The 144,179-nt window shown below is 43.2% G+C and overlaps 1 protein-coding gene across 2 annotated transcripts; it reads right to left on the reverse strand.

The window, feature by feature from the left end:
* Positions 1–6,590: 6,590 nt before the first annotated feature.
* Positions 6,591–81,748, reverse strand: LOC147605377 (Transducin/WD40 repeat-like superfamily protein). 2 transcript variants are annotated; one of them, XR_015265153.1, is made up of 17 exons: positions 81,103–81,740; positions 37,335–37,489; positions 11,952–12,069; positions 11,630–11,731; positions 11,396–11,555; positions 11,187–11,295; positions 10,979–11,081; positions 10,725–10,875; positions 9,063–9,195; positions 8,853–8,956; positions 8,670–8,737; positions 8,470–8,530; positions 8,103–8,330; positions 7,914–7,998; positions 7,565–7,743; positions 7,150–7,452; positions 6,591–7,040 (listed from the first exon to the last, which is right to left on the reverse strand). XR_015265153.1 is itself a non-coding variant. In XM_086793335.1 (16 exons), exons 1-16 carry the CDS (start codon positions 81,538–81,540, stop codon positions 7,367–7,369), a joined length of 2,280 nt encoding a protein of 759 aa, XP_086649461.1. In that variant the 5' UTR covers positions 81,541–81,748; the 3' UTR covers positions 6,591–7,366. The 2 variants fall into 2 exon arrangements, 1 of the variants encoding a protein (XP_086649461.1); XM_086793335.1 differs by having other exon boundaries at positions 6,591–7,452; positions 81,103–81,748.
* Positions 81,749–144,179: the final 62,431 nt, after the last annotated feature.

Raw genomic sequence — 144,179 nt, forward strand, 5'->3', positions numbered from 1 at the left:
ACTTATGTGCATCTTTTAATTCTGTTGGCCACCACAGAGCCACATGAATATTTTCCATCGTGTGACGTCTCCGGAAAAATTCCCACCACGTACACCTTGATGTGCTTCTTCTAACATGGCCTGCTGCTCATGCTCATGGACACACCTCCTGAGAATCTGGTTGATGCCCATTTTGTATAGTTGCCCAGCTACTACCATGAAATGACTTACTTCGGAGAGTCAAATTCTTCCTCTAATCTCTGGACATATATTCTAGAAAGGAAATATCAGACAGGAATTGTAGCATTTCATCATGCCAGCGGGTCTTCTATGAGAAAAAGATGTGCATCTGGGAAGTCATCTTCCACCCCATCCGGTTCTTCTCCTATTTCTAGTCGTGATAAGAATCTGCCCACTGCATGTTTGTTCCCGGGGGTGTGCCTTATGTTAAACTCAAATTCCTACAATAAGAGCATCCATCTAGCCAACTTTCTTGCCAGCTCTGGTTTGTTTATTAAGTGCAGGAGAGCTTTATGATCTATAAGAAACTCAAACATCTTACCTACAACAAGTAGTGTCTGAACTTCTTGATGGAGTAGATCATTCCTAGTAGTGACTCTTTTTAGGTGGTGGAGTAGTTTTTTTCTGGTCTGGACAATCTCGTGCTTGCATAGTACACTCATCTGTACCATCCCTCCGGTGCTTCTTACATCAGGGCACTTCTAATGGCCACATCGAAGGCACTGACAAACATATGGAACACCAAGTCATCTATACCATCCCTTCGGTGCTTCTTACATCAGGGCACTTCTACATCTAGCAATGTGGAATATGGTTGGATTAGTTCTAGAGGTAGAGGCTCCAAAACATGCCCTTGGTAGAAGCTAAAGTTCCCTCATTGGTTCTATGATTGGCTCTTGGATGGGATCAGGGATTAGCTTAAGCAACGTCAAAGGTTTGTACTCGACCACTTGCTCAAGTGCTGGCTCTAGTTCAGCCTATACCTTCCTCACAAGCTCTTGGGCTTGCTTCATTCTGTCTTTCTCCAACACAAGGTGGGTTGAGTTTCTTTGGAAGGTTTTTATAGTCAATGGGTTTCTTCTCTTTGAAAAGAGTTGGTTTGAACTCGAGACTGCTTATTGTCTCTACGAGGGAGGCAAATTTGGAGCTATGGAACGATCCTTGAAAACATGTTCAAATCCACACTTGTAACATGTGCCTCCATAAGGAATGACATTATGATTTGGCACTAGATTCAAGGATGGAGTTGGGGCACTAGGTGCAATGATTCTCTGAGGACACTCGATAGCACGATGTGGGTCCTTACAATGGAAACATTGTATCGCTGGCCTTCATGCCAGATTGTTGAGGTCTCTTGCTCTTTGTTGCACCATGGCTTTGAGTAGAGAGGTATAGTCTATTGCTCGAGGTTTCTCTGGGTATCCATATGAATCATATTGCTCGTATGACTCGGAGCTCTCCTTTTCTAGACTCTGTGAGTCTACAAAAAAAGTCACCAAGTATTGTTGTACTCATGCGGTTCCAAAAGGAACCGCATGGGGTGGTAATACTAGAGGTGGGTATGGCATTCTGTACATACCTCGCAATACAAACTTTTGATTATGCGCAAGTTGAGAAGCATTTAGTATGGGTGGTAGGACTAGTGGTTGCTTTGGTGCCGACAATGAGTTGTATCATGGTTTCCATGTCACCAGTAATGAGCACAATACGTTGATGTCTAGCACTCACCATTGGACACTCTGTGCTTGTATGATTCCGGTGGCAAATTGTACACCAAACCATGTCTCTTCATGGGATAGATGCAAGTGTCCTTCTTGAGGTGCTAGCTTGAGCTAGCCCTACCACTGTTAGCCTAAACGGTTGAGCAGATTCTCTACCAACTTATCCATGCTTATATCCTTAACTAAGACTCAAGCTAGTGCTAGTTGGTCACCCTTGGCCACACGATGAGGTTTTGGATGATGTGTCCCCTATCTCTTGGTTCAAGTGGACAACTTCTACATCCTTATCTTGTAAGTTATGTACCATATCTATTGCCTCGCGAAAGCACTCATCAAAGATGTGGTGTAGAGACCTATAGAGATGGTCGTGAAGCCTCTTGATCTTGAGCTCGATCATAAATTGATCGATGAGCGATAAGTCATCTAGTCTCTCCCGGGTGTTACATCTCTTGTGGAGATACTTGGTTCTAGCAATGTAATCCCACATCGTTTCTCCCTCCTCCTGCTTGAGGTTATAGATCTACATGATGGGGCTCGATTTGAATCCATTGAACGAGAATCCCACAATGCATGAGTGTCTCAAGACGTAGCTAGCCTTTTCAACAAGTAGGTTTACTGACCTAAACCACTCACCTACTTTTTCTTCAAGGCAAAGTCCGAATAAGCAGAAATCCAATAGCATGTATTATGCGTACTCACGTGGCGGGGGGAACATAAGGAGGTGGTTGCACGAAACCCTCAATTTTAGGGTACCAAATCTCTTGCCCTATGGGGTTGGGTTGCACGGTTTCCAATCGCACGTCCTGTGCTAGCCTTGCCTTAGCTCATTGGCTGAGAACATGGTATGTGATTGCTCTCGTGGATCCCTTTGATTTGAGGTAGTCCCGTCCATTTACCCTTCCTAATGTTCCATGTTTCTCGTCTAAACAAAGAAGAACTGGAACTGGGTTCCATGGTAAAGGCAGTTCTATAATCAACTCCTATGGAGAGTATGACTCGCACTTGTGTTGTGTGAGCTTGTTGTTGGGTGTATTGTGGAACACTTATCCCTGGCGGTACAGCAAAAGAGATATATTCTATTTGCTGATCATGGTCGACTTCCTTGGATAAATCCGGCTCAGGATCGACTCCAAATGTTTAAAACATCGTAGCATCTAACATGGTTTGATTGCTTATTGTGGGAGCGAAGCTTGAGGTTCCTAGTCCTAGTCCCGCTTCTTCACTAGAGATGCACCCAAAAAATAAGGCGATTAAATGCCTTCTTCATAAAATTTAAGGCACTCTTTACAGAGTCAGTTGTAAACCTAGAGTTCGAAGGACCGTGGGCGGCTCTTGTCTCCAGGTGTTTCGATGTTTCTCCACTCACATGTGTATTTCGTTGGCTCATTTCTTTGTAAAGCTCCTTGATTGAGAAGGATCTAAAAGAGTCTAGCCTTCGTAACTAGATAGCACTCTGTTGAGTAATGATCATTTGTTGGCATCGAGGGCTTGGTGGGCTTGAGGAGGTGTGGTTTGATGCTTACAATTAGTTGTATTGGCCTTTTTAACAATAAGTCCAAATTGGGTTCCAACAAAGATCGTCAGTGTTTCTGGTGCAAGTCTGAAAATGATTTCAGACAAGTTCTTTTTTTTAATGTTACTTTTTTTTTAATTGTTTTTGTTGCTAGGCTCATGTGTCCTAGTTTACATCTCCGAGCTCACGCCTCTAGATCCACGTCTCCAAGCTCACATATATATGATCACAATTAGAAGTTTATGTATCTAGACTCAAACTCACGCCTCTAGACCCACGTCTCCAAGCTCACATATATATGATCACAATTAAAAGTTTATGTATCTAGACTCAAATATACAAGTTTATGTATCTAGACTCCAATATACAAGTTCGTATCTCTAGGCTCATGCCTCTAGACTGCACATCTCCAAGCTCACATCTGTAGGCTCATGTTTTTTTTGTATGAACTCGACGTACTTTCATTGAAAATAGACCTACTTGGGACACGAAAATAAAAAAGAGCTTATGATAAGATTAACGTGCACTTATTGGATATTGATTAAACTTTAATTCCCCTATAATTGATAAGGCCAAGAATTTTCTAGCTGGTACGAATTGTATGATAAGAAAACCTTTCAAGGACATAAGTAGGTGTGTCTGTATGAGTCTTTATGGCAATAATAAGTAGGTGTGTAAATGAGTCTTTATGGCAGTAATAATTAACCCGTACTATATTAGGTATACCTATCTCCAAACTCACGTTTGCAAGTTCATGTATCCAAACTCATAGCTCATGTATCCAAGCTCACGTTTACAAACTCGCATCTTTTCGTATAAGACCATGGACTCACATCCTCTATCCAAGAGCTGGTTTGGATTCATTTTTTAAGGTTTTTGTGATTTTTGAACTTAATGGGACGAGATTAAGAGTTTAACTTTTAATTAATGATTGTAATACAATAAATTAAGTATTTTTTTTATTATTTTTAAATGGTTTTAAATATTTCTACTTTACCAATTCAACAATGCATGTACAAATTAAGAAAAGTTATTGACCATTTCACTCATTCAACCTAGTGGAGCTCAATGCTCATGTTTTCGAAGTGGATTCCACTCCTAATCACAATCGCTAAACTAGTCCTTGAATCAAAGCAATCAAATCTAAGCCTCTTGGACTCCAACTTCATTAAAATCACTAAAAAACCAAGGTTTTTCCCTACCAATAAGTGAAATAAAATACCCTAATACAAAATCAACGACAAACAAACACATCCAATGCTCCAAAAGCGTATGTTTTTCGAAGTGTGACCTTCTAATTAGCACCAAGTAATATTAGGTAATCCAAATAGCTTAGAATGGACGAAAAAACAAAACTAAGTTAGTCTCGGACATCGCCGCCAAATATATTCAAATCAAGAGCTTACCTTAGCCTTACTGAAGCATGTGTCGTTGGGTTTTATCTTAAAGACTTAATTTGCAACTTCTCATGTGGGTGTGCTGGCTCGTCCAACGCGTCCTCACTCCACGGTCACATCAAAATACTCCTGGCCACAAGGGTTAAGGGAGAGCTCTCTATGCCTTTGGTGGAGGCAACAAGAGAGACGTCCTTTATGACGGTCCTCTCACAAAAGACGACAGAAGAAGCAAGTAATGAAGGAAAACCCAGCATGAATTCAAAAGCATACAAGCAAGCAAGAAGAAAAAAGAGGAAGAGTTCACAAGTAAACTATTGCAAGAGAATGATTGTGTATTATTTATTGTCAAAAATTACTTGTATACAAGTGATTAGTTTTCATACTAGGTTAACCAAACTTAAAAATGGTCCAGCCTCTATTACTAGTCTTATGCAACTAGGTAAGATGGCAAAGTGTCTTCCGACAGGTCGAACAACTGAAACCATGTTAACCCATGGAGTGATTAACACCTCCTTTCTCTATTCTCCCTCGTCCCACCAAAGTATATTCTTTGGGAATAATCCTTAGCCTCTCTTGCAACCTCTCAAACTGCAGACTTTAAACTCTTGCACACAAATGCAATCAATTCTCCCATGTACCCAATTTCACAAAGCACATGTTCTATCCTTGTCCAGAAGACCTCAGGCGTTCCAAGTGATTATCTTCATTGATGAGTTAAAGATTTTTGTTGCTTCCCAATGACCGATATATCAGTTTCTGGGTCATAGATGATAACCTCATCTTCCCCCAATGGAATATGTTCCTCTGTGCTTAGATTCATTACTTGTTTCCCTTGTTCTCACTATTTTTGTGGTGATCCTGTATTCAATTGTCTCTATGTCTACCCATGCTTCTTCCTCAGAGCTGCAAAGCTATCATTGCATTTGATGGGTGAGTGATTAGGTGTCCCTTGACACTTCAATTTGTTGCATACTTCCTGCCATTCCATTTAACACGCTCTGCAGACGGGGCCAGCTTTGAACTTGCCTACCTCTACGGAATCATCCCCTTAACCTCTGGCCCGATTGTTGGAAATAATTGACACCTTCTAGTTTGAAAGGAAGGTTATGGAGGAAAGGAAGGTTATGGAGCTCCACATGGAATCTCCTCTCTAAGTATGCAGACTGGATGACAAAGCTAGGTCTCAATGGAATACCACCACCGGACTCCCTTAACAAAACCAAGCTTCTCTGGAACTTAGCTGAACTCTCAACAAAGACGGGAGAAAAGAGATTCCTGACCAAATATCTGACCTTCTTAATTTCTCTGGCACTTTGCACAGCATCTACTGATGAACTCTCAACAAAGAGGGCAGAATAGAGATTCCTACCCAAATATCTGGCCTCCTTGACTTCCCTGGCACTTAGCACAGCACCTACCGATGAGCTCACAACAAACAGGGCAGAATAGAAATGGATAAAGAGCTTTCCACACTCTTATTCTTGTAAGTGGGTTTACTCTCCTACTTTGCTAGCACGTTTTTTAGCAATGGTTTAGATGCTTTGTACTTTCCCACACTGGAGCTGCCACTCTCAATTGGAGTGAGTTCATGATTGGGAGTGAGTTCATGATTGGTCACCTTGCACTCCTGTACCTTGAGCTTGCCGTCAATTCTATTATATCTATCTTCCAAGTCTAGAGTTTTGAAGGGAGCACCGTCTAGGTGGCCTCCCCTCCCTTCCCACCATAATCCCTACCACCTATCACTTCGACTCAGATCGACCCTATTACATCAGACTGAACCTAGTCATTTTTATCCAACATTGAGCCTGTGAAATTAAGGAAAAAAAAATAAACCAATCATGATCTAGGGAGCACCAGTTAAACCAAGCTAGATCCATGCATCAACGTCATTAGCTACTACAAAAGTAAGCTGTTGGGAAGAAAAACAAGTTGACTGTAAGTTGGAGAAGACCTTCACATTCAACTCGTAAATTGTTCATTCATGCCATTACGGCTATGTGAGACCAACAACAGGTAATAACCAACCCATCAATCAAGTTCTGCAATATAGAGAGAGAGAGAGAGAACGACCACCAGACTAGGAAAAGATCCACCTTGCACCTCGAATTTAAATCTCTCTCTGCACTCACACCTTATCCATAAGTAGGTTTAAAACAAACTGGCTACCCTCTACACCACAATCACAAACTAAGCAGAACGCATAGTCCTAGACCTACGTAAGCCCTTTGGCTGCCTGATTTAAGATCCTTGGTCAGATTAACAAGCAATATTTCTCGGACCAACACTAAAGAGACATACAATCATCTTAGCAATATTTAGATCTGGTGATGGTTCCGTCACATTCACATTCACGAGCTCAAGTAGCGTTGACGTATTTTCCTTCAGATGATCACTTTTGCAAGCAACCTGTGCAGATTCAGATTTGAACTTAAACTTCATCTAAACCCGAGGAACCTTTACTTTCAGCCACACAGTCAATGCCCGTGTACAAGACAAAAGGACTAGCCACATATACCATGACTAGAATCCGAATGCATTGCACCAAGTCCTGTGGCAAGCGGTCTCCATTGCCAACCTCACTTCCTTTCCAAACCAGTGTTGATCTTTCTTCTTTTCCCCGCAGCCTTCATGGCAAGATAGAGTTGTTTACTATCTTCGCAATTGGCGTTCTCATATAACAAAGGGACGCTTTACAAGATTTGGTATTCTAACTTTGCTTGCTTGCCACAACATTAGTTGCTGAATAACTTAACCACCGAATCTGCTCCAGCAGTGAATAGCCAAGGCTGTTTTGCATGGAACTGGCAATCCAGGATACCTAATTACAGAGTTTAGTTAGCATAGATTATGGAGGTTTATGAGAAGCACATCAACCCATATAACAGATGCAACAGAAGATGTTAAGATTTCCATGATATTCAGGCCATTACCTCTTCCATCCACCTTTCGATGGCCATGAAGAATTTTCAAAGGTACAATAAGTGGATTCTGCAGTAAATCAGAATACACCATCCCATGAAACACATGTGCTGTCGAATCATCCGCACAAGAAGCAAACAATGGGTATGACGAGTGGAATGCTACTGCTTGGATATCTCCGTGATGGTTCCTGCGAGAAATGGAGACATATCCAAAAGAGATGTAAACCATGTTCCTACATACGGTCACAAGGAGAAAGCAGAAAGAAGGGAATGGGGGGGAGGGGGTGGCAGGGGACACACACACACACACACACACACAGATCATTGTTTATGCTAGCTTGAAAAGAAAAGGACTAACTTGAGTGTTTTGTAGGGCTTTGTTGAAAGATCCATGTCAAACCAGCACAGCTTCCCTTCTTGGCTTCCAACTATCATATTATCCCCTGTAGAGAAAAGGAAGAGTTAAAACTCAAGCACAAGCTGAGCCAAACAGCAAACTTTAACCTTAATCAAGGGCAAATCAAACGGGCCCTTGCTTATTACTCACCTTTGGGGTGAATGGCCATGGATGTGATCTCATGAAGACCTGTCATGAGTTTCTTGGAAAGTTGTTGCTTTGCAAGGTTGTACACACGAACATGCATTTTTGTGGCAACAAAGAGAAATGGCCGGGAAGGGTGGAAAAGAACTGATACCACACGACCTTGTAGCTTGCGGAAAGGGTTTTGAGTTTGCTGCTTAGAGAGTTGATGCACAAGCACTGCCCTAGTATTTGGTGTTGAAGGGTCAAGGCCTTGCACTGCTACACTAAAATTGAGAGAACGGGCCACGGGGGGGGGAGGGGGAGAGGGGGGGGGGGTGGGGGAGGAGAGGGAGAGGGATGTAAAAAAAGCTCTGACAAATCAAAAGGATATCATCTGGTGCAATCGATGCAAAATAATCTCCCTTATGATGCCATGATACAGATAGGACATCCTGAAACACCATAATTATCAGTGTACTGCACGAAAATGGCATACTTCTAAGATGAGACTGATACAAATCAGACAGCTCAGTGGTAAACAAGCCATTATCCAAGAAAAATGCCTGTTTAAGTGTGTAATGTATGCTGTACCTGATTATGTTTCACCTCTAGAGCTTTCAGCTTTTCATGGCCAGACCAGTTTACTAAATCTTTCTCTCCTGAACAAAATAGCAAATGATGAGGTGGACAGAAGATGGGAAAGGGAAAACTAAGATATGAAAGCATTCACGAACACGTCTTTCGAAAAAAGGTAACAGTGATGGCACAACAGACCAGTGGGGTCTGTTGCTGGAGTTGGTGTCTTCACAGTAAAAAGTTGTGAAACTTCATCTGCATTATCACCCAATTCAGTGTCTAGCAGCACTACCTCCTTTTGCCTGAGATCAGAAACAAACCCTTAGAAATCAAGTGTTTGCATGCTTGTATGCAAAAGATGCAAGCAACTATGGGAAAGAAGAAAGCATATCATTGTGGAAGCCTTACACTGCGATTGCTAGAATGCATAGCTCCAATCTTGGGTTCCAAGCAATGTGCTTTACAGGTCCACTCATATTCCATACCCTGCAGCAGCGAGCAGTCTGCACCTCCCAAAGTCTGACAGTTCTGTCGCTTGCACCTGCACCATTGGATTCACGAGGTTTCAATATGTCGATCTAGTTTGAATGTTCTAAACCATTGTGTTTCAAATTATTTTGTAGACATGATTTGAGGGCTAAATTGTAATCTGATCCCAAACTTTGGATTCTGCCAAAAGTATGCTTTTCGATTCTTTCATCTATGTTTACAGTCACACCAGTATGAGTTGTGTTTTATGCTATCACCAGAGGTCAAGTATGTAGGAGTCAGGACTGAAAGTCCTGATCCAAGATAAGCACGTCAACGTACAAGACAATTTCTTTTTAATATGGTTGTATGAATGTGTACGTTATGAAAGAAAATCTCAAATCAAGCACGACTTACAATTACTTATAAGATCATCATGTGCCAGAGCATCAAATAAGCCAAACTGATAATTAATTTTCAGACATATGAGCAGAAGAATTGTGTATATTTAAACTGAAATGTCAGACAAAGGTTTCATTCTAGCCATCCATCTTTTTCCCTTCAACTACCTGTAAGTGACTTTTTGCACAATCATTTAGGAATCATATTTGTGGTGTTAAGGTCAATTTCCTCTTGGCTAATAGCCCACTTAGACCACCAACAAAGAGTATAAGTTACGTGCATGCTATTTTACTTATTCTGAACCCCCTTCGATGGCTCCGTATCATGACACCCCCTGCATCAGACTACTTTTAAAAGTATCATGAATGATAAATCAGAAAAAGTGATCATCATTTGCAGGACCAGCTTCAGGTGTTAAGCCAAACAAAATATTTATATTTATATGGATAAGATAAAGAACAGTTATCTCAAAGTTGAAATCATCAAACATGAATTTCAGCCTACCATTCAAGTCTTTATTAAGTCCACATTAGACCTACTTACTTCGGGAACAAAAGAGTATAATGAGATCTCAGCATACCATTCAAGTCTTGGATCAAACCAGACAACTGACATTGAGCACAAACATTCGTGGGTCAATTTCCTCTTGGCTAATAGCCCACTTGCAAAGAGTATAAGTTAGTGCATGCTATTTTACTTATCCTGAACCCCCTGCATCAGACTACTTTTAAAATTATCATTATGATAAATAAGAAGTGATCATCATTTGCAAGAGCAGCTTCAGGTGTTAAGCCAAACAAAATATTTATATTTATATGAATAAGATAAAGAACAGTTATCTCAAAGCTGAAAACACCAAACATGAATTTCAGCCTACCATTCAAGTCTTTAAAAAGTCCACATTAGACCTACTTACTTCGGGCACAAATAAGTATAATGAGATCGTCAGCATACCACTGAAGTCTTGGATCAAACCAGACAACTGACTTTGAGCACAAAGAAATATATTGAGATCCTCAGCCTAGCATATTTAGCCCACACTTAAAATTTATACCACTAGCTAAGCATCAAATAGTTTCAACTTTCATCTTGAAAAAAGGCACTCCACAATGCAGCTTTCAGCAGCGCATTTATATCAGAAAGCTTCAGCAGCATTCACTATCACAAAGAGCAACTTGCCTGTTGATCAACAAAACTAACCTGAAGCCAACCACATGCCAGAAGGATCAATAGCAATGGTAAGCACAGGACCAGTGTGACCATGAAACTCGAGATAACAAGTCATTGGAAAGGGTTGTAAGTCCCTAGGCTTGGGAAGCTTTGGAATCAATGAGTCAGGGTCGATATTTATCTGTACCATCAACAGCAAAACAGGTCGAATAGACCCAACAATTGGTTGTTACTTGATCCAGAAAACAAGGAAAACTTCTTGTGAACGAGAACATAATACCCACACGCTTCTTCCGAGTGCGAGGACATAAGTAAAGGTCTAGACAGCGCTCGAACAGTTCCTTGATAAACTCAGAATATGCAGGCACCTGTCTCAAAGATTCAAACCTGGACAAAGAAGATCCTTTCAATAGGAACATTAAACTGCAGTAACCTAAGTGAACTTACGAGGATATAACCCATCTTTAGAGACAATCTTTCAAAAGAATGTACCCTTTAGGGATGAACTTGGGTCGATCTTCTTCATACATAAGTGCATAAGAGTTCACCTCTTCTTGAGTAGGGATGTATTCTACTGGAGGATTGTATGATTCTTCATGCCCTGTAACATGCAAAATGTTGTTCTCTTTCCTTTCTGATATGTAAATATACTCCAAAACAGAACCTGTAAAGTATGCCCTAAAATTTTCACTCTTGCTAACCTGGCAGCTTAGGTTTTGGTGCAGGTATATATGTTAGGCCATTGGCAGTTTTTTCTGCAGTCTTTAGATCATCCCCCCACAGAAGGTAGTGCTTGGGCTTTTCCTTGGGCTTATCCAGCTTAATCCACCCTTTCCTGATTGCTCGCACTAGTTTTACTACCTGAATGGACCCAGTTAAGAAAGAATGATAATGTCCAATGAGGACACTAGATTGTTTATGAACCTACTGCTAACCTTTTTGGCTTCCCATTTAGAGGGGATGAAGCGCCGTTTGGGCTCGGGAGCACTTGATAGAGGGTGTCCCTTATCTTCCCAATTAAACCAATCAACATAAGGCTGCAGTTCAAAAGCTCAATAAAGTGTTAGGAATGTGCACAAATATCTTCAGCAATTCAGCTAAAAGAATTTGAGATTTCAAATGAGTTCCAGTGTCAAGGAGCATCTTTGAGTCTTCTAATGTGCCCTCTTTTCAAGGGGTGGGGGGTGGGGGGTGGGGGGGTGGTTTGTGGTGGTGGGGGGGAGAGAAGAAATTCTGTAAGCACCACAAAGATAATACCTCATAAGGATTGACTTCAGCATGAGGAAGTCTCCCATCACGTAACCTTCTGATTAGGTCAATCTCATCTTTTGTTAGTTCCACCTCCTCATCATTATACTCATCATAGATTTTCCGCCTGCATATACAATATCACAAAGATAAATTTTACTACTGTTGCAAGATGCTTAGGTTAGGCTGAATACTAATTAAATCACTTGATTAAAACTTCTACTCTCAGAAATCTCGGGCTGTGAACAGAGCAAGTAAACCTTCTCTAATCCTCTCCTAGCTGGTAAAGGAAGCTCCCATAGGAACCCCTATATTGATTCTATTATGATGCTATCTGGGATGATTTGGCTGCTCTTTATGACCAGTCTTCTCTCCCTTGGCTAGTTGCTTCGAAAAGACCTGTAGCAGACATGTAGAGAGGACAGACCCAAAAGTAGAAGGCCTGCTTTATTTGTGTTATGCATGTTATTTGTAAGCTGACAGAGATGTGCATGGACGGCCACTTGCAGGCCGAGACCCCCCCCTCCTCTAATCCCGTAATCCGGTAAACCCACCATAAAGGTGGAGGGATAGACGGGGCCTAGGGCTATTTCTAGCCCTTGTACTAGGGTCTTAGACCTTATTACTTTGCTTATGGAATATACCCATTACACGTGGCAGCTAGAGGAGGATCGATTGCCAACACCCCCCCATCGACTGACTCAGCTCCACGCTCATACTACAACAGCAGTGCAACTTCGACGAGATGGCTTAGCTCATAGGATTGCAGATGCTTGGGCTCAGAGGCGATGAATGCTTGGCTTGGCTCCACAACTTGGCTCAGAGGCACATGGGCTTGGCTTGGCCGCCCTACACAGCTTGACGACTGGGCAAGTGCTTGATGGTGATGATGACAGAGAGCGAGGTAGATGTCAAAGTCACGCAGCAACAGCACACACCACCCTAGGACACTTAGCAACGTCGGTGGCTGGGCTCCCATCTCGTAGCCGTTGCTCCTCCCCAAAAACCCGACCGGAGGAGATATCTATGACAAGGTGCCACCACACCCTACATATGGCTCTTCGACTTCCCATGCTCTTGCATATGGGATAATCCACCACTACTTCTAGTCATGCGATAACCCGAGAGTAGCTATGAGAATTGCCACCTCCAACACCCTCCTTCAATTTGAGCACCTCGATCAAACAAAGGTTAGGAACGCCTAGGACCACACAGGCCGAGCTCTGATACCATGTCAAAGTCACGCAACAGCAGCACGCACACCACCCTAGGGCACTAAGCAACCTCGATGGCTGGGCTCCCATCTCCTAGCCGTTGCTCCCCCCCAAAAAACCCGGCCGGAGGAGATATCTATAACAAGGTGCCACCACACCCTATATATGGCTCTTCGATTTCCCATGCTCTTGCATATGGGATAATCCACCTCAACTTCTAGTCATGGGATAACCCGAGAGTAGCTACGAGAATTGCCACCTCCAACACCCTCCTTCAATTCGAGCGCCTCGATCAAACAGAGGTTAGGACCACCCAAGACCACAGGCTGAGCTCTGATACCATGTCAAAGTCACGCAGCAGCAGCACGCACACCACCCTAGGGCACCTGAGCAATGTCAGTCGCTAAGCTCCCATCTCCTAGCTGTTGCTCCCCCCCAAAAACCGGGCCGAAGGAGATATCTATGACAAGGTGCCATGTCACATGCACTCTGCACTGTAGTGCATGGTGACAAACTGGCTCATCATCATCAATGCAACATTGTACAGTATTAGTTCCATTCAGGATGATATTTGTCGTACGCCGTGACCCCATTGTAATCCTCAGTCCAGGATAAGTCAGGCACGAGCTACGTAGGTCATTCTCAGCCATAGTAAGTCAGTCAGTCAGTCTAAGTCCCTTAACCCACTTAAAGAGACGCATTCATGCATATACGGTCAGTAGAAACCTTAGGGTTTGCATTGGAAAGCATCTTGCATATTGCACATCATTCATGCATAGCATCTAGACCATTGCAGGAACCCCAGATACCATCCAGTATTTATCAAGATATTTACTAGGATTTTTATGGTATTTTTCCCAGCATTTTCAGCATTTTATACACATTTATGTATTATTTATTGGACATGGGCAGTCGGCCAGCTCAGTAGCTAGCCGACTGGCTCATATGGTCCATATAAATAGAGCCTTTGCATATTCATTCATTCAATCATATTCAGCCAAGGAGCATTCAGGCGCTTAGCATCTTCAGCACAAGGAGCAAAGCAATTGCAGTTTTCAACCTCCTCATCTCAGCGTTTTCCTCCTACAGCAGTAGGCGCCTCAACACATAAGCATTCAGCCATCTTGTATCAGTAAAAGGTAGCAGTTCAACATTCAACCTTCAGTCCACCTTGCATTTTCTGCGTCCGTACAATTTTCAACATTCATCTCATCATCATTTTGCTCCAGCCACTTGGTGAAGGTAAAGCATTCATATTCATTTACAGCATTCACACTCAGTCTAGAACAGTCCCAAACAGCCCCTCTCTCAGCCCTAGCTTTGCATGCCTCCCTCATTCCATTGGGAAGAGTGCATAGGCTCGAGATTGGACATCTTTGGTGTTTCTACAGCAGTGTACAGTTCAGCCCAACACTTGGTCTTCAGAGGTCTTGCGTTTGGCTTATTGTCAGTCACACCGTCAGTCTCTTTAAAGATAACAAAGCAAATACTGTCTCGATTACGGATAGGGGACCCTTCAGTGGGTAATTCGGGACCCCATACGGTGTACAGTTCTCATCTCTCTCTCTCATGTCGCTTTAAAGTTTGAAGTCATTAAAGTGGATTGCTAAACTCGCGAAACTCGGGATGCAGAAGACGGTGTGAGCATTTGTGTGACTTCGAGCTTTGGTACTACTGACATAGCAAGCTCGAAGGGAGTGGACCTTTGGAGGGTGGATTCTCATGGTTGGTCGGTGTCAGCAAAACCCAAGGGATGGCAACCCGAGGGTCGGATAACACTTGGGGCATACCAAGGAACACTCTCAGGAAAACAATTCCAAGGGTAGTGGAGAAAGGATGCCATGATCAACCTCGAGAAGGAGACCATTGTAGTGTTCAGGGACATGGCATGAGGGCAAGGGAGCAAAGTGGAACAGATGCACAAATCTCGACACCAAATTGGCAGTTGAATCAGAGACATGGCAAGGTTTTCAATGAAAAGGTTGCCAAGAAGGAAGGATGACAAGTTTGGGAGTCCATGAAGAGACAAAGGGATAATGACAAGTCATCCAAGGTAAAAAGTTGGAATCCCATCATCAAGTTTAGCAGGAAGGGATGTCATGTGCACACATAGACATGGCTAACCTCCAAGCTAATCCCTGTTTTGGACAACAAATAAACAATATGTTTAGGAAACTAGCAAGGCTCAGAGATATGCAAGAGAATCCCTAACTGATCAGGACAACAGTCAACCATGTGGACAAGAGCATGTAGATGAAGTCCTGACATCACTACTTATGTCACATCACACACAAATATCTAGATATTATTTGATAACCTGTACCAATGCTGTAACACCCAAAAAATTGGGGGAAATGCCCCAATGCCAAGTGAATGTTCCTATATCACCAAAATACCTACAAATGTCTATAATAGACTTGCAAATACTGTCAATTTCTGCAAAATCTCCAAATTTCTAGTGCATTGATGCACCAAATCTGATGAAATCAATGCCAATGTGTGCCAATGTTGCAATTTCAAGCTCAATGGTGAAAAGCCCCAAATTAATGCAGCCAATTAGCTAATTTTTAGCAATTTCTGAATTTTTGAAAAAAATTGCAAAAATAATAGTAAAACACTAGTTGCAGCCGGCACAGCTTTCGAGGAGAACACGGCAGCTTTAGTCGAGCTTCAACAAGTCTGGCAGCTTCAATCAGCACACAGCAGCAGCTGAACAGCTTCAGTCGGCACACAGCAAATGCGCACAGCAACGGCGGGCAACAGTGAATGGCAACGCTAGCTCTGAAACGGTGATTGTGAAGGACAGGAGGTGTAGGTCGTTGGTGGCACACAGCAACAGGTTCTTCTTGATGGCGCTGACGAACACAAGAAGAGGTGTGCGCTTGCGTGCGATAGGCTGATGCAAGGAAACCCCAGGCGATGAGCAACATGCTCTGGTACCAATGTTGGGTAGGAGGGCAGCTAGCCTACACACACACACACAGCTCGAACAGAAAACGTGAGGGAGAGCGTGCTACTGGAAACGTACTCGATAATGTTGTATTGAAAGTACAAAAATGAAAGTACTAAAAGCCAGGGCTAAGTGCCCAACACACAAGAGTGTGTTCACCCGGGAAAAGACGTGTGTCCGCAGGGAAAAAAATGCCCGTGAGTAAGCTGGGTTCACACCTGAACTAGCCGGGAGTGGCCAAGTGGACATGAGCAACAGATGCTATAGGAGGCTGTAGCAACATTCCAATGCTCGATATATGCTCTCAATTTTGAAAAATGTTCGGGGATTTAAGATTAATGGTTTGATTAAGCAAGATTTGCATGAAAAAATAAAATTTCCAAATTTTACTTCCTGATTTTTTGCAGGAGAACTTCAGATGGTGGATTCTTGAAAAGCCCCAAATTTTACTTTGTACCTTCTGTCTACTGGTCGATTTTTGTTCTGGAGGCTCCCCCCTTTTTTTTTGTTCATTCATGTGCTAGGCTGCTGCAAATGCTGAGTGTCAAGCATGTACAGGCAGGTAGCTGATGCTGAGGCGCTTATGGGCAGCGCAGGCGGGCAGAACTGAAGCGGCATTGCGAACAGCTGCAGTCAATGTATGGTGGCACCGGGCAGCTATGGCAGGCAGCTCAGAGGTTGTGTGGGAGGTCAGCGTTGAGAACACAGATGGGCAGCGCTCACTGAAAAGAGAGTTGCAGTTGGCGTAGACATTAGGGAACCCACTAATCTGGGCTAATCTTGGGTTATGGGACCCTGAAGAGCACTAGGCTGATTTACATGGGATAGGGTGTTAATTAGTGTTATTCCATAGTTATAGTTATTTATAGGTCAACAATGGCTATATAAGCGCGATGAGCCTATTGAGTGGACTATTGCATTTTATCGTACAGTCAAATGACACAAGCCTGTGGCTAGGCTTGGGATACTGTCCACTCCGAGCCTTAGCCCTCTGATCGCAGGTGGTTTGCCGATACATACCTACGGTTGGATAGTGAGTTAGCTTGCACAACCCCTAATCATCTGTATCGTGTTTAGAAATTAGCAGAACTATGGACGTGACATGCTTATATAAAAACTAACAATTAACACATCACTAAACACGATCAAGAAGACTTCCGCTATGCCGCATGTGGAATATTTATTTCCTTGTGTTGATGAACTCTAGCCTTTCACCCAAACGGAATAGTAGCAAGCCTTTTGTCACTTCCCATGGTTGTCTGCGAAACTCGTCCCCCTCATGAGGTACGTAAAATACGGTACGTTACGAAACTATGCAAGCGAAACTAATGCAAAACTGTTTTTTTTTAATGGCCGTTTTTTTAAGAGTCTTTTTTGTGCCATTTTTTTTTCTGCCTGTTTTGTTTTATTGTTTTTATAGCTGTTTGGGCAATGGAGACTTTCTATCTTGCCACCTTCTCTCGACTTTGTATCTCTAAATGTGTACAAATATCTATTTTTCAAGTGTTTTTTAAAGTGGACCGTACCTCTATCGAACTTATTTTTCTGAAATAAAAAGTCCTATACCGGCACTGTTTTTTCGTACCTTCGTCTCGTTTCGTACCTGACAACTATGTCACTTCCAATGGTCTTGTCGAAACAACTTGACTACTCTCAAGGTTGTGGAAGAATATTCTTTGCTCTATTGAAGTGGAGTGCTATTTGCCGCTATAACTATGCTCATGCTCATGCTTAGTTTGTTTACAAGAATCAACCAACTTTTCTATAATGCATCACCAACTTTGGGCACTCCTTGGAAATACTCCTTGCCAAAGTGCTACACATACTAGAGAAAAACTATGGGGTCCAAACTGGAAGCGTTCACTTGCTCCCTACTAAGAGTACATACGTACACAAGCACCCCTCCTCTGTATGGCCCATAGAGGTGTAGAAAGAAAGATAAATTAACGTCTACAAAAGACCCAAAGAGCCTATGAGACTGTGTATAGTACAGTGATACCATGGGCATACAATGCCATGGAAAAACTTAAAAAAAACATGAAAACTGAAAACTGAAACATGACTCTATAAGCCTCCTGATGCAGATGTGGCTATGGTGAGGGCACGTCATGTCGTCACGCAGAATCTCATGGGTCTGTCTCTGTGTGGTGGAGATCCTCTTAGCATCAGGTATGTAACAGAACGAGAGAGAGAAAAAAAGAAAGAAAGATAGATAGATATATTAACGTCTACGAGAGGCCAAAGTCGGCCTATGAGACAAAAAATAATACAACTGTGTTCTTCCGGTCATCGGAAGAAAAGGAAAAGAAAGAAAAGAAAAAGTGTGCATGTGTCTGGATACAACTGTGAATCATCATGGATCGGTGGAGCCCATATACAAACAATATAAAGGGGGGGTGGGGATGTGGATGGAGTGCTAAGGCAAGATGCATCTCTATATGCTGAAGGGGTAGTACAAGCATGCTATGCAGATCTATATCTAACTCCATCCAGTGCCATAAGAGGGGTATAAGATGTCATACATCGCCGATGCTGAGGCTGTGAGTGGCATGAACATGTACCCTGAGTCTGAATGAAAGCGAGCTAGCCTCTCCTGTGTCTCCATCTGGTGTCTCATCCGGATAGCTGCTATCTCTCGGTGACGGAGTCAGGGTGCTCTGTGTCCACTCTGTCTAGGTCTCCTCCTGGCTCTCGATTCCTCTGCTCTCTGTGCGGTCACCCCACGTGGTACATCAGCTGGCACTGGCATAGCTCTCTGGAAGAAATTTGTGAGCTGGGACTGTCTCCCACCCCTAGTGGGAGCGGGTGTATGGAGGAATCTCTCTCGAGAACTATGAAGCTCTAGTAGTAGTCTGCCAAGCTGTCGCTGGTCCGAGGCCTCCATCAACTGATGTAGTGAAGAGTGCTCCTCAAACAATCCTGCATAACTGTCTCTGACCCCCTAGTGGGCTCTACATCTACATACAAAGTGATCCTCAGTCTCCACCTCCTCGCGGCACAATCTGCATATCCGCTCGGCTCTGGGAACCCGTGCCGCTCTCCCAGCCTCTATCTCTAGCTGATGTGATGAGACTCGTAGCTGTCCAATAGCAACGCGAGAGCTGTGTGGCATGTATACATCCATATACCGTGGTCGCTGTATAAACCCATCCCCTGAGATGCTCATAAAGTGGTCTCCGTAACACAGCATCTTCGGTGGTAGTGGGCTCTCTGGCGCTGTCCATGTCTCCTGTATGTAGCGTTGCCATATGTCCTGTCTCATCACTCTGTTCCTCTCATTGAGAGGAACAGAGAGGTAACCCCTTGGAGCAGACTGATCATACTGAAAAGGTGGCAACCACTCAATGTCTATCCCATGATGTGAGAACCACTGTAGCATCTGTGCATACCAAGATCCAGTGTGTCCAGCCTCGGCCAGCTGTCTGGATGCCTCAAAAGCTCAGCGGGATAATCTCTCCGTGGGCATCTCCCTAATCCTGTATATAAAGGAGATCGTCTGGAACAATGCCTCCACTGCCATAGGTGGTGCAGCAAACTCAGCTCGAACAATGTGGTGCGGGACGGATGGTTTGCTGCGTATCATCCTCAAGAGCATCAAGATCTGTGGTCTCTCCAGCTGTACCCATGTGGAGGCTGCAACCCTTGGTGCCCAAACCACTGCTGCATATATCAAGGCTGGTGTCACTAATGTATCAAAGAGCCACCCCTTCGTGCGGAAGAAGGTGTACAATGTGTCCATGGAATATCATCATGAAAAAAAAAAAAAAAACATAACAAAAAAGAACTAACACTAATCCCTGGGTAAATGTAGATATGTATGGATTCGTCATCCTCATCATGGAGGATCACCATCCTCATCATCGTGGATACAAAGCGGGTGTAGAGGATACACGGGTGTGACTGTGGAGAGGTAGCTATACATCAATGTGTGGTAGGGGTCCATAAAGGCTTGGGCTGCTCGAGATAAAGGGAAGAATCGACAAAAGAAAGAGAAAGGGGATTCTGACAAGAGCTCCAAGGACAACGACAAAGACTGTCACCAGCCTGGACATTTCCCAGTCTGAAAGGGGTTTAGTGGACTCCAGGGTGTTTAAATATTTGGAAAGTACAAGCTTTGGGAATGGGGGATTATCCTAGAATACAAAGGACCACACTCCTAAAATTTAGGAGAGTTGCTATTTTTGGCCCGACTCCGATGGAAATTCTGTTCGCGTCATTACATCTAGAATTGAGCAGATACCAAGAGTTGGCAAAGTGCCTATGACAGAATGTCTACCAGTTGGGATATTTTTAGAGGTAAAGATTATGGAAGAACCTATCTCTTAGATTGGGACATGTGGCAAGAAAGTGGACCAAAGTGAGACAAGTGGCCTGACACTTGTTAGAAAAAGGATCAAAGTGAGACAAGTGGCCTCACACTTGTCACTTCAGCTATTGTGTGGCTCTCCACTTGTCATCGTAACCTTCTCTTGCCATTTTAGCTCATGGGAGGCCCAAATCTATAAATTGGAGCCCTCTCTCTTTATTAATGGAGGCTCTCTTGCTGCACACTAGCCTCTACCACCGTTACAGGCTGCCCTAATGATGGCTACTCTCTTTCTCTCTCTTGAAGGCTGCCCATGAAGAATACCGGCTGTTGGGGACTGTTTTGGAGGCTTCCATCGCGAAGAAATACTGAAGGCAAGGGTATTTAATCATTTATTATGATTTCTAGCCATTGTACTTGTTGCACCAACATTTGTACTTGTTGTACCTGCTGTACCAGCCATCGTACCGACTGTACCGGCCTCTGTACCTGCTGTACCAACCACTGTACTTGCTGTACCAGCCATTGTACTTGTTGTACCTGCTGTACCGGTTGAATGGAGAGTTGTACTTGCTGTACCAGCTCTATTGCATGAAGACCCGTGGTTTTTGGGGAAGAATCAGTACCCACACGGAGGTATATGGATTATATTGTTGGCTCGGCATTTCTACAGCCTATGTTCCGGCTTGGTAGCCTTGTGTTGGGCTGTGTTATGGCATTTGTATAGGGATAATCCGGCATCTCCCGTGGGGAGAGTAAGGTCCTCAAAGCTTGTACATGATATTATTCTCCTTGGGTAATAAAATACTCCAAGGAGGGGGTCGGCCCATTCCGGCCTCTATGCGGTGCCACTCGTGCAAGCTCCATTTGCACCATTTGTGGATGTTTTGTCCAGCTTTATGTTTTATGCAAAGTGATGATGGATATGTGTTAAGGCTGTGGCCATGTTTAAATGTTTTAATATGCATTGATGGTATCAACAAGTATGTCAAAGGCCCTAGTCCCCCGGGCACCCGCCGCCGCGAGTTTCATTGGTATCAGAGCATAGGCTTTCTTGGAAGCCGAGGCTTCCTTCTATCAATAAGGAAGAGAAAAGATCTCAAGTGGGGACCACACTTACCATCATTGTTGTTAAGCATGGCCAAGCGCTTCATAGCTTATGAAGCAAGAGCATGAGCAGTAGACAGCTTGTTGATCTAAGGATTTATGAATTCACAAAATTTATCTTGGAAGTATGGAGTTGGCTTTATGTCCACATGTTCACCACTCTTTCCATATGGATATTGTGGATTATATTATCAAGCTTACAGGCAAGCTATATGGAGATATATCTCAGGATATCTTAAGGATATGGTGACGAGATATTTCTTTTGGCTTCATGACCAACCTGGCAAAGAAAAGCTAAGTATACTTTGAGTTTGCAAAGTTGGTGCTTTGGCTATTTACTATGAAGTGTTTTTGATGTTCACTAACCCTTGTATAGCTATGCAAGGAGAAAGGTGGTGTTGTTTGCCTTGAGATGGTTTCAGGGAAACATTGTTTATGGCTCCCTTTAATGGGATGAATTCTTTTCATGGCTCCCTTTATTGGGATGGATTATATCTATGGAGATTTCTTCCTTGGACGAGATTTATATAGATATTGGGCTTCACAAGCAATTTCTATGGACGAATCTGTTCGAGTTCATAGAGAAGAAATCTTTGGATATCTCAGGGATATGACCACCTCTACTCCAAGGTGTGTGGTTAGCACGGAGTATGTGGTAAGAGTTATGGTATACAAGGATTATGGTATACAGGTCTATGGATTCCTGGACTTCTTTTCTAGGGATTTGGATCCATCCTCAGGTTTATGGATTATTCTTTTTGGCTCCCTTTTACTGGGATGGATTATTCTTTTTGGCTCCCTTTATTTGGGATGCATTGGACTTATGGAACTCATGATTCACATACCCTGTGTAGTGTTCTCTTGTCCTACGTGCTCTCTTGAAGATTGTTTCTACCATGTGAGGGTGGAACAATAGAGAGCAGATGGAAGGGAACATGGGCACTTCAAAGTGTAGTGACAAGCACAACATACCCTGTGTAGTGTTCTCTTGTCCTACGTGCTCTCTTGAAGATTGTTTCTACCATGTGGGTGGAACAATAGAGAGCAGATGGAAGGGAACATGGGCACTTGAGAGGGTAGTGTGAGTTGGTGGCCGAAATGCCTATAAACTATGTGTAGCAGAAATGCGTATGGAACACCAGGATATCTATGCCTGCGAGTGATTGTTTTCAGGACTCCTTGTTTAGCCGCCCTGTGTAGTATTTCTCTTGTCCTAAAGTGCTCTTCAAGATGTTGCTACCTTGCTTGGTAGAACATAGAGCCAATGGTAGAGAATATGGGCACTGAAGTCGGGCCGGGCGTCAAGGCAGCTCCTTGGTGATCTACATCGACATACCATTGTTTTCTAAATGCTGAATTTCATATGCATTGGCATGGAGGATTTGGCAATGGATGCCCGTGAAGCTATGTATTGAATTTCTCCAATAGTCATACAATTTACTCAAGGGAGGGGTCGGCCGTTCCGGCTCATTGTGTGTCTCTTGTAAGCCCACCTCTCATCCAAGGTGTGTGGTCAGAGTACCAACACGGAGTGCAAGTGGTAAAGTGGACATGACGGGACTTATGTCTATGCCAAGGGTCATGTGGACTGATGTCTTGTTGGCAAGAGACTTATTTTGTCTCGCCCATTTACTTGGGACATGGATTATGATATCTGGACTTATGGGACTGTTTTGTGTCGCCCATTTACTTGGGACATGGATTATGATATCTGGACTTATGGGACTGTTTTGTCTCGCCCATTTATCTTGGGACATGATTATGATATCTGGACTTATGGGACTGTTTCTGTCTCGCCCATTTACTTGAAACATGGATTATGATATCTGGACTTATGGGACTGTTTTGTCTCGCCCATTTATCTTGGGACATGATTATGATATCTGGACTTATGGGACTGTTTCTGTCTCGCCCATTTATCTTGGGACATGATTTTGATATTGGTATTATGGAGACTTATTTAGTCTCGTCCATTTCTTTGGGACATGGATTCTTCAGTTATATTGGATTTTTGAGACTGTCTCATCTCGCCCAATCGATGGGACAAGCTTAAAGTTGCGGACAACTTTTAAGAAGCTGGGGAGGATGTCACCAGCCTGGACATTTCCCAGTCTGAAAGGGGTTTAGTGGACTCCAGGGTGTTTAAATATTTGGAAAGTACAAGCTTTGGAAATGGGGGATTATCCTAGAATACAAAGGACCACACTCCTAAAATTTAGGAGAGTTGCTATTTTTGGCCCGACTCCGATGGAAATTCTGTTCGCGTCATTACATCTGGAATTGAGCAGATACCAAGAGTTGGCAAAGTGCCTATGACAGAATGTCTACCAGTTGGGATATTTTTAGAAGGACCTATCTCTTAGATTGGGACATGTGGCAAGAAAGTGGACCAAAGTGAGACAAGTGGCCTGACACTTGTTAGAAAAAGGATCAAAGTGAGACAAGTGGCCTCACACTTGTCACTTCAGCTATTGTGTGGCTCTCCACTTGTCATCGTAACCTTCTCTTGCCATTTTAGCTCATGGGAGGCCCAAATCTCTAAATTGGAGCCCTCTCTCTTTATTAATGGAGGCTCTCTTGCTGCACACTAGCCTCTACCACCGTTACAGGCTGCCCTAATGATGGCTACTCTCTTTCTCTCTCTTGAAGGCTGCCCATGAAGAATACCGGCTGTTGGGGACTGTTTTGGAGGCTTCCATCGCGAAGAAATACTGAAGGCAAGGGTATTTAATCATTTATTATGATTTCTAGCCATTGTACTTGTTGCACCAGCATTTGTACTTGTTGTACCTGCTGTACCAGCCATCGTACCGGCTGTACCGGCCTTTGTACCTACTGTACCAACCACTGTACTTGTTGTACCAGCCACTGTACCTGCTGTACCTGCTGTACCGGCTGAATGGAGAGTTGTACTTGCTGTACCAGCTCTATTGCATGAAGACCCGTGGTTTTTGGGGAAGAATCAGTACCCACACGGAGGTATATGGATTATATTGTTGGCTCGGCATTTCTACAGCCTATGTTCCGGCTTGGTAGCCTTGTGTTGGGCTGTGTTATGGCATTTGTATAGGGATAATCCGGCATCTCCCGTGGGGAGAGTAAGGCCCTCAAAGCTTGTACATGATATTATTCTCCTTGGGTAATAAAATACTCCAAGGAAGGGGTCGGCCCATTCCGGCCTCTATGCGGTGTCACTCGTGCAAGCTCCATTTGCACCATTTGTGGATGTTTTGTCCAGCTTTATGTTTTATGCAAAGTGATGATTCTAGATCTTGGATTGTGGATAGCGGTGCTACAGCTCACATGACACCTCATCGGGATTGGTTAGAGTATTTTACTGCCAGGGCAGGCACTATCACCTTGGGTGATTCTTCTTCTATACCAGTGCATGGAAGTGGCACCATTCCCATCTTCTGCTCCTCTGACGACAAGAGGTACTTCTCTAACCATTGACGTTCTTTACATTCTGGATTTAGCATTTAACCTTTTGTCAGTGAGTGCTCTTATAGCTCAAGGTGCGGAGGTGATCTTCTCTCGTCACGAGATTACCATTCGTGATAAGGAGACTGGTAACATCTTGGCTCAGAGAGTCCAAAATAGTGGCTTACATATGAGGCTTTCCATGGTGAGAATCCCTCTGTTGTTCATTTGCAGGTATTTGGTTGTATGGCGTATGTGCATGTGCCCAAGGAGCATCGCTCCATGTTGGACTTGAAGTCTCAACGTATGACTTTTCTTGGATATTGTTTTGTGTCCAAGGCATATCGTCTTTATGATCAGCAGGCCGGTAAAGTTTGTTGGACATGTCATCTCGAGCTCTTACTCCATTTTATGCCCCTTTTTATCCAGATATTTATCTGACGTCATTAGGGATTTTTTCCATATGTGTGATCTCCATTTGCTTCCACTTCATATTCACATATTCTCACATGATATCAGAGATCTTGTGCTTCCACAGATCAACAAGGAGAGTTTTCAGCCTGCATTTTTTTTTCTCCTCTACTCCCTTGGTGGCTGCGCTTTGGAGATCTACTTCGAGCACAAATCAGCGTTTTTCTGGTACTAATTTGGGGCTGTTTTTTGCCTCTTGGACAGCACTTCTTTGCTGCCTTTTTTCTCCTACAGCAATATCTCGCTGTGTTTTCCTCTATATCAGCCTTTTCTGGCTTTTTTTCTCCGAACCCTCTCTCTCTACAGCTGAACGCAATCTACGCGTACCTTGGACTAGTGGTAGCACTGTGCACTTGTTCCATTAACCTCTCCCTCCCTTACTTCATCGCCCATTGGGTCGGCTCCCATCTTCACCCATGTGCCTTGATCTCTGGTAGGAGTACAGTTCTACATCTTTCTTTCACCTCACTTAGCGTCTAGGGAGGAGTGGGCAACCCACGAGTACCTACTTGTAGCCTTTCCCCTATAAATTCAAGAGGAGGATTCCATGGCTTCTACACCGATTATCATCTCTTCATCCATTCCTCAACTTCCCAAGGAATCCATGTTAGATGGAACCAATTATCTTGATTGGGCACTACAAATGAAGACTCTCCTTCGATATCATCAGCTATGGGGTATTGTTTTTGGTACAGATGCCTCTCCCGATGCCACTTCTCCTCAAGCTGAGATTAATGCCTGGGCTGACAAAGATGCAAGGGCTCACGCCTTTATCTTCTTCAACATCAAACCCTCTATTGCTCGTCAATTTGATGACAACGATGAGGAAACTGCAGAAGAATTGTGGGATACCATCCAGAGGAGGTATCACCGTGAGAACTCTGCTCAGAAGGTAGCTTTGGAGAATCAGCTCTCCAACCTGAAGATTGCCGATACTGCTAATATCATGGATTCTATTACGGAGTTCATAACCATTCAGAAGCAATTGGTCTCTTTGGGGAGCAAAGCTACCAAGATGAGGACTTTGTCAATCGACTTGCCCAAGACTTTCTCTTCTTTTTGTGATGTTCCCAAGCTCTCCAGCAATCTCCTCTCACTTTTTCGGATTGCAGAGAAAGGATATGGTGTCTACTTTGATAGTTCCATCCTTGAAATCATCAACACTAGCACCTTGCAAATTGTTGCCACAGGAAGGTGGTCTTTATTAGTTGGAGGACTTTGGTGGCTCTTTGAATGAGTCCCAATCTCATCTGCTACAACTTCTTTACAACTATCATGCCTTGGTAGCTCATGTGGATACAGATTTGTGGCATGCTCGCTTTGGGCATCTAAATTATACTTCTCTACAGTTGTTGTGTTCTCATCAACAAATGGTCGAGGGTCTTCCACCACTGAAACCCTCCCACTCCACTTGTGGGCTTGTCTTCATAGCAAGCAACACAGAGATGCCTTTCCTCACAAGGCTACTCATCAAGCTTCTCATATTCTGGAGCTCATTCATATGGACCTATGCGAGGAGCCAGTACTTTATGTTACTATTGATCATTACTCACGCAAAGTTTGGGTTTATCTCTTGGCAGAAAAATCTCAAGCTTTCAATTTCTTCCAAGAGTGGGTGACTTTGGTCGAGACTACAACCACACAAAAGGTTCAACAAGTCCGCTTCGACAATGGAGGAGAATTCATCTCCAAAGCCTTCCATAATTTTTGCTCATAGAAAGATATAATCCGTCAATTTTCCACACCTCACACTCCTCAACAAAATGGTGTGGTTGAACACAAGAACGGGACTGTTCAAGAGATGGCCCATGCAGCTCCGTCATTCTTGTAACCTCGCCCTGATGAGTACAGTGATACAGTCATACGAGCCTACTACAGCTAAAGAGGCTCTTGCTCTTCTTGAGTGGCGGGCAGCCATGGAGGCCGAAATTGATTCCATTGAGAGGAATCGTACATGGGAGCTAGTAGACCGGCCTCTACATCAACAGGTCATTGGGGTCAAATGGGTCCTTAAGACCAAGTTTCATGCTGATGGATCTCTGGACAAACACAAAGCCAAATTGGATGCCGAGCGTCATCCAATTTCTTGTTCAATGGATCCTACCTCCAAGCTCTCCCGTGATGATCCCTCGCCCCTCTTCGAGGATAGTACATAGTACCGGAGGCTTGTTGGTTCTCTTATTTATTTGATTTACACCAAGCCCAACATTTCTAGTGTCACTGTTCTCAATCAATTTTCTTCCACTCCTCAACATTCTCATTGGCAGGCTGCTCTGAGGGTTCTCCGATACTTATCTGGTACCTTGGACTATGGTCTGTCTTTAGAGGAGGCACTGATATTGTTGGATAATCGAATGTTGATTGGACAAGTGATCAAGATACTCGCCGATCCACTTATGGTTATTGCTTCACTCTGGGTTCCTGTCTTATTTCCTAGAGATCCAAGAAGTAGAATACAATTTCATTATCTTCTACTAAGACTGAGTACCGTGCTTATCTGGATACCTGATGTGAGCTGTTATGGTTGTTCCACATGTTGAGCAATCTTTATGTACTCTCAGATTCTACGATCCATATGCTTACGAACAGCCAAAGCGACTTGGCATTGGCTTGAACTTCATCCTTCCATGGCAGGACCAAACATATTCACGTCCACTTTCACTTCATTCGTGAGCTAGTCGCCGACAGCATCATTACACTAGACATGACTAGAGAATTGTCCTTCTGAAGACAACCTTGCTGATCTCTTCACCAAACGTCTTCCTCGAGATACTATTGATCAGCTCCTTACCTGTATGGGAGTCGAACCCCCGTGTTGGAGCTCAAAGGAGGTGTTGGATATGTCATCTCCAGCTCTCTTTTACTCCATTTTATGCCCCTTTTAATCTAGATATTTATATGATGTCATTAGGGATTTTTCCCATATTCTCCCACTATTTTATAGCTTATTTTTACGCATTTATCACTTTTGCTACAATCGCGTGCCTTTTGCTACTGGCCGACTGCTCTGCATATAAGCATGGCCATTGTGCCTACATGTTCATTCAATACTTTCAGTTCTTGGCTCAAGTGTTGGATCTCTCTTGGCTATCTACTCTCTCTTGTGAGATGTATATAAGCATGGCCATTGTGCCTTCATGTTCATTCAATACTTTCAGTTCTTGGCTGAAGTGTTGGATCTCTCTTGGCTGTCTACTCTCTCTTGTGTGATCTCTATTTGCTTCCGCTTCATATTCACATATTCTCAAAGTTGTTGTGAGCCGCAATGTGGTGTTCGACGAGACGATTCCATCTTCAGAAGAAAAGGGGGAGGGGATGTGAACTTCTTCCTCCACCGCCTCCTCCTCCTTCCCCTGTTTCTGATAAACCTCCAGTTGTGGATTCTCATTAGAATGATGATGATGATGATGATTTTGCTTCTCCTCCAACAAGCCCGAGCAAACCGGTGCTTGGATGGTATTGTCAAACTGACAATTGGTGATTATGGGTTGAGAGAGCTTCCTTCTGCTCCTCCGCCTGGTGCTCTCATGCGATCTTCCAAAGTCACAAGAAAACAAATTCAAGAGGGCAACGTTTTTGTTAACTATGCTCTTATGTCCTCTATTATTCATGGTCCTTCTGATCCCACTTCTGTGGACGAGGGTCTTTCACATAAGCCCTAGCATCGCTTAGTGCCCTAGGGTCGACTTTGATGAGACTTTCATGCTCTTACGGCTCGCATGACTACCATTCGCACCATTCTTGCTCTTGTAGGACATCATAGATGGCCTGTATTCCAAATGGACGTCAAGTCAACTTTCCTAAATGCAGAGCTTACACAGGGAGTGTATGTTGATCCGCCAACGAGATTTGAGATTCCAGGAAGACAGGACCAGGTGTATCGGCTAAAGTAAGCCTTGTATAGTCTGAAGCGACGGGCTTGGTACCAACAGATTGATGAGTTCTTTCAGAACTTGGCCTACACGGCTGCGCCGCTCTCATGCATATTCGAACCTTTATCTCCTCCTTGAGAGGGGCTTAGTTGTTATCATTGTGGTCTATGTTGATGACCTCATTTTTACAGGTTCTTATTCTGTGAAGATCCGTTCAGTCAGGGATGCTTTGGAGCAAGACTTTGAGATGATGGATCTTGGCCTTCTGCATTTCTTTCTTGGCTTTGAGATCTGGCAGACCCCTCAAGGAATTTTCTTTTCTCAATAGTACACACGGGAGATTCTTGACAGGTTTCAGATGACTAGGTGTAGACCAATATCTTCTTCTATGGATACTAGTGAGAAGCTTTCTCTTCTTGATGCTTCTCCAGGGATTGATTTGGGACAGTATCCACTGTCCACTTCTCGTCGCCTGATAGAGGATGGGTTCATCATCCGCCCACACTACATGGACACACACCTATCCTTTGGGGTGAGATGTGCGATTAGCCAGATCTGCACCTCGTCCCACTAGCTGAGAGTGGAGACTACCAGATATGGGCCTAGGGCGGCCGCACCAGAGGACAGGATATGCCAGCTCTGTCACACAGAGCTCGAGACAGAGGATCATTACATATGCTGATGCCCTGTGTACTATGAGATTCGGGGGAGGTTCCACTGCCTCTTCCGAGTTGGGTTCGGACCACTTTCCAGGATCATGGACATCCGAGTCAGAGATGCCTGGGACTTTTTCTTCTAGAGCTCCATAGACACAGGGAGTCCTTAGTGAGATCCAGATCAGTTGTACTTGCTCGAGGACCAACACAGAGATCTCTCACCGACTTCTTCCATACCAGCACTCCGAGGGCCGATCCACCCATCATACCCAGACCGCAGGCTAGTGTAGGAGCTCGGCCAAGAGGTGTGACACTTGACAGAGCCACTGAGTTATGCAGAGCTCGATGCCCCAGACCCCATGGCCCTTGCCCACGGCCATGCCACCACACAAGGATCCGGGCCATCATCGCAGGACCTTCTCACGCCAGCTCAGTTTTACCACCTTGAGCACCATGTCACAGTGGCCCATGAGGGATGTATTAGGGTGATCTGAGAGCTCTCTGCTCATGTACCTAGATCAAATTTTATAGTTCTAGATTTTTCCTATCTTTCTTTATTACTATTTTGTACCCAGGATGATGTACCTCATGGACATGATGTAACCTTTTGGTCTCATAGGTCAGTCTACCGTGACGGAAGGGCAATAATCGAGGACTTCCATAAGCCTAAACCCAATTGACTAGCATTCTAATGTGCCATCGGTATTTTTTGTATCACAAATAGTTGTTTATCATCCTAGGGTTTTCATTAATCTTTTGCTTGTGCCTATGTGCACCCCGAAGTGGATTGTAATGATTGTGAGGTACCGGTTTTCGGTCCCATATGCCTTCAAGGCATTCCGTGGATTAGCTTATGCCTCTCGGAGACCAGATGGATTTATATCGCCCTTTGCTACTTTCCTCCGAAGGGGTCGCGGTTTGCCACCACCGAGGAGCCAGGTGGAGGAGAGGCTAGTGAGTCTCCATACTCTGTCTTATATGAGGAGATCTTACACTATTCGACACTGGGAGAAGTCTTCTTGATGGGGGACTTCAATGCACGGACTCACAGCAGACAGTGCCAGATCTATGACTTTGAGGATCCCTTGAGACTAGAGCCGCTAGCTAAAGAGGATACAGGGACCACTCGGATCTCCGCTGACGGAGGAGCTGACAGCACTGGATATGGGCAACATTTCCTAGAGCTTGGGGCCCGACACCATCTCTTTATTTATAACGAGATGACTCAGTGGCCAGATTTAGGTGGGTTGACTTGCTTTCCAGTGGGGGGTGGCAGCACTACAGTGGACTATGTGATGGGATCCCGGGAGGCAACAGATATGGTGTCTCACTTTACCGTACCACCATGCCCCATTGGGGCGGATCATACATATCTATCCCTCACTTTTAAGAGCTTACTGGAAACCCACCCACCCATCACACAGCCACCACGCACTATTTTCCACTTCACTCAGGACCTAGCCGATGTGTATGACTATCATGTTCATGATCAGCTATTTGCCTTAGACCCATCAGCACCCATGGCTATGCTCACCTCCCAGCTCTCACATGTACTACACTCCGCAACCGCCGCGAGGAGTTTCCCATACCACATACAAATAGGACAGCCACCTACATCTGGGAGCATGCCCCAGAACCGATGGTATGATGATGAGTGCAGAAACCTTTACTGCAGTCTTCGAGTGCAAAGGGCTCGCTGGGAGATCACCGAGAGACAGGCAGGCAAGAGGATGCATACTCTCACCCGCCGTAAGCGGCGAGCTTATAAGGAGGCTCAGTACTGGGACACATCACATGCTCATGAGCAGAGATGCTGCTGCTGCTTGGACGAGACTCAGAGAGCCCCGTTCCCCCACACCTATTACCGATCCTCAGACCTGGCAGACATATGCAGAGAGACTCTATGATGTGCCTGCACAGCCCCCTATACCACAACCCACAGAGCCATGCCCCACAATCTCCACCTTCTTCACCCAACCTATGGTTAGGAGGGCCATATGCCGACTCCAACATGGACGGGCGACAGATCATACAGGATTACATGGAGAGCATCTCATCTATGCTATTGATACACTGGCACCATTTCTTGCTCATCTCTTCAACAGAGCTCTGTCAGAGGGGTTTTCGGCTAAGTGGACGATCCACACTATTGTGCCGATCCATAAAGCGGGAGATGTACTAGACCCCGGGAACTACAGGACCATCATGATTGGCCATATATTGGCCAAACTATACGGGGCAGTTTTGGAGGCAAAGCTGAGCACTCATGCAAAGGATGGGGGATTGAGAGCAGCAGGCCAGGCAGGCTTCCGACGAGCCTTCTCGACCATCGACCACATTTTTACACTGAGGTGCCTGATTGATCAGGCCAAGGCACGGAGGCAACGGCTCTATTGTTGCTTTGTGGATTTCCGCAAGGCATTTGATATTGTGCCCAGAGAGTGCCTCTTTCGGCGACTACAGACACTAGGCATACCCTCAGACATGATGTGGGGCATATACAAGCTATATGAGCAGGTCTTTGGGAGAGTCCGATGCCCACGAGGCTTGTCCGACACAGTTGCTAGCACCATTGGTGTGAAGCAGGGGTGCCCGCTCTCCCCCACGCTCTTTGGGCTCTATATTGATGAGGTGGTCGACTACATCACACAGGGAGGAGGCTCTCGGGTTGAGCTATCAGGTATTACTGTCCATGTTATGCTTTATGCTGATGACATCATCTTGGTATCCGACACGCAGGTTGGGCTTCAAAGACACCTTGTGGCTCTTGATGACTTCTGCGCACAACAGGGTCTCACAGTGAACCTTGGGAAAACCAAGGTTATGATCTTCCACACCTCACCCGCAGTTAGGAGCCACACTACTCTCACATTAGCAGGAGGGCGGGTCGAGGTGGTGAGCTCTTATGTGGCATCACATTTACTAGCTCAGCTGGACGCTTCTCCATGGCTCAGGCAGTCCGAGACAGAGTGACCCGGGGGTATGCAGCTCTTCCTGGCCTTGAGCGTCAGTGTCATTAGGCACATTTTCAGGAACCCCGCACGAAGGGGTGGCTCTTTGATACATTAGTGACACCAGCCTTGATGTATGCAGCAGCAGTTTGGGCACGAGGAGTTGCAACCTCCACATGGATACAGCTGGAGAGACCACAGATCTTGATGCTCTCGAGGATGATACGCAGCAAACCATCCGTCCCGCACCACATTGTTCTAGCTGAGTTTGCTGCACCACCTATGGCAGTGGAGGCATTGTTCCAGACGATCTCCTTTATATACAGGATGAGGGAGATGCCCACGGAGAGATTATCCCGCCGAGCTTTTGAGGCATCCAGACAGTTGGCCGAGGCTGGACACACTGGATCTTGGTATGCACACATGCTACAGCGGTCCTCACATCATGGGATAGACATTGAGCGGTTGCCACCTTTTCAGTATGATCATTCTGCTCCACGGGGTTACCTCTCTCTCAATGAGAGGAACAGAGTGATGAGACAGGACATATGGCAGCGCTACATACAGGAGACATGGACAGCACCAGAGAGCCCACTACCACCGAAGATGCTATATTATAGAGACCACTTTATGAGCATCTCAAGGGATGGGTTTATAAAGCGACCGCGGTATATGGATGTATACATGCCACACAGCTCTCGCGTTGCTATTGGACACCTACGAGTCTCATCACATCAGCTAGAGATAAAGGCTGGGAGAGCGGCACGAGTTCCAGAGCCGAGCGGATATGCAGATTGTGCTGCGAGGAGGTGGAGACTGAGGATCACTTTGTATGTAGATGTAGAGGGCAGACTACTACTAGAGCTTCATAGTTCTCGAGAGAGACTCCTCCAGACACCCGCTCCTACTAGGGGTGGGAGACGGTCCTAGCTTACAGATTTCTTCCAGAGAGCTATGCCAATGCCAGCTGATGTACCACGTGGGGTGACCGCACAAAGAGCAGAGGAATTGAGAGCCAGGAGGAGACCTAGACAGACTGGACACAAGGCACCCTGACTCCGTCACTGAGAGATAGCAGCTATCCGGATGAGACACCAGATGGAGACACAAGAGAGGCTAGCTCGCTTTCATTCAGACTCAGGGTACATGTTCACGCCACTCACAGCCTCAGCATCGGCGATGTATGACATCTTATACCCCTCTTATGACACTGGATGGAGTTAGACATAGATCTGCATAGCATGCTTGTACTACCCCTTCAGCATATAGAGATGCATCTTGCCTTAGCACTCCATCCACATCCCCACCCCCCCTTTATATTGTTTATATATGGGCTCCACCGATCCATGATGATTCACAGTTGTATCCAGACACATGCACACTTTTTCTTTTCTTTCTTTTCCTTTTCTTCCGATGACCGGAAGAACACAGTTGTGTTATTTTTTGTCTCATAGGCCGACTTTGGCCTCTCGTAGACATTGATATTTCTTTCTTTCTTCTTTCTTTCTCTCTCTCTCTCTTACACAGACATTGTATTAGATCCACCAATTGTTGTAACCTTTTTGGTCTCATAGGTCATTTTGGCCTTTTGAGGACGTTAATATATCATTTCATTTTCATTTCTCTCTCTCTCTCTCTCTCTCTCTCTCTCTCTCTCTCTCTCTCTCTCAAAATTCAGCACATTCTGGTGCTTCCGCTCTGTAAACACTCTATCATCTCTTAGATTGGGACATGTGGCAAGAAAGTGAATCAAAGTGAGACAAGTGGCCTCACACTTGTCACTTCGGATATTGTGTGGCTCTTCACTTGTCATTATAGCCTACTCTTGCCATTTTAGCTCATGGGAGGCCCAAATCTATAAATTGGAGCCCTCTCTCTTCATTTGGACAGGCTCTCTGTTGCTACACACTAGTCTCTACCATGTTGGTTGCCCACATTCTCGTCAGCTACTACTTTGGTGAGTTCCTAGACTCCTTCACTCCCCTCAACAGAAGGTCTCTTTCTTGATAGGTCACACAACAGGATGAAGACCCGAGAATTCAAATCGGGAGATAAGGATATTAAGTTTGAAAATTTCCATGGAAAGATGGATTCTACAAAGGCTCTTTCATTTGTCAGGCAATTTGAGATAGCCTTTTGTGATGGAGATTTCGCAGAGAATTCTAAGTTGAGACTTGTGGGCATGTACTTGAAAGATATGACCAATGATTGGTGGATGGCCAAATTGTTGGATGGTTTCTGTTTTTTTCATTCGTAGAGATATTGCCCAGCAGGGTTTATTGTAGGATGTTCCTCACTCTGATTATACACCCCCTAGACAGAGGATTGACACCAGTTGGGAGATTATTACCAGTATTACAGCATGGCAGATCTGGAGAGCTAGATGCACTGAGGCTATTGAGGGTGTCCAGATTTTTGGGTCTCAGTGCATTAGTACTATATATGGGGTGATATCATCCACACTCTTATGGCTACTTGGGCTCGCATTCAGGGGCCCTCTCATTTCGCACAGGCGAAGCGTGTGATATTTATGTGGGAATGGGACCATGGCATCTTCTTTTCCTCTAGTACCACAGGTCTTACATGGCATCATGATACTCCTCAGTGGTTGAAATCACCTTACATATTGGAGTGATTCTATTCTCTTCCGGCTTATAGTTGTGATTGTTGTATGTTTTTCTCATACTTAATAGAAGTCTCTTTCTGAAAAAAAAAAAAAAAGTGACATCGAGTACAACAGTATATGGCTGGAGAGAGAGATATTAATGTCTACAAAGGACCATGAAACCATGAGTAGTACAAATGATACCGTGTGTATACAGTGCCATGAAAAAAAAAAAGAACATGAAAACTAAAAACTAAAATGTGACTCTATAAACCCCTGATGGCAGATGTGGCTAGGGTGAGGGCATGGCATGTCGTTGAAGGATCTCCTGAATCTCTCTCTGTGTGGTGGAGATCCTCAATGCTCTGGGTTGGGGCGCCTCGCACGTAGGATGGAGTAGGCCTGCGCACTAAGGACTCATATGGGATGGGAATTTTGCCCCAGCCAAGGTTGTTAGAGGTGTCAGAGGCGTTTGATAGGTGCCTCAAAAGACTCGTATTTTTTAGAGACATTAGAGGCGTGTTAGAGGCGTCTGTTATATATATATATGAGGGGCTGCCTTGAGCAAGGTTTAAGCCTTAAGGGGGAGAGAGTGTGTATGAGAGAGGGGGAGACTCAAAAGAGAGTGTGTGTGAGTCTTGAGAGCTTAGAGGGGCCCTTATAGCCCCCGTCTAGAGACTCAAAAGGACGAAAACGGGCAGAAATGGGCCAATCCCAAACGGTCAAAAACGGGCAAAATCCAAAAAATGGTCAAAAAAAAAATCAACTATGCCTCGAACACCTTGGGAGACTGTATGCCTCGAACGCCTCTAACGGTTACAGGCACGCCTTGTAACAACTATATGGCCCCAGCATATGCCCAGTATGAGCTGATGTTGATGCAGTGGTGTCAGCGTGGGTGGCTGATGTGGATGCTCCTGCCATGAAGAAATCAGAAATGTCCAAGCCAATTGGATCTAGGTGAGGACACGAGGTCCCTAGCCCAATCCAAGTGGGTCTAGGTGCAGGCATGAGGTCCCTAGCCCATCTCCACTGGATCTAGGTGCGGACACAAAGTCCCTAGTCTAGTCACACTTGGTCCCAAGTGCGGACACGAGGGTCCCTAGGCCAGTCACATGCGCCTGAAGCGTGGAGAAATATCCTGCTAGTGACAAGGAGCAGCCAACCAGTATCCAACCAGCAATTTGAGGAGCAAGATGCCTATAAATAGGCGACTTCCCTCCTCTCTTCAGTCCTCAACCAATCTGCCTCCTCAACAGTCACGCAGTTCAACAGAAGCTCTCAAGCGTGCATTGGAAGCGGGTAGCAGCACAGTCAGCTAGGCATCTGTGTTTCACCAACTTTGCACTTGTCACCTATTTTTAGGTTGGATATGCTTCCATTTTTGTGTTTTTTCAGTCTTCCACGGTCATTTTGTCTCTGTTAAACTCTTGCATCTAGCCAATGGCCTTTACAATGGGCACCTAATTGCCACCCAGGCACGGCTCCTATGAACTATTCTTTAGGTTGCTGCAAATCTCCCCACTTGCTTTTTGGCCTGTCTTCGGCCATCAATGGCCCATGCTTAGGAAGAACAGTTGCTATCTTATTTCTTTCCATACCTCTAGAGTGCCCTTAATCTCCCTTCAATTAGGCTAAAAATCCTGGGCAAACAAGAAAACCTACTAAAGTACAATAGAAATTTTGCACGCCCCATAATGCTAGTAAGATGCACATAACAGTTACTGGACAACACACCTGACTCTACCACAGTTTTTCCATTATCTGTGTCAAGAAATATTAACACAGTTCAACTTCTATAATTCTAGTTGAGGTTGCTTACAGCTTCTAGCAAGCTTACCAGTCCCTTGCATCATCTGTTCGAGCCAGGAAAGCATCCAGCTGATCTTTTCTATCCTTTTTGTTGATCTTCCGTCCACTCAAATCGTACCCTATGTGTTCCTCATCCTTGTACCACTCCAAAGGCACATTCCCAACTGTGTTGCGTGAAGGTAGCTGTTCGAAACAACAAACACAGCAACCAAACTCCTCTATCAGTACATAGACAACGATGCATCGAAAAATTTTAAAAAACCAAAGAAGTCTATAAACCAGTAATCGGTTGTTTGCATCACCTGTATCAATCATTTCCCCTTCTCTAAGAAGAGGTACATAACTAGGGAGCCTAGAGGGCTAGCCTAGTGATTGAGGTGGAATTTGATGAGAAATCGTCAAGGGAAATTAACTCATCCTGTCTTCTAGACTCCCTATTCACTTGCCCATCCTTAGGAGAATACCATAAATATAGGTGATCTGTAACATGCGGAAGCTTACAAACGAGGATTATTCTTCGATAAATACTTTCAGCCCTTGGTTCTTGACGATGAATAGCACAACGTAGAGAAGATAGTGCAGAGAGAGAAGACAAATACACAATATTGGGTCCCAAATACCCTCTCAAGGGCCCCCACTACATATGGTGTATTTGCTTTATTGAATGAGTACATGACAATATTATGGCTGTATTCTGGCTGTAAATGGCCTGGACTGAACAGAGGTGACTTGGACAGCTCCCTTGGCTGAGATACCTTTCAGCCTGAAGTCTATCCCTTGATCTACACCTTTCCACCTTGCTTTGGTCTTTCACTTGGCTTGTCTACAGCCCTGGACTTTCAGGACTTGTAGAGAATGAGATGAATAATGCCCTATGCTGCCTATTGCTTATATATGACAAACATATGCTGGTCGGTTTGCAGCAAGGGGAGTCGGCCTGTTTCCAATGATCCCACGACCTGAATAAACACCAATAAGAAGGCGCCTTTTCACATGTGCGGTTTATGGGACTGGCCAACAGGGACTCCATTTAGCCTCTCTAGGTGTCATGTGCAAGACAAGTGCAGGCTTATCTTAGGGCTAATCCCTGAAGGGCAACAGATAAAGAACCAGATTTGGAGCTTGTGCTCCTAGGTTTGGGGCAAGAAAACCTTGTGGAGAGGACAGGAGGCTGTCGACCAGATTTTGATGGAGTTTTCTCCTTCGGCTGCAGCATTTATGCAAATATTTGTCCTGGACCTGGCCGATAGCAGGTTGGCCAGTCCATGGAGGTTTTACAGCCCTATAAGCATGTTCCAAGATGGTGTTTAGGGCTGAAAGAAGACTCCCAAAGCTTCCGCATGTGACATTGGTATCAGAGCATCAAGCTCGGCAAGGCTTTATAAACACTAATTCAGTCCCAAATGAAGGTGCAAAGGTCGAAGGTACAAGAAAGTGCACAGGTACGAGGCCCAAGGAATAGAACACAAGACATGGAAGAAATTCCCAAGAGGTTGGTTGGTGGTGTTCCACAAGACCCAAGGGGAATGTTAATCCTATGAGTCGAGTGCCACTCGAGGCACACCAAGAAAGGCTTTCATGCAATGGTTCCAAGGGAGGATGATCCTCCCTAGGAGTGGAGTGAGAGTGCCAGTCTCAATACTCTGGAAAAGAAGACCAAAGAAAGTGTTCAGGGACAGGGCATGAAGGGAAAGGGGACAAGATGGAACAAATGCATAGATCTTCATCAGAGTTGGAGTGGATTTGGAGACCAGGCAGGGTTTTCAGTGAAAAGGTTGCCAAGAAGGAAAGGATGACAGGTTTGGGAATCCAAGAATGGACGATGGGATGATGATAGTCATCCAAGAATAGAATTTGGAATCTTGTCATGAAGTTTAGCAGTCATGTGCAAGGCATGTGCAAGCTAATCGCAGGGCTAATCCTTGAAGGGCAACACATAAAGAACCAGATTTGCAGCTTGTGCTACTAGGTTTGGGGCAAGAGAACCTTGTGGAGTGGACAGGAGGCTGTCGGTCAGATTTTGATGGACTTTTCTCAAAGTTGCAACGTTTATGCGAATATTTGTCTTGCACTTGGCTGACAGCCACTTGGAGGGTAGCTCCGTGACACCTGACTCCCGAAGGGTGTCTAACAACCACCTAGGTACTCGAACAGATCGTGGAGCCTCCTGTGTTCGCGGGGGCTCAACTCCAGCTGTGGGCTCAACCTCCTGTGATGACTGAGGTGGATCAACTGGAGTGGTAGACTGGGAATCATCATCAGACTCCTCTGGATCTCCAAGAAGTGGCGGCTCCTCGACAGTGGATGCTGGAACATGCTCGTCAAAGACCACATCCCGGCTGACAACAATCTCGTTCCTCTCTGGATCATACAACCTGTATCCCTTGGAAAGAGAGTTATACCCCACAAATACCAGCTTGCGGGACTTGGAGTCAAGCTTCCCCCTCTGCTTCTTCGGAATATGTACATACGCGTCACTCCCAAAGACACGGAAGTGCGAGACATCGGGTTTCCTGCCAAAATATGCCTCAAACGGAGTCATATGAGGTACAGAAGTCGTCGGAGAGCAGTTAATGGTATGGACAGCTGTTGCCACAGCCTCACCCCAAAGTGGATGAGGAAGATCACGATGCTCCAGCATGGTCCTCGCCATCTCCACCACAGTCCTGTTCTTACGTTCAACAACTCCATTCTCCGAAGGCGATCCTGTATTGGCCAATTCTCTCTTGATGCCATGATCTGCACAAAACCGGAAAAATACAGTCGAGGAGAATTCACCTCCTTTGTCAGCCCTGAGAGTCTTGACCTGGAATCCAGACTCTTTCTCCACCATCACGTGCCAAACCTTGAACCGAGCAAAAGCCTGGTCCTTCTGGGAAAGAAAGTAGACCCACGTGAATCTGGTACAATCATCAACAAGCAGCATGAAGTAGAGAGATCCTCCCAAGGATGGTATCTGCTGTGGTCCACACAAGTCAGTGTGAATCAACTCCAAAGGTTTCGAAGCCCGCCTGGAAGCCTGCTTCGGAAAGGATTCCCTGTGCTGCTTACCACGTATGCAAGAACTGCAGCGTCCTTGCCTATTACCAACATCTGGCAAGCCAACCACCATCTGGTCCCGGAAGGCACACCTCAAAGCATCCACATTTAAGTGGCCAAAACGAAAGTGCCACAAATCTCCGACCTGAGAGCCTGTCAATGAGGAGAGTGCAGAGAGCTTGTAGATGTCGTTCTCCACACCGCCTTCCCAAACAACTTTGCCTGTCTCACGGTCCCTTAGAGCAACTGAATGCTCCTCAAATTCCACCCGAAAGCCAGTCTTGCATACCTCATGCACTGACAAAAGATGAAAGCCCAGAGCAGGGACATAAAGAACACAGGAAGCATGCTTGCCCCCCTTGCCGTCGGGAATAATCTCCATCCGGCCCTCACTATGTATCGGAATAGTGGAGTTATCGCCAATAAAGATACGACCTGACTGCCGTTTCAGATCCAGAAAGAAGTCACGGGATGGAGTCATGTGCCTCGAAGCACCACTGTCGAGAATCCATTCCCGGGTATCCTTCGCGGTGAAGCCAACTGCCTCCTCGCTCGAAGATGATGAAGCATCGGAGTCCACCATCTCCAAGTGCACAAATGCCGGAGTCTTTGCAGCTGAGGCTGAGGAATCAGCACTCTTCCCTGTCCGCTTAGGGCACTTCCTCCAGTAGTGGCCTTTCTCGCCACAATCATTACAAGATCTTTCGGCCTTCAGCTTCTCTCGTTCTGGATCAGGCTTCTTCTCAGAAGACTTCTCTGGTGAAGCCTTCCCTTTGCCCTTGTTGGTATTACGGCCTTTCGACCGTTGGCCAGTTAAGGCCTCCGAACCTCCGCCGTGAGGAGGGTTCGTGAAACGTTCCTCCTGGTCCAAGACCATTGGCACAAGCTCCTCCCAAGTAATGGTGCTGAGCCTGCCACTCGTGATCAACGAGGAATAGAAAGCGGAATACTGACCAGGCAAGTGGGAAAGTAACGTGATGGCCATATCTTCGGATGATATCTCTTTCCCCGCTTGAAGGACTTCCTGCTGAAGGGCCTGCAGCTTGTTAATGTGTTCCCGCATCGTCGAGGACTTTGCAGGGTTCATAACCCGCATCTGCACTTCCAAGGATATCCGCTTCATGGGTGACACCCTGTTGTACAAAGAAGCCAAGTGCTCCCATATGCCTCTCGCCAGCGTCATGTGCTTCACATGGTTGATCACCTGTGGTGTGCAATTGAGGAATATAAACGACCGGACCCTGGCGTTGACACGGTCCCACATGTGTGCCTGTGCCTCTCGGTCCTTCCTCGTCGATAATAACTCCCCTTCCTCAGCTTCCGGCCGTGGCACCCCTATGATAATAAAATCAGCAAGATCATATGACTCCAAAACTGACTCCATCATGACCTTCCAGATGCCGTAATTGGACCCGTCCAACTGCCGATCCACTGGGAACGTGGGGAGAGTCGGAATCTTCACGTGCTTCTCAGCCATCTCTAGTAAATCTGCCATCTCGGAGAGTAACCTGAAAGGGTGGGTGGGTGGGAAAAATCCGAAAATCTGAAAATATGCAAGTGGCTGTCCAGCCCCTTTGCCCGCCTTCCTCTTGCACCTTCTCTTCCCGTTCAGCCCGAAACAGTCCACCGATCAGCAACCTGTTGCTCCCCCTCTTGCTCAGAAAAACGCCCAAGATCTCCTAGAGCCTAGGGCTCTGATACCATGTCAGAATATGCAGCGGAAATGACAACCAAACTTGGGTAGACAAGAGCAAGTAGACTGCAGAAAATAATCAGCACAAGAAACACAGAGAGATAGGTGTGTAAACTCTTCTCTTTACACAAGATCCCAAAAAACTGAATGAGAAAGTGGTGGGGGCTGAGGGGCAATATATACATCTCCATGTGAGCAGTCGGCCAGCTACAGATGGTGCCCACGACTGAGAAAATACCCCACGACTGAGAAAATACCAGTCGGCCAGCAGCCTGATGCCCACGACTAGTCAAGAGCAGTCGGCCAGCAGCCCAGATGCACACGACTGAAGAAAGTCCAGTCGGCCAGCATTGGGGTGCTCCTGGCATCACCTGGCAGCCCTCCAGCCACTAGGAAAAAATGGGAAAAATAGGGAAAAAATACGGGGAGTGTGGAAAAATGATATACGGGCGGGCACACCCACAACAGAGGCCCTGGTGTATACAAATAGACAGGAGATGACTTCTAACATATTCTTAGCGGTCTAAGCATAGATCAATGCGCCTTGTGCGCCTCTCCTCGGTTCTCAATTAGCCTGCATGTGGCTGATGAGAGGAAAGTTGGAAATGCTTGGTTCACACTTGATGATGATCGGGTGTTACATCTCGACCAGCCTAGGGTTAAAGTCAAGAACATGTGGAATTAACATGTAGACAAACCCAAGATTAGGGTTAAGGTTAATCCAAAATTAGGGTTAAGGCTTAGCCAAGGATGTGGGGACCTCGATGATTCACACGTAGACTAAGAGCGCTAGCAAGAGGAGGTCTAGATTAGACATGGCATTGGAAATAATAGCCACAGGCTAATAATAATAACTAGGGACTAATAATGGCTAAAAGCTTATAAATAAAGCAAGAAATATATATACCGTCATAAGGCCAAATGAATCTAAACTTACGAGTAATTTTGAAAGCCAAAAGGATGAATTGAATGATGATTATGTTGTTGATGATGCTAAATGCTGAACTGTTGACTCTCCTTGCTCCCTAGGAAGGAAACACTGAGAAGATGCCATATAGGATGAATGATTGATGCGCTTTTGCTTATATATGATATGTTGCTGCTAGTCGGGCAGAAGGCTGTTGTCGACCAAGTCTCCACGACTCATAAATGCTGGAAAAGCCCTATTAAATGCTCTCGGCTACTGTTGGCTGGTTCCTAGGCCACGACCTCCAAATGATAAATGCTCTAAATGCCTTTCATGCTTTATGTACCTGCTGCAGGTGTTGTGACAGTGCCAAACACATTTGCACATGCTATGATACATGCTGTAAATGCCTTGGATAATACTTGAATGCCTTTACTTAATGATCTACTTAGTGCTTATGAGTGCTAAGAATGCCATGTCACTTGTACACCATTAGGTGTACATGTTTGCTGGGTGGTACACCTGGCAACCTTTTGACTCCTCTGTTGATCCTCCTCCATTGAAATCACTGCCCAACTATGACTTCTTTTGCTGGGACTAAGGTCGACTGTAGGAGTTGAATCCAAAGACTTCTCCACTGCGGGAACTACATGGCAAATGCTACTAAATGTCCTTGGAAATACCTAAGTCCACTAACCTGTCTATGGAATCCTTTCACACACCATCTCCGTCGTTCTTGAACCTCTGAACCTCCTGAGGTGATGTTGGAGCAAACTTCCGTCTTCTTATGTGGAAGAGAACCCCCTGCTGCCAGTTGAAGTCCAAAACTCCATTTACTCCTTTGATGATGGATGTCATTCTTCCCCAGAAAACTCAATGGGTAAACCCTGTATGCCTTGCAGATGCGAGATGCTAGACTGATTGCTACGATGACTACTATACTGATGCAAGCCATGTGAAACCCTATATGCTATGCAAGAATGCAAATGCATGGGTTACTGATGCATGCCTAAGGGAAAACCCTAAGGATGGCCTACAAGATCTTGAGAACTGGATTTAACTAAGCAAAAGCAACTAACATGCTGACTTACAAAATGACCTTTGGAATGAACATGAACTAAGGCTGGTTACCTTGTAACGCTCTGATGACTGATCGTAGTAAAACAACGGTGTCAATGCAATGCAATGCAGCTATATTAAATGAATGGTTACAATGAAGATCTGTGAATAGATCTATGCCTGTACTAGATGAATATCTATCTCGGGAAGAGACAGAGATGCTGAATGTTGATGCATGTCCGCTTAAGGTCCGCCCTTGGAATGCTAGCTTTCCTCTATGTAGGAGGCAGGAGGATGAACTGAATGTTGATTGATTATGCTGTTGATGATGTTGAATGCTGAACTATGGACTCCCCTTGCTCATTAGGAACGAAACGCTAAGAAGATGCCAAATGAGATGAATGATTGATGCACTTTTGCTTATATATGATATGTTGCTGCTGGTTGGGCAGAAGGCTGCTGTCAGCCAGGTCTCCACAACTCATAAATGCTGGAAAAGCCCTATTAAACGCTGTCAGCTGTTGTTGGCTGGTTCCCATGCCACGACCTGCAAATTATAAATGCTCTAAATGCCTTTAATGCTTTATGTACCTATTGTAGGTGCTCTAACAGTCCCAAACACATGCTGCACATGCTGTGATATATGTTGTAAATGCCCTGGATAATACTTGAATGCCTTTACTTAATGATCTGTTTAATCCTTATGAGTGCTAAGAATGCCATGTCACTTGTACACGTGACAATTTGTTTAAATAAGGAATCACCTAAGGTTATATAGAGGTTATCCGGGAGCAAATCTAACCAAGACATAATATCATCTTGGTCTACAATCTTAGTGTATCTTTTTTTATTCTTGGCTATGTCTTGGTTTTTGTTTTTCAACCAACAAAAATCAAAATGAAGAGCTGATTTTTCTATCAACAAAGCTTTGTATCTATTGTGCTCTAGTTTGTAATGAAAGACTTGACAAATCAAAGATTTAGTTCTACTACGCAAGTCGTTTAAGTCCAATTTAGTATAAAGAGTAGTGAAATCAAAAGTTTGAAGGCACAAAGGAGAAGACTTCTCAGTTAGACTACGAGAAGAGTTTAATAATTTAACAACGGGAATCACTCCCACTGAATCTTTTAAGATCCAACTACAATCTATAGGAACATCCTTCTTTCTAAGCAAATTTCTCCAAAGCTCAAAGATACTCGGCAACCATTTTGAGACCAAAGTTAAAGAGGTATTACTAGAGGCAACTATAAATCTAGGCTTCTTGGGATGTTTATGAAATTTCCAAATAGCATAAAGAAAAGATAACTTATTGCTCACCTTAAAACCAAAGATTTGCAAAAATCTAGTTGTTTTGCAATAACCTTTTGCGGCAAGAGAGCTTTATAAATAAAAGCAAGCCACTTATAGCAAGGTTATTACTATATAAGTGACTTGGGATCACTTATTAGACACGAGATGAAGTAGCCACGTGGTAGCCTAGGGTTACCAAGGAGCGTGCAGGATCTCTCAGCCATGGAGCTGCGTGATTCGGCTTGGTGGTATAGGACACCAAGTTGCGGTCATCGATGACTGGCAGGCTCGGGGCAATCTGACCTCAGGCTCATGAGGTACTAAACCTACAGTTGGGTGGTGAGTCGCTAGCCACAATCTATCGCGGTCAAGCAATGAGTTTGACGTTAGGTCTATGGAAACCTTGCTAGAAGCTTTAGATCTTGTTATGAATGATGCCTAGTGTTAATCTTGAGTTTATGCTTGATTCATGCATTTTCTTTGATAGATAGCATCTCTTTAATGAAGCCCATCAATGATTCCTAATAACTCATGATCAATCAATGATTGGTTCATTTGGCATATGATCATCTTAGTGATTATATTTTTATGTGACATGGACCCATGCACTGTGGTACACGGTGACAAACTGACTCATCAACAGCGCAAGAAACATGTTCAAAAGTAGTACCTTTTTAGGATATTCTGTCGTATGCCAACCCCTTTGTGAGCCCCAGTCCAGGACATGTCAGGCACGAGCTACATAGGTCAGTCTCCTAGCCATAGAGGTCTGTCACGTCAATGTCAAGTCAGTCCTCTTAACCCACTTTGGAGAATTCAGCAAGTAGTCGTCATGTAGGTGTATGTAGATGTCAGCATTAGGCAATCACGAACAAAAGCATCAGCATCTCTGCACATACTAGGCCAATAAAAGAATGCCTCCAAGACATGGCTTCATGAGGTTTCTCTACCACTGCTCCTTCTCCTGTTGATTCTCCAGCACCATCATAGCCTGGATCTCCTGCTCCCGCCGCTCCACAGGTGGTTCCTATTCCCAATCTTTCCTCTTTGAATTTCTCTCATCCAGGTCTTGCTCCCACCCCTACCCACATACCATCCTACAATCCTCCCCAAGTCAGTGACTCCATGAAGCTTACAGCAACCAACTATCATTCTTGGTCTTTCTATACTCAATTGTTGCTGGAAGGAGCCGGTGTGTGGATGGCCATCTCCACACCTCACTTGGTGGACCCTGCTTTGAGAAGCATATTGGATGCTCAGGCTAGTCTTATCATCATCCATTGCATGACTCCATCTATACAGGCACAGTTTGTCTCTACCCGGAGTAATGCTCATCAGATGTGGACAGAGATCCAGAGGAGGTATGGGAGAGTTTCGGCCATAGTCACAAGGGACGGAGGGGACGGACCCTTGGAACGGGGGGACACCGTCCCATGAACACTTTGGGACGGGGACGGATAGACGTCCCCAACTGACGTCCCTCACAAGGGACGGCGTTCCACGGACGGATCCAAGAGGGGACGGCTGCATGGGAACGCCCCAGGTTCCTGTTTGGGCAACGGTAACATTTTTTATCGTTTTTTTCTGGCCGTTTGGGGAGAGGGGGGGGGGGGTCGTGGGCCTTTAGCCTTGGCCCTGTTAGCACATCCATCCCCAGTTTCTGTCCCTTTTATATGGCCCTTGATTGTGGGCTGGCCACCCCTTTTTCCCCATATTTTTCTGGGATTTTTCCCAACTGCTTTGGTATTTTACCAGTCAGCCAACACACATGTCCAGTCGGCCAGCATTCTTTGTCCCAATCGGCCAGCATACCTCACCTATAAATAGGTGGTGCTGGCCTCTCATTTCTCATTCAGTCTTGTACATATTTTGCTCCCTCACTTATGAGACTTCTAGTGTCTCTTGCTTGGGACTGTTTTGCTTCAGTATATTCAGCATAGTTGCTCCATCTCTCTCTCTCTCTCTCTCTCTCTCTCTCTCTCTCTCTCTCTCTCTCTTGCACTCTATATTCAGCACACTCTAGTGCCACTTTGCTTCCGCTATGTGCACTCTTTCATGGTATCATCGCTCCCGGTTCAGCGACTCCTCTGCTGCCCCAGATTCAGCCCTATTTTCAGCACCCTCTCCTCTACGTTTTTTCTCAGATTTGCAGCCTCTTTGTTGCTGTGTTTTCTGGACAGCACCTGCTGATCACTTTCTCTCCAGATTGGCTTCATCGCTTGCAGCCGTCAGGTAATTTTCTAATCAGCGTTTGTTTCCACATGGAGTTTGGACATTGGCGGCCTGTTTTTTCAGGACAGCAGCCCTCTTCTGGCTGCGTTTTCCTCTCCGGTGGTCATTCCCTTTTGCAGAGGGGGTTTGTGGTGTTTCGGGCTTTGGTGGCACACTTGGTACTTGTGGAGGACACTTCTTCTTCTGAGTTTGTGCATATTTCTGAGATTGAGCCCAAGCTTTTGTGATGGCTGCGCCAACTTCTCTTCATATGTTCTCTAAGTCTGCAAAGTTGGATGGTTCCAACTACACCCTATGGAAGGTGAAGGTGAAATCGGCCTTGGGTGGCGTGGATCTTTGGGATTGGCTTGTTACACCGGCCAATGCCACCCTTCCCACCCTTTCTTCCAGTGGTGTGACTCAAGCACAAATTGATACATGACAGGCGAATGATCGTCGTGTTTTCTCCTTTCTAATGTTGAAAGGTCGGGATTCTGTTCTCTCTCATGTGCGTACAGCAAATGTTGCACATGAAGTTTGGAAGGCTTTTGCAGATCTCTATGAGATTAAGTCTCCGGGTCGGATTTTGGCGTTGGAAAAGCAACTTATGAACTTATCAGTTTCTGCCTTTCCATCTTCATCTGCTTTCATCTCAAAGATGAAAGATCTCCGGGACGAGCTTGCTATTGTGGCAAGGACATCTCTACAGAGGACATGGCTATTCGGCTTCTCTCCAAGCTTCCAGAGAGGTTTGATGCATATTTTCAATCTCTTGTTTCTTCTCCTCGTCTTGTTCCACTTACTTGGGAGGAAGTTCTCCCCTCCGTTATGTAGATTGAGTCTCGCTTTGAGGAGCGGACTGGCACCTCTGGTGGCCCTGATGGAGCTTTGGCAGCGCAAGATAAAGGGAAGAATCAACGAAAGAAACGGAAAGGGGGTTCTGAGAAGAACTCCAAGGATTCCGACAAGGATAAAGACAACAACAAATTTTCAAAGAACAAGAACATTGAATGTGAAGGGTCATAAATCACCCCAATGTCACAAGAAGAAGCGTGATGAAGCAGCAAAGAACTCTTCCTCTACAGCGGTGTAGACCAAGAAGGATGATGGCATTCTTCTTCAAGCAGGTACTCGTCGTATACTTGCTCTTGTGACTTCTCAATCACGGTCGTGGATTGTGGATAGTGGTGCTACTGCTCACATGACACCCCATCGAGATTGGTTCGAGTCTGCTTGTTCCTCTTGTTTACAAGGGAAGCAACACCGAGCCGGCTTTCCAAAGGAGGGGGACACAGATCTTCAGCATCACTTGCTCTCATTTATGCAGACTTATGTGGTCCTATGAGTACAGCGTCTTTGAATAAGGTGTTGTACATGCTCGTGATGGTGGATGATTTTTCCAAATATACTTGGGTTTTCTTTCTGAAGACCAAGTATGAGGCTTTTCAGCACTTAGAGTTGAGGTGGAAAAAGAGACCGGTCGTTCGGTCAAGGCTCTCAGGACTAACGGAGGGGGTGAGTTCACATCCCAAGAGTTTCAGCAATATTGCAAAACACATGGCATTCGGAGACAGCTTACTACATCATATACTCCATCACAGAATGGAGTTGCAGAGAGGAAGAATAGGACCATTATCGAGATGGCCCATGCTATGCTTGAGCATTCTTCATTACCTCGATGTTTCTGGGCTGAGGCGGCTTCCACTGCTGTCTACATTCAGAACAGGTCTCCTACTGCTGCTCTTCCCGATAAAACTCCATATGAGGCTTTCCATGGTGAGGAGCCCTCCGTTGTTCATTTCCGGATATTTGGGTGTTCGGCGTATGTTCATGTGCCTAAGGAGTATCGCTCCAAGTTGGACTCGAAGTCTCAGCACATGACTTTTCTCGGATACAGCACTGTGTCCGAGGCATATCATCTTTATGATCCTCAGGCCGGCAAAGTTGTTGTGAGCCGTGATGTGGTGTTCGACGAGAGTACTACATCTTCACCGCCGGGGGGGGGGAGGGTGAGCTTCTTCTTCCTCCACCTCCGTCTCCGCCTTCTCCTCCTCCTCCTCCCGCTGCTTCTGTTCCGCCTCCAACTGTGGATTCTCAGTCAAATGATGATGACTCTGCTCCTCCTCCAGTGAGTTCGAGCAGATCTGTGCCTGGATGGTATTATCAGACAGTTCGTGATTCTGGGTTACATAAGCTTCCTTCTGCTCCTCCACCTGATTCTCTCCGGCGTTCTTCCAGAGTTACAAGGAAACAAATTCATGAGGGCAACATGTTTGTTAGTTATGCTCTTATGTCCTCTATCATTAATGGTCCTTCTAATCCCACTTATGTGGACCAGGCTCTTTCACATGAGCCTTGGCGTCGTGCTATGCAAGCAGAGCTGGATGCTATCGAACAGAATGGCACTTGGATTTTGGTGCCTAGGCCACTGCAGCATAAGGTGATTGGTGTGTGTTGGATCTTCAAATCGAGGTTCCGAGCTGATGGCAGTTTGGACAAGCACAAGACGAGGTTGGTTGCCAAGGGTTATGCTTAGCGCCCTGGAGTCGACTTCGATGAGACCTTCGCTCCAACGGCCCGGATGACTACCATTCGCACCGTTCTTGCTCTTGTAGGTCATCATAGATGGCCTGTTTTCTAGATGGACATCAAGTCGGCTTTCCTAAATGGAGGGCTTACACAGGAGGTTTATGTTGATCAACCGCTGGGATTTGTTGTTCCAGGCAAACAAGATCACGTGTACCGACTGAAGAAGGCTTTATATGGTCTAAAGCAGGCTCCGCGGGCTTGGTACCAGTGGATTGATGAGTTCTTTCAGAAGCTCGGCCTGCGCCGTTCTCATGCAAATTCGAACCTTTATATCCTCCTTGAGAGGGGGTTGATTGTTATCATTGTGGTCTATGTTGATGACCTCATCTTTATAGGTTCTTATTCTGTTAGGATCCATTCTGTCATGGATGCTTTGGAGACAGAGTTTGAGATGACGGATCTTGGCCTTCTGCACTATTTTCTCAGCTTTGAGATTTGGCAGACCTCGAAGGGCATTTTCTTCTCTCAGCAGAAGTACACACGGGAGATTCTCGACAAATTTCAGATAACTGGGTGCAGACCAGTATCTTCTCCTATGGATATTAGTGAGAAGCTTTCTCTACTTGATGCTTCTCCAGGGATTGACTAGGGACAGTACTGGGTTCTCGTCGGTTGTTTGGTTTGGTTGACCTACTCCCGATTGGACATATGTTTCGCAGTCAGTTTATTGAGTTCTTTCTCATCCAAACCCCGTCAGCAGCATTGGCGGTGTGCTCTCAGAGTTCTTCGGTATTTGCGTGGCACTCTAGACTGAAGATGCCAAGGATGCACTCTTGTTGGATGGTCTGATTCAGATTGGGCTAGAGATCCAAATACTTGGCGTTCGACCACTGGTTGTGTTTTTACACTTGGGTCTGGAGCCATTTCATGGTGCAGTAAAAAGCAGCCTATTGTGGCGCTTTCCTCTACTGAGGCAAAGTACCGTGCGGTTTGTTATGCTGCATGTGAGGCGATATGGTTGCGGAGATTATTGGAGGAGCTCAGTTGTCCTCCTACCGGATCTAATCTTCTTTGGTGTGACAATCAGAGTTGCATCGCCATCGCCAAGAACCCTGTGTTTCATGCTCGTACGAAACACATTGAGATACAGTATCACTATGTTCGTGAATGGGTTCTTGCTGGAGATTGCGTTTGGAGTATTGTCCTTCAGCGGAGAATGCTGCAGATTTGTTCACCAAGCCAGTTTCTCGGGCTTCCTTGGCTCCTCATCTTCGGCTTCTCGGAGTTTGTTCAGTATCTGGTGCTGAGAGGGGGTGTTAGCACATTCATCCCCATTTTCTGCTCATTTTTGGTGCCCATTTGGTCCCTTTTGTATGGCCCTTGATTGTGGGCTGGCCACCCTTTTTCCCATATTTTTCTGGGATTTTTCCCAGCTATTTTGGTATTTTACCAGTCGGCCAGCACACATGCTCCAGTCGGCCAGCATACCTCACCTATAAATAGGTGGTGCTGGCTTCTCATTTCTCATTCAGTCTTGTACATATTTTGCTCCCTCACTTTTGAGACTTCTAGTGTCTCTTGCTTGGGACTGTTTTGCTTCAGTATATTCAGCATAGTTGCTCCATATCTCACACTCTCGCAACTTGCCCACATGAAAGAAGTTATGCCAGAGATAAGGGCAGCCCGAGAGAAAGGGAAAGTGGCCTTCTATAGAGATGGTAGAGTGGTGATTATGGAGAGGCGCTCTTCATGATGGCGCGAGACCTATGGGACTACACTCAAAGTTGCTACTTGGAATTGTAATGGATCTCTACGCCTTGATGTAGGGGCTTTTGAGGATAGTTTCGCTAGGAGGGACATCATCTTCTATTGTGAGACGCATCAGGCTCCTAGACAGTCCATGCCACATGTTAGTGGATACCGATGGGAGACAGCTTGTAGACAGGAGACTCGTTCACAGCATAGAGGACGGGGCTCAAGAGGAGTGGCAGTATTGTTTAGAGAGGAGCTACAGCCACTGATACATATAGTCCGCAGAGATGAGCAGGCTAGGTACATGTGGGTTAGACTGAGGGCAGAGACGGGCAGATACCTCTACATTGCTATATGCTATTTTGCTCCTAGTACATCAGTGTATGCATCACCTCAGCGGGGAGTCTCCCTTTTCTATTTTGGATGATGACATTTGGGAGTTCTCTAGGGATGGTGACATCATTCTCTTGGGGGACTTCAATGCCAGGACCGCCCATAACCAGACAGTATTTTATGATACCTCAGTGGAGATGTTGAGGGAGCTTGATGTTAGGGATATGGGCCTATCTAGACTCTCACAGGATGAGGAACATACAGCGTATGGGCGGTATTTGATAGACATGGGGACTACACATGGATTGGCCATCCTGAATGGCCTACAGAGATTCCCGACATCGGGCGGTTTCACTAGCTTTTCACATAGGCATGGTGCTAGTACAGTGGACTATGTTATGGCTCAGCCCAGTCTCATTCCCTCTTTTCAGGATTTTATGGTAGGCACTTGGCCGGTTGGAATAGCAGTGGATCATGCTATCTTGTCCTTCACTCTCACATTTCAGTTCAGCACAGCTCCATTGGGACAGGTCTCCACACATACTCGTTATACCTTTACGAGGGAGACTGACACCGTGTACACGGATGAGATATACAGACGCTTATGTGCCGAGGAGCCGGGACGGCCATTAGATGAGCTCACTCAGATATTGATAGAGACGCTTCATGCTGCAGCATCAGAGGCATATCCCCATAGTCAGCCTACACGGAAACGATCTGGGAACATGCCCCAGAACAGTTGGTATGATGAGGAGTGCAGAGAGATGAGGATCAGATTACAGAGAGAGGTGCTCATGGGTGTTACCACTCACAGACAGTCACGGATTACCTTCCGGCACCTAGTGCGACGAAAGAAGAGGGCTTATCTTGCTCAGTTAGAGAGGGATTTGTATCAGTTATTTATGAGTCAGGACTCGGGTGAGGCATGGAGACTATTCCATGAGCATTCACCATCACCAGCCATTACCTCCACAGAGATTTGGGGTGAGTATGCAGCATCCCTGTACACAGCACCAGGACAGCCGCCCCTGCCAAACCCATCGGAGCCATGCCCAGAGACACGTGCTTTCTTTACTGCTAAGATGGTAAGGAAAGCTATTGACAGGATGAGGACTAGGAGAGCATATGATCATGATGGTTTGGTAGCAGAACACTTTATTCATGCCAGAGATATGCTTGCAGAGCTTATTGCTATGATGTTTAACCGAGCCATGTGTGAGGGTTTTCCTGAGACTTGGAATATGTCCACGATTGTGCCTATCTTCAAGTCAGGGGATCCCATGCTTCCTGGGAATTATCATACCATCATGATTGGTCACACATTGGCTAGATTATATGCATCTATTCTTGAGCAGGAGTTGAGTAGATGGGCAGAGAGAGAGGGCATACGTGCATCAGGGCAGGCAGGGTTCATGAGAGGTTTCTCCACTCTTGACCATATCTTGACACTCAGAGCTATTATTGAGGAGGGCAGATTATATGGCAGGAGGATTTATTGTTGCTTTGTGGATTTCCGCAAAGCTTTTGACACAGTACCGAGAGCCAGACTGATGCGCAAACTACAGGAGATGGGAGTGCCCACAGAGCTGATTTGGGGAATCATGGCTTTATACAGGACAGTTGTGGGGCAAGTACGTACTACTCAGGGTATATCTGAGATGGTTCACTCCACTATTGGGGTGAAACAGGGCTGCCCCCTTTCTCCCACCTTATTTGGGATGTACGTGGATGAGGTTTCAGACTGTGTAGGGTAGAGCAGGAGGGTGACAGAGGAGCACAGCTAGCAGGGACATGGATTCCGCTGTTATTGTATGCTGATGATATTGTGCTGATCTCAGATTCTCTAGAGGGGATGCAGCGTCATTTGGATGCATTGCACACGTTTGCACAGGACAGTGGATTGTCTGTTAACCTTGGTAAAACCAAGGTGATGGTGTTTAACACCACAACACAGTGGGTTAGGAGGTCAATACCCACCTTTACATATGGTCAGGAGACAGTGGAGTATACAGATGCATATACTTACCTTGGTGTGGTTTTTAGTGGCCCACTATTTTCCTTGAGGAGAGCAGCGGAGACCAGATTGACCAGAGCTTATGCAGCATTGGGGAGACTAGAGAGGATGTGTTCGCAGGTTCAGTTTCAGGAACCTCAAACAAAGCTCTAGCTCTTTGACACTTTGGTCACTTCAGCCATGCTGTATGGAGTGGAGATATGGGGACCCTCAGTGGATCACCACAGCCAAGCTGGTAGCACTGATGGATGGAGACGTATGGAGAGGCCCTTGGTTTCTATGATTTCCCGGATGATTAGGACCAAGGCCTCCGTACCACATGATATTATCCGTGCAGAGATGGCTGCCCCCCCATTGGTAGTAGAGGCACTCACTCGATCAGTCTCCTTTATACATAGCACTTGGGCTCTCCCTAGAGACAGATATGCTCGCTTAGCCCTGGAGTCTTCACGACAGTTGTTGGCATCACAGGGAGACGGATCATGTTGGTATGCACAGATGACAGCTTGGTTCCAGCTGCATGGCTTTAGTATGGACAGGCTACCTCCATTTCAGTACTCCCTGGATGCACCCTCCCTCTCTCTCACACGGGCAGAGATTACCAGACTTATCAGGCAGGACTTGATTCAGCTGGACACTAGGAGGACATGGATACAGTCGACACACGAGCTTGGTACGAAGATGGCTTTCTATAGAGATCATCTTCTCCAGCTCACGCAGGATGGGTTCGTGATTAGACCTAGCTACATGGATACTCATCTTTCTCATGGGGTACGGTGTGCTATTGGTCAGATGCGCACATCCTCACACCAGCTAGAGATTGAGACTGGCAGATTCAGAGGAGTACCAGCTGAGGCCAGGATTTGTCAGCTGTGCGCCAGATGGAGCCAGAGACACAGTTACATTACATATGTCACTGTCCAGTATATTATGAGATACGAGGCCGTTTTCACTGCCTGTTTAGAGAGGGTTTCAGACCACTTTCTAGAGTCATGAGATACCAGGATCAGAGATGCCTCGGATTATACTTGCTGGAGCTTCGTAGACATAGAGAGAGAGGGAGGGGATCAGAGAGAGAGAGACACCTACAGAGGCAGATTACAAACTTCTTTCGACCAGAGATTGAGCAGTCAGGCCAGCAGGCATTGCAGCTAGCCCCAGAGTATAGCCGCACCAGAGGTACACTGATTGATTGGGCTATAGAGCTGGGGCGGTCCAGGGGCCCCAAGATGAGAGGCCCATCTCGACACCGGCGGAGGCTACAACAGAGGATCTGGACCATACTGGCACAGGGCATCTCATCTATGCTATTGATACATTGGCACCATTTCTTGCTCATCTCTTCAACAGAGCTCTGTCAGAGGGGTTTCCGGTTGAGTGGACGATGCACACTATTGTGCCGATCCATAACGCGGGAGATGTACTAGACCCCGGGAACTACAGGACCATCATGATTGGCCATCTATTGGCCAAACTATACGGGCAGTTTTGGAAGCAGAGCTGAGCACTCATGCAGAGGATGGGGGATTGAGAGCAGCAGGCCAGGCAGGCTTCCGACGAGCCTTCTCGACCATCGACCACATTTTTACATTGAGGTGCCTGATTGATCAGGCCAAGGCACGGAGGCAACGGCTCTATTGTTGCTTTGTGGATTTCCGCAAGGCATTTGATAATGTGCCCAGAGAGCACCTCTTTCGGCGACTACAGACACTAGGCATACCCTCAGACATGATGTGGGGCATATACAAGCTATATGAGCAGGTCTTTGGGAGAGTCCGATGCCCACGAGGCTTGTCCGACATAGTTGCTGGCACCATTGGTGTGAAGCAGGGGTGCCCGCTCTCCCCCACGCTCTTTGGGCTCTATATTGATGAGGTGGTCGACTACATCACACAGGGAGGAGGCTCTGGGGTTGAGCTATCAGGTATTACTGTCCATGTTATGCTTTATGCTGATGACATCGTCTTGGTATCCGACACGCAGGTTGGGCTTCAAAGACACCTTGTGACTCTTGATGACTTCTACGCACAACAGGGTCTCACAGTGAACCTTGGGAAAACCAAGGTTATGATCTTCCACACCTCACCCGTAGTCACCCGCAGTCAGGAGCCACACCACTCTCACATTAGCAAGAGGGCGGGTCGAGGTGGTGAGCTCTTATGTTTACCTTGGCATCACATTTACTAGCTCAGCTGGACGCTTCTCCATGGCTCAGGCAGTCCGAGACAGAGTGACCCGGGGGTATGCAGCTCTTGCTGGCCTTGAGCGTCAGTGTCATCATACACATTTTCAGGAACCCCGCACGAAGGGGTGGCTCTTTGATACATTAGTGACACCAACCTTGATGTATGCAGCAGCGGTTTGGGCACCAAGAGTTGCAGCCTCCACATGGGTACAGCTATAGAGACCACAGATCTTGATGCTCTCGAGGATGATACGCAGCAAACCATCCGTCCCGCACCACATTGTTCGAGCTGAGTTTGCTGCACCACCTATGGCAAGGGAGGCATTGTTCCAGACGATCTCCTTTATATACAGGATGAGGGAGATGCCCACGGAGAGATTATCCCGCCGAGCTTTTGAGGCATCCAGACAGTTGGCCGAGGCTGGACACACTGGATCTTGGTATGCACAGATGCTACAGTGGTTCTTTTTTTTTTTTCCATGAAAAGATCCTTTCATTAGTTATAAAAAGAAAAAAGCCCAATGGGCTACAAACCCTCTCCTGCTCATAAGAAGGCAGAGCAGAGATCCAATCAAGGCAGCTAGGGAGACTCTCCCTAGGTGCAGAAAAGTACAAATAACTAAGACGCTATATCATACAATAGGAGGGGGGAAAATCCAAACAAGTGGCCTGTAGTGCCAGCGGCGGGGGGTACCCGCGTGGAGAGTATAGAAAGGGCCGCTGCGCCAAGTGGTGTGGAAGGCCTGGCGTCGCAAGATCGCTCGATTTGAGTCGCCCCGGATGCGGTCATACTAGCCTCGCAGGGTGTGAATCAACTCCTGCCAGATAGCCCGAACAGTCTCTGCTGGTGGCTCCAGTCTCCCCTGAAAGGCCGTAAACAACGGGCTCTCCAGGTGAACCATATGGTGAGGCTGCTGAGGAGCTCCCATCGTAAATCCCTCTCCTGTGTCCAACCGGCTGTCGAGAAATCCGGTGAAGGAACAAGGCGAGCCTGGCCCCCAATGAATCTGATGGCCTGGCTGGCCTTCTCCGTCTCGTATCCCAGAGCTAGCCCTGACGAAGTCGACCAAGCAGCGGCTCCCCACGTATACATTCCCTCTGGAGAGAGAGGGGCCAAAATGCGCAGAATCCTTAGCCAAATCTGCTGCACCTGTGGACAGTCCCATAGGCAATGTCGCTGTGTCTCCAATGGGTGGCCGCATCCGACGCAGGTCGGCGGAAGGCCACTGTAGACAAGCCAAGTGCCAACTACACAGCCCCGGTGGGCAACCAGCCCACTGGAAAGCCGAGATCCTGCGTGCCTGTCTGCTAGCCCAGAGCCTGGTCCAAAAATCCTCCAGGAACTCTTGTGAGAGTCCCTGTAGCCGCCAATGCTCCGATGCAGCTGGAGAGACCGTCCTCCTCGCAGTCAAAATATGCCTCCCGAACCGAATAGTGTACTGGAAAAAGGTGATCTCTGTGGCCTCGGGGGACGCATAAGGATCATGCCACTCGTACTCGCCAGGGTCCCACTGGAGCCGGGCCAAGGGACGCGCAGCATATGCCCATATGCACCAATCAAAGTCCACATCTGCAGGGTCTGGATCAATATGCCACTTCCGAGAAGCGGCGGCCACTACCCGTATCCTCTGAAAGATGCACTCTGCAACCAAAGGCGACTCCGCCTCCACTCTCTGAAGTCGATGATAGAAAACTCGTGTCTCTGCTCCTCTGCCTCTCTAACCTCCTAGCGTGCCTAGCTCAACTGGGACGCCACCCACTCACATGTAGGCTGCTGCTCGTGAAGGCGCTGGAGCGAAGCAAGGCTACGTCTCAAGCGACGCTCCCACTCTCGTGTCTCTCCCAGCCGTGTCAAGGCTGTAGCGTGCAAAAAAGAGCTAAGCTCGATGAGCCCCTGGGCACACTGGCCTGCTGCATCCAGGTCAGAGCTCTGGCTATCCTGCCATATCCTCTCAATGTCCTCAAAAAGACTGGGGTCTGTAAGTATCCTCTATGGGATCCTCAACTGCAAGCTGGTCTCCCGTGTCCTCTCCTCAAGAGTCAAAATAACTGGCGCATGGTCTGAGAAAGAGGTGCCAGCGAGAATGCCAACGGAGCCACCACGCTCCCCGAACCTGTCGCCCACATAGAAGCGATCAATCCGTGATAGATTAGTTCCTCCCTGCCGGCAATCCGACCGAGAAAAACTAAGACTGTCCTGAGAACGGGAGAAAGCCTCATGCTGCCATGCATCAGTGATCCGCAATGTCATACAAAATCGCTCCCAAGTTGCAAGCTCCGTGCCGTGCACTGTAACATGACTGCCTCCCACCCTATCGGCCGGGTCCTCAAGCATGTTGAAGTCTCCCCCAACACACCAATGTGCGGCCTCAGGCAATGCATCTGTAACAAGGGTCCAAAACTCTACTCTGGCACTAGCATGATTGGGTGCATAGACATTGAGCACACCAATGTGCTCATCGTGCATCCTCAGAATAACATACTACGCTCTACCAGGCACAGTGACCCCGCGATCCACAATGGCCTGCCGCCATGCATCCGCAATGACCATACATACTCCTCCCTGCCCACCCAAGGGGCCAAAACCTGCAGACCAAAAAGTGTCCCATCTACCAGGCATCACCAAACCATATCTCCGAATCCTGCTCTCACTCAAATGGTGCTCCTGCATCATCAGAATATCAATACTACCCCCAACCAGGCATCTCTGAAGCTCCTGCCTCAAGCAACCACGATAACGTACATAGTGTGCACCGCCAAGGCCCTGTACATTCCATGAGATGATCCACATGGATGACCTGCTGAGAGGAGACTGTCTCAGCCATACGGCGGGCCTTCACAAGCGGCTTGGATGGAGAGTAATGTTGGCCAGCCGACTGGACATAAAATCATCAAAAATGATGCGCCTGTAGCCCCCTGGGTTCTGATTCAGCCGACAGCCCTTCTGGTCTCAGCCGACAGCCCTTCTAGTCTCAACCGACAGGGATCCAAGTCATTCTCCAATCCAACACTGGCTCCAAACTATAGCCTACTCCTAACTCTAGTCTTCTTCTGATCTTTTTCTGGCTGCCCCTTTTGGACTAGCTCCAGAGAATGTCCATGGCATTTTCATGCACATGACATGTCAAGTGAAACAAGCACACTTTCCAGATTAGTCGAAATGTGTCAAACGCCCCAGTGACCATTAAGTGTGAGCCAAGAATTCCAAACTTTCCGCCTACTTGCAAGCTAAACGAGCAATCAGGAAAGGCGCACATTGTGCGATGATATACATCCAAACTACCCAGACGGTGGCCAATGTTCCCGAGAAGTATTTGGCTCTCCATGAAAAGTTCCAGAAGATTTTTCTTTGGGACAATCTCCCTCCCCAACTCCCCCCGTCCAAACCGGAGGACCACAAGATCGATCTCCTCCTAGGCTCAGAACCCCCGAGCAAGTTTCCATATCGCCTTTCCAAGGCAATGGAATCGGAGTTGGACCGCCAACTCCCAAGAATTGTTGCAATCTGGCTTCATCCGCCCCAGCATGTCGCCATTTGCAACACCGATTCTGTTTGTCAAGAAAAAAGATGGGTCTTCTCATTTGTGTGTCGATCATTGTACACTCAATAAGCCGACTATCAAGAGTAGATTCCCGATGCCTCGAATAGATTATATTCTCGAGAGGCTGAATGGGGCTAAGGTGTTCTCGAAACTCGATTTAAAGAGTGGGTACCACCTGGTGAGGATTGTTGAGGGGAACATCCCCAAGACAGCCTTCCCTACGGACCGGGACCACTCTGAATTTGTGGTGGCTTGACGAACGCCCCAACCACATTCAACCGCATGATGATGCGTGTGTTCCGCGAATTGATTGAAAAGTGTGTGTTCATATTTCTGGACGACATACTAGTATTTTCAGCTACGGTTGAGCAACGACATTGATGTGGAGAAAGTCCTGAAGTTGTTGGAAAGCAACGAGCTCTACGTCAATGAGAAGAAGTCGGAATTTTATTTGTTCGAGGTTCATTACCTTGGATATATAATTAGTGCAGAAGGCATTCGACTTGATCCGGCCAAGGTGGCCGAGATTGTCATTTGGGAAGTACCACATACTGCTTATGACATCAGACCCTTTGTGGGTATATACCAGGCATACTCCACCCACATAGACAAGTTTCCTGACCTCTCCGTGGATCTCATCAATCTACTAAAGGGTACCAAGACAAGAAGGCAACGGATTCGAATGAGCGTTAGAGGCATTCAAGAACCTCAAGGTGGCTTTGTCAGAGGCACCTTGTCTAGCACTTGCCTTGTGGGACGAGCCATTCTAGGTGATCACCGATGCGAGTAACATCGCAATTGGAGGTATATTACAATAGAATGGTCATCCAGTAGCTTACATATCTCATAAGTTACTACCCGCAGAAAAGAATTACTCAGTTTACAATCGGGAACTCCTCGCAGTTATACAGGCTTTGAAACATTGGAAACATTTTCTTTATGGTTGTGACTTTGAGGTTCACACTGACCATCAAGCATTACACTGGATTCAGACAATGCCAAGTGCACAGTGGAGTGACCGACAACACCGCTAGAGCCAGATATTCCAGCAATTTGGTGGTACGATTGAGTAATCTAGTGGCTGATGCTTTGAGCAGGAAGGGACAAGTGACTTTCATTCAGACCACTAGACTCGACCTTGTTGATACGGGACTAGATGACATGAAGCACACGTATACGGATTCCGAGGAATTCGGTACACAGTGGGAACAAGCATTGGATGCCACAAGACCATGCCACTTTTTGATACGGGGTGGTTGGCTTTTCTACAAAGGCCGACTGTGTGTCATGAAGTCGTTCAGGGCAGCTCTTCTCCATGATGCCCATGATGCCATCACTAGTAGTCATAGGAGCATGAATTCGACTTTAGAGAAGTTAGAATGGCAATACCATTAGCCAAAGATGAGGCGAGATATGTTTTCATATGTACAACACTGTGATATTTATCAAAAGGTGAAAGCTCCTCGTGGGAAGAAGATAGAGTTGTTACAGCCCTTGCCAATTCCTGAGGGACCTTTCCAAGATATTTCGATGGATTTTGTCACGAATCTGCCTCCCGAGTCCCAGCCCAAGTAAGCATAATACTCGGTGCTTAACTATAGTTGATAGATTTAGCAAATTTGTTATGTTTATTCCATGTCGGGCCAATGTGACCGCCGAAGATGTTGCCCATTTGTTCATTCGGCACATTGGTACCCGATTGGTGGGATCCCTAGGACCATAGTGTCAGACCGAGATGCCAAGTTTACCAGTCATTTTTGGAGGGCATTGTTTGATAACTTTGGGACTAAATTGATTTTTTCCAGTGCATTTCACCCACAGACGGACGGCCAGACAAAAATCTACAACCAGTTGGCATTTGATGTGCTAAAGTGTTATGTCCACGATCAGCAAGGTAAGTGGGAATCATATTTGTCTTTAGGTCAAGCTGTTTTGAATGATTCTTTTTCTTCAGCTATTGGCAGGACTCCGAATGAGGCAGCATTTGGAAGACCATTCCAGTCGCTATTGACCGGAACCTCGTCTTCAGTACCTGAAGCAAACAGATTGACAGAGTCGTACCAAGAGATTTTGGAATCAGTAAAAGACAGGTTGGCTAAAGCACAGGAGGAGCTTCGGACCTTTTCCCATCCAGAGAAAGATTAACGAGGTCTCAATGAAGTTGAAGCTACCTCCGAGTTGGACTATGCACGATGTGTTCCATGTCAGTTGGTTAAAACCATATGCAGGTCCTATCCCTTCACAAGTGAAAGACGAGACGGAACCAGATATCATTGATGAAGCTGAAGTTATGGTTCCAGTATAGATCCTTTTGCACTGCTTCAAGCATGACTCAAGCCGAAGGCAAAGACAGTTCCTCACAAAGTTTCAAGACCGAGGGACCCACAAAGCGGTATGGCTTGACAAAGAGTTTTTCGACGACTATCCGGCATTATTGACGGATTATTTGGAGGCTGTGCAGCTTCTGTCAAGTAAAGCAAAAGGGGATGTCACGTGCATCCTGCACTTGGATGCCACGTAGACAAATCTGTGCAGAAGGTGCAAGACCCGGGTGGAAAACTGGTCCCATGCTACGACCCTGTGTTTTTTCCTCTGGACAACAAGTAGGTGGGCACGGGCACGGGATGGACAGTGTGAACAGGCATCAGTTGGATATGAAAAGGAAACCCATATACGGTGGCCAGCCCAAGTGTGAAAGGGGACAAAAGGGATTTTCAAAGTTATAAGGTTTAATAACCTTTGATGACTTAAAAATAATATTATTATTGGAGGCATGCGTTTTGCTATTCTGCTTTTGGCTTTTTGGAGAAAAGCAAAATCACCTCTTTATAAAGGACGAAGGGTGGCAGATTCGAGGCAAGTCGCCGTGTGGATCATCATCGTGTGGCATGGCGCATCCCCTTGAGGTGGTCGCCGTGTGGAAGAACAGGGCACTGCTGCGCATGGGCTCCAAGGCGCAAGTGCTGCGCATGGGCTTCAGGCAGGGCTGCTGCGCACATAGGCTCTAGGCATTGCTACGCAAGGACCACAGGCGGCGGGTGTTGCTGCTGCGCATGGGTTCCAGGCGGGTGCAGCTACGCATGGGTTCCAGGCGGGTGCAGCTGCGCATGGACTACAGCAGGGTGCTGCTGCGCAAGGGCTACAAGGAGGCCAGCGGCTGCTGCACACATGGTCTACAGGGTGCTTTTGCACACATGGGCTATAGCCAGGCGGGCTACAGTCAGCTACGGGCGCTAGGTGGGTTGCAGCCAGGCGGGTATTAGGTGGAGGCTCTCTACGCCAGGTGGTTGCACGTATGGGCACGTATGGGCTTCAGCTAGCAACGAGCGCAAGGCGGGAGACTCTCTCCAGCCAGGCGGGCAGCCAAAAGGATTGCAGGCGGCCACAGAGGCACAAGGGCTGAACAGCACGCTTGACCCTCTCTCTTGGAAGGAGGTGAGTTGCAGGAGGCGCCGAGGGGCTAACAGCCAAGCTAGGTAGCTAGCTAGCTGGCTGGCTAGCTGGCTGTCTCTCTGTCTCTCTGTCTCTCTCGGAAGGGCTGAACAGCACGCTTGACCCTCTCTCTTGGAAGGAGGTGAGCTGCAGGAGGCGCCGAGGGGCTAACAGCCAAGTCTCTCTCTCTCTCTCTCTCTCTCTCTCTCTCTCTCTCTCTCTTATTCGGGATTGTTCGGGCTGAGCTGGGTGCCCCACCAGTAGTAACCGAGGCCCTATTCCAGGCAGTTACCTTTATACAGCCGCTATGGGAGCTCCCTCAGCAGAGGTACTCCCGATTGGCATTAACCTCATCCATACAGTTGGCAGAGGATGGAGATACTCATTGTTGGTACGCTCAGATGAGATCATGGTTTGACCTACATGGTTTGTGGATAGATGCACTACCACCCTTTCAGTACAGTCTGGATTGTCCATTTTTGGATCTCACCCGCTCAGAGCAAAACCGCGTGATCAGGATGGATATCATCAGAGTGGACACAGAGAGGACATGGACTAGCCCTTGGGCACGAAAATGGCTCACTACAAGAGCCATTTTCTACACCTCTCACCGGATGATTTTATCACCCGCGCGGCGTACATGGATGTACACCTATCACACGGGATACGTTGTGCCATTGGACAGATCCGGACCTCATCACACCAACTGCGGATTGAGACAGGGCGATATGTGCATCAGATCTTGGATGACCGCATTTGTCAGCTATGCTACCAGGAGGTAGAGACAGAGGAACACTACATTTGCGGATGTACAGTCTATTATGAGATCCGAGGGAGATATCACTGCCTCTTTCGAGAGGGTTTTGGGCCGTTACCCAGGGTCATGGAGTTTGAGAATTAGAGATGCCTGGGATTGTTTCTACTTGAGCTCACGAGACGCAGAGAGACTCTCTTGGCAGACAGGAGGCCGAGCCATGATGTACCTAGACAGAGGACCCTGACAGATTTCTTCAGCGCCAGCACCAACAACCCAGCCCACACACCTCCTGATACCTCCTCCATTGGGCCATCAGGGCACCGACCACGCTCCCAGGGAGTCACCATTGATAGAGCAGTTATCTTATGTCGTGCTCGTCGACCACGCCCACCAGTATCCCGACCACGACACCCATTATTGCTCGGCATTAGAGGCGCCTACCTCGCTTCTACGACCTCTCCATTCTAGACAGCCCCATGGCGGAGATACTTGATCTAAGGAGAGGGCAACACTTCAACTGAACAGCATACATGGATCTACCTGATATACAGCTTTCAGTATTTTCCAGTATTTTCTACTCAGTATCATCTCAGAGTCTTGCAGTTCTGTTCTTATAACTGTAGGACAATCAGTTTATTGCACTTTTTAGTCTCATTTAGTTGTTCTCTTTGATGAGACACCAACTTCAGATGTACTCTCAGTTTTGGTCTCATAGGGCACTATGGCCTCTTAGAGACATTAATATATCATTTCATTTCTCTCTCTCTCTCTCTCTCTCTCTCTCTCTCTCTCTCTCTCTCTCTCTCTCTCTCCTCTCTCTCTCTCTCTCTCTTCGCAAGCAGGTTTTGTTTTACGAGATTGAGATACAGAGGATCAAGCTAAGATGCACAAGATGATGTTCTTGGAAGAGATGTGTGTTGCTCTTCATCTTGGACTTATGTGTATTCAAGGATTGCTTGACAGGTTCTCTATCTTTCTCTCTCTAGGTTTTTGGCACCGTGATTGGATGGTTCATATATGTGGATTTTTCTCATGGGAACAAGATATTGGTTTTTCGAGAAGAAACAGGACTTTGGAATCGAGGAAACAGGCCTATGGTTTATGGATACAGGTCTATGGTTTATCACATACAGGTCTTTGGTTTCATGTGGAAAGCATGTCTTTGGAATTCATGTGGACAGGTTCTAGTTTTCTCGAGGTTACATACAAGAAGTGACTATACGAAGGACATGTGGTTTGGTACAGCCCTACTGCTGTTTGGGAAAGGGTTGTGGGATCCATGATAGAGATGGAGAAGACCTTTTCAAGCAAGGAGGTGTCGTACAGGTGTGCCTTCTCTATGGAATGCTTTGCTGTGATAACGAGAGTTCTTATTTAAAAGTCCTAGGTGAAAGTTTCGAGGGATCCTATTGGTAGAGGATTCGACAAGGTGTACTATGTACTCAAATTTGTTCAAGTAAAGAAATACCGCAAGGGGCGCCACTGCGTTTTGGGGCCAATCGGTGTCCTTGTACTATTTGCAGGAGCACTCTAGCTCCCCTGTTTGTTTTACTTTTCCAGGTTCCCATGGGTGATGAAGTGTTTTGTGTGCGAGTGTTTGTTTCACCGCCCGTCATTTCTGAAGGTCGGTTTCATCCCATGTGAGCCCAATCCAAGACGAGTCAGCTAGGGTTCCACTCCAGTCGTCCGAGGTCAGGTGTGCGTTGTCCTGCACATGCGTCCAAGGTTAGGTGTGCATCGTCCTACACATGAAACAATGCCAATCCGCGCTGTGAGTCTCCCTTTGGAATGATGTCAGTGGTTCTATGTATTTGGTATGACACTGGATGCCAAACCGCTATGTAGACAATGTCAAATCCCCACCGGATCTCCTCGTGGAACGCTCATGGTACGAGACTCGAAACCTGCAAACAAACAAACAACATGGGGGTGCAGGCCTGACTCACCTCCCAACCATGACAGCCATGGGCAAGCCCACAGTCTTGGCTCTCCCCACCGAGCCACGAGCTGAGCTAACTAGGTTGACGTACCGACCAATCTCCTCCTCGCGACGTCCCATACCGCCACAAAGCTACCCTCGCGGGCCTCGAGATTGCTGCTGGCCTCGGCTGCGTAAAGTAGGTGCACGTCTGCACTAGATCCAGGCTCCAAACCATAGAGCTCTCACAAATCTCGCGAGACTCTATATGACTAATGACTAACCTTGGCCACCCTTTTATAGGCTCTTGGCCGGTCATCGGGCGTCCAGACTTGGGCGCTCGCCCGTCCATACTTGGATGTCCGCCCGTTAGTCTATCCCTAACTCAGCTCGCCAATCAGCCTGCCTAGCTCCAAGCTTCCCCAAACCTCGAAGCTAGTCTTGTGTGCGTGTAGCACACAGTAGATACACACTGTGCACATGACATACTCCCCTACCTCTAAGAGCTCACTCCTGAGCTCACTAAAAAGCCAGGGTAATCTCTCTGAAGAGTAGTCAATGTCTCCCATGTAGCGTCCTCCTCAACACGATCCTTCCACTTGATCTTGTATTCCGTGATAAGCGTATTACGCAATCTTCTTTCACGAAATCCAAGAATCTTTTCAGATTCGTGCGGAACAAATGTCATGTCCTCGACATCTATAATTTCTTGAGGAGTAACTAACTGGTCTGTTCCACCCAGTACTTCGTTAAGTCTACTGACATGAAATACAGGATGAACTTTCACATGAGAAGGCAAATCCAATTCATATGCAACTGAACCAATCCTTCGTGTAATACGAAATGATCCACAATATCTAAGGGATAATTTCGGAGATCGACCTATCCGTAAAGTCTCGGAATCTTTCAGAACGCGCAAATACACCATCGTTCCTTTAGAGAACTCTCTGGGTGAACGATGTCTATTAAAATAAAACCTATCTCGGTCTTGAGCACTTCTAATAGATTCTTTCGCAACTTGTAACATTTCTTAAATATCTTGCAAAAAATTACGTGCTACATCATGCTGAAGTCCTGCGAATCCTACTGTAACAGGTGATCTAGGTTAAAAACCATACATCAGCATGAAAGGACTAAAACCTGTACTCGTATGCTTAGTACTATTATATGCAAATTCTAACATAGGAAGATAATCCTCCCATGAACTCTGTCTTTTGGATACATATGCTCGAAGCATATCGTCCAAAATCTGATTCACCCTTTCAGTCTAGCCATCAGATTAAGGATGATCTGAGGAACTCAAATTCAAAGTTGTTTCCAACTTCTCAAAAACAAGTTTCCAAAAATCACTCGTAAACTTAGAGTCCCTGAGTATGTCCTCCAGTAACCCATACAGTCTAAACAATTGCTCGATAAACTACCGTGCTAATTGCGTGGCTGTAATAGTCTAACAAGTCAGTAAAAATCTAGCCATTTTTGTCAAGCGATCTACCACAACCCAAATAGAATCGTGGCCTTGATGTGCTCTGGTAATAAAATCCATGGAAATACTTTCCCATTTATTACCTGGGATTTGCAAAGGATGCAACAACCCAGCCTATCTAAAGCGTTCAGCTTTATTTGCCTCACAAATTTGACACTTGAGAACATAATCTTCTACATACTCTTTCATGTTTGGCCAATAAAAAGTGTGTTTCACTAACGATAGCGTCCTGTGTACCCCAGGGTGTCCAGCAGAAGGGGCGTCGTGACACTCCTTAAGAATCTTGGACCTAATGTCCGGGATCTTTGATACACAAATTTTGCCATTACGGAATAGTAAACCATTCCGAATCATCCACTGGCCTCCTACAGCCTGAATGGTAGACTACTCAGTCATTGAGTCTTGGTCAATCAATGAGCTCTCGTCCTGGATCTTCTACCAAAATGGACCAAAATAACTATCAGTCCTGCAAAGCCCTCTCAATGACTGAAATAAGTCAGTAGAAATCTCGGTGAACGACAAAGTATTCACCTCTCTAATTCGACTAAGCGCATCTGCAACACTATTCATGGACCCTTTCCGATAACGGATCTCAAAATCAAAATCTTGCATTAACGCAGCCCAACGAGCTTTCCTTCCTCTCAAATCATCCGCATCACACATACTTGATTGACTGATGGTCAGTCAATACCACAAACTTGGAGCCATATAAATAATGTCTCCAAACCTTGAGAGCATGAATCACAGCATAGAGCTCCTTCTCAAGGGTTGGCCAACGAGATTGAGTGTTGCCTAGCTTTTTACTTTCAAAAGTAACCGGTCTATCATCTTGAAATAAAGCAGCCCCAATGGCATAGTCACTGGTATCAGTTTCAAGAACATAAGGCCGACTAGGATCGGGTAATGCTAAGATAGGTGCTTCCTTGACTTTATCTTTCAAAAGTCTGAAGGCCATATCCAAATCGTTATTCCAAGTGATAGGCTGATTTGACTTACGTCCACGACCTTTCAACAAGTCGGTCATGGGTAGTATGAGCTGAGAGTACTCCCGCACAGATTTCCGAAGAAAAACAACAAAACCGAGAAAAGAACGAAGTTGCTTCATTGTTCCCGATATAGGCCAATCCAGAACCTTCTGAACTCGGTCATAGTCAATGCTCAATCCATCTCTGGTGATCTTGTGTCCCAAGTAAATGATGTCTGTCATAAAAAACTCACATTTACTTAACTTAGCATATAGTCGATTCTGTCTTAAAATAGATAAGACAATCGTGAGGTGTCTAACATGATCCTCAAGAGTACGACTATATATCAAAATATCATCCAGGAACACCTAGTCCGGAAGGCGGTTCTTTCGACATGCCTTTCATAAATACGTATCTGGTGATAGCCAGTACGTAAATCCATCTTCGTGAAATATTTCGCTCCTGCTAACCGGTAAATCAGGTCATCTGATCTAGGGAGAGGATAACGATTCTTAATTGTCAGCTTGTTCAATCGCTTGTAATCTATACACATTCTCCACGTGTTGTCCTTCTTTCTCCTAAGCAACACAGGTTTACTTGGACGGATCTGGCCCATCCTCAAATAATCTTCGAGCTGTTTAGCCAACTCATCTTCCTCAGCTTGGCTCATCCTGTAAGGTGGAATACTGACAGGATGAGCGCCAGGGATCAAGTCAATACGATGATCTACGGCCTGTTCAGGTGATAAACCCGATGGCAGTTCCTTAGGAAATACAAAAACGAATCAAGTATCTTTTGTAATTCTTTGCTTTCAAACACACTTAATTTATTGACATCCATGGAAGGGATGAGAAAGGAAGAAAGTGGAATCAATACACAATGGAAAGCGGTATACAAAGAAGAATCCATTATATTTCCAAAATCAACTGTATTTACAAGAGGTCCCTGAGAGGGATGAATACAAGCACCTAAAATACTATACTAGATGTTCCTATGCTGAAAAGAAAAAATATGACTAGACCAATCTATCTGGACTTGAAGAGTCTTAAACCATGCAATCCCTAATAACAAGTCTACATTTTCTAGGTGCATAACATAGCATTCCAGAGTATCTTTGTAGTCCTGAATCTGAATTGGAAGCATCTCCACCTTTCGATCCCATACTTGCCTTCTCGCAGGTAGGCGTACCTCATAGGTATGATCGCTGGGTGTCGTATCAAGACTCAATTTCTGCACAAGCTTGTAGTTAACAAAGTTGTGTGAGCTGCCAGGGTCTAGAAGAATGTGAATTCTATGGCCATTCACTTCTCCATAAACTCGGAGAAGATCATGCAAGCCAAATACTTTAGAGTTGAACAGACAATCAGAGCATGTACTAGGGCGAGAAAGTTCAGTAACTGACGTACCTGTCAAAGACAACTGGTTAGCTGCCTTTGGCTTGGGTCCTGCGTTGGTCTTTGCACCCTTTTGCTTTGGGCACTCGTTACGCATGTGTCCTTTTTCTTCGCAGATAAAACGTCGTCCCTCCTTCTTGAGCTTCAAAGCTTTAAGGAGTCGTTTCTTCTTCGCTGGTGTCGAACTTGAATTCTTCGAAGGTTGGTGGTCCGAAGACTTTCCTTCAATCGTGTTAGCCATAGGTACAGAGAACTTTCTTTTATGCTTGTTCCCCTGCTCAGTAAGGAGTTTCGACTTGGAAGAGACCATTGTATCATCGTAGATACGAGCTGAATGAATGGCCTCGTCCAATGTGCTATTTTTAACCTGTAAACGGTATGAGTCTAGTAAACCAACTACGAAGAACCCCAAAAGAGTAGTGGGATCCATCTTTGTAGCTTTCATTTGCAAGTCCCTAAACTTCTGGAGGTAGACCTCATAAGTGAGGTGCTGCGAGGTCATGGTCCAAGCTGTAAACCGGGCAACAACATCATAATCATCCTCTTTCTTGAGGAATTCCTTCTTGAAGACGTCTTCGAATTGTGCCCAAGTTGTTGGCTTAGGGTTGAGTTCCTTCCACCAAAGCAAAGCTTTGCCTGAGAGGAAACCTGCTGCTAATTGGATCTTTTTTCCATCATCATATGGATGAAACTAAAAATGGACCTGCCACTTATGTAGCCAAGTGTCCACGATCTCCTTGGTACGCTGCTTTTGCTCACCCCCGAACGGTTCCAGAGTAATATTGGGGCCTAAAGCAGAGGCCAAGGTATCCATACCCGAAAGAGTAGAGAGGGTAGTGGTCAAGAGAGATGGAGTTCTGCAAAGCTTGCATCTGGGCGGCGATTTGTGCCTGACGTTCCGAAGAAGAAGCTTCGAGAGCAACTTTGAACTCTTGGAAATCTGATTTTGACACATAATCGTCAAAAAGATCGGCATCGGTATCTTCCATAGCCGGCAAGCCTTCGCATTCGACAAGGGGCTCCAACTCCGATTCTTGGGTCGACATCGTGAAGAGGACAAGTGGAGAGAAAATTCGATCTTTGCACAATAAAAGTGCGAAGGAACTTGAGAGCTTGAGAGCTTGAAAACTTGAGAGATGTGTGGCAAGAAGCCCACTTAAGGGGTTTATATAACTGTCCCCAAAAGCTACTTGAGCTTTTTCTTTTGTGTTTTATATATATATATATATGTATATGTATATATATATATGTATATGTATATATATATATGTATATGTATATGTATATATGTATATGTATATGTATATATATATATATATATATATATATATATACATATACATATACATATACATATACATATACATATATATATATATATATATATATATATATATATATATATATATATATATATATATTCTGCTTTCTTTAAAAAAAACACATCTTTAAACCTTAGGGGGGGTGTTTAAACTCTTAAAAAAAAATTAAACTAAAAAAAACGAAAGCAGCCCAAATCTGCGGAATGCTTTTACTGTTTTTTTTTCTTCGCTCCCCTCCTGAATTTAGCGTTGCCGGTGCCACATGCTGTCGTCAGCTATGCTGCTACCGGCGCCGCCCTTCGTGTAGGTGTTCGTGGCTGTCTGTGCCAACCTACGCCAGCCTGCGTCTAGACTTGGCCGCCGGCGCATGGTTGCCTGCGTAGGCCTGGCCTGGGCGCCTGTCTTCGTAGGCCTGGGCGCCTGCCTTCGTAGGCCTGGGCGCCTACCTTCGTAGGCATAGGCATCTGCCTGCGTAGGCATGGTCGCCTGCTTACGCCAGCCTGGCCTGCGTCTTTAGTTTAAACGCCTGCACCTGCAGCACGCAACCAGCAGCACACCCGCAAATAGCCGATGATCGCTTCTCTCGCTCTCTCTCTCGTTCCAACAAAAGCGAACATGCTTTTTCTTCTGTTTTCTCACACGACTCGTTCATGCGACTCCACAAGCATCTTCAGCCTTCTTCTTGCAAAGCAAACAACCCTACCATCTACCTACACCCTCATCATGGGTTTCTTTGATGAAAAAGCACATACTATCTGTGAAAAAATAGCATGCATAAACAAAACAGCAAGCTTCTTGAACACATACCTTTCTTCGACTTCATCTTCTCTACCTACCGACTTGCTCATTCACGAGGCATGCTCTGATACCACTGTCAAATCCCCACCGGATCTCCTCGTGGAATGCTCATGGTACGAGACTCGAAACCTGCAAACAAACAAACAACATGGGGGTGCATGCCTGACTCACCTCCCAACCATGACAGCCGTGGGCAAGCCCACAGTCTTGGCTATCCCCACCGAGCCACGAGCTGAGCTAACTAGGTTGACCTACCGACCAATCTCCTCCTCGCGACGTCCCATACCGCCACGAAGCTACCCTCGCGGGCCTCGAGATTGCTGCCGGCCTCGGCTGCGTAAAGCAGGTGCACATCTGCACTAGATCCAGGCTCCAGACCATAGAGCTCTCACAAATCTCGCGAGACTCTATATGACTAATGACTAACCTTGGCCACCCTTTTATAGGCTCTTGGCCGGTCATCAGGCGTCCACACTTGGGCGCCTGCCCGTCCATACTTGGGTGCCTGCCCGTTAGTCTATCCCTAACTCAGCTCGCCAGTCAGCCTGCCTAGCTCCAAGCTTCCCCAAACCTCGAAGGTAGTCTTGTGTGCGTGTAGCACACGGTAGATACACACTGTGCACATGATAGACAGGTAGGATTTGCATGTAGGGATGGGGCCAGCCCGTAGGGCTGCCCCAAGAACAATTATGTGGGCATGGGGGACGTGTAGAACCACCCCAAAGGGCCGGGAGGGCCTTGGTTGTGCCCACCAGCCATGGGATGGGCTGAAAGGGCTGTCGGCCGGCCCCAGGGCCTTTGGACAGGCAACTGACAAGGCATCAAGCCCTTAAAAGCCTGTCGGCCCCCACACATGCTGCCCAGCATCCCATAACAGATGCGCATGCTGGCCAGCCAGCCAGCCAGATATGAATGCGCATGAGTTTCTAGCATTTAATGCTAATTTAGCAGTACTGATGCTATTTTCAGTCAGCCGACTCGGTAAAACCAGCCGACCAGCATCAGTGAGGGGTATAAATACCCAGGGCATACTTCAGTTCCACCAATCTCATAATTCACAAAGTGCTAGAGCTAACTCAAGGGCCAGGACAGCCAAGGAGAAGCTAACACAAAGGGTGAAGAATTGAAGGTCAAGGGCAGAGGATCCTCCTCAGCCAAGAAGGTTCAGGTTCAATCTTTTATTTTCAGATTTGCATCATTCTAATAAAAGCAAATACACCATCCGTGGTGGGGGCCCTACAGAGGGTATTCGGGACTCAATACTATGTCCTCTTCTCCCTCTCTCTCTCTCTCTCTATTTTCTGCATGAAACCAATAGGGGTCCTAGAACAATTGAATAGACCAACACTTCAAATACGAAAGACAGAGCATCACAACACAACGGAAGAACCTTAATACAATAACACCGCACTGAGCCGGAACAGCCGGCCCCCCGTAGGAACTTCTTTATTGATTGAGAAGCTTTACAAAATACCAAGGTGCGGGTGTGAACAACACCAGATCTTTCCACAACCTTCCTCAGCAAACACTTGCACAGGAATCAAAGCACAAACCGCTCCAAGAGCCAATATGAATCAACAGCCCGGATTGGTGTCAAACCCAACACTGCCAAAACAGCCCTGAAGAGACTCTCAAACAAGTACCTTGTCTCTCCAAAATTAGTCCCTGATTCGGCCCAGTTGCTGTACAACTGTACAACCTGAGCAAAAAGGGAGAGAAGTCCTGCCTAGCCACTGTACCACTGTATGGCCTATCACAGTACAAGTCCACGATCCACAAAGATCTCCCAAGATCTGTGCAAAGATAGATCAAAAACAGCCCTCAAAACTGTCCTCAAAATCTGGTCCAAATCTGCCCTCAAGGCTGGCCCGTTACGCTTCACACGTGCGGCTTGTATTGTCCCTGTACGACTATACGGACATGCCCTGTTGGCGAATGAATCTCTGTACGATCAGTCAAGAGAGAACCTGCTGTACTTGCTGCACTATCATCGTACGGACAGCACAAAAAGAAACCCCGCCTGCCAAGATTTCACCCGCCCACTGCTGAGTACTGTCTGCTGCCCACCTGTGCGACCAGCAATCTGCTGTATGGCCTGCACCCAGAAGAGAAAGACTGCCCATCTACTCTCGCCTAGGAGAGAAGGAACTGCTGCCCACCTTGTTGTACGGACAGCGCTCAGGAGAGGGAAAGAGCAGCTGCAGCTGAAGGTTCTGTGCGGCCAGCAAGTCCTGAGAAAAGCACTGCTGTCCCCTTCTCTATGGATGCGCATACCCCCAAGAGATGAAAAGAGGGAGAACTGGTCGCCTCCTGAGGGATGTGAGCACATATGCCAAAAAGATGGCTGCCCAATCTGCGCATCCCTCCCCCTTCATAGAGTCGACCCCCTCCTATTTTCAGCCTATGCTTGCTTTTCCCACCGTTAAAAGTGGCAGCCCCTCCAAAAAATACCACAAACCTCTCTTTTTGGGAGAGAAAAGAGGCGCCCACTTAAACTGCACACACATGGTTCAAAAGATTAGGTCCACCTCATATATATATATTCCTGGACCAAAACCCCACATGTCCACCCACTTATAAGTGTTAACATGTATCCTTATAAACCATAAAAGTGAGTAAAATCCTGTAGATTCATGTCCTGTAAATCGCCTTCAAATAGAAATATGCCAGATAAGCCTTCACACACATTCTGTGACAAAACTTGGCTTTACACAGGCGTCTTCCATCCTGTGGCTTTGCTGCTCCTGTGGAAAAATCCCCGTTCACAACCTAGTGTATAAAACACTGATCGAGACAGGTGAGGGACCAAATGGTGACACTGCACATCTATATTCAGTTTTGTTCGTCGCGAAAAGTGTGCTGATTTCTGAGCATTGAAGTTACCGATCTCCCCTGAAGCTTCCGCATGTTACAACACCAACCCTCAATCTTGGGCCAGTGTATTCTCTCGGAGATAGGTTCACAATCACCTGCAGCTTATGCACAGTTATGGCCAGCGTTAGGTCACTTTGTCCTTGCATTTGGCGGCCAGTCAATCAGTTGTCCGCTCAGTCTTGTGGACACATTTCAGCTTGTATTCAGTTCTCCAAAAGAAATAAACCAAGTACTCCTGCTTGAATGCAGGGGAAGGGAGGGGGGGGGGGGGGGAGGGCTTTTCAATGGGTAATTTGGGACCCCATCTGGTGTAGTCTCGACTGTCAAAATACGCAGCGGAGATGATGACCAAATTTGGGAACACGAGCAAGTGCAGAAAATAGACAGCAATGGAGAGAGAGGCGTATAACTCTACTATGTATACACAAGAAGATCCTGAATACAATACAAAATGACAAGGGGGCTATGGGGCCATTTTATATGGCCTCAACACTACAGTCAGCCTGCTCATAGGCAGCTGACAGGCCTAGATCTCCACGACCAGCACATAGACACCCAGTCAGCCAGCAATGCCAGGGTGTCCACGACCTGTACCACAGTCGGCCAGCACCAGAACTGAAGTCGGGTACTGTAGGTACAGTCGGCCACCTACCAAGATCTCCTCAGAAAGAAAGAAAGAAAGAAAGAAAGATTTTATTAACGTCTTCCAAAAGACCGAACTCGGCCTATGAGACAAATCAGAGTACCTGTATGGGGTATCCTCTGTCATCCCAACAAAATGAAAAAGTACTGAATAAAAAAGCTGAATCTGGGTGTGCAGGGGATGGAGCTCTACTACTAGGAGAATGCAAAGCTATATGCATGGAGTATACAATCATGATATGCAACCTAGCTAGCTCCATCCTGTACCATACTGGGGGTATAAAATGGTATACATCAATGAAGAGGGTGTCCACAGCTCCCTAAAGAACATGCCTGGGTGTGCTCTGAAGCGAGCCAGTCGCTCCGCACCCTCTCTGTGAAACTGAGCTCTGATCTCTGTCATCTCTCTCTGGTATAGGCGTGGTGTCCGAAAGCCAGGTGTCCTCTGACTCCTGCGGGCTCTAAGTGTCTCTACTCTCTGGAGAGTAATTCCCTGCCGTGTAGGGGCTGGGAGGGGGATGGATCTCTGAAAAAATGTAGTAATCTGTGTCTGTCACCCCCCCTCTGGAGCTGTCTGAGCCTGTAATAATGTCTCTCTGTGCCGCTGTATGTCTAGAATGTATCTCCCCAGTATGCGCTGGTCTGCTGCCTCATAGATCTGGCGTAGGGAATGTGGCTCTCTGAATAAAATGGGATATCTCTCTCTGATGGCTGTATATGCTCTGCATCTGCATACATAATGCTCCTCACTCTCCACCTCCTCTCTGCACAATCTGCATACCCTCTCCTCTCAGGGGATCCGTGCTGCTCTGCCAGTCTCAATCTCCAATCGGTGTGATGAAACTCTGAGCTGACCAATAGCCACTCGGGAGCCGTGTGGTAAAAAGCCCTCCATGTATCTAGGCCTCTCTATAAATCCATCATCAGTGATACTCATGAAGTGATCTCTGTAGTATAGCATCTTCGGTGGAAGAGGCTATGTAGGCGATATCCATGTCTCTCGTGTATAGAGCTGCCATAGATCCTGTCTCAACACTCTGTTCCTCTCACTATGAGAGAGACGGATATGTGGTGCATCCCTGTCATACTGGAATGGTGGTAGATGATCCATGTCTAGGCCATGCTGTGAGAACCAATGTGTGACCTGTGCATACCATGATCCTCTGTCTCCTGCCTCAGCCAACTGTCTAGATGCAAAAGCTCTGTATGATAATCTGTCCTGTGGCATCTCTCTGAATCTATCTAGCAGGCATATAGTCTGAAATATGGCCTCTACCATCATAGGAGGCGCAGCAAACTCTGCTCGGATAATGTCATGAGGTACTAATGGTTTGCTGCGTATCATGCGTGCCATCATGAGGGCCTGTGGTCTCTCTATCTGTGTCTACCAATGGGTAGCAAGGCCTGGCGCCCATACTGCTGCTCCATACATCAATGCCGGTGTGACTAATGTGTCAAATAGCCACCCCTTCGTCCGGGGCTCCTGAAAATGCGCCTGGTGGCACTGTCTCTCTAGCATAGCCAATGCTGCATATCCCCGTGTCAATCTAGCTCTGGCTGCTGAACCCATGGTGAAGCGTGTGGCTGCTGCAGAGAAGGTAACCCCTAGGTACACGTATGATGTCACCACCTCCACCTGGCATCCTACGAGAGTGAATGTCAGCTGACTCCTGCCCTGTCTCGATCTATGAGAGAGAGGCATATAACTCTACTATGTATACACAAGAAGATCCCGAATACAATACAAAATGACAAGGGGGCTATGGGGCCATTTTATATGGCCCCAACACTGCAGTCGGCCTGCTCATCCGACAGGCCTAGATCTCCACGACCAGCACATAGACACCCAGTCGGCCAGTTATGACCAGTCGGCTAGCAATGCCAGGGTGTCCACGACCTGTACCACAGTCGGCCAGCACCAGAACTGAAGTCGGGTACTGCAGGTACAGTCGGCCACCTACCAAGATCTCCTGCCACCACAGAAGTGCCACCCAAGCTGCAGAAAAAATGGAAAAAATGGGGGTAAAAATACGGGGAGTTAGGAAAAATGGGAAAACACCTACAAAGGGCAAGCACACCCACAACAGAGGCCTTGATGTCTAGTAAAGACAGGAGATGACTTTTCATCGACTAGGTGTCCACGACCTATACCACAGTCGGCCAGCACCAGAACTGAAATCGGGTACTGCAGGTACAGTCGACCACCTACAAAGATCTCCTACCACCACAGAAGTGCCACCCAAGCCACAGAAAAAATGGGAAAAATGGGGGGAAAAATACGGGGAGTGAGAAAAAATGAGAAACACCTACAAAGGGCGGGCACACCCACAACAAAGGCCTTGGTGTCTGGTAAAGACAGGATATGACTTCTAACATCGACTACATCTCTCAAGTTCATGTATGTTGTTTAAAGGATTGCTGAAGACTCACTAAACTCAGGTTTAAAGAAGGCCCCGTTGTTTCACACAGTCCTAGCTTGGCGTATGCTACATTGGTATCAAAGCTTGGGACATGATTCAACCTGACAACCTAGGGTGAGAGCATCATGTGGATGGTAAAGCTACGATCGGGAAAAACCACTTGCCCATCCACGATCACATCAAGCTCCAAACACATTACCAAAGAAGAAGAACCATTTGAAGAAACGCTTCCCCAAAAACAAGACGAAGACAACCAGAAGTTAAAGGAACACATAAGGCAACTCCAGATTCAACTCGAAAGAGACCAAATGAAAAAAAAAACTGGCAGAATTACAGGCAACCTTGCCCAAGCAAGAGACACCCAAAGAACAAAGTTCCAATGGAACAGTGGTGTCGATGGATGACAGAAAAAGAAGAGTGAGACCGTGAAGCAAGACTGGCTGAACAGCTGGCAGAGAAAGCCAAACGCAAGGCCAAAGAGGAGCAATTGTGCGCAAAGCGAGAAGCGAAGGCGAGCCACGAGCGACAGGCCTGAGAAGACTTGAGGGACCAATTCCAACAGACACTGCGGACTTTGGTAACTTCTTTCCACCCTTCTTAGTCCTCCACAACCCCTACCACAGCCTCAACAACCGTCATCCGTGCCTCACCGAACTTCACCAAGTACAATGACAAGTGCAACCATTCAATTGTGACCCAATTTGTTCCCCATTTTCCACTCTCCAAGATTACCGACCCCCAAGATAAAGTCCATCTGGTAGCTCCACACCTCACAGATGATGCAATCACTTGGTGTGGCAACATTGGTCCCATTTGCACACAAATTCCTACACTAGCTTACCGGACTATGATTGGGACACCTTCGTGTCCGATCTAAAGACAAGGTTTCTACCTCCACAGTAGATGACGAATCTCGAGGACGAGTTCTACAAACTCACTCAGAACGGTTCCCCTATGCTCACCTACTCCAACAAGGTGATAGTTCATGTATGTTATTTAAAGGATTGCTAAAGACTCACTAAACTCAGGTTTAAAGAAGGCCTCATTGTTTTACACGGTCCTAGCTTGGCATATGCTACATTTTAATAAGCTGGTCATAGCTGTGAGGGCCTAATAATTCTAGGTGGATGAGAACCCGCAGATGTGACTACTGCCTCAAGATTATCGATAGCTACTCTCATGACATTTCTGTCGACAATAGTTACATCAATGGTGAGAACAACTCCCATGACAATGATCGAAAGAATCCTCACGACGGGCACAACAACGATATGACCATCATACATGCCAACTGTCATGGCGACACTGATGTCAACTCTTGGTGTGGCTCACCCGTGATGGAGCACGATCCGTCCTTTATTCATACGCAAGTGTCGTCTATGCATGGACCCAAGCTGCCATCTACTGCTCTTGTAACAAACCAAATTTGACAATGACGAATGGTTCAAAGCCAACAACTAGCCCCTGGGAACCATGATGAAAGCCGGAAACTATTACTAAAAAAAGATACGATAAAACAAACTCGGCAAAACCAACCCACGGGGAAAACCAAGAAACACGAGAGAATCTTCACGACTATGGGCAGACAACTTGTATGCATTTTGGCAGACTATTTCTTGACCAAGCAGACTTATTTCAACCAGCCTAGTGTGGGCACCCACACGTGTGAAAGCCAACCTTTAATTGAAAGGTCAATTTGGCTGATTTATGCTAGCCGACCAACCCACGACCTGCTCGACCAAGCAATTTCAGTTTGTATGAAGGTCCCCACAATCATCCTCGCCAAAAACATCCAAGACAATTCAGCTTTCTTCCACGGAGATTGAGCACAAGCATCAGAATTTTGCTTCAGCCCTGTAAAACACGCACCCTGAATTCCAACGCTCAAAAGGCAGCTTGCTCCAGTACAGTTCCAGCTCAGATCAGGAGTACCGCCTCCTATTCAGCCCAGATCAGCATGATTTCTTAGGCATTGTTCAGCCCAGAAAAAGGAGGGTATTCTCAAGTCAAGGATCAAATCTACATTGTGCTCAATCCAACTTCATAATAAAGCAAATACACTGCAAGTTGGGGACCCGTCAATGTGTTATTGGGATCCAATAGGGTGTCTAGAGTAATCTCTCCTTTCTTCTCTTCAGCATTACCGTAAATGCACCAAAGTAGTTAATCGCATGCCTTAATCACCCATCTTCCACTAGCTCATGTAACAAGAGATTATCTTGCGCCTAGATGGAGGAGATGGACAGGCAGCCTCTTATCAGCCACAGGCTGCCCAAGCACTAAGTATCCAGACGCTATGAGCAAATCGGAACAGGTCCTTGGCCGTGGTCACATATTGCAGAGCAGCTTCTAGGTTGCGTCCAGGTGCCTAGGTGTCCCAAGGCTAGGTCAAGCTGGTCGTGAGCTGACTGGCAGAGCAACATAGTATTCTAGCATTGTTTTTTAGTTTCAACCTTCAACCGTAGCTTTTGGTGGGCCCGTACAATTACAGTACCCAGGAATCTACATGTGCTTTCGAGTTACTTCAGGTCTTCCTTTGCTGCCTTCTCTCTGTTAATCACTTGCACATAGACAGATAGGCCTTAAAAGAGGAGCTTGTACAATCCCAAGTAACCACCAAAATCGGAGCTAACACAGGTCAAGTGGTTCAAAAGGTGGGCAATCTTAACAGAAGGATGAGCTCTTATCTGGGAGTTTTGCACCCAAAAAAAAACCACGGAGCTGTCAGGAATATGCAGATAAAGTCGAAAAGAATAAAATTGCATCCTAAGGTGTCTTAAGTTTTGTATATGAGACCTTCAATGTCTAAACTTACTAGTCCCATACTCATTCTTTGAACATTAAGATCTCTCTCTCTCTCTCTCTCTCTTAGTACTGATGGAAAATATTTGCACATGTACCCATCACTATGATTCTCACTATGATGGCGTTGGTGGTGATGATGATATGATAAGACATACAGCTGGTCTATCCTTTTGTGTGAGTTTCATATAGTCTTTTGCAGGCTCAGTATGATTCTCACTATGATGATGATGATAGGATAGACATACAGCTGGTCTATCCTTTTGTGTGAGTCTTATAGTTCCTTATAGTCTTTTGCAAGGCTCAGTATCATATGGGACCCTTGTACTACTTTTGGTCTCATAGGCCAATTGGATCCTTTGAAGACAATAATCTCTCTCTCTCTCTCTCTCTCTCTCTCGCACACGAGCGTATTTGAGTTGGTTGCTTACTAACCTCATCTTCAGAAGAATCACTTTCTGCTGCAGCTCTGGGGGACCCCGTTTCTTCTGCATCATTATCCCGGTCATTCTCTGCAGACTCCTTCACTCTGTTCTCTTCCAATGCCCCCATATAGTCCAACATTGCCTCACTGATCTCTCTGGAAGCCTCGTCTTTGTCGTCTCCAGAAGGTTCGTCTTCACTGTCACCCTCACCGCTGCTAATTTCTGAGTTTGTATCCTGCCAATCTCCGTCATCGCTGCTGTCTGTGTCGTTCCGTCTCTCCCCTCCGTCATCCTCCGACGATTCTGTGTCATCTTCGTGATGAACGGCGTTTTCGATGGGGTTCAAATTAGCGTTGGCATCGTTCTCAGCGCCATCCGAAGCCTTAGTTTTGACTGTGTCTGTGTTGATGTCGGAGGCAGGCCTGTGCTTCTTGCTCGCCGCAACCATGACCCTGACCGAGAAGATTCAGACCGCGGGAGAGGCTGGTGGGGAAGCCACACAAGGCAACTCAGTGTCTGCGGGAGGGCGACGCTGGAAATGTGTAAAAGGTTGATTTAATTTTAAAACCTTCATTAGGGCAAGGATTTATCTCTCTTTCGCTAGTACGATGAAATAAACAAGAAACATTCTCTCTCTCTCTCTCTCTCTCTCTCTCTCTCTCTCTATATATATATATATATATATATAATAGCCATAGCCCAAAAAAACCTTGTAGCCCTAAACAATCTCTCGCACTCTCTCTCTCCAAGGAAGTCTCTATAGAGGAAAACCTCTTATAAAGGCCATGATTCACCCGAGTTCAAGTCCCACCGTTGGTCGTATATACCCTCGTGTTGCAATCTACCGACGTTAATACCTCTCTCTCTCTCTCCAAGGAAATCTCTATAGAGGAAAACAAAGCAACGCCCACATCAACCAGTATAAGCACTCATGTCTATTCTTAGCTGTCGGGACTCCACAAATGAAATGCTGCTTCATTGAGCTTGTTAAGATAAAAACTACATGCTCTTTGCCTAGTACATTGAGCTAGGTGGAGGTGTCCATGCTCCTTGCCTCGTGTTTGAAGCACCTGCTACTCTCTTGAGATCTAAATCTTTCAAGTTTGTTAGTGTTCCACCAAACAAGTGGGCATCCCTAGGCTTATCTATCATCCTTCAGCCAACATGTTTGTTGCTGCAATTGCTTCAGTAATGGAATACTTCAGAGTAAAAAGAACAGCAATCAAGGCCTTCCAATCATTCTCAAGAGCTTGCTTTTGTTTCCAAGCATGCTAACCTTGTGGCCTTCCTATTGTACTTGGATCAACTTCTTCTAATCATTCAGAGATCATCAAGCTTTCATTTTTAAGGTAGAAATTCTTCTAAAAATATGGGTTAGCATATAGCAGTATTTTGGATCTTTTGTCAAAGAAGATAGACAAACCATGACCATGTGATGACATGCAAAAAACCACAGCATAATTCACTAGACTAGTAGACAAATTAGCTTACATATAATTTAAATAACATCAATCAGTACTTCTTAGTAGCCATTACATTTATATTCACATCATAAGTAATTCATGCCCTCTCATCTCAACATAGCAAAGCTATCCACTACATCATAAGAAACAAGGACATTTAATGCCCCTGGGCACCCAACCTCCACATCATTGGACATTATGCCTATCTTGGATATTTTCACCAGCTCCTTGCAATCACATTGGGTTCTACCGTATAAGGCAACTACATTGGGTTCTACTATATAAGGCTTCAGAGGAGCAAAAGTCTTGTTTACAATCTAGTAAAATGCCTAACCCTAACAACACTCACAATTATACCTCTTTTACAAGTCTCATAGTTTAATCAATCAAACCAATCATCATACCTCTCTAACATCCAAACATCAACTCACTCATTTGTGACCGCATCGTGTTTGTGGAAGTGTTGCACTACCTATAGACGTTACCTATAGACGTTGGAGTGGTTTTCCATTTGTTCAAGGCAAGAGCTTACCTTAGCCTTGTTGAACCATGTGTCATTGGGTCTTGCCTTCAAGCCACAAATGCAACTTCCCGTGTGGGTGTGCTAGCTCCCACCATCGCATCCTCACTTCACTGTAGCACTCAAATGAGAGGATCTTCTCTTTATCTTTGTGTGACGAAGATCGTATCATGTGGAAGTGTTACATTGCCTATAGATGTTGGAGTGGTTTTCCATTTGTTCAAGTCAAGAGCTTACCTTAGCCTTGATGAAGCATGTGTCATTGGGTCTTGCCTTGGAGCCACAAATGCACTTCCCATGTGGGTGTGCTAGCTCCCATTGCATCCTCACTCTGTTGTAACATTGGAATGCTCCTTTGCCAAAGGGGTCAAGGGAGAGCTCTCAATGCCTAGATAGAGGTAAGAAAAGATGGTCCTTCATGATGGCTATCTCTCACAAAAGGTAGGAAAAGAAGAAGCTAATGCAAGAGGGAGACCTATAATCACACCTATCCAAAAAAGCATCCATCAAGTAAGTAAGAACACAAAAGCATACAAGCAAGTAAGAAGAGGGAATAAAAAGAGCTCACAAGTAAACTATTGCAAGGTAATAATTATGTATTGCTTATTGTCTCCTTGTTGTCAAAAATGACTTATATATAAGTGACTACTTTCACACCAGTAGGTCGGCCAAACCAAAAAAAGGTTCGGCTCTATTACTCGAATTATGCCTAGATGGGGCTTTTCTTGATGAATACATTAACCATGGTAAGGTTTTTTTAGAGGTGAATTAGAGTCGTGGGGCCAGGCTTGCACCTGCCATGGTCCCCCCATCTAGAGATGTACCTAGACGGCTGTCGAAGATGAGGCTCGATGTAGGTTCATCTGAAAGAATAGTGCGTATGGGTCTATTACATGCAGAGCACGTGGATATATTACAGGTGGCGTCCATGGGCAATGGTGGGAAAAAAGGTGGGCCTGTGTAGGAGCTTCCTCTGGTGAAAACTCCAACACATTACTGTCTTTAACACTTATTCATCTTTTTTCTTCAACTCTTACACATGATTTCAGATAGGAAATTAGTGGTGGATGCGTAACGAGGTTGGCTGATAAGGCAGGTGTGACTGAGATTGGGGTGTCTATGAGGATGGAAGAATTGAGGACACCCTATTTAGCAGGGACTTTGGGAAAATTGTGAATGATAGGTGGCTTGCCAGACATGGACAAATTGATCCCACCGCTTCCTGTGCCTCATTTTGAAGTGTTGGTATATATTAGATCTGCTTGCTTGAAGCATGGGATGTTAGCAAGAAAAATGGTTGCTAAAAGCTGTATGAGTTAGCTCTTCTTGGTTCTAGCTCGAACTTCACCCTCATCAAAGCAAAGCCCAAGGCTTCAACTTCAGCTTTACCATTGATAGAAGTTTGCCTATAGTTAAAACCCTAGCTTACCAGTAACTCTTATACCCACATTATCGCAGCATCTCAACAGTGAAAGGGGTGTCGGAAGGTGACCTTGCAGAGGGGAGTGAGCAGGGGATGGTGATTGCAGGGCTAAGGAAGGAGGCAAGAGAGATCCGGTCAAAGGCGGCTGAGGCATGTGAGGCGCATGTAGGGGGCACAATAGCAGGGCTGTATGGTATGAGAAGACGCAGGCATAGGGTTACGTGCAGTGTAGGATGCGGGAGTAGGCCTATGTGGCATAGGTGTGCTAGGCTTGCATGAAGTAGGCAATCCACCACGTAGACACAAGCGTGTTGGCTTGTATGAAGTAGGCAATCCACCACGTAGACACAAGCGTGTTGGCTTGCATGAAGTAGGCAATCCACCACGTAGACACAAGCGTGTTGGCTTGCATGAAGTAGGCAATCCACCACGTAGACACAAGCGTGTTGGCTTGCATGAAGTAGGCAATCCACCACGTAGACACAAGCGTGTTGGCTTGTATGGCGTAGGTGCACTAGGCCTATATGGCGTAGGCGATCCACCATGAGAGGCTAGGCCTGCATGGCGTAGGCATGCATGCTTGCATGGCGTAGGCACACTAGGCCTACATGGCATAGGGATCTACCATGTAGACACAGGCAATCCACCATGTAGGCAAAGACGATCCACCATGTAGGCGATCCACCATGTAGGCAAAGACGATCCACCATGTAGGTGATCCACCACGCAGACGATCCACCTTGTAAACAATCCACATAGATGATCCACCTCATCAAGTGATCCACCATGCAGACGATCCAAGGAACCGCATCGTGCAATCGCACTTTTATGACGGTCCTACTTCTTTGATCACACCGATCTTGGATCATGGCAATCCGACACCCTGATGATTCAACTTCTTTGATTCGATCCCTGGATTGAGGTGATATGACACCTTAACGATCCCACTTTCTAAATGATCTCACTTCTTTGATCACCAATCCTAGGATTTTAGCGATCCAACTTTATCGATCACACTTCTTAAATCATCAAACCTATGTCTTAAATAATAATTCGGCTTTGTGATTGCACATCTCTTGAATTACCGCGATCCGACTTTAAAAATCACACTTCTTGAATCGTCAAATCTACTTCTTAAATCACAATTCGTCTTTGCCAATCACACACCTCTTAGATCGTCGTTCCAACTCTAGATCACCAATTGGGTGATCTAACTTTTGAGATCGTCGATTCAAGGGATTTTTTGGGGTTAAACCATTCGTTTTTGTGTTTTTTATCATTCTCGGTGAAGGTAGTGAACTGTACAATTGAGCATGGAGGGTTACATTATGATGTACACATGAGTTAGGGTTTGATGCTTACTGTGCGCATGCTTAGTGGAGCGAGTGTGGAGAGTCACTTTCCCATCCAATACAAAAGCTTAGATGCCAATGTGCAGTCGGCTTGGCTAGTGCACTTGCCTAAAATTTGGCTTCTAGAGCTAGTGAGCTGATGTTGCAGATCCTGGTGCACATACGTGTTGTGAGGTGGTGGTGACCTTTGAGAGACCTAGGGTTGCCATAGAAGTGTGTGCACGGTTCTCTTTAGGGTTCGACACCATGGGTGGCTCTTCTTTGATGGGATGGGTAGGGCCATTGCACATGGGTAAGGTGTTCTCTCTTGTTGCTCGGGGTCCACATTCTTTTTTAACGTTTTTGAAGGTGGTGTTGGCACACGAGTCAAAGTGGAAGCCATTGCTCTCCATTCCTACTTAAGTTTAAGAGTTGTCACATTAGAGGCATGACTGTGGGTCTCTACACCCACTTGGATTTTATGTTTAAGGGTAAGTTACAATTAGTTGCACGCCCTTTAAGATGGTGTATAGACTTGAGGTAGGAATACCTTGGGAGTTTATGATTCCCAACTTAAGAGTAAATGTAACTAAAAAGCTTGACGGTAATGAACTGGCTAACCAATTGTTTGTTATAGAACAACTCTAAGAGGAAAGACAAATTGCAATGAAAAACATGCTATCAGAGAAGGACCCTTGAAAGAAGTGGTTTGACCAAAATCTCAAGGATAAGGAGATCAAGGAAGGAGATCTTGTACTTATGTATAGGATCCATAGTGAAAAGAAAAAACTCAAATACATTAAAAAGGGACCATTTAAGGTTTGTGGAGTTACACCACAAATCAAGACTCTTGACAAATTTGAGACTGTCAATTTCCTTAATGGTAGTAAGTTTAAGTAATACTATGGACCTCTTACCAAAGAATCCTTACATAGTTCTCATGACAAACAAGCCACCAAGGAAAGGGCTGCTCAAAAGAAGATCCAAGCCTCAGAAGAGACAAGGAAAAGACAGGCAAAACTTTAACAATATCAAGAAGCAAACCTTAGACCTGTTGCACAAGCTTTTGTTGGAGAGGTAATCAACAACATGGATGATCACATTCCACTTCTCAGAACACTCATTTAATTGCCTAGCCCCTATGGTAAAGTGTTCTATAATGAAATGCTTGACATGAGTGCTAATCATAATCTACTCTCCTTTGCTACATAGAATCAGTTGAGTAAACCTAAACTTGAAAAGTATAATGTGAGAATAGAGGGTATAAGTGCCAAAAATTTATTTTTATGCTCCTTTCTCATGTATCTTTTTTTTTAAAATATTTGTTGTGTGGGTTAGTTTGTGTGTATATTTCCTATAAGTATGTACATAGGATTTTGTAGTGTCAGCATTTTTCAACAAGCTCCCTTTGCATATGAACATGAATAATTGTCGAGGAGTGAAGATTCTAGGGGGCACAGATATAGAAGTTGATAGAAACACCTCCCTTCCTGTCTCATGTCATCCTTGGTTTGCCGCGGGGCGAACGGCCGGAGACTTGTTTACGCCTTTTGTAGCCTGGTCCATGTGGGATTCTTTCTTAGGAATACACCTAGCTGGTGATGGTAGTTGGTAGTCAAGGATTAAAGGTGGCAAGGGACTTTCATAGGCATGGATTAGGCTATCAACAAGTTCTTGTAAAGGTGGTGACGTTGATGTAAGAACTTGTCGATCATCAAAACTTTCCTTGGGTGGTGGGCTTTCTAGAGGTATTTGTGTAGATTGATCTTGGCTTGATATTGAGGCACTTGTAGGTGTTTCGTTGGAGCTAATAAGGTTTGGTTTGACTCCCCCCTTCTAACGTAAACCTACTTTAGAAGGTATGGGACCAAACTTCTTCAATTCCTTGTAGGAGTGACCCCACAACAGCGGCATGATGATTAGAGTGTTCTCTATTCAATTAGCGGACCCATCAAGTGAGGATTGTCCACCAAGAGCAAGAGGTGGAGCAATGGAAGATATAACTAACTTAGCCCCATCAATGTATGAGATTTTATTGCCATGTAATTGTCCGTTTTTGGCCATGGATAGATGTTTGGCTCACATGCATATCATCGGAATGCCATTCTATAGTGAGGATTCCCTAAGACCTCTATCAAGTATGCCACAAGCAGCAGCATATGAGTTGGGAGTACCCCGTGAGGATGAGAGTAAGTTTGTGTTCACATTGCATCATTCCAATGATGACCTTTTACGATAAGCTTTGCTCTTCATTTTTATTATTATTTTACATGTGTCATCGAAGTGTGCAATCAAGTTTATAGGTTTCCTAGGGTATGTCCATCAATATAGCCTTCCACATCTCCACATTCAACAAAACGGCAAATATCTTCTATTTGATTAGGTGTATTTGAAACTTGCTCTTCATATATATATCTTTTACAATTTTTTACTTTCATTGTTCACTTGGAGAATGTTTGCATTCCACCTGGACTAGTCCAATTTTCTCTCAGTTGTTGCTATCTATATGAATATTAATGCTAGGATTGTCCCTTCTCATCTTTGAAATCTTATGAATAGATCTAGAATGTGTTGAGGAATTTGATAGAAATATTTGGGGCATCTTGATACGAGGCAATAAACTAGACTATCATCCTACACATCCATTTTTTGGTTGGGGGGGTCATGCCAAAAAATGATGGTGACTTAAACTTAGTGAAGGTGAGGGTTCATATTCCTTCCACTCATGCAGTGAGGGTTCATATTCCTTCCACTCATGTAGTGGCACAAGTATGACGAATCTCATGAGCATCGCCTTGCCTTCACAACATCCACCTTGGGCCCAAACTTTGCCAAATTTTTGGGTTGTTTACACAAATTTAATTTTTGGAAGCATTCCGAATGCAAGTCTTGGAGGAGATGTTCTCTTCTAAGTTCATCCTCTCTGGCTTCAATTTTGTGTTCACCCGTGTTAAGCTACCACCTATCAAATACAAAGGGGTGCAAAGATTCATGGGGCACGTAGGGTATAATAGAAGATTTATCTTCCTATATGCTATGTATGCCAGACCTTTGTACAAGCTCTGATGATTGTCTTCAAATGGACAGATGAATGCGAATGTGCATGCAAGAAATTGTAGAAGGCATTAGCAAGTATACCCATCTTGAGATATAATCTTCCATGTGCATATAGATGCTTCAGCCTTTGCTATTGGGGATGCATGCTAGCACCGCTAGGGGAGCACAACATGGACTTTCCTGTGACTTTTTCTAGTTGATGATGAGTGCAACTACAGTACCGCTATGAAAGAGAGGGGTTAGCCATGGTATATATCATGAAGAAGTACATGCATTACCTATGTTGGCTACCAAATTTGTGTTTTTTGTTGACCATGAGGCACTATTATATTTGAACAAGCCTTGCACCATAAGGCACATCATGGTTGCTTATTCTTTTGGAATTTGATTTCACCATATCACGATGCGAAAGGGGCCTGTGTATGTTATGTTGACCACGTTTTTAAAATTTCGAATGGAAGACCCCCTCTACGGGTGGAAGATGATCTTCTTGATAGTCCACTATTCCACATTGACCATGTACTGGAATGAGGTAAAGACATCACACCAACTTCTTGGCCAATGGATTTCCCATTGACTGCCCCATGAAAAAGGAGATAATGATGGGCGATAGGCCCATAAAGCTACTGTGAGCTTAGACTCCCAATCGACCGGTGCGTCAAGCCTCAATAGTCTTTGTCAATATTGAAATAAGAATCTTGTTGGTGTTGCTTTCTACTTGGCCATTTGCCTATGGGTAATATGGCATTGACTTGCAATGTGCAATCATGAATGTGCCAGTGAGATTTTTGATAACATCGTTGATAAAATTCTTACCTTGATCACTCACTAACTCAAATGGAAATCCAAAGCGGGTAATGATATTCTCATAGAGAAACTTAGAAGTTACGATGGCATGTGCTTTTTGTGAAGCTCTTTCTTCAGCCCATTTGGTTACATAATATGTGGCAACAATGATGAAGCATGCTTGTGTGCCACGTGTAGTAGGACTAATAGGGCCAATGAAATCTAAGCCCCATTTTTTAAAAGGCTGGTCGACTTTGATCAGATGTAGTGGCATCATGTCCTTCTTTTGTGACTTGGCACAACGTTATTGACACTCATCACAATATTTTACAAATAGTGTATAGTCTTTAAAAAATGTGGGTCACTAGTACTCTAATTGGAGTATTTTCTTGGTAGTGATCTCTACCGCAAAATGTCCCATGATCATAAGATATTCATTTTCTCATGGTAGCGTCATGAATATCATCCTTACCTCTTCTATAAAGAGTTCTGTGGCAATTAGCTGGTAAGGCTCGCTCTCTTTTAGAAACCTCCTTGCTAAATCTTTCCTTAGTTCTTTTCCTTCTAGAAAACCATTAGCTGAAAGTTAACGATTTTCTCACTCCTCCGGAATAACCTCTACCCTGTGAATAATGTAGCATCTCGTAAATCATCATTAAATCCGATTGGTGCTTCACGATTAGGTATGTGGGATAGATGATCTGCCATGACATGTTTCTTGCTAGGCCTCATAACTACTATAAAATCAAACTCAAGAAGAATCAACAACCACCTTGTGATCCTTCTCGTGGAGCATGGTTTATTCACAAGATACAACAAGGCTTCATGATCAACATAGAAAACAAATTGGTTAGTAAGAAGATAATGGTGAAATTTCTTTATAGAATAAACCACTGCTAACCCTTCATGCTCAATGGTAGTATAATTCATTTCAGCCTCATCTAGTTGTTAACTTGCAAAACTAATAGGCTAGTTCAATTTGTGTTCTCTTGGTTGTGCTAGAACACATCTAATTGTAAAATTGGAGGCATTAATGTGCACATGGAAGATGACATCCCAGTTAGGTGCTTGCAAAATCAGAGCACTTGCCAAGGCTTGCTTTAGCGTGTCATAAGCTTGGAATTACCCCCACCAACAAACTACAAGGGAGTCCAAAGATTCATGGGCCTTATCTACTATTATCTATTCTTTTTTATGTGTAGATAGCTCGTCCTTTGTATAAGCTTGGAATTACCCCCACCAACAAACTACAAGGGAGTCCAAAGATTCATGGGCCTTATCAGCTACTATTATCGGTTTATTCTTTTTTATGTATAGATAGCTCGTCCTTTGTATAAGCTATTGGTTGTATCTATGTGAACAGAGCAGTGTCAACAGATGACCTTGATTTTGATCTCATCAGTGGAAATCCCATTTTTGGACACTATATGCCCAAGATTCATTCCATACTTCACCCAAAATTGGCGTTTGTAAGGGTTTAAGGATATGCGATAAAATCGAGACCTTTTAAACATCTTTTTTAAGGCACACTAGGTGCTCTTTCCAAGACAAATGAATGCACAAATCATCCAAGAAAGATTCAAGAAACTTTCTTAAGAACTCCTTAAAAGCAATGTTCATAAGTTGTTGGAATATGGTTGGTATGTTGGTTAGGTTGAATGGCATGAATCTATAAGCGCTTAGAACTCCAGTAGTTCAATAAAAGCCTGAAGACTTCTCAAATAAATAGATCAACGGCTGTGCCTGATTCAATTAGGAAAAAAAGCATTGATTTCTTCAAGTTAAGTCTGTAATAGTTTCCCTTCTATTTGGTTTAACCAGATGAAGGTTAGTATTAGTCTTTTGACCCCGTTAGAAAATTCGTTAAGAAATTCAAAAAGGTGGAATCGTCCCCGTTTTTCGGGCATGGGAAATTTTCTCGGTTTCGGTTTTCGGAATGACCACCAGCTTAGTCTCGTGCCTGGACATTCGAGGGCGAGGCCTCGAGTGGGAAACCCTACCCGCGCAAGAGTAAGCTGCTTCTGCTGCCAGCAATCGGGAATCCGGTGCGCGGAGGGGGTAGTGGGATTTCACAGTTTTGGTATCAGAGCCCTGTTGTTGTAAACTTATGAAACAGCAGCAGAAACTGCCTGAAATTCTAAAGTAATCTTTTCACTTGCTAAGATTTTGAAATGAATTCATAAATTGAAAACTCATAAATTGAATTGGATTTTTTAGATGGATACCCCAAATCTATCTGGCATTCCTGGACTCTCCCAGAGTCAGGATATGTTAGCCTTTGCATTCGAGCATCTCGTCAACTCCACTACAACCCGTGTAAGCAGAGTGAGGCTTGCCCGTCACTTTGAGGATCTATACTTCCCTCATCCTATAGAGCGACATCGGTATATGTGGTTCTCTGGAGGAAGATGTATTAATATCAATCCTAATCAGCGTTAGCAGAGACTCAGGCAAAATTAGCCATGATCTTGATAAGGTTAGGGGTTGTTCATTATGTACAACTCTTTAATCATTCACCCAGGAATTTTAGAATTTCTTGCCGAGTTTTTAGAATTCTTAGCCGCTTTATTCCTAGAAGTAGAATTAGAGCACCTCTTTCAGTGTGATGAATCGTGTTTATCATGGCATGTCTCCTTCGCAGTTTCGCTTCTTTATGCGTATGCGATTAAGGCAATGACTTTGGAGCCGTGATGCTCTATGTATATATCTCAAACTTTTGATAATAAACGATGTTTTGCAAAAAAAATCCAAATTGTTTTCATGATTGTGAATATGGTTAACAAAATTATCAGAGTAAATATTATTTCAAGAAATATGATGAAATAATTATCTGTTTAAAGAATAAATCATAAAAATTAAATAATCATAAATCTATTGTCAAAGTTAAATTGACAAAAATCTCGTTTTGTCAGAATCATGAGGCGCACAGCCCATGCAAGGCAACCGGATCCTCTAACCGATGAGGAAGACTTAGATCCGGATGTTTGTAAAGCCGCCCTGCACAGATCCCAACCCTTCAAGGGCGAAGGGGAGCAGTTAGGTGAAGTAGTGAAAAAGTGGATTAAGACAATGGAAGAATACTTTGATGTAACTAGATTAAAGATTGTGGAAACGGCCAGGGTCGCATGGAGGAACCATTGCGAGACAAACCGTCTCGACAGAAATACCCAGACTTGGATAGATCTTAAAGCTTACCTCAGGAAGAGGTTTTGTCCTCCAGGCTTCCTTGAATCCAAAATGAATGAGTTCTTAGAACTAAAGAAGGAAGAGTACGATCAAGCCTTTGCCCTTCTCCTCAAATATTCCCCACAATTGGATGAAGAGCAGCTGATGGTTCATTCGAGGAATGAACGAGCCATTGGACACCTTAGTGAAGAATGCCAAACCTGTCTCAATGGCCGAAGCTGTAAGAATGGAAAAGGACTTTGCCAAAGCCTTTGTTGTTAAGATTACGCCAAAGCCTGCACCCTCTAACTTTAAAAGATTCCAAACCCGAAGAAGTACTTCAAACTTTCCACCCCCAACAAAGAGGCAGCAAGGCCCAAATCAGAATCAGGATACTGGGAGATTCAGAAGTGAAGGAAGACCCTTTCCACAGAACACTTTCTCAAGAGCCCCACCTCGTTCAAGGATTCACAGGGATGAGCTCAAAAGTGAGAACTGGTGTTTTGGATGTCGGGGTTTTGGTCACCAGCTAAAAGACTGCCCGACTCCTGCCATGTGAAGGGGACAGGGAAGTCAAGGACTGAGAGTGCAAAGACCAACCCCTTCGTATCAGTCAACAAATCAGGGTCCATCTTGTGAAAGTCAGAGCAATCATAGGAGGAATCCAGCTTAGCCATCTGCCTCTGTTCAGAGTAGTCTCAGAACTCCTTCCCAGAACTGGGGTAAACAAAGACAAAGAGTTCCGCCCCAATCTGCAGCAGCCAGAGCAGTCACAATAGCAGAAGTAGTAGAAGAGGAAAGAGGGCAGATTTATGCAGGAATTGAAAACCAAGGGCCAAATCGTCAATTCTCCGTTATCCATACTCCAGCTAAGTGTAATTATATTTTCATACTATAGAAATTTGGCCATATCTAGTCCTTCTACAGAGGTTTTGCCTCCACCCAATTTATTATGTAATCCATACAAAAAAAAAAAAAAATATTATTAGATCGATATCGCCATGTGAACAGAGGATCTACTAGTTCTACAAAATAAATTCCACTTCTCAAAGGGTTTTAATGCTATAATGGGTGTCAGGGGTGTCACAAAGCATTCAAGCAGTCTGCCCAATCTTTGACATTTATCACATTTACTACATGACTTAATTATTCATTACAACTCTTTGGAAAAGCTTGATTTGCATTATAAACACTTAATTTAGAAACTTCTCAAGCTTGAGAGGAAAACCATGAAATTACATCTTACCTCTTGATTTGCTTGCTTCTCTATCTCAGAAGGAAGCCCCCAACCAAAGCAATTGATTTAGTAAGCTAGTCCTAGAACAGAAATCAGGGAAACCTATGCAAGTTGAATTGGCTAGTGGGAAGATTCTTTTCACTCACCATGAGACAGATCGTATTCAATCCAAGTGGTAATATAACTGACTCATACCTTTGGGAGTTTTCGACGGGATCTTTGGAATGGATTGGGTCCACCAAAATCAAGCTGACATTCACTGTGATAATGGAACCATTTCCTTCCGTGACCTTCACGGTAACAAAGTTCAAGGAACCAGAATTTCAAGATCCCCAAGTCTGCAATTAGTGAAAGCCTCTAAGTTACTAAAAGGACTTAGAAAGAAGCAGCTCATTTACGTTGTCAAAATGAATCCAGTAGATACAAAGTTAAAGGCTAAAGAACCAAAATGGTTAAGTGAATATGATGATTTATTCCCAGCAGAGCTAAAACTGAGATGCCTCCAATTCGAGAAATAGAATTAACCCCCACCAGAGCTCAGCCAGTAGCCCAACGCACGTACAAAATGCCAGTTTCTGAAGCCATCAAACTCAAGGCACAGCTTAGACAACTATTATTACAAGGGTTTGTAAGACCAGTGTTTCACCTTGGGGAGCGCTAGTTCTCTTTCAGAAAAAGAAGGATGGAACGTTAAGACTATGTGTGGATTACAGAGGTCTCAACCAGCTGACAGTTAAGAATAAATATCCTATGCCCAGAATTGATGAGCTTCTGGATAGGTTAAATGGAGCCCAGATCTTCACAAAGATAGATCTCAAATCAGGGTATTACTAGATCAGGATTAATAATCAAGATATCCCGAAGACAGCCATCAATACTCGCTATAGTAGCACTATGAATTTACAGTCATGCGGTTTGGTTTGACAAATGCCCCAGCTACATTCAATCGCCTAATGCAGGACATTCTATGAGAATACTTGGATGATTTTGTTCTTGTTTTCTTTGATGATATTCTGATTTGCAATTGACCATGAAGCTCATGTCCGAAAAGTTCTTGAGATTCTAAGGAAGCACCAACTCTTTGCAAAAAAGAGCAAATGCACTTTCTCTGCCGACCATGTTGAATACTTGGGCTTTCTAGTATCCAAAGATGAAATTTCTCCAGATTTCGCAAAAGTCCAGGCAGTCATAGATTGGCCTGAACCAAAGACAGTGAAAGAAGTCAGGGGATTCTTGGGATTGACTGGTTGGTATAGAATTTTTATACCAAAGTATGCTCTCATAGCTTCCCCCTTGACTAATCTTCTCAAGAAGATTATCCCGTTTCAATGGTCTTCCAAGTGTCAGAGCGCTTTTGATAATCTGAAGATCGCCTTAGTAAAACCAATCCCGTTCTGAAGTTGCCAGATTTTTCTCTACCCTTTGAGGATGCCAGTGGTTTTACCCTGGGTGGTGCACTCATGTAGGAAGGTCATGCAGTGGCCTATGAATCCCGAAAACTCAAAACATATGAGAGGAATTATGTTGTCCATGACCTGGAACTACTTGCTGAAGTTGTGGAGACATTTACCTACTGGGTCAAAGACTCACTTTGATGACAGATCATCATAGCTTGAAGTGGATCTTCACTCAAAAGGATCTCAACATGTGCCAAAGAAGGTGGATGCAGACCCTGCAGGAATTTGATTTTGAAATCAAGTACCGCCCAGCCAAGTTCACGTCAAGATTTTGGACTGCATTTTTTGAAGTAGAAGAAACTTTTTTGGATCTCAGCACAGCTTACCACCCCGAGACTGACGATCAAACAGAAAGGTTAAACCAAGTAATCGAAGATATACTTCGGTCATGCTATGGCAGGGAACCCACGAAGTGGCTAAGCTATCTGCACCTAGTCGAGTTCGCTTACAATGCTTCTTATCACCGAAGTATCGGGATGAGCCCTTTCAAAGCTCTGTATGGACAAGATTGCTTAACTCGATTAACTTGGTCCGACCCATTGATTAGGGTCGAGATGTCCAGACAGATGCTTGACGACATGGAGTAGCAGATGCATTCAATTCGTAAAGATATAAAAACCGCCCAGGATAGACAGAAGCAATATATGCAGATAAGAAGAGGACAGACAGAAAATTCAAAGAAGCACATATGGTCTTCATTCGAGTACGCCCCAAAAGAAGTTCTCTATCTCTTGGAAAGTACAAGAAGTTATCCCCAGGTATAATAGGCCATATCTAATTACAAAGAAAGTAGGTGACTTAGCCTACGAGCTTCTTTTGCCTCCTCATCTCAAAGTACATAATGTATTTCATGTCAGCCTACTTAAAAAGTATGTACCAAGCCTGAATCATGTGCTTGATGATTGAAATCTTAACTTCTTCAACCCAAGGGCAGATAGAACTCCAACCTGAGGAAATCCTTGATGTTCCAGAGAAGGTTCTTAGGAATAGAATTCTGAGAGAATTTATTGGTCAAATGGAAGTTCTATCCTTTTGAAGATGCCACTTGGGAGAAAGAAGCCAAGAATTGTTGCGAGATTACCCCCAGTTTGGGAGATGAGGATATATCACGTTTTTCAAGTGGGAGAGAATGTAAGATTTGTCCCTAGCCCATTAAGATTTGTCCCTAGCCCCTTAAGATGTTGAGTATCTTTCCCTGTAATCAATCCCCTCTTCAGAATAATAAAAGATCTCGTTTCTACCTATTTTGGCTTAGAGAGAGAAAATATTCTAGAGAGAGATTATTCAATTTTTAGATGGAAAAATATCTCTTCTTATTAAAATAAATTCTCCCAAAACAGAAGTTCAAAAAGAATTTCAGAAGGTGCATAAGAAATAAATTATAATCTGCTCAAAAGGCCTTATCCCAAGGGTCCAGATTTTCTAAAAATTTTAGATTAAGGTTCCTATGGACCAATAAGATTAATCCAAATGTAAGGAGGAACTAAATTGAAGAAATAAAAAAAATCCCCTGTAAAAATGAGTAAATACTCACATAAGATGAAGAGTGGACTAAGGACCCCCAAAGGAAATACTAAAAAAATGAATTTTTGACACCTCCTCAGAGTGGGGATTCCCCCTTATGAAGGAGGCGCCTATTTCACATGTGTGGTGGAGTTTTAAACGCTCAAATAATGAGATATTTCATCTCTACTCTCTCCTAATTCAAGTCTAGTTCCAAAAAGTAAGCTAAACTGACCCAAAAATGGTGAAAAATTGACCAAACTGATCTGAAAAATTTTAGAATCAATTTGTTTGGTTAGAGGCTCACTTTTTCCTATAAATAGAAGCCTCCCCCTTTGTAGAAGCTTAATAGTGTTTTATGCACTGTTACTCTACTCCTCCGCCAGAGCCAAAAACATTGAATTCATTAATAACTCACTTGTTTTTGACTATTTCCTCTACAAAGAATTTGTGGCCACTCTTGATCCAAGTAAGAGTATAACCCTCAATAAGTCAAGCCAAAGGATAACTCACAAAACTCCATGTAAGTTAGAAATTCTATTTTATGGTTTTATGATTTCTTGCTTCTTTTAAATTGAAAATTGATGTTATGCCTTGATGGAAAGGCTTCCCCCTTCTCTTCATTGAATTCCAACCCTTCTTTATCCAAGATGTGTAATCAATTAAATAGAGTTAAACTTTTCGTATTGTTTTCTCTTAAAAAAATGAGAATTGATTAGATTAGAGTGCTAAATTCATCTTGGGGTAAATTCTTAGTACATTTAGAATGTAAAAATTGAAAAATGGTCAGCTATACAAAGGAGGTTATGGTAAAATTTTCTTAAATTTTGTAGAAATAAGTTTTATCTTTATGTTATTCAAAAAGAGTAATCCCCTCATTTGTGTATTCTAAAAGTGTTATTTTAGTTCTATGCAGCATATTGGATATTTTTTATTATTATAAAAGTGTGATTTTCATCAGATTTAAATTCTATGCATAGAAAGATGCATATTGGATATTTTTATTATAAAAGTGTGATTTTCATTAGATTTAAATTTTGTGCATAGAAAGATGCATATTGGATATTTTTTTAATAAAAGTGTGATTTTCATTAGATTTAATTTCTATGAATGGAAAGATGCATAAAAGAATTTTTATTATTATAAAAGTGTTACTTTCACCAATATTGATTTTTATGCATAAAGTGATGCATAAAAGAATTTTCTTTATTATAAAAGAGTGATTTTCATCAGATTTAAATTGTAAATTGTATGCATAGAAAGATGCATATTGGATAATTTTTATTATAAAAGAGTGATTTTCATTAGATTTAATTTCTATGCATGGGAAGAATCATAAAAGATTTTTTTAATTATAAAAGTGTTACTTTCATCAATATTGATTTTTATGCATAAAGTGATGCGTAAAAGAATTTTTTTAATCATAAAAGTGTTACTTTCATCAATATTGATTTTTATGCATTAAGTGATGCATAAAAGAAATTTTTTTATTATAACAGTGTTACTTTCATCAATATTGATTTTTATGCATAAAGTGATGCATAAAAGAAATCTTTTATTATAAAAGTGTTACTTTCACCAATATTGATTTTTATGCATAAAGTGAAGCATAAAAGAATTTTTATTATAAAAGTGTATAAAGAGGAGTGTGTGCGTATCTATTTTCTAAAGCTAAAGTTAAGAAAGGCATTCAATTATGGGTGGGTGAGTACTTGTCTGGTTCTACCAATTCCAGTGGTTGGGCGGTGGCTACCCATGGGCCGGATGGGGTTAGGCTGGAATCAATAGAGTTTTAATAATAAAATTGTTTAATAGGAATATGCTTAGAACTCGAGTAGTTCAATAAAAGCCTGAAGACTTCTCAAATAAATAGATCAACGGCTGTGCCTGATTCAATTAGGAAAAAAAGCGTTGATTTCTTTAAGTTAAGTCTGTAATAGTTTCCCTTCTATCTGGTTTAACCAGATGAAGGTTAGTATTAGTCTTTTGACCCCGTTAGAAAATTCGTTAAGAAATTCAAAAAGGTGGAATCGTCTCCGTTTTTCGGGCATGGGAAATTTTTCCGGTTTCGGTTTTCGGAATGACCACCAGCTTAGTCTCGTGCCCGGACATTCAAGGGCGAGGCCTCGAGTGGGAAACCCTATCCGCGCAAGAGTGAGCTGCTTCTGCTGCCAGCAATCGGAAATCCGATGCGCAGAGGGGGTAGTGGGATTTCACAGTTTTGGTATCAGAGCCCTGTTGTTGTAAACTTATGAAACAACAGCAGAAACTGCCTAAAATTCTAAAGTAATCTTTTCACTTGCTAAGATTTTGAAATGAATTCATAAGTTGAAAACTCATAAATTGAATTGGATTTTTTAGATGGATACCCCAAATCTATCTGGCATTCCTAGACTCTCCCAGAGTCAGGATATGTTAGCCTTTACATTCGAGCATCTCGTCAACTCCGCTACAACCCGTGTAAGCAGAGTGAGGCTTGCCCGTCACTTTGAGGATCTATACTTCCCTGATCCTATAGAGCGACGTCGGTATATGTGGTTCTCTGGAGGAAGATGTATTAATATCAATACCAATTAGCGTCAACAGAGACTCAGGCAAAATATTTCCTTAGCCATGATCTTGATAAGGCTAGGGTATGTTCATTATGTACAACTCTTTAATCATTCACCCAGGAATTTTAGAATTTCTTACCGAGTTTTTAGGCTCCTTAGCCACTTTATCCCTAGAAGTAGAATTATAGCACCTCTTTCAGTGATGAATCGTATTTATCATGGCATGTCTCCTTCGCAGTTTCGTTTCTTTATGCGTACGCAATTGAGGCAGTGACTTTGGAGCCGTGATGCTCTATGTATATATCTCAAACTTTTGATAATAAACGATGTTTTGCAAAAAAAATCCAAATTTTTTTCAAGATTGTGAATATGGTTAACAAAATTATCAGAGTAAATCTTGTTTCAAGAAATATGATGAAATAATTTTTTTAAAAGAATAAATCATAAAAATTAAATAATCATAAATCTATTATCAAAGTTACGTTGACGAAAATCTTGTTTTGTTAGAATCATGAGGCGCGCGGCCCGTGCAAGGCAACCGGATCCTCTAACCGATGAGTCCTCTAACCGATGAGGAAGACTTAGATGTAGATGTTTGTAAAGCCCTGCATAGATCCCAACCTGGTCCCTTGAAGGGTGAAGGGGAGCAGTCAGGTGAAGTAGTGGAAAAGTGGATTGAGGCAATGGAAGAATACTTTGATATAACTGGCTATAACAAGAGAAGAAAGATGGCTCTCGCCAGATTAAAGATTGTGGAAATGGCGAGGGTGGCATGGAGGAACCATTGTGAGACAAGCCGTCTCGACAGAAATACCCAGACCTGGACAGATCTTAAAGCTTACCTCAAGAAGAGGTTTTGTCCTCTCCGGGCTTCCTTGAAACCAAAATGAATGAGTTCTTAGAACTAAAGCAGGATAGCCGGACAATTGAAGAGTACCATCAGGTCTTTGCCCTTCTCCTCAAATATTCCCCACAATTGGATGAAGATGGCTAGATTCATTCGAGGAATGAACGAGCCATTGGACACCTTAGTGAAGAATGCCAAACCTGTCCTCAATGGACAAAGCTGTAAGAATGGCAAAGGACTTTGCCAAAGCCTTTGTTTTTAAGATTCTACCGAAGCCTGCATCCTCTAACTTTAAAAGATTCCAAACCCTGAGAAGTACTTCAAACTTTCCACCCCCAAAGAGGCAGCAAGGCCCAAATCAGAATCAGGATACTGGGAGATTAAGAAGTGAAGAAAGACCCTTTCCACAGAACACTTTCTCAGGAGCCCCACCTCTTTCAAGGATTCAGAGGGATGAGCCCGAAAGTGAGAACCGATGTTTTGGATGTCAGGGTTTTGGTCACCAGCTGCCGACTCTTGCCATGTCAAGGGGACAGGGAAGTCAAGGACCAAGAGTGCAAAGACCAATCCCTTTGTATCAGTCAAATCAAAGCAATCCCAGGAGGAATCTAGCTCAGCCATCTGCCTCTATTCAGAGTAGTCTCAGAACTCCTTCAGAACTGGGGTAACCAAAGAGAAAGAGTTCCGCCCCAATCTGCAGCACAGCCAGAGCAGTCACAATAGCAAAAGTAGTAGAAGAGGAAAGAGGGCAGATTTATGCAGCAATTGAAAACCAAGGGCCAAATCGTCAATTCTTCGTAATCCATACTCCAGTTGAGTGTAATTATATTTTCATACTATAGAAATTTGGCCATATCTAGTCCTTCTGCAAAGGTTTTGCCTCCACCCAATTTTTCATGTAATCCACACACACACACACACACACACACAAATATAATATTAGACCAATATCGCCATGTGAATGGAGGATCCATTGGTTCTACAAAATAAATTCCACTTCTCAAAGGGTTTTAATGCTATAATGGGTGTTAGGGGTGTCACAAAGCATTCAAGCAGTTTGCCCAATCTTTGACATTTATCACATTTACTACATGACTTAATTATTCATTACAACTCTTAAGAAAAGCTTGATTTGCATTATAAACACTTAATTTAGAAACTTCTCAAGCTTGAGAGATAAACCATGAAATTACATCTTACCTCTTGATTTGCTTGCTTCTCTATCTCAGAAGGAAGCCCCCAACCAATCAATTGGTTTAGTAAGCTAGTCCTAGAACAGACATCAGGGAAACCTATCATCAATACTCGCTATGGGCACTATGAATTTACACTCATGCCGTTTGGTTTGACAAATGACCTAGCTACATTCAATTGCCTAATGCAGGACATTCTCAGAGAATACTTGGATGATTTTGTTCTTGTTTTCTTTGATGACATTCTGATTTACTCAAAGAATGCAGCTGGCCATGAAGCTCATGTTCGAAAAGTTCTTGAGATTGTAAGGAAGCACCAACTCTTTGCAAAAAAGAGCAAATGCACTTTCTCTCTGCCGACCATGTTGAATACTTGGGCTTTCTGGTATATCCAAAGATGGAATTTCTCTAGATTTCGCAAAAGTCCAAGCAGTATTAGATTGGGCCTGAACCAATGATAGTGAAAGAAGTCAGGGGATTCTTGGGATTGACTGGTTGGTATAGAATTTTTATACCAAAGTATGCTCTCATAGCTTCTCAAGAAGAATATCCCGTTTCAATGGTCTGCCAGGTGTCAGAGCGCTTTTGATAAGCTGAAGACCGCCTTGGTAACCAATTTTGTTCTGAAGTTGCCAGATTTTTCTCTACCCTTTGAGGTAGTAACTGATGCCAGTGGTTTTGCCCTGGGTGGTGCACTCATGCAGGAAGGTTATGCAGTGGCCTATGAATCCCGAAAACTCAGAACGCATGAGAGGAATTATGCTGTCCACGACCTGGAAGTAGTCTATGCCCTGAAGTTGTGGATACATTTACCTACAGGGTCAAAGATTCACTTTGATGATAGATCATTAGAGCTTGAAGTGGATCTTCACTCAGAAGGATCTCAACATGCGCAAAAGAAGGTGGATGCAGACCCTGTAGAAATTTGATTTTGAAATCAAGTACCGCCCAGGCAAATGCCCTCAACAGAAAAGCCTCCTTGCTTGCAATTACAGTGGTGTCAAATCCATTGATTAATGAGGCAAGAGAGAAGATCATCCAGGATAGATTCTTTGGCTCTATTGCTACCCTACTTATGCAGGAAAGCAAAACTCCTCAGGAGTTGAACCGATTTCAAGGCTACAGCCTGGATGATGGAATTATGTAGTATAATTGTAGGCTATGCATTCCAAATGATGAGGGGACTAAGGGTCAAATTCTGAATGAAGCCCATGATAGCCTTATTGTTGCAGGACATCTAGGCTTCATCAAGACCTACACGTCTGTAAAGAAAAGCTTTTTTTGTCCTGGTCTAAAAAAGGATGTATTTAATCATGTACGTCAATGTCTGACATGTCAAAAAGTCAAAGCCGAGAGAATAAAAATGCCTAGGAAGTTACATCCATTAGACATCCCCCAGATGAAGTGGGAATGTATGAGTATGGATTTTATTATTGGATTACCTTCAGTGCAATCAGGTCACAACTCCATCTTCGTGGTAGTTGAAAGACTAACCAAGGTTGCCCATCTGATTCCAGTAAAAGAAACCTACACTGCAGTGGATGTGGCCAGAGTGTTCCTTAAGGGAATCTTCAGATTGCATGGCCTACCCAGGAGAATAGTAAGTGATTGAGATCCCAAGTTCACGTCAAGATTCTGGACTGCATTTTTCGAAGTAGTAGGAACTTTCTTGGATCTCAGCACAGCTTACCACCCCGAGACCGACGGTCAAACAGAAAGGGTAAACCAAGTAATCGAAGATATACTTCGGTCATGTTGTGGCAGGGAACCCATGAAGTGGCTAAGCTATCTTCACCTAGTCGAGTTGGCTTATAATGCTTCTTATCACCGAAGTATCGGGATGAGCCCTTTCAAAGCTCTGTATGGACAAGATTGCTTAACTCCATTAACTTGGTCCGACCCATTGATTAGGGTCGAGATGTCCAGATAGATGCTTGATGACATGGAGCAGCAGATGCAATCAATTCGTAAAGATATGAAGTTGCCCAGGATAGACAGAAGCAATATATGCAGATAAGAAGAGGAGAGACAGAAAATTCGAAGAAGCAGATATGGTCTTCATTCGAGTATGCCCCAAAAGAAATTCTCTATCTCTTGGGAAGTACAAGAAGTTATCCCCCAGGTATAATAGGCCATATCTAATTATAAAGAAAGTAGGTGACTTAGCCTACGAGCTTCTTCTGCCTCCTCATCTCAAAGTACATAATGTATTTTATGTTAGCCTACTTAAAAAGTATGTACCAAGCCCGAATCATGTGCTTGATGATGAAATCTTAACTTCTTCAACCCCGAATCATGTGCTTGAGTATGTACCAAGCCCGAATCATGTGCTTGATGAAATCTTAACTTCTTCAATCCAAGGGCAGATGAAACTCCAACCTGAGGAAATCCTTGATGTTCGAGAGAAGGTTCTCAGGAACAGAATTTTGAGAGAATTATTGGTCAAATGGAACTTCTATCCTTTTGAAGATGCCACCTAGGAGAAAGAAGCCGAACTGTTGCGGGATTACCCCCAGTTTGCGAGATGAGGACATCTCATGTTTTTCAAGTGGGAGAGAATGTAAGATTTGTCCCCACCGCCTCAAGATGCCGAGTATCTTCCCCTGTAATCATTCCCCTCTTTAGAATAATAAAAGATCTTGTTTCTACCTATTTTGGCTTAGAGAGAGAAATGTTCTAAAGAGAGGTTATTCAGTTTTTAGATATTTTTGGATGGAAAAATATCTCTTCTTATTAAAATAAATTCTCCCAAAACAGAAGTTCAAAAAGAATTTCAGAAGGTGCATTAGAAATAAATTATAATCTGCTCATCAAAAGGCCTTATCCTGAGGGTCCAGATTTTCTAAAAATTTTAGATTAAGGTTCCTATGGACCAATAAGATTAATCTAAATGTAAGGAGAAGATAAATTGAAGAAATAAAGAAAATCCTCCCCAAAAATGAGTAAATACTCACATAAGATGAAGAGTGGACTAAGGACCAAAGGAAATACTAAAAAAATAAATTTTTGACACCTCAGAGTGGGGATTCCCCCTCATGAAGGAAGCACCTATTTCACATGTGTGGTGGAGTTTTAAACTCTCAAATAATGAGATATTTCATCTCTTCTCTATCCTAATTCAAGTCTAGTTCCAAAAAGTAAGCTAAACTGACCCAAAAATGGTAAAAAATTGACCAAACTGATCTGAAAAATTTTAGAATGAGTTTGTTTGTTTAGAGGCTTACTTTTTCCTATAAATAGAAGCCTCCCCCTTTGTAGAAGCTTAATAGTGTTTTATGCACTGTTACTCTACTCCTCTGCCAAAGCCAAAAACATTGAATTCATTAATAATTCACTTGTTTTTGACTATTTCCTCTACAAAGAATTGGTGGCCACTCTTGATCCAAGCAAAAGTAGAACCCTCAATCCCTCAAGCCAAAGGATAGCTCACAAAACTCCATGTAAGTTAGAAGTTCTACTTTTTTCTAATTCTATTCTATGGTTTTATGATTTCTTGCTTCTTTTAAATTGAAAATTGATGTTATGCCTTGATGGAAAGGCTTCCCCCTTCTCTTCATTGAATTCAGCCCTTCTTTATCCAAGATGTGTAATCAATTGAATAGAGTAAACTTTTCGTATTGTTTTCTCTTAAAAAAATGAGAATTGATTAGATTAGAGTGCTAAATTCATCTTGGGGTAAATTCTAAGTAGATTTAGAATGTAAAAATTAAAAAATGATCAGCCATACAAAGGAGGTTATGGAAAAATTTTCTTAAATTTTATAGAAATAAGTTTTATCTTTATGTTATTCAAAAAGAGTAATCCCCTCCGTTTGTGTATTCTAAAAGTGTTATTTTCATTCTATGCATAGCAAGATGGATATTGGACTTTTTTTAATTATAAAAGTGTGATTTTTATTAGATTTAAATTCAATGCATAGAAAGATGCATATTGGATATTTTTTATTATAAAAGTGTAATTTTCATTAGATTTAAATTTTGTGCATAGAAAGATGCATATTGATTATTTTTTTTATAAAAGTGTGATTTTTATTAGATTTAATTTCTATGCATGGAAAGATGCATACAAGAATTTTTATTATTATAAAAGTGTTACTTTCACCAATATTGATTTTTATGTATAAAGTGATGCATAAAAGAATTTTCTTTATTATAAAAGAGTGTTTTTCATTAGATTTAAATTGTATGCATAGAAAGATGCATATTGGATAATTTTTATTATAAAAGAGTGATTTTCATTAGATTTAATTTCTATGCATGGAAAGATGCATAAAAGAAATTTTTTTAAATTATAAAAGTGTTACTTTCATCAATATTGATTTTTATGCATAAAGTGATGGATAAAAGATTTTTTTTAATTATAAAAGTGTTACTTTCATCAATATTGATTTTTATGCATAAAATGATGCAAAAAAGAAACTTTTTTATTATAAAAGTGTTACTTTCATCAATATTGATTTTGATGCATAAAAGAAATTTTTTTATTATAAAAGTGTTACTTTTACCAATATTGATTTTTATGCATAAAGTGAAGCATAAAAGAATTTTTATTATAAAAGTGCGATTTTCATTAGATTTAATTTCTATGCATAAAAAGATGCAAAAAAGGATTTTTCTTTTATATAAGAGTGTTATTTCCATTGAAGGTTGATTTTATGCATAAAAAGAGGCATAAATGATTCTTATATCAAAATATTTCCATGAATAATCGATAAATGAATAAGTAAATACGCTATGAGAGAAAATTCTATCGTTTCATATTCACTCGGACGATAATGAGAAAATTCACAAAATCTATCGAAGTCATAAATTTAGATAAATTGATTAATTTATTCCTCATAGGAATTCTGATTAGTTTAGAAATCAGTTAAGTGAATTTTCAATGAATGAAATTTAGTAAATTAGTGATTGAAATATCACCCCCCTTTCGAGAAAGGTAGTTAAGGAAGAACCTGTCCAGACTCGAACACCCAGAATCAGACTTTGACCAAGACCAAACTCTTCGTGAGTTTCAAGGAAAGACGATGTGACCAGTTCAGGAAAATACACTCAACTCCCTTTGAATTTGATATGAGGATCAAGGTTACAAAATTCGAGGAATTCTGTTTGGAATTTAGACCTGTGATCTAGAAGTCTTGGATACGGATTTAAGATATACTCTTTGTATTCAAAAGAAAATGAAAACTGAAAACTTGCATAGAAACCCTATTTTCTTAAAGGACTGTCTTATGCCAGAATGCTGGAGGGAGCATTTGGTATATGTGTTTTTCTAAGGGAAGTTCGGTTGCAAGAGCTGGCGGGGAGTGTTCAAAGGACGGCTCACATGGCAAAAACCTGCCCAGGTCTTGACCAGCCTTGGTATGGTGAAAAATGGTGTGCTTCCGGTACGATGGGCGAGGGCGGATGAAGCAGTCTCTGAGTGAAGTGACAGGACAACTAAGAAGATCCTCGAGGGAATTTTGAGTTATGACATCTGTAATCAATAACTGTTTGTTCAATGGATCATTTTATAAGTTTAAGTTTAAAGAGGAGTGTGTGCGTATCTGTTTTCTAAAGCTAAAGTTAAGAAAGGCATTCAATCATGGGTGGGTGAGTACTTGTCTGGTTCTATCAATTCTAGTGGTTGGGCGATGGCTAACCCATAGGCTGGAATCAGTAGAGTTTTAAGAGTAAAATTTTTTAATAGGAATACACTTAGAACTCGAGTAGTTAAATAAAAGCCTAAAGACTTCTCAAATGAAAAGATCAAAAGCTGTGCCTGATTCAATTAGGAAAAAAAGCGTTGATTTCTTCAAGTTAAGTCTGTAATAGTTTCCCTTCTATCTGGTTTAACCAGATGAATGTCAAACTTGTCTCAATGGGCCGAAGCTGTAAGAATGGCAAAGGAATTTGCCAAACCCCTTGTTGTGAAGATTTCGCTGAAGCCTGCACCCTCTAACTTTAAAAGATTCCAAACCCCGAGAAGTACTTCAAACTTTCCACCCCCAAAGAGGCAACAAGGCCCAAATCAGAATCAGGATATTGGGAGATTCAGAAGTGAAGGAAGACCCTTTCCACAGAACACTTTCTCAGGAGCCCCACCTCTTTCAAGGATTCAGAGGGATGAGCTCAGAAGTGAGAGCTGATGTTTTGGATGTCAGGGTTTTGGTCACCAGCTGAAAGACTGCCCGCCGTCGACTCCTGCCATGTCAAGGGGACAGGGAAGTCAAGGACTGAGAATGCAAAGACCAACCCCTTCGTATCAGTCAAATCACGATCCACATCTCGTCAAAATCAGAGCAGTCCCAAGAGGAATCCAGCTCAGCCATCTGCCTTTGTTCAGAGTAGTCTCAGAACGTCTTCCCAAAACTAGGGTAACCAAAGAGAAAGAGTTCAGCCCCAATCTGAAGCAGCCAGAGCAGTCACAATAGCAGAAGTAGTAGAAGAGGAAAGAGGATAGATTTATGCAGCAATTGAAAACCAAGGGCCAAATTGTCAATTCTCCATCATCCATACTCTAGTTGAGTGTAATTATATTTTCATACTATAAATGTCAGTTCCTGAAGCCATCGAACTCAAGGAACAGCTTAGACAGCTCACACAAGGGTTTGTAAGACCCAGTGTTTCACCTTGGGGAGCGCCAGTTCTCTTTCAGAAAAAGAAGGATGGAACGTTAAGACTCTGTGTGGATTACAGAGGTCTCAACCAGCTGACAAGTAAGAATAAATATCCTATCCCCAGAATTGATGAGCTTTTGGACAGGCTAAATGGAGCCCAGATCTTCACAAAGATAGATCTCAAATTAGGGTATTACTAGATCAGGATTAATGATCAAGGTATCCCAAAGACAGCCAATACTCGCTATGGGCACTATGAATTTATAGTCATGCCGTTTGGTTTGACAAATGCCCCAGCTACATTCAATCACCTTATGCAAGACATTCTCGGAGAATACTTGGATAATTTTGTTCTTGTTTTCTTTGGTGATATTCTGATTTACTCAAAGAATGCAGCTGACTATGAAGCTCATGTCCGAAAAGTCCTTGAGATTCTAAGGAAGCACCAACTCTTTGCAAAAAAGAACAAATGCACTTTCTCTCTGCCGACCATGTTGAATACTTGGGCTTTCTGATATCCAAAGATGGAATTTCTCTAGATTCCGCAAAAGTCCAAGCAGTCATAGATTGGCCTGAACCAAAGACAGTGAAAGAAGTCAAGGGATTCTTGGGATTGACTGGTTGGTATAGAATTTTTATACCAAAGTATGCTCTCATAGCTTCCCCCTTGACTAATCTTCTCAAGAAGAATATCCCGTTTCAATGGTTTGCCACGTGTTTGAGCGCTTTTGATAAGCTGAAGACCGCCTTGGTAACCAATCCCATTCTGAAGTTGCCAGATTTTTCTCTACCCTTTGAGGCAGTAAAACTCATGCCAGTGGTTTTGCCTTGGGTGGTGCACTCATGCAGGAAGGTCATGCAGTGGCCTATGAATCCCAAAAACTCAGAACGCATGAGAGGAATTATGCTGTCCACCATGACCTCGAACTACTTTCAGTAGTCTATGCCCTGAAGTTGTGGAGACATTACCTACTGGGTCAAAGATTCACTTTGATGATAGATCATCAGAGCTTGAAGTGGATCTTCACTCAGAAGGATCTCAACATGTGCCAAAGAAGGTGGATACAGACCCTGCAGGACTTTGATTTTGAAATCAAGTACCGCTCAGGCAAAGAAAATGTGATAGGAGATGCCCTCAGCAGAAAAGCCTCCTTGCTTGCAATTACAGTGGTGTCAAATCCATTGATTAATGAGGCAAGATAGAAGATCATGCAGGATAGATTCTTTGGCCCTATTGCTACCCTACTTATGCAGGAAAGCAAAACTCCTCAGGAGTTCAACCGAGTTCAAGGGTACAACTTGGATGATGGAATTATGTATTATAATCGCAGGTTATGCATTTCCAAATGATGAGGGGGCTAAGGGTCAAATTCTGAATGAAGCCCATGATAGCCTTATTGTAGGACATCTAGGTTTCATCAAGACCTACATGTCTGTAAAGAAAAGTTTTTTTGGCTTGGTCTAAAAAAGTATGTACTTAATCATGTACGTCAATGTCTGACATGTCAAAAAGTCAAAGCCGAGAGAGTAAAAATGCCTGGGAAGTTACATCCATTAGACAGCCCCCAGATGAAGTGGGAATGTATGAGTATGGATTTTATTACTAGATTACCTTCAGTGCAATCAGGTTACAACTCCATCTTCGTAGTAGTTGAAAGACTAACCAAGGTTGCCCATCTGATTCCAGTAAAAGAAACCTACACTGCAGTGGATGTGGCCAGTGTTCCTCAAGGAAATCTTCAGATTGCATGGCCTACCGAGAAGAATAGTAAGTGATCAATATCCCAAGTTCACGTCAAGATTTTGGACTGCATTTTTTGAAGCTGTAGGAACTTTTTGATCTGAGGATCAAGGTTACAAAATTTGAGGAATTCTGTTTGGAATTCAGACCTCCGATCTAGAAGTCTTGGATACGGATTTAAGATATACTCATTGTATTGAAAAGAAAATCAAAACTAAAAACTTGCATAGAAACCATGTTTTCATAAAGGGCGCCAGAATGCTGGAGGGAGCATTTGGTATATGTGTTTTTCTAAGGGAAGTTCGATTGCAACAGTTGGCGGGGAGTGTTCAAAGGATGGCTCACGCGGCAAAAACCTGCCCAGGTCTTGACCAGCCTTGGTATGGTGAAAAATGGTATGCTTCCCGGTACGATGGGCGAGGACCGACGAAGTGGTCTCTGAGTGAAGTGCTAGGACACCGAAGGAGGATCCATGAGGGTTCTGACCAGGCGATGCACAGGCTCGCGGTGCTTAGGACACCCATGCGTATGTCGTGGAAGATATATATATGTATGGCGAAAAATTATTGTAATCTGTTTACTGGATCTCATTGCTGACCAGCTGGTCTCGACGGAGAGTGATACCCGTTTTTGAGAAACAAGAAAATGGATGGAAATTTTGAGTTATGACATCTATAATCAATAACTGTTTGTTGAATGGATCATTTTATAAGTTCAAGTTTAAAGAGGAGTGTGCGTATCTGTTTTCTAAAGCTAAAGATAAGAAAGGCATTCAATTATGGGTGGGTAAGTACTTGTCTGGTTCTGCCAATTCTAGTGGTTGGGCGGTGGCTAACCCATGGGCCGGATGGGGTTAGGCTCGAAACAGTAGAGTTTTAATAATAAAATTGTTTAATAGGAATACGCTTAGAACTTGAGTAGTTAAATAAAAGCCTAAAGACTTCTCAAATGAATAGATCAACAGCTGTGCCTGATTCAATTAGGAAAAAAAGCGTTGATTTCTTCAAGTTAATTCTGTAATAGTTTCCCTTCTATCTGGTTTAACCAGATGAAGGTTAGTATTAGTCTTTTGATCCCGTTAGAAAATTCATTAGGAATTCAAAAAGGTGGAATCGTCCCCGTTTTTTGGGCATGGGAAATTTTCCCAGTTTCGGTTTTCGGAATGACCACCAGCTTAGTCTCGTGCCCGGACATTCGAGGGTGAGGCCCCGAGTGGGAAACCCTGCCCACACAAGAGGGAGCTGCTTCGGCTATGCCAGCAATCAGGAATCTGGTGCGTGGGGACAGTGGGATCTCAGAGTTGGTATCAGAGCCCTGTTATAAACTTATGAAACAGCAGCAGAAACTGCCTAAAATTCTAAAGTAATGTTTTCACTTACTAAGATTATGTTTGAAATGAATTCATAAATTGAAAACTCATAAATTGAATTGGAATTTTTAGATGGATACCCCAAATCTATCTGGCATTCCTGGACTCTCCCAGAGTCAAGATATGTTAGTCTTTGCATTCGAGCATCTCATCAACTCCGCTACAACCTGTGTAAGCAGAGTGAGGCTTGCCTGTCACTTTGAGGATCTATACTTCCCTGATCCTATAGAGCGACGTTGGTATATGTGGTTCTCTGGAGGAAGATGTATTAATATCAATACCAATCAGTGTCAGAGACTCAGGCAAAATATTTCCTTAGCCATGATCTTGATAAGGCTAGGGGTTGTTCATTATGTACAACTCTAATCATTCACCCAAGAATTTTAGAATTTCTTGCCGAGTTTTTAGGCTTCTTAGCTGCTTTATCCCTAGAAGTAGTATTACAGCACCTCTTTCAGTGATGAATCGTGTTTATCATGGCATGTCTCCTTCGCAATTTTGCTTCTTTATGTGTATGCAATTGAGGCAGTGACTTTGGATCCGTGATGCTCTATGTATATATCTCAAACTTTGGATAATAAACGATGTTTTACAAAAAAATTCCAAATTGTTTTCATGATTGTGAATATGGTTAACAAAATTATCAAAGTAAATCTTGTTTCAAGAAATTTTATGAAATAATTATCTGTTTAAAGAATAAATCGTAAAAATTAAATAATCATAAATCTGTTGTCAAAGTTAAGTTGACGAAAATCTCGTTTTGTTAGAATCATGAGGCGCGCGGCCCGTGCAAGGCAACTGGATCCTCTAACCGATGAGGAAGACTTAGATCCGGATGTTTGTAAAGCCTTGCACATATCCCAACCTGGTCCCTTCAAGGGTGAAGGGGAGTAGTTAGGTGAAGTAGTGGAAAAGTGGATTGAGGCAATGGAAGAATACTTTGATGTAATTGGCTATAACGAGAGAAGCAAGATGACTCTCGCTAGATTAAAGATTGTGGAAACGGCCTAGGTCGCATGGAGGAACCATTGCAAGACAAACCGTCTCGACAAAAATACCCAGACCTGGATAGATCTTAAAGCTTACCTCAGGAAGAGGTTTTGTCCTCCGGGCTTCCTTGAAACCAAAATGAATGAGTTCTTAGAACTGAAGCAGGATAGCCGAACAATTACAGAGTTCTTAGAACTGAAGCAGGATAGCCGGACAATTGCAGAGTACCATCAAGCCTTTGCCCTTCTCCTCAAATATTCCCCACAAGTGGATGAAGAGTAGCTGATGGCTCGATTCATTCGAGGAATGAACGAGCCATTGGACACCTTAGTGAAGAATGCCAAACCTGTCTCAATGGCTGAAGCTGTAAGAATGGTAAAGGACTTTGCCAAAGCCTTTGTTGTTAAGATTACGCCAAAGCCTGCACCCTCTAACTTTAAAAGATTACAAACCCCGAGAAGTACTTCAAACTTTCTACCCCAAAGAGGCAGTAAGGCCCAAATTAGAATCAGGATACTAGGAGATTCAGAAGTGAAGGAAGAACCTTTCCACACAACACTTTCTCAGGAGCCCCACCTCTTTCAAGGATTTAGAGGGATGAGCTCAGAAGTCAGAACCGGTGTTTTGGATGTCAGGCTTTTGGTCACCAGCTGAAAGACTGCCCGACTCCTGCCATGTCAAGGGGACAGGGAAGTCAAGGACCGAGAGTGCAAAGACCAACCCCTTCGTATCAGTCAAATCAGGGTCCATCTCATCAAAATCAGAGCAATCCCAGGAGGAATCTAGCTCAGCCATCTGCCTCTATTCAGAGTAGTCTCAAAACTCCTTCCTAGAACTGGGGTAACCAAAGAGAAAGAGTTCCGCCCCAATCTGCAGCAACGAGAGCAGTCACAATAGCAAAAGTAGTAGAAGAGGAAAGAGGGCAGATATATGCAGCAATTGAAAACCAAGGGCCAAATCATCAATTCTCCGTCATCCATACTCTAGTTGAGTGTAATTATATTTTCATACTATAGAAATTTGGCCATATCTAGTCCTTCTGCAGAGGTTTTGCCTCCACCCAATTTATCATGTAATCCATACACACACACACACACACAAAAATATTATTAGACCGATATCGCCATGTGAATGGAGGATCTACTGGTTCTACAAAATAAATTCCACTTCTCAAAGGGTTTTAATGCTATAATGGGTGTCAGGGGGGGTGTCACAAAGCATTCAAGTAGTCTGTCCCCAATCTTTGACATTTATCACATTTACTACATGACTTAATTATTCATTACAACTCTTTAGAAAAGCTTGATTTGCATTATAAACACTTAATTTAGAAACTTCTCAAGCTTGAGAGAAAAACCATGAAATTACATCTTAACTCTTGATTTGCTTGCTTCTTTATCTCAGAAGGAAGCCCCCCAATCAAAAATCAATTGGTTTAGTAAGCTAGTCCTAGAACAGAAATCAGGGAAACCTATGCAAGTTGAATTGGCTAGTGGGAAGATTCTTTTCACTCACCATGAGACAGATCCTATTCAGTTCAATCAAGCTGGTAATATAACTAACTGTCAATTCAGAGTCATACCTTTGGGAGTTTTAGACGGGATCCTTGGAATGGATTGGCTCCACAAAAATCAAGCTGACATTCACTGTCATAATGGAACCATTTCCTTCCGTGACCTTCACGGAAACAAAGTTCAAGGAACCAGAATTTCAGGATCCCCAAGTCTGCAATTACTAAAAGCTTCTACATTACTAAAAGGACTTAGAAAGAAGTAGCTCATTTACGTTGTCAAAATGAATCTAATAGATACAAAGGTAAAGGCTAAAGAACCAAAATGGTTAAGTGAATATGATGATTTATTTTGAGCAGAGCTAACTGAGATGCCTCCAATTTGGGAAGTAGATCATGTGATAGAATCGACCCTCGGAGCTCAGCCAGTAGCCAAGCGCATGTACAAAATGACAGTTCCTAAAGCCATCTAACTCAAGGAACAACTTAGACAACTGTTAGAACAAGGGTTTGTAAGACCCAGTGTTTCACCTTGGGGAGCGCCAGTTCTCTTTCAAAAAAAGAAGGATGGAACATTAAGACTCTATGTGGATTACAGAGGTCTCAACTAGTTAAGAATAAATATCCTATCCCTAGAATTGATGAGCTTTTAGACAGGCCAAATGGAGCTAAGATCTTCACAAAGATAGATCTCAAATCAAGGTATTACTAGATCAGGATTAATGATCAAGATATCCCGAAGACAGCCATCAATACTGGCTATCGGCACTATGAATTTACAGTCATGCGATTTGGTTTGACAAATGTCGCTTGACAAATGTCGCAGCTACATTCAATCGCCTAATGCAAGACATTCTTAGAGAATACTTGGATGATTTTGTTCTTATTTTCTTTGATAATATTCTGATTTACTCAAAGAATGAAGTTGACCATGAAGCACATGTCCGAAAAGTTATTGAGAATCTAAGGAAGCACCAACTCTTTGCAAAAAAGAGCAAATGCACTTTCTCTGTCGACCATGTTAAATACTTGGGCTTTCTGGTATCCAAAGATGGAATTTCTCCAGATTCTGCAAAAGTCCAAGCAGTCATAGATTGGCCTGAAGCAAAGACAGTGAAAGAAGTCAGGGGATTCTTGGGATTGATTGGTTGGTATAGAACTTTTATACCAAAGTATGCTCTCATAGATTCCCCCTTGACTAATCTTCTCAAGAAGAATATCTTGTTTCAATGGTCTGCCAGGTGTCAGAGTGCTTTTGATAAGCTGAAGACTACCTTGGTAACCAATCCCGTTCTGAAGTTGCCAGATTTTTCTCTACCCTTTGAGGTAGTAACTGATGCCAGTGGTTTTGCCCTGGGTAATGCACTCATGCAGGAAGGTCACGTAGTTGCCTATGAATCCCGAAAACTCAGAACGCATGAGAGGAAATATGCTGTCCCCACGACCTGGAACTACTTTCAGTAGTCTATGCCCTGAAGTTATGGAGACATTACCTACTAGGTCAAAGATTCACTTTGATGACAGATCATCAGAGCTTGAAGTGGATCTTCACTCAGAAGGATCTCAACATGTGCCAAAGAAGGTGGATGTAGACCCTGCAGGAATTTTATTTTGAAATCAAGTACCACCCAGGCAAAGAAAATGTGGTAGCAGATGCTCTCATCAGCAGAAAAGCCTCTTGCTTGCAATTACAGTGGTGTCAAATCCATTGATTAATGAGGCAAGAGAGAAGATCATGCAGGATAGATTCTTTAGCCCTATTGCTACCCTACTTATGTAGGAGAGAAAAACTCCTCATCCAGAGTTGAATCGAGTTCAAGGGTATAGCTTGGATGATGAAATTATATATTATAATCGCACGCTATGCATTCCCAATGATGAGAGGACTAAGGGTCAAATTCTGAATGAAGCCCATGACAGCCTTATTGCAGGACATCTAGGCTTCATCAAGACCTACATGTCTGTAAAGAAAAGCTTTTTTAGGCCTGGTCTAAAAAAGGATGTACTTAATCATGTACGTCAATTTTTGACACGTCAAAAAGTCAAAGCCGAGAGAGTAAAAATGCTTGGGAAGTTACATCCATTAGACATCCCCCAGATGAAGTGGGAATGTATGACTATGGATTTTATTAGTGGTGGATTACCTTCAGTGCAATCAGGTCACAACTCCATCTTCGTGGTAGTTGAAAGACTAACCAAGGTTGCCCATCTGATTCCAGTAAAAGAAACCTACACTGCAGTGGATGTGGCCAGAGTGTTCGTGAAGGAAATCTTCAGATTGCATGGCCTACCCCCAAGAGAAGAGTAAGTGATCGAGATCCCAAGTTCACGTCAAGATTCTGGACTGCATTTTTCAAAGCAGTAGGAACTTTCTTGGATCTCAGCACAGCTTACCACCCCGAGAGACTGATGGTCAAACAGAAAGGGTAAACCAAGTAATCCCAGATATACTTCGGTCATCATGGTAGGAAACCCACAAAATGGCTAAGCTATCTGCCACCTAGTCGAGTTTGCTTACAATGCTTCATATCACCGACGAAGTATCGGGATGAGCCCTTTCAAAGCTTTGTATGGACAAGATTGCTAAACTCCAATAACTTGGTCTGACCCATTGATTAGGGTGGAGATGTCCAGATAGATTCTTGATGACATGGAGCAGCAGATGCAGTCAATTCGCAAAGATATAAAAGCTGCCCAGGATAGACAGAAGCAATATGCAGATAAGAAGAGGACAGACAGAAAATTCAAAGAAGCAAATATGGTCTAGTACGCCCCAAAAGAAGTTCTCTATCTCTTGGGAAGTACAAGAAGTTATCCCCCAGGTATAATAGGCCATATCTGATTATAGAGAAAGTAGGTGACTTAGCCTACGAGCTTCTTCTACCTCCTCATCTCAAAGTACAAAATGTATTTCATGTCAGCCTACTTAAAAAGTATGTACCAAGCACGAATCATGTGCTTGATGATGAAATCTTAACTTCTTCAACCCAAGGGCAGATGGAACTCCAACCTAAGGAAATCCTTGATGTTCGAGAGAAGGTTCTCAGGAACATAATTCTGAGAGAATTATTGGTCAAATGGAAGTTCTATTCTTTTGAAGATGCCACTTGGGAGAAAGAAGCCGAGAACTATTGTTTGCGAGATTATCCCCAGTTTGCGAGATGAGGACATATCACGTTTTTCAAGTGGGAGAGAATGTAAGATTTGTCCCCAGCCCCTCAAGATGCCGAGTATCTTCCCCTGTAATCAATCCCCTCTTCACAAGAATAAAAGATCTTGTTTCTACCTATTTTGGCTTGGAGAGAGAAAATATTCTAGAGAGAGGTTATTCAGTTTTTAGATATTTTTGGATGGAAAAATATCTCTTCTTATTAAAATAAATTTCCCTAAAACAGAAGTTCAAAAAGAATTTCAGAAGGTGAATAAGAAATAAATTATAATATGCTCAAAAGGCCTTATCCTAAGGGGCCAGATTTTTTGAAAATTTTAGATTAAGGTTCCTATGGACCAATAAGATTAATCCAAATGTAAGGAGGAGATAAATTGAAGAAATAAAAAAAATCCCCCTTAAAAATGAGTAAATACTCACATAAGATGAAGAGTGGACTAAGGACCAAAGGAAATACTAAAAAAATGAATTTTTGACACCTCCTCATAGTGGGGATTCCCCCTTATGAAGGAGGTGCCTATTTCACATGTGTGGTGGAGTTTTAAACTCTCAAATAATGAGATATTTCATCTCTCCTCCCTCCTAATTCAAGTCTAATTCCAAAAAGTAAGCTAAACTGACCCAAAACTGGTAAAAAATTGACCAAATTGATCTGGAAAATTCTAGAATCAGTTTGCTTGGTTAGAGGCTCACTTTTCCCTATAAAAAGAAGCCTCCCTTTTTGTAGAAGCTTAATAGTGTTTTATGCACTGTTACTCTACTCCTTCCCAGAGAGCCAAAAACATTGAATGCATTAATAATTCACTTGTTTTTGACTATTTCCTCTACAAAGAATTGGTGGCCACTCTTGATCCAAGCAAGAGTAGAACCCTCAATCCCTCAAGCCAAAGGATAGCTCACAAAACTCCATGTAAGCTAGAAATTCTACTTTTTCCTAATTCTATTCTATGGTTTTATGATTTCTTGCTTCTTTTAAATTGAAAATTGATGTTATGCCTTGATGGAAAGGCTTCCCCCTTCTCTTCATTGAATTCAGCCCTTCTTTATCCAAGATGTGTAATCAATTAAATAGAGTTAAACTTTTTGTATTGTTTTCTCTTAAAAAAATGAGAATTGATTAGATTAGAGTGCTAAATTCATCTTGGGGTAAATTCTAAGTAGATTTAGAATGTAAAAATTGAAAAATGGTTAGCCATACAAAGGAGGTTATGGTAAAATTTTCTTAAATTTTGTAGAAATAAGTTTTATCTTTATGTTATTCAAAAAGAGTAATCCCCTCCGTTTGTGTATTCTAAAAGTGTTATTTTCATTCTATGCATAGAAAGATGCATATTGGATATTTTTTTATTATAAAAGTGTGATTTTCATTAGATTTATATTCTATGCATAGAAAGATGCATATTGGATATTTTTTATTATAAAAGTGTGATTTTCATTAGATTTAAATTCTGTGCATAGAAAGATGCATATTGGATATTTTTTTAAATAAAAGTGTGATTTTCATTAGATTTAATTTCTATGCATGGAAAGATGTATAAAAGAAATTTTTATTTTTATAAAAGTGTTACTTTCACCAATATTGATTTTTATGCATAAAGTGATGCATAAAAGAATTTTTTAATTATAAAAGAGTGAGTTTCATTAGATTTAAATTCTATGCATAGAAAGATGCATATTGGATGATTTTTATTATAAAAGAGTGATTTTCATTAGATTTAATTTCTATGCATGGAAAGATGCATAAAAGATTTTTTCTTAATTATAAAAGTATTACTTTCATCAATATTGATTTTTATGCATAAAGTGATGCATAAAAGAATTTTTACTATTATAAAAGTATTACTTTCATCAATATTGATTTTTATGCATAAAGTGATGCATAAAAGAATTTTTTTTAAATAAAAGTGTTACTTTCATCAATATTGATTTTTATGCATAAAGTGATGCATAAAAGATTTTTTCTATTATAAAAGTGTTACTTTCACCAATATTGATTTTTATGCATAAAGTGAAGCATAAAAGAATTTTTATTATAAAAGTGTGATTTTCATTAGATTTAATTTCCATGCATAAATAGATGCAAAAAAGGATTTTTCTTTTATATAAAAGTGTTATTTCCATTGAAGTTGGATTTTATGCATAAAAAGAGGCATAAATGATTCTTATATCAAAATTAGGGTTCTCTTTAATTCTATGTTTAATTTCCATGAATAATCGATAAATGAATAAGTAAATACACTGTGAGAGAAAATTCTATCGTTTCATATTCACTCGGACGGTAATGAGAAAATTCAAAAAATCTATCGAAGTCAAAAATTCAGATAAATTGATTAATTTATTCCTTATAGGAATTCGTGATTAGTTTAGAAATCAGTTAAGTGAATATTCAATGAATGAAATTCAGTAAATTAGTGATTGAAATATCACCCCCTTTCGAGAAAGATAGTTCAGGAAGAATTTTACCAGACTCGAGCCCAGAATCAGACTTTGACCAAGACCAAACTCTTCGTCAGTTTCAAGGAAAGACGATATGACCAGTTCAGGAAAATACACTCAAATCATCCACCGAATCTAAAACTAAGTTGAGACCCTTTGAATTTGATCTGAGGATCAAGGTTATAGAATTCGAGGAATTCTGTTTGGAATTCAGACCTGCAATCTAGAAGTCTTGGGATACGAATTTAAGATATACTCATTGTATTCAAAAGAAAATCAAAACTGAAAACTTGCATAGAATCCTTGTTTTCTTAAAGGACTGTCTTACGCCAGAATGCTGGAGGGAGCATTTGGTATATGTATTTTTCTAAGGGAAGCTCGGTTGTTTGCAACAGCTGGCGGGGAGTGTTCAAAGGACGGTTCACGTGACAAAAACCTGCCCAGCTCTTGACCAGCCTTGGTATGGTGAAAAATGGTGTGCTTCCAGTATGATGGGCGAGGGTCAACGAAGCGGTCTCTGAGTGAAGTGTCGGGACACCTAAGGAGGATCTTGGAGGGTTTTGACCAGGCGATGCACGGGCTCGCGGTGCTTAGGACACCCATGCGTATGTCGTGGAAGATATATATATGTATGATGATGAAAAATTATTGTAATCTGTTACTGGACCTTGTTTGCTGACCAGCTGGTCTTGACGGAGAGACTGAGAGTGATACCTATTTTTGAGAAACAAGGAACTGGATGGAAATTTTGAGTTATGACATCTGTAAATATATTCAATAATTGTTTGTTCAATGGATCATTTTATAAGTTCAAGTTTAAAGAGGAGTGTGTGCGTATTTGTTTTCTAAAGCTATAGTTAAGAAAGGCATTCAATTATGGGTGGGTGAGTACTTGTCTGGTTCTACAAATTCCAGTGGTTGGGCGGTGGCTAACCCATGGGCCAGATGGGGTTAGGCTAGAATGAGTAGAGTTTTAATAATAAAATTGTTTAATAGGAATACGCTTAGAACTCGAGTAGTTAAATAAAAGCCTAAAGACCTCTCAAATGAATAGATCAATGGCTGTGCCTGAAGTCTAAAATAGTTTCCCTTCTATCTGGTTTAACCAGATAAAGGTTTTGACCAGATGAAGGTTAGTATTATTCTTTTGACCCCGTTAGAAAATTCGTTAAGAAATTCAAAAAGGTGGAATCGTCCCCATTTTTCGAGCATGGGAAATTTTCTCGGTTTCAGTTTTCGAAATGACCATTAGCTTAGTCTCGTGCGCGGACATTCGAGGGCGAGGCCCCGAGTAGGAAACCATGCCCGCGTAAGAAGGAGTTGCTTCCGCTGCCAGCAATGGGGAATCCGACAGCCATCAAGACTCCCTATGGGCACTATGAATTTACAGTCATGCCATTTGGTTTGACAAATGCCCCAGCTACATTCAATTGCCTAATGCAGGACATTCTCAGAGAATACTTGGATGATTTTGTTCTTGTTTTCTTTGATAATATTCTCATTTACTCAAAGAATGCAGTTGACCCCATGAAGCTCATGTCCGAAAAGTTCTTGAGATTCTAAGGAAGCACCAACTCTTTGCAAAAAAGAGCAAATGCACTTTCTCTGCTGACCATGTTGAATACTTGGGCTTTTTGGTATCCAAAGATGAAATTTCTCCAGATTCCGCAAAAATCCAAGTAGTCATAGATTGATCTAAACCAAAGACAGTGAAAGAAGTCAGGGGATTCTTGGGATTGACTGGTTGGTATAGAATTTTTATACCAAAGTATGCTCTCATAGCTTCCCCCGTGACTAATCTTCTCAAGAAGAATATCCCGTTTCAATGGTCTTCCAGGTGTTAGAGCGCTTTTGATAAGCCGCCTTGGTAACCAATCCCGTTTTGAAGTTGCCTGATTTTTCTCTACCCTTTAAGATAGTAACTGATGCCAGTGGTTTTGCCCTGGGTGGTGCACTCATGCGCAGGAAGGTCATGTAGTGGCCTATGAATAACGAAAACTCAGAACGCATGAGAGGAATTATGCTGTCCACGACCTGGAACTACTTTCAGTAGTCTATGCCCTGAAGTTGTGGAGACATTACCTACTGGGTCAAAGATTCACTTTGATGAGACAGATCATCAGGGCTTGAAGTGGATCTTCACTCAGAAGGATCTCAACATGTGTCAAAGAAGGTGGATGCAGACCCTGCAGGAATTTGATTTTGAAATCAAGTACCGCTCAGGCAAAGAAAATGTGGTAGCAAATGCCCTCAATAGAAAAGCCTCCTTGCTTGCAATTACAGTGGTGTCAAATCCATCGATTAATGAGGCAAGAGAGAAGATCATGCAGGATAGATTCTTTGGCCCTATTGCTACCCTACTCATGCAAGAAAGAAAAACTCCTCAAGAGTTGAACCGAGTTCAAGGGTACAGCCTAGATGATGGAATTATGTATTATAATCGCAGGCTATGCATTCCCAAAATGATGAGGGGACTAAGGGTCAAATTCTAAATGAAGCCCATGACAGCCTTATTGCAGGACATCCAGGCTTTATCAAGACCTACATGTCTATAAAGAAAAGCTTTTTTTGGCCTGGTCTAAAAAAGGATCTGCTTAATCATGTACGTCAATTTTTGACATGTCAAAAAGTCAAAGTCGAGAGAGTAAAAATGCCTGGGAAGTTACATCCATTAGACATCTCCCAGATGAAGTGGGAATGTATGAGTATGGATTTTATTACTGGATTACCTTCAGTGCAATTAGGTCACAACTCCATCTTCGTGGTAGTTGAAAGACTAACCAAGGTTGCCCATCTGATTCCAGTAAAAGAAACCTACACTGCAGTGGATGTGGCTAGAGTGTTCTTGGAGGAAATCTTCAGATTGCATGGCCTACCAAGGAGAATAGTAAGTGATCGAGCTCCCAAGTTCACGTCAAGATTCTGGACTGCATTTGTCGAAGTAGTAGGAACTTTCTTGGATCTCAGCACAGCTTACCACCCCGAGACCGACAGTCAAACAGAAAGGGTAAACCAAGTAATCAAAGATATACTTTGGTCATGCTGTTTGGCAGGGAACCCACAAAGTGGCTAAGCTATCTGCACCTAGTCGAGTTTGCTTACAATGCTTCTTATCACCGAAGTATCGGGATGAGCCCTTTCAAAGCTATGTATGGACAAGATTGCTTAACTCCATTAACTTGGTACGACCCATTGATTAGGATCGAGATGTCCAGACAGATGCTTGATGACATGGAGCAGCAGATGCAGTCAATTCGCAAAGATATAAAAGCTGCCCAGGATAGACAGAAGCAATGTGCAGATAAGAAGAGGACAGACAAAAAATCCAAAGAAGCAGATATGGTCTTCATTTGAGTACGCCCAAAAGAAGTTCTCTATCTCTTGGGAAGTACAATAAGTTATCCCCCAGGTATAATAGGCCATATTTGATTACAAAGAAAGTAGGTGACTTAGCCTACGAGCTTCTTCTACCTCCTCATCTCAAAGTACAAAATGTATTTCATGTCAGCCTACTTAAAAAGTATGTACCAAGCCTGAATCATGTGCTTGATGTGATGAAATCTTAACTTCTTCAACCCAAGGGCAGATGGAACTCCAACCTGAGGAAATCCTTGATGTTCGAGAGAAGGTTATCAGGAATGGAATTCTGAGAGAATTATTGGTCAAATGGAAGTTCTATCCTTTTGAAGATGCCACCTGGGAGAAAAGAAGCCGAACTATTGCGGGATTACCCCTAGTTTGCGAGATGAGGACATCTCACATTTTTCAAGTGGGAGAGAATATTGTAAGATTTGTCCCCAGCCCCTTAAGATGCCGAGTATCTTCCCCTGTAATCAATCCCCTCTTCAAAATAATAAAAGATCTTGTTTCTACCTATTTTAGCTTAGAGAGAGAAAATTTTCTAGAGAGAGGTTATTCAGTTTCTAGATATTTTTGGATGGAAAAATATCTCTTCTTATTAAAATAAATTCCCCCGAAAGAGAAGTTCAAAAAGAATTTCAGTAGAGGTGAATAAGAAATAAATTATAATCTGCTCAAAAGGCCTTATCCTAAGGGTCCAGATTTTTTGAAAATTTTAGATTAAGGTTCCTATAGACCAATAAAATTAATCCAAATGTAAGGATGAGATAAATTGAAGAAATAAAGAAAATTTCCCCAAAAAATGAGTAAATACTCACATAAGATGAAGAGTGGACTAAGGACCAAAGGAAATACTAAAAAAATGAATTTTTAACACCTCTCAGAGTGGGGATTCTCCCTCATGAAGGAGGTGCCTATTTCACATGTGTGATGGAGTTTTAAACTCTCAAATAATGAGATATTTCATCTCTCCTCTCTCCTAATTCAAGTCTAGTTCCAAAAAGTAAGCTAAACTGACCCAAAAATGGTAAAAAATTGACCAAATTGATCTGGAAAATTCTAGAATCAGTTTGCTTGGTTAGAGAAGCCTCCCTTTTTGTAGAAGCTTAATAGTGTTTTATGCACTGTTACTCTACTCCTCCCCAGAGAGCCAAAAACATTGAATGCATTAATAATTCACTTGTTTTTGACTATTTCCTCTACAAAGAATTGGTGGCCACTCTTGATCCAAGCAAGAGTAGAACCCTCAATCCCTCAAGCCAAAGGATAGCTCACAAAACTCCATGTAAGTTAGAAATTCTACTTTTTTCTAATTCTATTCTATGGTTTTATGATTTCTTGCTTCTTTTAAATTGAAAATTGATGTTATGCCTTGATGGAAAGGCTCCCCCATTCTCTTCATTGAATTCAGCCCTTCTTTATCCAAGATGTGTAATCAATTAAATAGAGTTAAACTTTTTGTATTGTTTTCTCTTAAAAAAATGAGAATTGATTAGATTAGAGTGCTAAATTCATCTTGGGGTGAATTCTAAGTAGATTTAGAATGTAAAAATTGAAAAATGGTCAGCCATACAAAGGAGGTTATGGCAAACTTTTCTTAAATTTTGTAGAAATAAGTTTTATCTTTATGTTATTCAAAAAGAGTAATCCCCTCCGTTTGTGTATTCTAAAAGTGTTATTTTCATTCTATGCATAGAAAGATGCATATTGGATATTTTTTTATTATAAAAGTGTGATTTTCATTAGATTTAAATTCAATGTATAGAAAGATGCATATTGGATATTTTTTATTATAAAAGTGTGATTTTCATTAGATTTAAATTCTGTGCATAGAAAGATGCATATTGGATATTTTTTTTTAAAATTATGATTTTCATTAGATTTAATTTCTATGCATGGAAAGATGCATAAAAGAAAATTTTTTATTATTAAAGTGTTACTTTCACCTATATTGATTTTTTTATCATAAAGTGATGCATAAAAGATTTTTATTATTATTATAAAAGAGTGATTTTCATTAGATTTAAATTCTATGCATAGAAAGATGCATATTGGATAATTTTTATTATAAAAGAGTGATTTTCATTAGATTTAATTTCTATGCATGGAAAGATGCATAAAAGAAATTTTTTTAAATTATAAAAGTGTTACTTTCATCAATATTGATTTTTAAGTGTTACTTTCATCAATATTGATTTTTATGAATAAGTGATGCATAAAAGAGTTTTTTTAATTATAAAAGTGTTACTTTCATCAATATTGCTTTTTATGCATAAAGTGATGCATAAAAGAAAATTTTTATTATAAAATTATTACTTTCACCAATATTGATATTTATGCATAAAGTGAAGCATAAAAGAATTTTTATTATAAAAGTGCGATTTTCATTAGATTTAATTTTCATGCATAAATAGATGCAAAAAAGGATTTTTCTTTTATATAAAAGTGTTATTTCCATTGAAGTTGGATTTTATGCATAAAAAGAGGCATAAATGATTCTTATATGAAAATTAGGGTTCTTTTTAATTCTATGTTTAATTTCCATGAATAATCGATAAATGAATAAGTAAATACACTGTAAGAGAAAATTCTATCGTTTCATATTCACTCGGATGGTAATGAGAAAATTAAAAAAATCTATCGAAGTCGAAAATTTAGATAAATTGATTAATTTATTTCTCATAGGAATTCGTGATTAGTTTAGAAATCAGTTAAGTGAATATTCAATGAATGAAATTCAATAAATTAGTGATTGAATATCACCCCCTTTCGAGAAAGATAGTTCAGGAAGAACCTTACCAAACTCGACCAAGACCAAACTCTTCATCAGTTTCAAGGAAAGACGATATGACCAGTTCAGAAAAATACACTCAAATCATCCACCGAATCTAAAACTAAGTTGAGACCCTTTGAATTTGATATGAGGATCAAGATTACAGAATTCGAGGAATTTTGTTTGGAATTCAGACCTGCGATCTAGAAGTCTTGGATACGGATTTAAGATATACTCATTGTATTCAAAAGAAAATCAAAACTAAAAACTTGCATAGAATCCGTGTTTTCTTAAAGGACTGTCTTACGCCAGAATGCTGGAGGGAGCATTTGGTATATGTATTTTTCTAAGGGAAGCTCGGTTGCAACAGCTGGCGGGGAGTGTTCAAAGGACGGTTCACGTGACAAAAACCTGCCCAGGTCTTGACCAGCCTTGGTATGGTGAAAAATGGTGTGCTTCTCGTACGATGGGCGAGGGTCGACGAAGCGGTCTCTGAGTGAAGTGCCAGGACACCTAAGGAGGATCTTGGAGGGTTTTGACCAGGCGATGCACGGGCTCGCGGTGCTTAGGACACCCATGCGTATGTCGTGGAAGATATATATATATATATGATGACGAAAAATTATTGTAATCTATTACTGGATCTCGTTGCTGACCAGCTAGTCTCGACGGAGAGTCCACATTAGGACCTCAATGGAAGGCTTCTTGGGCCCTTTTATTTGGCAGTTTAAGGAGTCAAACCTTTTCTCTTAAGAAGAAACGTTTTCTAATTAGAAGCTTCAAAACGGCTACTTTATTCGAATTTGAATTTTGGGGGAAAAATGGAATTTAAAATCTAGCAGACAAAACCATATCATGTAACATATCTATGGAAAGCTCTTGATGCGTAGATCACGGATCTATAATCTCCACTCAAATCGGAGCTTGTATGTAGAAGTTATGGAGGTCCGAAAATTGTAAAATTGCCTCCCCCCCTTTTTAGGGGGAAAAGTGCACCCTTTGACCACTCTTACACCTCTCTTACAAACCCAACATTTCAGTCCACATGGCAACCCCCCATTTGGCTATTCCTTAATCACCTTGATTAGGCTTGGGCAAATTAAAGGGCCCAGGAAGACCCCATTCACTTCCTAATGGATACCTGTTTTTGAGAAACAAGGAACTGGATGGAAATTTTGAGTTATGACATCTATAATCAATAACTGTTTGTTCAATGGATCATTTTATAAGTTCAAGTTTAAAGAGGAGTGTGTGCGTATTTGTTTTCTAAAGCTAAAGTTAAGAAAGGCATTCAATTATGGGTGGGTGAGTACTTGTCTGGTTCTACCAATTCCAGTGGTTGGGCGGTGGCTAACCCATGGGCCGGATGGGGTTAGGCTGGAATCAGTAAAGTTTTAATAATAAAATTGTTTAATAGGAATACGCTTAGAACTCGAGTAGTTAAATAAAAGCCTGAAGACTTCTCAAATGAATAGATCAACGGCTGTGCCTGATTCAATTAGGAAAAAAGTGTTGATTTCTTCAAGTTAAGTCTGTAATAGTTTCCCTTCTATCTGGTTTAACCAGATGAAGGTTAGTATTAGTCTTTTGACCCCGTTAGAAAATTCGTTAGAAATTCAAAAAGGTGGAATCGTCCCCATTTTTCGGGCATGGAAAATTTTCTCGGTTTCGGTTTTCGGAATGACCACCAGCTTAGTCTTGTGCAGCCCGGACATTCGAGGGCGAGGCCCCGAGTGGGAAACCCTGCCCGCGTAAGAGGGAGCTGCTTCTGCTGCTAGCAATCGGGAATTCGGTGCACGGAGGGGGCAGTGGGATCTCACAATATCATTCTTTTTGTAATTTTGGTATACAATGTTATGCTCTTGTGGTGTTTTTGTCTATCTTTGTGTGTGTGTGATGCGAGTGAGTGGCATTTTTTTGATATTTTTGCTAAGTGGAGGACTCAAATCAACAGTTGTGATTGGTTAACTTCAAAATTGGCTTAGAAAATTTGTAATTCACATACCCAAGGAGGTTGCTATATGATTGGTTGGAGCAATTATGATCTATGGAGCTGGAAATGAGCTGATTAAACAGGCTGTCTACTGTCATTAGTGAAACAGAGTGTGATTAATCGACTAATTACTCTCTCATCTTAAATAATTGGTCTAATTCCTTTTACATGGAGTTAGTGGACATCATTGCTAAGCTAATGAATGCCTGGTCTCTCAATTTGGACAAGCATTGAGGAAATTAGAGCCATTTTACTACTGGTTTTACTGGTTTTTCTGGTTTTTCTTAAAACAGAGAAGGGGGTTTGACAAAATTGGTATGTACGCACCTTGGTTGGTGTTGATATGCAACATTGAGCTTGTTTATGTGTCAATGCAAGTTATCCACACTTGATTGAACCACTACATTGCAATTTGAAGCCTTGGAAAGCGTGCCAAAGCAGGGTACCTTGGACTACGTATGCCAGTTCATTTTGGATGCATACAGTTTGATTTTCTACATCAAAAGTGAAGTTCATTATGTACTTTGGAGTATCTGGAACACTTATAGGAGTGTGGTTGAGCTGAGGAAGGCTTGTTTATAGATTTGGACATGTGCGGAAGGTGCATTTGCATTGAGCAAATATGTCGGATAATCCAGTACAAATTGTGGGTGAAAAGCTGGATAGGAAGAACTTCCAGGCATGGAAGTACAGGATCAAAAGCTTTCTGAAGGGAAAAGGTTTTTGGAATCTAATTACAGGTGCTGAGCCAGAGTCGAAACTACCCCGACAACCTACACAGTAGTAGTAGGTTATAGCTCATAAGCAATGGTCAGAAAGAGCATACAAAGTTTTGCATTATCTATCTATATGTATTTCGGATGATATACTCATACATATACATGATGCTGAGAATCCCAAGGATGCATGGGATACATTGGTAAAGCTGTTTGATACAGACACTCGTGCTCACAAGTCTTAGTTGCGACAACAGATTCATAATGTGAAACGAAAAGGAAGGAGCATCCATGATTATGTACAAGAGATAAAGAAGTATGCAGATGCATTGGCAACAATCAATGCCCTCATGCCTGATGATGATTTGGCAGACATTACTTGCGTGGTCTTGGCAAGGAGTATAAATCTTTTGATACATCCATCTCGGTTCGGAGTACATGTTTACCAGACTTTGATGAGTTGGTTTCACTCTTGCTTGTTGAGGAAATCAAAGTCAGTGACTCATTTCATGATGCATCTACTAGCCATGATGATAATGGTAGAAATCAGGCTTTCTATTCACAAAGAGGATTTAGAGGCAGGGGGAGATTTGCATCACGTGGCCGTGGTAATGGTCGTGGATGGCAAGACAGGTCACCACAATAGAATTTTCAACCTACATATGGTGCTAGAGGTGGTCGTGGATATACACCTCAGAGAGACAGAGGTAATCCTCGTGGTAGAGGACGTTGGCAAGGCCAACAAACATCTATGCAAAATGTGGAATGCCATTGCTGTGGGAAATTTGGTCATATGGCACGTGATTGTTTCCGCAAACAAAATGATTTGAGAGGGGGTAGAGCACAACATGGTGGTGGAAATTATGCATCAAGCAGCAATGATGGCAGTGCAAATCACTTGTTTGCCATGAAACATGTTGTGGGATCTATGATGTAGAGCACAACATGGTGGACATTATGCACAACATGGTGGTGGAAATTATGCATCAAGTAACAATGATGGCAGTGCAATTGCCATGAAACATGTTGTGGGATCTATGATGTCGAATGGTGAAAATGATGACACTTGGTATATGGACTCTGGAGCATCAAACCATATGACTTGTCATGGCGAATGGTTTGAGCATATGAAGCCTATGGATGTGAAAGGCTATGTGGAGATAGGAGATGATACCCAACATGCCATTACACATGTTAGAAGTGTACCATTGGTTATGCACAATGGTGAAACAAAGTCTATGGCAGATGTCTTGTATGTGCCTTCTATTACAAAAAGTTTGGCCTCAGTTGGTCAAATGGTGGAACAGGGATTACAGGTTCGTTTCAACGAGCATGGTTGCTTCGTTGAGGATTTCAAAAATGGATGTAGAGTCATTGCTAAAGGCAAGAAAGAAGGCAAGTTATTTAAGCTGGATGCTGAGATTCCTGAGTTGAAATCAACCATGTTCTCTAAAAGCCAAAATGTGGTACAGGACATTGACATGTGGCATAAAAGGATTGGGCATGTCAACATACAAAGGTTAAAGAACATGTAGGCAAGAGGCATTGTTAGTGGGCTGCCTAGATTCAAGTATGATGGGAATATGCATGTTTGTGATGCCTGTCAGTTTGGGAAGCAGGCGAGGTTGCCATTTCTTAGAGAAGGCAACATGATTAGCAGGCCACTTGAAATAGTTCATAGCAATGTATGGGGTCCTGCACAAAACCCATCCATTAAAGGCAGCTTATATTATGTGACATTCATTGATGATTTCAACAGAATGACTTGGATTTAATTTCTCAGAGAGAAAAGTGAAGTGTTGGGAAAGTTTATGGACTTCAAAGCTTTTGCAGAGAAGCAATATGGCTCTTGGATAAAATGTTTGAGGACAGATGGAGGTGGTGAATACACCTCACATGCCTTTGAGCATTTCTTGAGAAAGCATGGCATAAGAAGACAGTTAACCTGCAGGTATACACCTCACCAAAATGGTGTTACTCAGAGAAAGAATAGAGTCATTTGTGAAGTGGCCAGGGCGATGCTTAATGAAAAGAGCATGCCAGACTATTATTAGGCAGAAGCATGTGCCACCGTAGTGTATATACTTAATAAGACACCCACAGCAGCCATACATGGAAGTACGCTAGAGATGCGGCTTACAGGTTTTAGGTCAGACATTGGACATCTCAAAGTGTTTGGATGCATAGCTTATGTACATGTGCCTGATGAGAGAAGGAGGAAGTTGGATCCTAAGGCAGAAAAGTGTGTGTTTGTTGGTTATGCACAGGATCGCAATATAAATGTTACAATCCACAAACTAGGCAAGTGGTTATCTCACAAGATGTGGTGTTTGATGAACTTGCTAGTTGGTACAAAGCAATGGATGAGGGTGTCATTGATTCACTTGATGCTGATGTGCATGTGAAATTGCCATAAGCAAGTTCTAGTTCTATTTCTATGTCTGGGCCAGCAGAGTCTGAGAGTAGCACTATACGTCCATGGTCAGGATGCTTGAGACATGAGAGTGTGAGCACACTGGGAGTAGTGCTGTGGATAAAGGAAAGAAGAAGGTTGAAGGAATTGGAATTACAGGGTATGAGTCGTCAAGTTCAGAGAGTTTGGATGAGGAACTTGGCATACCTGTTTTACGCACACCTGGTGCTAGGCAGGATAGATATGTGCCACCACATGCTAGAGTGACAGGTGTTCAGAGTGATCCACATGCATTGCAGAGATCCTAAAGGGTCAGAAATCCAGTTGTTGATAGGTTGACATATTGTGATTTTGCTATGCATTACGCATATATGACCTCTTTGGTGAAGCATGTGGAACCTACATGCTATACAGAAGCTATTGGGAAGCATGTATGGGAGAAGGCAATGGATGTTGAGATGGACGCATTGGTTCATAAAATGAAACATGGGATTTGGTTGCATTACCACAGGACAAAAATGTTATTGGTTGCAAATGGGTTTACAAAGTGAAATGCAAGTCAGATGGTTCCATTGAACGCCATAAAGCAAGATTGGTAGCTAAGGGTTATGCACAAACCCAAGGCTTGGACTATGATGAAACATTTAGTCCAGTTGCAAAGATGGGAACAGTGAGAGCAATCATTGCTATGGCTGCAGCAAATGGTTGGGAAATGCATCAAATGAATGTGAAAAATGCATTTCTAAATCGTGATCTACAAGAAGAAGTGTATATGGCACAGCCAAAAGGATATGCACACCCAAGATATCCCACTCATGTATGTAGATTAAAGAAAGCTTTATATGGTTTGAAGCAAGCACCTCGTGCTTGGAGTGATAAGATGAGCCGAGATCCTATCTCCCTTGGATTTCAGATTTCTATAGCAGATTCTTCACTCTATGTGAAGAAAACAGGTCATGGGATTGTCTTACTTGTCATCTATGTGGATGACTTGATTGTCACAGGAGATCATGCTACAGATGTGATGCTACAGATGTGATGCATGTGAAGAAGGCATTAAGTGGGTAGTTTGACATGAAAGACTTGGGTGAATTGAGATACTTTCTTGGAATTGAAGTGATCAAAGACCATGCAGGTACATGGTTAGTGCAACGCCAATATGCATTGGATATGTTGGCAAAATATGGCATGACAGGGTGTAAGCCAATGAGTACACCTTTGGAGCAGAATGTGAAGTTGCGGGCTGATTTTGGTGAAGAGTTGGATGATCTATCTATGTATAGAAAGATGGTTGGAAGTCTCATTTACATGACTATCAAACACCCGGATCTCAGTTATGCAGTGGGGCTAGTAAGTCAATTTATGCAGAGCCCCAGAAAACCTCATTTGGATGCAGTGAGACGCATTATGCGATATGTAAAGACCACTGCACATTATGGTCTTCTTTATGAGCATGGTAAAGGCTTGGATATACATGGCTACACAGATGCAGATTGGGCAGGTAGCTCGTATGACAGGAGGTCTACTAGTGGTTATGCCTTTACACTTGGAAGTGCCGTGGTGAGTTGGAGTAGCAAGAAGCAACATACTATTGCTTTATCCAGTGTACAAAGGCTGAATATAGGGGTGCAGCCATTGCTACATGTGAGAAGGAGTATGGTTAAAGGGTCTCTTGGTTGATTTGGGTGAGCCTATTGATGGCAAGGTTGTCATTCATTGTGACAACATGAGCAGCATACAGTTGGCCAAGAATCTCGTTTTTCATGCACAGACCAAACACATAGAGGTCCACTATCACTTTGTCAGAGAGAAAGTGCTGGATGATATAGTGGATTTGCAGTATGTGAAGACTGAAGAGCAGGTGGCTGCTGACATCTTTACAAAGCCACTTAGTAGGGAGAAGTTTGAGTACTTCCGCACTATGTTGGGAGTACGTGGGATGAGCTTGAGGGGGAGTGTTGAGAGCTTTGATAGCCCAAGCTCATCTACATCTTCTTCTATGGCAGTACATCATGAGCTTGAGAGGGGTTGTTGAGATTCAAGCTCGATGTCAGTGTGTGCTAGCTGTGCTATGTGCTGGCATGTTAGGTAGGAACATGTGTGAGACATGTTAGGTAGGAACATGTGTGAGACATAAATGACCGCGTCCAGCTGGTCATAGTGTGTGGACATTAGCTAGGGTTAGCTGTGTGGACACAACACAGTGTGTGTCTTGTGTATTATGGATTATGGCTTTATGCATTGTGTGAGAAGGGAGATGGCTTCCCTCTATGGTTAGGGTTTGCAATATACATTAGGGTTTTCTCCTGTGTGTATGTCTCCTCTCCCTCTACTTGTTTTTCATCAAGGGGAGTGGCCACATGGAAGCTCAATTCATTGTACCAAAGGGCTCACCTCCATGCCTCCATTTTCCAAAGAGCCGAGACCACTATAACCAGGATTGTCATAAAACCCCACTAGTTAACCTGGTGGAAGTAGTGGTTCCATCTACCAAGGTTGACACTCCAATAGTGGTGGCCGTCACTTGGTCCCATGGAGCCCCAAAGACACCAACTCCTCCCCCGGATGGTGCAATCTACCCATCCATTGTGGAAAAAGCTTATAAGGCGGCCGTGGAGGAATTCACTTAAAACACCACCCATGGAGAAGGAAATGACACCTACCTTGGTCATTCTCCCAACCACCACACCTTCAAAGGTGGGTGAAGAGTCTACCCTTAGTAATTTAGGTTGGGAGGCAGTGTTGGCAAGGGCTAAGATGGAAATCACCCTTCCTCAATTATGTGGTTTGAGCCAAGAAATAGGAGAGCAACTGCTAGGTGTGGTCCAAGATTAGGTGGATTCGAAGGCAACTGGGGGTGAAGCCATATCTAGTAGTAGTGGGAGATGGCCCATGTAGTAAGCAAGAGTATTCCTCACCACCCCAGGAGTAGCTAATCATGGAAGCCCGAGGGTCATAGTCTTTGTGGAGGAACTCAAATTAGAGGGGCCATTGTGGATGGTAGTTTTGGTGTGAACATCATGCCCGAAAGCCTTGGGTCTCCAAAGTACCAAGCCAGCTCCCTTTGCCATCAGAGTGGCAGACCAGAGGGAAATGATGCCCTTGGGACTAGTTAGGCAAGTTCCGATAACTTTTCAGGAATTAGTATTTGAAATGAATTTTGTGGTGTTAGATCTCGCACTAGCTAGAGGGGCCTACACCTTGTTCATTGGAAGGCCTTGGTTGAAGGCAGCTTGGGTGATCCATGATTGGGGCCATGATTGGGGCCTGGACAACTTGCATATCCCTAACTTGGAGGGGATGGTAACCTTGCCCTTGGAAAAAGGCCCCAATGAGAGTGCAAGGGGCACTGCCCTACATGCCATGATTTCCATTTGGGAGGGAGGAACCAATGATGAGGAAGAGCAGGAGGAATGGCAAGATTACCATTAGAGGAATCCTAGGATCCATCGGCTCAAAAGGAGAGGCAACAGAACCTCTATGGAATCGATTAAATTCCTATGAGGGGTTCCAGTGCAATATGGTGGACATAGTGGAGTTGGACTTAGACCCCATTCAAGAGGTGTCCCAAGAAGAAGAGCACTCAGAAGAAGAGCACTCAGAAGATGCAGTAGTATGAGATTGGATAGAATCCTTGCTCACTTTGGCCTCCTCCTCTACACAAGTGTCTCAATAGGAAGCAATAGAGGTCATAGGTCCAGGGGAACCAGAGTTTTCTAGACAACCTAGAAAGAAAGTCTCTCTAGAGGATTCATCAGAGGCACCGATAACCCCTCCTAGGCGCACTCACAAGGAGAGGCAAGAAGAGCACCTCAAGTCTAGGGAGGAAGCCTTTCCAATAGAAGAGATACCTGCTGGCTAGACAGAGGAACACATCGGTGACGTCCCTCTGGACATCACCCCAGCCTATAACCCCTTATCTCTCCATCAAGCAACACTAGGTACAGCTCCTCTTCCACCCACCACTTACCACGAGGAGGTGAGAGAGCTGAACTTGGGCACAATAGAGGAACCACGCCCCATCTTAGTGGCAGCTTGGTTTTGGGAGGACCCTTCCACTCTCAGAGAATCATCAACTTTTTCAGAGAACACCAGGATGTGTATGCATGGACCTACAAGGATCTTACAGGGATAGATCCTGTCATTTGCACTCACAAAATTCTACTAAAAGAAGGCAGTCGGCCATTCAGGAAGGGCATCTACCACATGAATCCAAAATATTCAGAAGTGGTGCTAGACAAGATGGAAGAGGTAGGTATTATCATTCTTCCTAGTGAGCACATTGAGTGGTTGTCACCTATAGTGGTGATCCCCAAAAAGAAGACCAACAAGATCAGGATATATGTAGACTTCAGACCCCTCAATCAGTGCACAATAAAAGGTGGGTTTCCCTTGCCTTTCATAGAGTGGGTTTTAGAAGATGGGGCTGGCCATGTTCTCTATTCCTTCATGGATGGGTTCAGTGGCTACCAAGAGGTAGTGTTCGATGAGAAGGATCAGCTCAAGACAGCATTTGTCACACAATTGGGAACATATGCCTACAGGATTATGCCCTTTGGTCTTTGCAATATCCCAGCCTCCCTTTAGAGGACCGCCACCAAGATCTTCTATAGGAGTATTTGAATGATTTTTTACGCATCTTTTTGGATGACTTTTCTAACTCACTGCGGGCAAAAGGGCATGCCAAGCATGGTGGTGTTCATGAAGTGCCAGGTATTGGGTCTCCGCCTCTTTAAAAAACAAAAAAAATAAAAAAAACAAAAACCAAAAACGTTTCTCTACGCAAACCCCTCTCTCTCCCTCTCCCTCTCCCTTGTGACCCCACACCCCCTCTCTCTCCCTCTCCCTTATGACCCCACACCCCCCCTCACTGACCACTCCCCACTCCCCACTCCCCACCCTCTCCCTCTCACCCGACCCCCCTCTCCTTGTGTCTTTGACACAAACCCCCCCTCTCTTTTGTCACCTCACTGACCCCCCCTCTCCTTCTCTCTCTGGGACCCTCACTATCCCCCTTGGAACACCCCCCACCGACTCCCCACCCTATCCCTATCACCCGACCCCTCTCTCTCCTTCTCTCTCTTGCACAACCCCCCCTTTTAGATCTGAAATTCTCTAAGACACACGATCCCTACCATTTCCTAGCCTGGCATGCAAAAAAATCTACACATCATATGTTGCTGCCTATTGCACTGCCTTCTCCCATGAGGGTGTCTTAGCCTCACATACAAATTTTCCCATTTGCATGTCAAGCTTGGGTTTTGTATTTGTGTGGTTCCAAAATGGTGGTGAGTAGCTCTCTTTCAAAGCTGAGCAAATTCAGTTTTGTGGCCCCAAGCCTAATGGCTACCTCTTCGACATCTCCTTTGAGCGGCTGAGCATCTTGTCCCCTACAAAGCCTGGAGAGAAGATCGATGGAAGACACAAAATTGTTCAATGAGGAGGACTGTTTGTTTATGGAGGGGGAAGAAGGGGCACTGGAGGTAGAGAAGGGTGCTTTCTAGTACTTTGGGAAGGGAGGGGTGAAGCTCAATGCTATATGCAAATAGCAAGGGCTAGAGGGTTCATGTGATCTCAGTGACTTGGTCTATGTAGAGGGGTTTTTTGATCTTGGGCATACTGGCATGAATATGGGATGTGGCTTCTTCAGCTCTTATGATGGAGAGACATCTCTTGTTAATATATAGCAGCTGCCTCAGCCTCCAAGATTAGAACCAGCAAGAGAGGCAGGAAAAGTTCTCTCTTAGTAAGAGAGAGCTTGATGTTTGAAGTTTGGGAGAGAAAAAGGGAGCTTATGCTTGGCTACTCAACTCACTCCCTTTCTCTTACTTGTGCTCTTTGGCACCACATTTCTCAACACCTATTAAGAATCTAGGAATCATACTAAGCCTAGTTCTAATCACTTGATTGGCACATACTTAAGGTGGCTCAAAGTAATCAAGGAAATCCATAATGCAAATTAGCACACTAATGAGATGTAGACACAAGATAGACACACTCAAACAATCTCTAATATTGCAAAATGTGTGTAAACCATACAATGATAGGCTCTTGATATAGAGACCTTGACCTTATCTCCTTTACACCTCATCATGCCCATGTCGTATTCTCTATTCCACATCTTGTCATGTGTTTATCACACCACACATAATATCTCCACTTTTACAATGTGTTCACACATGAGCACATATTTTACATTGCACATCTCAACACCCTTCCTCAATGTAAAATTGGGTGTTTTAATATCTCCATCACTTTTGACCACTCACCTCTCACCCACAACAATTTGGCATTGCACCATTTTTCTCAACACTCCCCCCTCAATGACAAATTGGAGTGTTAACCAAGCATGTGTGCGCGTGCCTAGCCAACCTAGACACCAAGTTGCTCGAGCAAAACCACTCCAAGTTCTTTTTTAGACACCCATTTGTTTAAGCAAGGAACTAGCCCATGTGCATGACACTTATGCATGCACAACTTACACATACATCACTTACAAACCATTTTGAGCACCCATGCTCAGACAGGGTACCCTCATAAATTGGGTGAGATAAATACAATTCTTTTTATGCCATGTGCAAGGGCAGGGTACCCACAACAGTAGTCGTCACACAAAATACATCATGGCTTATTTCACAAGCTGATGGTTGCCTGCTATTTCAAGGTAATGGAGAGATCCATGTGCATCATCATCACTGTATGCATCATCATCACACCAATATGGGTCATCATAATGACCATCATGAGGCTACCAGTTCCTCTAAGCTTAGGAGATCCTGAACTTGAAGCCTCATTGATGATAACTTCAAAGAGATTAGGGGTTGCATCGATCAGAGCTCAATCCCGAACCTATGTGACACTCTCTCGGTGCTTGAAGTCTACTATGCGATTGCCAAAAACCTTCATGAATCTCCAAATTGCATGTCCTCTATCTCCCCAGCCATTAAAATACTTGCCAGATGCTTCTCACCATCACCGACCCCCTCTCTCACCTCTGCGCACCCCTTGCCCCCCCCCTCTCTCACTCGTGCCACCCCCCCTCTGTCCTCTCCACCATGCATCTTCCCATGGCCAACATGATGTGCTTTGGCTACTTTTGGAGAATGGGTCTATGGTGGACGCATGGCATCATCACAAATAGACACCATTGAGGTTTGCTTGCACGAATGGAAGAGTAGTTTGCATTGAGATGCTGGTGGAATGGGGAGCTAATGTCCTCATATTTGATGCATCTTGTGGGAGGACTTGCATGCACATACTGCAAAAAGTGGGCACCAATGCCTTCAGATAATCTTGAATGCTACCCAATTGCCCACCATCACCCAAACTTGGGGGCTTTGCCCGGTTCATCAACGTTCGAGATGGGAGTGGAGCTACCCCTTTACACCTTGGGGCTAGGTCTTGTCCTCCAACTATCGTCACTTGCTACTAAGATCACATGAGGAACACAAGTAAGATATATCATTGTCGTAACAGATTACGTTACTAAGTGGGCTGAAGCAAGAGCTTCAAGGAAGGCAGATGCCTGTGAAATTGCCAAACTGCAAAAGCCACATCATTTCCTTTTATTGATGCCATTTCATCTTCTAACCATTGAAGACAGCTATCTGAGATAGCTATTGGAGCCCACTGTTTGAAATAGCTATCTGAGCCAACTACCTGAACCGGAGCCATCTGCTTGAATTAGGTACCAAAATCAACTTCTTGAATCAATTGACAAAATTACCCGTCTACATTAATTGTCAAAGCCAGCCATCTTAGTCAATCTGCTATACTGACAGCCATCGACTTGCTACTACTGACATCCAATGACTTGCTATTGACAGTCACCACCTATTGCCACACAAGCTTTCGTATTCTAGAGTCGACATTTAGCATTTTTCCAGGTTTACTAATTTGGCCAAGTTTACTAATTTGGCCAGGTTTACTAGTTAGAATCACCTTTCGGAGTAAACTGTCGGAATCCAAAGGCAAAATCAACTGTCTGTTCTATTGACTCAATGGCACCCAACTTAAGCAGCCTACACTTGAAGGGAGTTGAAAAGCTCAATAGTACATACTATGCAACCTAGAAGCTGAAGATGGAAGTCACTATTATTCTTCTAAGATTGTTCGGAGATGGTTTCTATGGAGAGATCAACTGATTTGACTACTAAAGCTTTAGTAAAATGGGACAAGAAGGCCATGTTTGATGTCCACATGATAAAGCTGAGTGTGAAGGATGACATCTTCATCCATTTGAGGGAGGCGCTGACTCTCAAAGAAGCTTGGGACAACTTGAAGATGGTGTATGAGTATAAAAGCACTTCAAGGCAAATTTCCTTGTTGAGAGCTGAACTCGTAAATGAGACAAGGAAGCCTAATGAGATTGCTACAAAATTCATCAAGCAGGTGAAAGCTCTACAGCATCAACAACAATTGATAGATGTGGGAGATAATATGTCTGAGAATGAGCTTGCTACAATCATCATCCATAGGCTGAAGATAGGTTATGAAGGTCTTGTTCAAGGCCTCATCATTCTAAGGGAAAAACACTCACTAGATGATATGGAGCAGATCCTTAGGTACAAGGATCAAAGACAAGCAGCCATGAAGAACATCCATGGTAGCATCATCACGCCAATAAGTAACAATGACAAAGCACTCTTCACAAAAAGAGGGAAATTAAGATCAAATAATCAAAGAGGTCAAGAAAGACATAACAACTATCAGCCCAACAACAACAACAACAATGATTAAGGTACTCTCATGAAAGGTACTTATTCTTCTAATGGTAGAGGTGGCTATTCCTCTAGAGGTAGAGGAAGAGGTAGAACATCCTATAGCTCCATTCAATGTTATTTTATTGTAAAAAATATGAACATTTTGAGAAAGATTGCAAGAAAAAGCAAGTTGATCTGAAAGAGAAATCAGCCAGCTAAGCCGAAGATGGAAGCTTTCAAATCCTCACAACTGCCCAACACTTAGCCAACACTTTTCTCTCTATTTAAGAGATCATAGAGGCCAATCATGTAGACCATGGCAGCAAGCAGGGACAATGGTGGATTGATGGTGGGGAAGTCATGTAGACCATTACTTATCATAATAAATATTTTTCTAAGTTGGATTCTAGTCTCCTAATTCTATCATAAGTAAAGGAGAAGTTTTTCTTGAGCTAAATAGAGGGGAAAGGAAGCAGCTTTGGAGATGTCCTCTTGGTGCCTTCACTCACCAAGAACTTACTCTCAGTAGGGAGACATGGTGGATAAAGGCTCCAAATTGGAATTTGAAGGACAACAATACCTGATCAGAGATCCTTAACACAGCTACAAGGTTGTCAAAAGAGGTAAAAAGCATGGAAATCTTCAAGTTGAGTGGATTAGTAATCAAAACTGTCAGCAATGTAGGCTGATAGGCCAGCCTCCTTACCTCCATTAGAATTATGGCATAAAAGGTATGGTCACTTGAATTTCAATAGCATGTGTCTACTGAAATCAAAAGGCATGGTTTTGGGTATACATCTTTGCAAAAAGTTGATAAAGTGTGTGAAGTGTGTTGCATTGGCAAGGAGTCTAGAGCACCATTTTCTATAAGCACAGGTAGAGCAAGAGGAGTCCTTGACCTCATTCACACAGATGTTTATGAATTAGCCCACACTCCTTCAATTAGTGGCAACACATACAATGTTTCCTTCAAACATGATTACTCCAGATACACTTGGGCTTTCTTCATGAAATCCAAAGCTAAAGTATTTGGAATTTTCAAAGAATTTCATGTTATGGTTCAGAATATGACAGGCAGAAGCATCAAGGTCCTTAGGTCAAACAATGGAGGTGAATACCTCTCAAAAGACTTCAACAAATACCTTCTTGAGCATGAAATCATAAGGCAATTGACTATAGCTATGCACCTCAACAAAATGGAGTTGCTAAGAGGAAGAATAGAGTCCTATTTGAGTCAGCTAGGTGTATGCTAAAGGAGAAGAACCTCGCCAACACCTACTAGGCTAAAGCTGTCAGTATAACATGCTAACCTGATGATGAACAGATCACCAACATGTCAGTATAACATGCTAACCTGATGATGAACAGATCACCAACTAAAGCACTTGAGGTACCCTCCAACACCTATTGGGTTGAAGCTATCAACACAACATGCTACCTGATGAAGAGATCCCCAACATGCTACCTGATGAAGAGATCCCCAACATGCTACCTGATGAAGAGATCCCCAACTGAAGCACTCTAGGTACATCATCTCAAAATCTTTAGATATTTAGCTTTTTCTCATATTCCAGATGTGCAAATAGAACAAATCTTGATGAAAAGTCAAGAAAGTGTGTGTTTGTTGGATATAATAGTGAGTATAAGGCTTAAAAACTCTAGGATCCAATAAAAAAGGAAACATTTATGTCAAGGGATGTGATCTTTGATGAGATTTTCAGTTGTTATCCATTAGATGTCACGGCACCCCTTCTTCATCAACTACCCTTAAAGGGTAGATAGCACCTTTGGAGGACTCCATTGAAGAATAGAGGAAGAAGATGATGCCCACCAAGTAGCTCTCAAAATGTTTACCAGAGACAGAAGGTAGCCCCAAAGGTTAACATATCACAGAGGTAACAATTCAGACCTTGAACAAACAAATTATGCTGTCTTAACATCACTGATGTAGCATGATGAACCCCTCTTCTATGAGGATGCCTATGATAAGAAAGAACGGACAGATGTAATGGAAAAAGAAATGATGAATGCATTGTACAAGAATCACACTTGGGATCTATGTCTTCTTTCACCCAACAAGATAGCAATAGGCTGCAAATGGATTTACAAGCTGAAGTACAACAAGGCAGGAAAGATAGACATGTACAAAGCAAGACTTGTGGCTAAATGTTTTGCTAAGAAATAGGGGGGTTGATTATGAAGAGACCTTTGCACCAGTAGCCAAGATGAATTTAATTAGGTTAGTCCTTTCTCTAGCTTCTCTTCAATCATAAGTGGAAATTATGGCAAATGGATGTCAACAATGCCTTTCTCTAGCTTCTCTTCAATCATAAGTGGAAATTATGGCAAATGGATGTCAACAATGCCTTTCTCAATGGTGGCCAACTTGAGGAAGAAGTCTACATGTAGCAGCTTCCAGGTTATGCAAAGTAGGAACACAGCATGTTGTTTACAAGCTACAGAAGATCTTGTATGGTCTGAAACAAGCTCCAAGAGCCTGGTATGGTAGAATAACTAAGCATGTTAGTTTCCTTAGGGGTGTTTAATAAAGTGAAAGTGAATTTTCTACTTGTGGATCACACTCATGACCATATTAATGAGATGTCTAGCATATTTTCAAAAAAAAAAATCTCGCCACAATGCCTTTACTTTAGCGACCATGATGACACTTATAGAGAAGCTTATGCACCAAAGCTCCACCAAAGCTAGTAATGATCTAAGTTATCAACATGCCTTTCTGATTAAACCTATAGAAGAAAGTGGAAAAACTTTATTGTATGGAAATATTTTCTCTACTGATGCAGAGTGGCTTCCTTTAAGTGGCCTTAAAGTAAAATGGCACCCTTGGAAAGATTAAAGGAAGAAATAAGGTAAACAAGGTAGGTCGTGCTATGGACTTTCAAAGGTGCATTACAGAGAGAAGATTGCTAATCGACAAGGCAAAGCAGTATGCAGGAGAGACAGATGTAAAATGGTGGAACAAGTTCTTTGAACAACAAGAAGAAATACTTGAAAGGAATATCAATAACTCATGGAATCTAGCAAATTCTTTTCAGTGGCCAACTATTGCTAAAAAAACCACTTATTTTTTAACACCAATTCTGAGATCGATAAAATTCTTCATGGGGAAGTAAGAGAAATGTACACAAGAGCCAGATGATCAAAAGAAATGAAAACAAGACTTCAAGAGATGTGGAGTGGTGATCCACAAGACATAAAGGAGGGTACCCTTGTTGCTACTCTAGCTGAGGATGATGCTTTAAAACATTCATTCTGGATTGTCAAGGTAATAAAGATGAAATTGGTGAGCATACATTGTCACTAACATTGCATTGGATGAGAACAACTCATGCAAATGCATTTGAGGGAAAGTATAGCTTGGAAATGGTAAATACAACAAAAGGAAAGCGCAAGCACAAGAGGGGAAAGAACACTGCTAGCACTAGTGTACTACCACTTGATGAGGTAGATATTTTGGTGTATGACTTTACTCTCACAAAATCAGGTTACTTAAGAAAGTCAACCATTTCTATTTTACAAGAGAAGATCCCTTACTTCAGTAACTTTGAGCTTGGTAACACATCCTTGAGTGTGCTAACATGACAAAAAACCCAAGGAGTCTTAGCTTCAGGTGTACACATAGAAGAAAAAAATGTCTGTGGATAGTGACGAAGAGGATGCCTCGTCTACCTTCTCAGGGAAAGGCACACCAACTAGTGATGGTGATGGTATAGGTAGCAGTGATGACAAGGAGCCATAACTATGCCATGAGTTGTATGTCTAGAAAATAGCTCCTTTTTTTAGAGTTGTATTAATTTATTTTATGGATCAAAGATGGCAATGACAAATGGTCTCTTTTTTGGCATATTTTTTAAAACTTATTGTTAGATTTTCAGTTATAATCTCAAAAAGTAAGAAAAACCGTCTTTTTTTCCATTTCATTTTTTTGTAAAAATGCACAGTGTCCTATAAATATTGTCATTTTTGGGCGGGTTTGTACGCATGCATAGACCACTTTACCAAAAAGGTAAAAATTTGGTCTTTTTAATGGAATATTTGAAAGATTCTAAATGTTTGTCGTTTTCAAGAAATATTACCTAGTTTGCCTGCAACAATTTGTACTCAATTTATGTCCCAAATATGCCTGAACTCAAGGCTTACCAGGTGATGCGATCTTAGTGATGTGGGATTGGTTGCATGAATAGGGTGTTTGGTTAAACTATGATGCTATGATGACGTTGTGTCTATAAAGTAACTTGTTGCTTGTTTAAGTTGTTGTTTTTAGTTGTAATTTATTGTTTATTCACTTCTAGTTATGTATTTTGTTTGTATCTCAACTATCTTGCTTAATCTTGTGATATAAGAAGATGATGAAGAGAATGAAGATAAATAGGATGAAGATGAAGAGGACATGGAGGAGGGGGATGGTAATGATGTAACAACGAAGAAGATGATGAAGAGGACATGGAGGAGGGGATGATGTAATGATGGGGAGTAGAGGTCTTGCCCCATTTCTTCATTTAGTTGTTGGTTTTTGTATACATCTAGTTTATGAGCAACGTACTACTTGTAACTTGGCTTCTATGGTGGCTATTTTGAAACAATACAAATAGTTTTTGGATTTTGGTACTTGTAACTTGGCTTTTATGGCTGTTTCGATTTAATACAAATAAGTTCATCCATTTTGGTTCCCATAAAGATTCTTTTACCATGTGCCATTCAATTGCTCAAACTTGTACTCTGCTATTATTTAAACTAAAATAGGGTAGATTGGGGGAAAACCCCT

The sequence above is a fragment of the Cibotium barometz genome, chromosome 59, assembly GCF_041138505.1.
Source record: "Cibotium barometz isolate CiBa-2024 chromosome 59, ASM4113850v1, whole genome shotgun sequence".
NCBI classification, from domain to species: Eukaryota; Viridiplantae; Streptophyta; class Polypodiopsida; order Cyatheales; family Cibotiaceae; genus Cibotium; species Cibotium barometz.

Excerpts from the sequence above, each read along its gene's own strand:
- LOC147605377 (XM_086793335.1), bottom strand. The coding sequence starts at position 81,540 with ATGGTTGCGGCGAGCAAGAAGCACAGGCCTGCCTCCGACATCAACACA. Across the intron at positions 11,296-11,395 it reads ACCAAAACCTAAGCTGCCAG|GGCATGAAGAATCATACAAT; the intron begins GTTAGCAAGAGT and ends TGCATGTTACAG. Across the intron at positions 7,999-8,102 it reads CATGGCCATTCACCCCAAAG|GGGATAATATGATAGTTGGA; the intron begins GTGAGTAATAAG and ends TTTTCTCTACAG.